The sequence below is a fragment of the Melanerpes formicivorus genome, unplaced genomic scaffold, assembly GCF_026170545.1.
Source record: "Melanerpes formicivorus ecotype bairdi unplaced genomic scaffold, bMelFor1.0.p_v2 SCAF_35, whole genome shotgun sequence".
In the NCBI taxonomy this organism is placed as follows: domain Eukaryota; kingdom Metazoa; phylum Chordata; class Aves; order Piciformes; family Picidae; genus Melanerpes; species Melanerpes formicivorus.
Genome location: NW_027142387.1, coordinates 4,918,299 through 5,020,929, shown reverse-complemented (window position 1 = coordinate 5,020,929; position 102,631 = coordinate 4,918,299). Strand labels below are relative to the sequence as shown.

The 102,631-nt window shown below is 51.8% G+C and overlaps 1 protein-coding gene across 3 annotated transcripts; it reads left to right on the top strand.

The window, feature by feature from the left end:
* The first annotated feature begins 28,968 nt into the window (after positions 1–28,968).
* Positions 28,969–89,687, top strand: ZNF804B (zinc finger protein 804B). 3 transcript variants are annotated; one of them, XM_068156920.1, is made up of 5 exons: positions 52,219–52,246; positions 52,544–52,652; positions 71,978–72,121; positions 82,699–82,829; positions 84,202–89,687. In XM_068156920.1, the coding sequence occupies exons 2-5, from the start codon at positions 52,644–52,646 to the stop codon at positions 87,860–87,862; spliced, it is 3,945 nt and encodes a 1,314-aa protein (XP_068013021.1). In that variant the 5' UTR covers positions 52,219–52,246; positions 52,544–52,643; the 3' UTR covers positions 87,863–89,687. The 3 variants fall into 3 exon arrangements, with proteins under 3 accessions (XP_068013022.1, XP_068013021.1, XP_068013020.1); XM_068156921.1 differs by lacking the exons at positions 52,219–52,246; positions 52,544–52,652 and adding an exon at positions 28,969–29,273; XM_068156919.1 differs by lacking the exon at positions 52,219–52,246 and having other exon boundaries at positions 52,267–52,652.
* The last annotated feature ends 12,944 nt before the right edge of the window (positions 89,688–102,631 follow it).

Genomic DNA, 102,631 nt, shown 5'->3' with positions numbered 1-102,631 from the left:
CAATTCACACCTCTGGAAATAGCAACCAACCATTGCAAGCAAGGGGCCTGCAGAACCCCTCCATGTCATTGGTTACACAATCACAGGATCAGGGAATCATTCAGGTTCCAAAAGCCCTCTAAGATCATCCAGTCCAACCTTCTACCCAACACCACCCTGGCCACTAAACCATGTCCCCAAGTGCCATGGTCACACGTTTCTGGAACACCTCCAGGGATGGTGGTTTCTTCACCTCCCTGGGCAGCCACTCTTTCAGCAAAAAAGTTTCTTCTCATGTCCAACCTAAATCTTCTGTGGGGCAACTTGAGGCCATTTCCTCTCTTTCTGTCACTTGTTCCTAGGGAGAAGAGACTAAGCCCCACCTGGTTCCAGCCTCCTTGCAGGGCGCTGTAGAGAGCCATGAGGTCTCCCCTCAGCCTCCTCTTCTCCAGACCAAACACCCCCAGGTCCTTCAGTACATGATGACTTCTCAGCCTCATGACAAAACACTTCATGTCCTCCTTATGCCACCTTGCAGACTCCTTAACCACAATTCCCACTAATATTTTTCTGTTTCTTTTCCAGGCCCACAAGTTATCCACGTGTCCCTTGACTTGTCCAACTTCTTTTCTCTTTCAGCTTGTTAGGAAAGGAATGTAATTGCTCTCCTAGACTTTAACTGACTGAGAAGATTATCCCTGGGGTAATTCAGCTCCATCACTTTGACCCAGTGCTTTTCCAACCCATCCACTGAAAGCTTTTGGGAACAAGGACTGTTAATGGGGGTCTACTTAAAGAGCACAGACAGTGGGGGCTCCTCTTTGGCAACACTTAGTGGCACAAACATCCATCTTCTGGACTCCACGTGGTTGTGTCACACAGCCTCACAGCTCACCCGAGACCTGGACAACAGCGGGAGGGACTGAAATGCCATTAGGGGAATCTTCCTCTGGATGCATCAGCTGCACTTTAGGTGATTACAGCAGCTGTAAATACCAACAGCAATGATGCAGCCTCCTTGGGTTTCCTGTCCAAGCACAGGAGAAATATGTCCCCCAAAGTGCTTGAAAGAAATGCTGGGCTGCTTTAAACGCAGCTGCCTCTGACTGTGAGCAAAGCCCCATCTTCCCCTGTGCAGGAATGCCCACTCTAGCAAAGACCACAGCGCAACAGCAGGGAGCGAGGGGCTGTGCTGCCAGGTGGGTCCAGCAGCCCCTGCCAGCCCAAGGAGAGGAGAAGGAGCTTCTCCCCGTCCACACAGCCCCACCTCCTGCCAGCCCTGCAGCCAACACCTCACTCTATTTAGGTACTTGTGGGTCATAGAATCCCAGTGTGGTGGGGTTGGAAGGGACCTCCAGAGATCACCCAATCCAATCCCCCTGCCAGAGCAGCTTCCCCTAGATCAGCTTGTCCAGGATCACAATGTCTGGGTGGGTTTGAAAGTCTCCAAAGAAGGAGACTCTGCAACCTCCCTGGGCAGCCTGCTCCAGGCCTTCAGCACCCTCACACCAAACAAGTTTCTCCCTAAGCTCAAGTGCCCCTTGTCCTGTCACTGGGCACCACTGACAAGAGCCCAGATCCATCCTCTTGCCCCTCACCCTTTAGCTCTTGCTGAGCATTGATCAGATCCCCTCTGGGGCTGCTCTTCTCCAGGCTCAACAGCCGCAGGGCTCTCAGCCTTTGCTCCTCACAGAGATGCTCCAGGCCCCTCAGCAGCTTTGTGTCCCTTCACAAGACTCTCTGCAGCAGTTCCCTATCTCTCTTGAACTGGGGAGCCCAGAACTGTACTCCAGATGTGGCTTCACCAGGTCAGAGTAGATGGAGAGAAGAACCTCCCTTGCCCTGCTGGCCACACTCTTCTGAATGCACCCCAGGAGACCATTGGCCTTCATGGCCTTGTGGGCACTTTGTTGGCTCACACATGGTCATCCAGTTTTCCAGCAGCACTCCCAGGTCCTGTTCCCCAGAGCTGCAGGTCAAACCTAACCTGTATCACTCCAAGACTTTAAGGTGCCTGCCTCTGAGCTCCAGAAATCCACTTGGCAGCTGCTCAGTGAAGCTGCTAGCAATGGCCATCTTGTAGCAATGACCATGAGTGGTTAGGTTGCATCTTCCCTGCTCTGGTTTTCATCAATATGGAGCAACCTGAGTTACTCTGCTGCTCCTGTCTGCCTGGACAAGTGAAGCTATGAAAGATGCAACCACAGCTCACAGCCAGGGGGAAACCATCTGAACCCTCTTGTTCTCCTGTATTAATACTGGGACAGGTTGCCCAGAAAGATGGTGGAGGCCCCAGCCCTGGAGATATTCAAGGTCAGACTTGATGGGGCCCTGAGCAACCTGATCTAGTTGGAGATAGAATGGGTTACCCAAGGAGGTGGTGGAGTCCCCATCCCTGAGGTGCTCCAGACACGTGTGGCCATGGCACCTGGGGCCATGGTTTAGTGGCCGTGGTGGTGCTGGGTTGATGGTTGGACTGGGTGATCTTAGAGGGCTTTTCCAACCCAAACAATTATCTCATTCTATGTTGCTGCTCACTGCAGAGGGGTTGGACAAGATGGCCTCCAAGGGTCCCTCTCAACCCAATGCATTCTGTGATCCCAGTTCCTAGGCCACCGCAGAGGCAGGGCTGATTGGCTGTGGGGTACATAGAAGAGCAGATGGCAGGTGAGGGAAGAAGTTAGGCAGTATTAGCTCAGAGCCTCTGCAAGCGTTTTTGTGGCTGTCTTCAGCAAGGGAAAGCCTTTGTGGAAGGTTACTAACAAGCTATCACTGCTCCATGCAGATGCATCCACTAGTATCCATTATTCTGACACAGAGAGGAGACCTCCCTCAGACACTCTGTGTCTGGGTGGACAACAAGCATTTGTCAGTCCCTCTAGAGCAACAAAGGAGGTGGTGAGAAGTCACAGTTCCTGTCACAAGGGGAGGTCACATTTTTTGTTGAGTAATTGTCACAGAGCTCTGCTGCTGAGGGCCTTAATGAGGATGGATTCTGCTAATGGACAACAATCTTTATGTTGTCACCAGCATGGAGGAGCCTTTCCATGGACTTTCAGAGTGACACCAGCTTCTCATTAGCAGCAACCTCAGAGAAAAGCTCCAGAAGTTTGCCACCAAGCCAGGTCAAGACTCTTAATTGACACAGTCAGAAGCACTTAGCACTGCTTTAACACTAGTTTCTTCTGAGGCTTCTTGGAGTTGTGCCACTGATGTCAGGGGCAGAAGGTCAGGGCCAGAAGTACTTGGGAGAAGAATACCATGGTGAGCCGAAAGACATCATTTGTGAACAAGACATGAAGGTGATTTCAAACCTGTCTGCACAGTCTGGCCTTTCTGAGCAGGGTGTTCTAGAAGGCCATTTCCTTAGCAAAAATAATAGGAGTGCAATGGACACAAACTGGAACCCAGGAGGTTCCACCTCAACATGAGGAAAAACTTCTGTGACGTGAGGGTGCTGGAGCCCTGGAGCAGGCTGCCCGGAGAGGCTGCGGAGTCTCCGCCTCTGGAGACTTCTAAGACCCACCTGGATGTGTTCCTGTGTGACCTGCTCTGGCAGGGGGGTTGGGCTGCATGACCTCTGGAGGTCCCTTCCAACCCCAGCATTCTGTGCTTCTGTGCTATCTGGCTGATTTTGGAAAGTTGATTTCCAAACAGCATGGAGGAAAACATTTATAGCTGCAGAAACAGACAAACTGTTCGGGCTGAAGCTGTGTAAATCATCTTGGCTTCAGCTGAGTTTGTTCCATCTGCTTTTGTCATCTGTTGTTGCAATAGTCTGCAATCCCCTCCTGATATTAAAATGTCAGTCAAACCCCCCCACCCCCACCCCAAGAAACACAGCTCTGGACCTCCAGGAGCTGATGCTTGCATTCAGCACTGAACTCAGTCTTATAATTAATCATCTCTCATCACCATGGTAGCTGGTAATTGTGTAATTAATGTGTGTGTGATAATCACATCATGAGATCTCTGTGATCCACGCTTCCTGATCATCTGCATGGGAAGATGGCTGCCTCAGAGGTGGATTTGCAGTGATTGTTGCTTGGGGTCTCTGCCCTCGTGGAAGAAAGACAAAGAACCATTGAATCACTGAAAGGTTCGGGTTGGAGGGGACCTTAATATCAGCTAGTTCCAAACCCCTGCCACGGGAATGGACACCTCCTACCTCGCTCAAAGCCCATCCAGCCTGGCCTTGAATACCTTCCAGGTTTGGAGCCTCCAGAGCTCCTCTGGGCAACTTGTCCCAGTGCCTCACCACCCTCAGGCTCATTTCAACCCAGCTTCTTCCAGTCTGAAGCCATCACCCCCTGTCCTGTCACTCCAGGCCTTTGTCCAAAGTCCCTTTCCAGCTCTGCTGTAGCCCTCTTCAAATCCTGGCAGGCTGCTCTAAGGTCTCCCTGGAGCCTTCTCTTCTCCATGCTGAACAGCCCCAAGTCTCTCATCCTGTCCCCATAGCAGAGGCTCTCCAACCCTCTGATCATCTTGATGGCCTCCTCAAGTCCCACTTTATCAGTTCCATGTCCTTCTTGTTTTGGGGGCTCCAGAGCTGGCCCCAGCACTGCAGGTGTGGTCTCAGCAGAGCAGAGCAGAGGGGCAGAATCCCCTCCCTGCCCCTGCTGCCCATGCTGCTTTGGATGCAGCCAAGCACAGGGTTGGTTTCTGGGATGCCAGCACCCCCAAGTCCTTCTCCTCAGCTCTGCTCTGCAGCCATTCTCCACCCAACCTGGGTTTGTGCTAGGCATTGCCTTGACCCAGGTGCAGGGACCTTACACTTGACTCTGTTGGCATTGGCCACCTCTCCAGCTTGCCCAGGTGCCTCTGGAACAAAATGCCAAAACACTGGGATTTCCTGCACTCTTTCACTCTCTTTTTTTCTTCTTTTCCTTTTTGACTGTTCCATCTCCAGGCTGTTTGTAGGTCACTTTCTAGCAAAATAAAAATGAGCAGCCATCAAATTGCTCAGTGAAACAGCAATGACTGAACCACTGAAGATTCTGGGGACTTAATCCACAAAGCTGTCAAGACCTCTGCTCCCAGCCCAGCAGAAATTCAGCTTTTCTTGGCACCTTCCCTGATAAGCCACCAGCTCTGCATTAATTTAACCCTGCTGCAGTGGCTGTTGGGAGTCCATCTTGCACCCAGAGAAATTAGCCAAGCAGCTCTGCAAACCCCAGAAAGCCTAAGGCACAGGTGGGCAGACTCTGATTTTTCTTTAGAATATGAAGTTGGGAGCAGTCCCCCAAGATCATCAAGTCTGAAATTCTACCCAACACCTCCATGACCATTAATCCATATCCCAAAGCCCCATGCCCCCCAGGTTTCTTGCACTCCTCCGGGGATGATGACTCCACCACTCCCTGGGCAGCCAGTGCCAGTGCCTGTCCACTCCTTAAGTGAACCAAGGGATGGCTGGGTTGGAGGAAGCTGTGATGTGTCAGCACACACAAAGAGCTGGGAAAACGTGGGCTCTGTGCGCCAAGTGAGAGCCTGTTGTGAGTCATCTCTAGCACCCATAAAGAGCTTGCAGCCTCAGCAACTCTTATGCTCCCAAACAAGCTTTGTGGAGGCAACCTCTCTTTGAACTCCATCCTCTCCTGATTCCCTCCTCCAAGCTCCCTCCATTCATTCCTCTTGCATCCTCCTCCTTAAGGACTTTGTGCAGCAGAAGCTATTTGGGCTTGGGCACATTGTTCTCTGTCTTCAGCTGCTCCTCTTGTCCTGCTCTTCACATAGAGAAGCCAGCAGCTGTGGGAGCCAAAGCAGCACATGGATCTCCTTCTGCAGCGTGCAAGGTCAGCTCTCTGCTCTCACCTTCTTCAAACACCTTGTACACCCCTTCGGGTGAGAGCTGGCTGGCAGCTCCGTGGCTCTCATCAGCTACTTCAGAGTCATTACCCATATCTGTGTTCCTACCTGGAGTAATTGCCAGGTCCTCTGAGCTGAGCCACACACTCACCTCTGCTGATGTATCATGCAGAGAGCTTTGCTATGTTTTAGCAGCAGCCACAGCTTGGATTCAGGGTGCTGGAGTCAAACATGTGCAGTGTTTTGTCCTGCATCTGCACTTCCTGATTGTCATGGGGACCTTCCTACCCAGGGCACTTACAGAGGTTCTTCACAGCTCCCCAGCTCTTCAGGAAGTGTGTAGCTGTCATCTCTTCTTTATTAAAAAGCAAAGAGTACAGCTTTGCTTTACATCTGGGGTTTTTCCTCATGCTTTAGAAGAAAATTCCCTTCCTTTCTCACAGAGTTATTTCTGTTGGCAAAGCCTTTAAGCTCATCCAGCCCACCCATTCTCCAACTCCACCAAGGCTGGGGCTAAGCCATGGCCCTCAGCGTCACATCTCTGCCTCTTGGAAACACTTCCAGAGATGGGCATTCAGCCACCTCCCTGGGCAGCCTGTGCCAGGCTGTGAGAACCCTTTCAATAGAATAGAATAGAATAGAATAGAATAGAATAGAATAGAATAGAATAGAATAGAATAGAATAGAATAGAATAGAATAGGTTGGAAGAGACCTTCAAGATCATTGCGTCCAACCTATCATCCAACACCACCTAAACAACTAACCCATGGCACCAAGCACCCTGTCAAGTCTCCTCCTGAACACCTCCAATGATGGTGACTCCACCACCTCCCCAGGCAGCCCATTCCAATGGGCAATCACTCTCTCTGTGTAGAACTTCTTCCTAACCTCCAGCCTAAATCTCCCCTGGTGCAGCCTGAGACTGTGTCCTCTTGTTCTGGTGCTGATTGCCAGGGAGAAGAGACCAACCTGTGCCTGGCTACAACCTCCCTTAAGGTATTTGTAGAGAGCAATAAGGTCACCCCTGAGTCTCTTCTCCAGGATAAGCAGCCCCAGCTCCCTCAGCCTCTCCTCATAGGGCTTGTGTTCCAAATCCCCCACCAACTTCATCATGAAGTTTCTTCTCAAGTCCAATCTGAACCTCCCCTGGAGCAATTTCAGGCCATTTCCTGTTCTTCTGTCCCTTGTTCCTAGAGAGAAGAGCCCAAGCCCCACCTGACTCCTGACTCCTGCCTCCCCTCAGGGAGCTGTAGAGAGCAATGAGGTCTCCCCTCAGCCTCCTCTTCTCCACACTAAACACCCCCAGGTCCCTCAGCTGCTCCTCACCGGCCCTGTTCTCCAGACCCTTCCCCAGCTTCCTTGCTCTTCTCTGGGTCTGCTCCAGGACCTCAGCGGAGAACTTGACAGATGTCAAGACTGAAGCCCTGTAGAAGTGGGAAGCACTGCTGCACCCCACCCCAAGAGAGACCAGGCATCCTTAACTCCCACTGATGGGAAGCTGAAGCTCCTGCAAGGCCCAGAGCTGCTGCTTCACGCCTTCCTGGTCGTAGATGCTTCTGCTGTCTCCTCTTATCAGGTCACATATCTGGAGACAGTGGCTTGCCTAATTAATGTCGACAGCTAAATTTGGAATAGTTAATTAGCAGAGGCACCAGACTCACAGCCTGGGCATAGGTTCAAGGTTTGGAGGACACTGGTGTAGTTTGATTGCAACATTCCCACTAGGCAGTGATGCTTCCTGCTCTGGGCAGAAACAGGGGACAAGAGAGGACTGTGAGGTGGGACTTGGCTCAGAGCTGAGGGAGAAGGTGAAGGGTGTGAAGAAGGTCAATAATCTCCCCCTAAAGTGACAAGGAGGGACCTGATTCTGCCCCAAAAGTTCTTCAGCAGACAGTGGGATTTGGGGGGTTAGGAGCTTCTGAGAATGAGGCCACTTCAGCTGGGGGTTTAAATCTCTTTTGTTTAGCTCAAAACACTCCACAATTCCCCAACTGGCTGCAAAATTTCTCTGCATTACAGAAGCATCCTCTCTCTTCTTTTCTCTTTCCTTCCCATTAATGAGCTCAACATTAAAGACACCAATTCCCCAGGGAGAATAAATTCAACCAAAGCCCCAAACATCTAGAGAAGACAAAACCTATAAAAAGCAGATGGTACCCCAGAGAAGCTGCCATCAGCATTTATGCCTCTGTGTAAAAAGGTTGAGATGTTCCAGGCCTTGGCATAACTTCAACCCCCCAGCCTCAGCAAGGCATTGCAAGTGGTAAAGTTTGCAACCAAAGCTTTCTGCTCACCAAGCAGGTTCACCTAGAACAGGTTGCACAGGACAGTGTCCAGGTGGAGTTTGAATGACCCCAGAGATGGAGACTCCACCACCTCCCTGGACAACCTGCTCCAGTGCTCTACCACCCTCAATGCAAAGAATTTCCCAGATTCATAGAAACACAGAATGGACTGAGCTGGAAGAGACCTGGAAGATCATCCAGCCCCAATGGAAATCATCTGCTGCTGCCACTTCCACTTTGGTCACTTCAGCTTCTTTTTGCACCCTGGTCCAAAAGCAGCAACCCAACGCTGTGTGAGATGAGAGTGCCCTCTTTTGATGTTCTGTCCCCTGTCATCCATCTGGGCATGTGTAACATCCTTGTTCTCCTCATATTTGAAACAGGAGGCTTCCCTCTCTTCCTGTAATGTGATTGCAGCTCTCTTATTGTTCCCTCCAGTAAAATGTCACCTGGAATTTTCTTCTGCTTCATGGACAATTTAATTCCCTTTTTAATTGGCATTGTGGAGCATTGTGTGTGTCAGAGGGCCTGACATTTCCATTTGGATAGCTGTGTGTTATCTTCAGAGAGTCATGCAAGGGAAGGGACCTCAAAGAGCATCCAGCTCCAACCCCCTGCCTTGGGCAGAGACTCCTCCCTCCAGCCCAGCTTGCTCAAGGCTTCATCCAACCTGGCCTTGAATACCTCCAGGGAGGGGGCATCCATGACCTCCCTGGGCAAAAGCTGATGTTCTGGACTAAGGAATCAGGCTGCTCCACATGAATTCTTTAGGTCAGTGGTTTGCATTTCACTACAACAAGAAAGATTCTCTTGCTTTCTTCTCTCTCACCAGCCAAAGGTTTTCTGCTCAGGCCTGGTGCCTAGCAAACAAAATGAAAATGGGAAACTCAAGAACTATGTAAGTGAGAAAGAACTCACCTTCATTCCCTCCTGCTTCTATGGAGCTGGAGACAGTGCTGCTCTTCTTGCTTTCCATCTTCTCAGGGTGAAAAACAGATGTCAGGTGTCTGACCATTGTCAGAAAGTCAATGAAGCTGGTAGGGGGGCAACAAAGTTGGTGAAGGGTCTGGAGAACAGGGCTGGTGAGGAGCATCTGAGGGACCTGGGGGTGTTTAATGTGGAGAAGAGGAGGCTGAGGGGAGACCTCATTGCTCTCTACAGCTCCCTGAGAGGAGGCTGGAGCCAGATGGGTGTTGGTCTCCCTAGGAACAGGTGATAGGAGGGCAGGAAATTGCTCCAGGGGAGGTTCAGGTTGGATATCAGGAAAATTTTCTTTGCTGTAAGAGTGGTCAGGGATTGGCACAGGCTGCCCAGGGAGGTGGTGGAGTCACCATCCCTGGAGGTGTTCAAGAAATATGTGGCCATAGCACTTGGGGGCATGGTTTGATGGCCATGGTGGTGTTGGGTTGCTGGTTGGACTGGATGATCTCAGAGGGCTCTTCCAACCCAAGCAGTTCTGTGATCCAAGGCCAGCATTGCTTCAGCACAGCTGCACAGCCTTGGCTGATAGTGCTGAGCAGGCTGTGGCAGAGCTGAAGGGAAGCACGTAGCCTGCAGCCACACAAGATAAGGAAGGTGAAACTGCAGGCATAGCCCAGATCCCTGAGTTGGGGCCAGGCAGCAGTTCAAAGACTTCAGAGGAAAAAATGACTACATGAAAGGGTCTAAAATCCTAAGGAAGAACACAAAGAGTAGGGAGCTGCCACCTCAGCAGCATCAAGGGTCAGCCCACTTCAAAGAGCAGTGGATGTCAATTCTTCCCCACCTGACTGCTGACTCCTTGGCCGGCACCGACACCCTGGGTGTGGTGAGACTCTGAATGCCCAACTGAGGAGCCCTCATCAGCCCCAGTATTTATTATCACTAATAAGGAAGCAAATAACTCTGGAGACTTGATAGGGTGCTTGGTTGCATGGTTTAGTTGATTAGGTGGTGTTGGATGACAGGTTGGACGTGATGATCTTGAAGGTCTCTTCCAACCTGGTCTGGTCTGGTGTGGTCTATCCTATCCTATCCTATCCTATCCTATCCTATCCTATCCTATCCTATCCTATCCTATCCTATTCTCCTTACACATGGCCAAAGTCACCTGATCTGACCTGGGAGAGCAATGGAGGTGCTTTACCCTCATCTTCAGCTTCATTTCCCCCAAAGCTCTCAAGCCAGAGCTACTCATCTGTCAGAAGCCTGCTTCCCTCCTTCTGTGGGGACTGCTCATGGGGCTTTGAGTGACAAACTGTGGCTCTTCATAGAATCACAGAATTGGGGTTAAGGTTGGAAAAGACCTCTAAGATCATCCAACTGTCATCCTAAGACCACTGTGGCCATTAAAGAAATGTTTTGGTTGGAAAAGACCTTGAAGGTCATCAAGTCCAATCATCAACACCACCATGCCCACTAAACCATGTCCCAAAGTCTGCATGTTTTCTGAACCCCTCCAGGGCTGGTGATTCCAACACCTCCCTGGGCAGCCTGTCCCTGACTCAAACTGCTAATGGTGACTTTTCATTTAGGACACTAGGAGAAAAGAAAACCTAACAAATAAACCACACACACCCCCCTCCCATTATCTTTTGGGCTAAGTGATGTAGTCAGAGTGATAAAAAAGGGATCCTGCTTTGCTGCTGTGAAGTTCTGCAGCTCCATGAATCACCCAGCATTAAACCAAATCAGGCAATTGGATGGAAGTTGAGCTTCACGCTGGGCTCTGATGGAGGAGGAGCACTCAGAACCAATTCCCCTTAAATTGCCCTTCTGTTAGGCACATTAAAGCAATCCCTGCACTTCTGCAGGCATGATAGATCATGTTCCCTGCAAATCTTTGGGGGGTTTTAAGTAGAAAATCTGAGCTGAGTACAGAATCTGAGGAGTTTTAATATTTATCTCTCAACATGATACCACCTTGGTGCACAAACTTTGCTCCAAAGTCAATCAGAGGCAGGATTTCTTAGCAAACCTTCAGCACTACCTCCAATACTGCTCCAGCTCTGGTGTCCCCAGCAGAAGGACACAGAGCTGTTGGAGTGAGTCCAGAGGAGGCCACAAAGATGATCCAAGGGCTGCAGCACCTCTGCTGTGAGGACAGGCTGAGGGAGCTGGGGTTGTTCAGCCTGGAGAAGAGAAGGCTCCAGGGGGACCTTAGAGCTGCCTGCCAGGACCTGAAGGGATCCTACAGGAAGGCTGCAGAGGGACTTTTTTTCTGAGACAGGGCAAGGGGGAATGGCTTGGAGCTGAAGGAGAGCAGGGTTAGACTGGATCTGAGGAAGCCCTGACTTCAGTGCAGACAGAAAGCCTGCTCAGAAGTGCTGGCTGATAGAGATGTGTCATGTTTCTGCCCCTCTCTCTTGGCTGCAGCATTAAGATTCTCACAGCATCCCACAGCACAGGAGCTGAGGGAATGCAGAGCTATTAGCATGGTGTTATTAAACTGCAGCCAGTTCCCACTCTGCTTTTATTGAATGTTTTATTAATTACAATCATAGCATTAATTTGGTTGTGGTCTCCAGCCCGGGCAGCAGAGCAGGCTTTTCTCCCTCACGTGGGACTTGGGAATGCTCCTCTGGCTTGTTCGACATGAGCAGAGCTGTAAAAGCATGAATGTTTGATACAGCTCTGCTGGGAAATGTGATTCTGCTGAGCTGCTTTTCCAACCTTAGAATGCAAGAGCGAGTCATAGAATCACAGACTGCTAGGGATTGGAAGGGACCTCTGGAGATCACTCAGTCCAACCCCCCTGCAAGAGCAGGATCGTCCAGGGCAGGAATGCATCCAGGTGGGGCTTAAAAGTCTCCAGAAAAGGAGACTCCACAATCTGTCTGGGCTCCAGCACCCTCACACCAAAGAAGTTTCTCCTCTTGTTGAGGACTTGAAATGGGACATGAGCTGGGATCAGAGAACTTGACCTTAGGAATGCAGGAGCAGCTCCCCTGGGCTTTCCAGAGCAAGCATATCTTGGTCCAACATGGAGTGACACCAAAATGCATCTGCTAAGTGCTGGAGGCCTGGAGCAGGTGGCAGCAGGGGCTGAAGGTTCAGCATGGCAGGGAATAAACGAAATTGATCTCCCTGCCCCGTTGGGAAGAGTGGTGGAGCAAACAAAGCCCTCTCCAAAGCATCAGCTATTGGAGAGCCAGGAGCCAGCAGCTTGTGTGACAGCTGGTGCTGAGAGTTGTCCTGGAGGGCACTGTTAATCTCTTCCTCTCCTCCCCTCTGCTCTGCACTAAGCTCTAATTAACCAGGCAAAAACCCAAAAGCTGTAAGGCAAGGCCTGGCAAACCTTCCAGGACCCAAATGTGGAGAGGATTTTGTTGTCAGTGGCTACATTAAAAGGAAAGCAAAGGGACAATATCTGTGCAGCTGGAGATCCCTGACACCATCTGGGCTGTGCTGGAAGCAGTCAGGAGGTGTTTTCTGGGAACAGAACAACCAGAACATTGCTTTCCTTGTACCATAGCCAAATACCTTAGCACAGATTCAGGGGATATGGTTTAGGGGTGAACTTTGTAGAGTAGGGTTATCAGCTGGACCTGGTGATCCTGAGGGTCTTTTCCAACCTGAATGTTTCTGTGATTCTGTGAATGGTTTGGGGTGGAAAAGATCTTTAAGCTCATCCAGTGCAACCATTCTCTAACTCTGCCAAGGCTGGGGCTGAGCCATAGCCCTCAGCACCACCTCTATGCCTCTTGGAAACACTTTCAGGGATGGGCATTCAGCCACCTCGCTGGGTGGCTGGGTCCAGCCTTCATTTCTCCAGGTGACCTTAAACTGCCCAATGAGGGATGGCATCCCATGGACAGCACCCTCAGGATCGAGCTGAGGGATCAGCAGGGTCAAGCCTTTTCTTCAATGATCGATGTCCCAGGAGGACTCTGTCCATTCTGTCTTTGATCCCAATCTATGAGTTCCTGAATCCAGTTCCTGAATCCAGTTCCCAGCAGCTGCTGAGTCCAGTCTGGGATTTCTGCCACAGCACCAGTGGTGCTTCAGGCCATTTCCTGCCCTCCTATCTCCTGTTCCTAGGGAGATCTGTAGAGGGCAATGAGGCCTCCCCTCAACCTTCTCTTCTCCACACTAGACACCCCCAGGGCCCTCAGCTGCTCCTCACCAGCCCTGTTCTCTAGACCTTTCCCCAGGTTCCTTGCCCTTCTCTGGGCCTGCTCCAGCCCCTCAGTGTCCTTCTCCACCTGGAGGTGCTCCTGTGTGACCTGCCTTAGGTGCTTTGCAGGGAGGTTGGACTCAATGATCTCCAGAGGTCCTTTCCAACCCCTACCATTCCCTGTTTCTTTGTCCAAACATTTCCCTGCTGCTTTGTGCTCTCTGCAGTGGATGGCTCTAAACAACTCTTTTTCATGGAGAGAGAATTTTCAAACTAATTTGGAAGTCCCCCTTGCAGCTTCCAAATATAACTATGCCAAGAGAAGGGGGAGAAGAAAGCATCAAGCTCCACAAGGAGGAAAAACCCTGCAGCACAGAAATGAGTCCCTGCTGACAATGAAGATGGGAAGAGACGAATTATAGCTTGACAGGAAAAGGCACAAAGGAGATCAGGATATGCTGATGTCTGGCTTTTGCTCCTTGCATAATGAGTTTCCTTCCCAGCTGACTTTTTCTTCATCAGTTGGAGAAAGGGAAGGCAGGGTTTGATCTATCATCTGGTGCTCCACAGGCTTAAAGGTCTTGGTAAACTAAATGGCAAAGCAGCAGAGCAGGAGGGAACATGGAATGATGAACGTCTGGAGATTCATGGCATGGGTTGGGGTGGAAGGGACCTTCAAAATCATTCAGTTCCAACCCCCTGCCATGGGCAGGGACACCTCCCACCAGCCCAGCTTGCTCAAGGCTTCATCCAACCTGGCCCTGAACACCTCCAGGCAGGGGGCATCCACAGCTTCCTGGGCAACCTGTTCCAGTGTCTGACCAGAACTGGTTGCCCAGGGATGTTGTAGATGACTGAAAGATCATGAGGAACTGAATGAAAAGTCTCACCTTCTGATTTCAGGAGGCACTGTGAACATCAAGGGGTGATGGCTTTGTGCTGGAAGAGGGGAGATTTGACACTGGAGATGAGGAAGAAATTCTTGACAGTGAGGGTGGGGAGACACTGGAACAGGTTGCCCAGGGAGGTCGTGTGTGCCTCCTCCCTGGAGATGTTCAAGGCCAGGCTGGATAAGACCTTGAGCAAGCTGGGCTGATGGGAGGTGTCCCTGCCCATGGCAGAGGGTTGGAAATGGATAACCTTGAAGGTCCCTTCCAACCCAACCCATTCTGTGAATCTGTAACTAATTTCACATTCAATCCAAAGTGCTTAATTACCTCTCATTCCAGACAAGATGAGCCAGTTTGGGTAACTGAATATATGGGACCAGCTAAAATAAACCTGTTTTGTTTTTACCCAAGATATTGTTTGTCAGGATTTAAGCTGGAAATAAATTAGATTTGTAAAGCCATGTTCAGAAGAGACAGAAGCTGCTCAGTGTTGAGAGTTGTCTTCTACAGCTGCAAACATTTGTACTTATAAATTGCCCAGCAGAATGAACCAAATCTGCTAGAAATCACTGCTTTTTTTTTGTCAACAACCTGGACCAACAGAGATCTATAGAGACCTCTGTGGTGACTGAGACCCCACCTGTGTCCAGCTCTGGAGCCTTCAGCACTAGAAGGACATGGATCTGATGGAGCAGATCCAGAGGAGGCCACAAAGATGATCAGAGAGCTGGAGAACCTCTGCTGTGGGGAGAGGTTGAGGGAGCTGTTCAGCCTGGAGAAGAGAAGGCTCCAGGGAGAACTTAGAGCTGCATTCCAGTACCTGAAGGGGGCTACAAGAAGGCTGCAGAGGGACTGTTTGCAAAGGCCTGCAGGGACAGGACAAGAGACAATAGTTTGATATGAGTGCAGAGCAGATTTAGATTGGATGTGAGGAATAAGTTCTGCACCATGAGGGTGCTGGAACACTGCAACAGGTTGCCCAGGGAGGTGGTTGAGGCCTCATGCCTGGAGATATTCAAGGTGAGGTTGGACAAGCCTCTGATCAAGCTGCTCTAGTGGAGGATGTCCCTGCTGAGTGCAGGGGGTTGGACTGGATGACCTTTGGAGGTCCCCTCCAATTCAAACCATTCTGTGTCTATGACTGTGAATGACAGCCATGCAGTCAGGAGCAGTCCAGAGGACATAGAATCATGAAGGCTGGAGAAGACTTCTAAGATACAGCCAGAAGAACTGATTGCCCCAGGGAAGCTGTAGATGATTGCATGGTCTGACTGGGATCCCAGAACTGACTGGAAGTCCAGACCCCTGCACTCCTGTAGTTGGGGAGAGAAAACTTTGATGATGGTTTAAATTATTTTTGGGTTAATTTTTGGTCATCAGAATTAACAGCAGGAACTGCAGAGCTCCTCCAGGAGTTCTTCACATGGCCATGGGCACTGCAGGCACTCCACAGCTTTCACAATCAGTACAGATGGAAACATCTCCAATTGGCTTCATCACAGCTCTTTCCAATGGCTTTTTGTTCTTACTTAGTTTTTCCAGAAAGCAAACAACTTCTGGCTAATATTGTGTGAAAATGTAGTGAGATCACAGAATCATGGAACTGTTCAGGTTGGAAAAGCCCTCTAAGATCATCCAGTCCAGCCATCAACCCAGCACCACCACGTCCATTAAACCATGGCCCCAAGTGCCATGGCCACACGTGTCTGGAACACCTCCAGGGATGGGGACTCCACCACCTCCCTGGGCAGCCTGTGCCAGTGCCTGACCACTCTTGCAAGGCAGAAATTGTTTCTCATGGCAAATCTAACCCTCCCCTGGCACAATTTCAGGCCATTTCCTCTCCTCCTTTCACTTGTTTCTGGGGAGAAGAGTCCAACCCCCATGTGGCTCCAGCCTCCTCTCAGGGAGCTGTAGAGAGCAATGAGACCTTCCCTCAGCCTCCTGTTCTTCAGGCTGAACTAGACACCCCCAGGTCCCACAGCTGCACCTCACCAGCCCTGTTCTCCAGACCCTTCCCCAGCTTCCTTGCCCTTCTCTGGACCTGCTCTAGCCCCTCGATGTCCTTCTTGGAGTGAGGGCCCAAATCTGAACCCAAGACTCCAGGTGTGGCCTCCTCAGTGTTGAGTGCAGGGCCACAATCATTGCCCCCTTTACATTGGTCATGGCTGAACTGCAGTTGGAAAGCTGTGGACAATCCCTTCACTGCCTGTGGAGCAGGGATGTTTTATTGCTCAGCAAGAGGAATGCTGTTATTAAAGGTCTAAGTGCTGTACTTTGGTCTTTACTTCCCACTGCCAAGCAGAGATAAGGGCATTCAGAGAGCAATGACGGCAGCTGCCCCAGTCAATCTTATCTTTCCTTTGGCCACCTTAGTCATGTGTGAAGCACTGGATCACAACTGGCTTTGATTCCACCACTGACAGGTTTGATTCAGTAGGTTGGGGGAATTTCTATGATCTCACACTAGCAGCAGATCAAAAAGTGTGGCCAGGTATTGGAACAGGCTGCCCAGGGAGGTGGTGGAGTCACCATCCCTGGAGGTGTTTCCCAGAGGCAGAGATGTGGTGCTGAGGGCCATGGCTTAGCCCCAGCCTTGGCAGAGTTAGAGAATGGTTGGGCTGGATGAGTTTAAAGTTCTTTTCCAACCAAAACCATTCCATGGTCCTACAAGAAACATGGGAAGGTTTGAAGCTCCAAGTTGTGTGTGAGAAAGGGAAGGGCTCTTCTCCCCCCTCCTTAAGTTCCTAGGATGTCCTTTCATGCTGCTTAACTCAACCACACAGAACAATCCCAGTGAATGGAGATTCAGAGGAGCCACACTGATGGTTTCTGGCCCTGCTTGTCCCTTTTCTGTGAGGCTGTGAATGTCTTTGGGCAGAGCTGCAGAGCAAACACAGAATTGTTAGCACCTCTGTAAATTAAAGATTTCTTTAATCTTCAGTGACAGGTTGATGAAAAATTGCTTTAAATTCTGCTTGATGCTGCACAGTCAACTGAGCTTGTTTGGGAGACAAAAGCAATTGACTAGAGCCTGCAGATGACATTGGTCCTGAAGAGGATAAATGGCATTAAGGCTGAGTTTGTCAGCAGAGGGTGTTGAGCTGCTTCCATAAAATATGGGGTTGACATTTATTGCAGGGGTATCCCTTCCCACGGGCTGCTCATCAACCAGCAGAGACACAGCATGGAGCATGGAAGGGCTGCTGAGCTTTCTGGTGGCATCAATGATCAGAGAATCCTGGAATGGGTTGGGTTGGAAGGGACCTGAAAGATCATCCAGTTTCAACCCCCTGCCACAGGGAGGGACACCTCCCACCAGCCCAGCTTGCTCAAGGCCTCATCCAACCTGGCCTTGAACACCTCCATGGAGGGGGCATCCACAACCTCCCTGGGCAACCTGTTCCAATGTCTCCCCACCCTCACTGTCAAGAATCTCTTCCTCATCTCCAGTCTCAATCTCCCCTCTCCAGCTGAAAGCCATTGCTCCTCATCCTGTCACTCCCAGCTCTTGTGTATAGTCCCTCTTCTGTAGCCCCTTCAGGTACTGGCAGGCTGCTCTATGGTCTCCCTGCAGCCTTCTCTTCTCCAGGCTGAACAGACCCAACTCTCTGAGCCTGTCCCCATAGCAGAGCTGCTCCAGCCCTCTGATCATATTGGTGGCCACCTCTGGACCTGCTCCAACAGTTCCATGTTCTTCTTGTGTTGGGTTCCCCAGAGCTGGACGTGGGACTCCGATGCCCTTGTTGTTTTGTGGATCCCAGAGCTATTCTATATTCCATATTCTTCTCTATTCTATTTTATATTCTATAGTCTCTACTCTCTAGTCTATTCCACATTAATTATTATTTTTTAAAGCACATATCCCCCTTTTTGCTCAAAATATTTGTGCTGCTCAACACAACTGTTCCTATCATGTTGGCAAACTCCAGTTCCTTCCCCAGCTCCCACCCAAAATGAAAGCCTAGATCCTGGACCTTTCTTTTATTGATTTTTTTTTCTTATTATTATTCTTTCTTATTATTGCTACACATTTGTACTCACCTGAGATGCAGTTTAAAATATCAGGCCACAGAGGTTTTCATCAGTTTTGTAAAGGTCATGAGATTTATGTCTTCATCTGCAGACAGTCTTAAAGTCTTCTCCGCAGCACGGCTCTGCAAATCAGAGTCAGTTTGGTACTTAGAATTCTGGGCCTGGAATCCAAACACCCATGCTAAAATTGTCTGTTGAAGGAGGAAGATGAGACCCAAAGAGCAAAAGGGCTCCAAAACTGTTGGCTTGTGAAGAATCACAGAATGGTGGGGGTTGGAAGGGACTTCTGGACATCATCCAGTCCAACCTCCCCCCCCCACCCCCCCGCCTTCCAAAGGGTCACCCAGGAACACATCCAGGTGGGTTTGGAACGACTCCAGAGATGGAGACATTTGGGGTGAGATTCCTTGCTAGGCATTTATCTTAGGAAAGAGATTTCTTTCTTTTACTTCATAAGGATATCATCTGCATCTGAGTTAAACTAAATTCAGCAGCAGCATCTGCCACCCCAGGATGCATTTTCCCATGTCCAGAGTATTTTTGCCATTGGAATTTGCAGAGTCCTGGATCTGCTGAAAGAACAAACACCAAGACCCCAACCAGCCTCATTCCTTCATCCTTAACCAACAGCACTGCTTACAGGGAATTGAATGCCCTCCCCCTCAGCAGGTTGGGGGATGACACCAAGCTGTGTGGTGTGGCTGATGTGTTGGAGGGAAGGGATCCATCCAGAGGGACCTGGACAGGCTGGAGAGGGGGGATCAAGCCAGCCTCATGAAGTTTCTGCAGCTGGGTCAAGGCAATCCCAAGCACAAATCCAGGCTGGGTGAGGAGTGGCTGAAGAGTGATTGGAGGAGAAGGCCTTGGGGGTGTCAGCTGGTGACAAACTCCCCATGAGACAGCAATGGTCACTAACAGCCCAGCAGGCAGCTGTGTGCTGGGCTGCATCCAAAGCAGGGAGAGCAGCAGCACAGGGAGGGGATTCTGCCCCTCTGCTCTGCTGAGACCCCATCTGGAGTCCTGTGTCCAGGTCTGGTGCCCCCAGCAGAGGAAGGACATGGGGCTGCTGGAGAGGGTCCAAAGGAGGCCACCAAGCATTCTGTTGAGTGCACAAAGTTTAAGGATTGAGTTTAAGTTTGAGGGTGGTGAGGCACTGGAACAGGTTGCCCACAGAAGGTGTGGATGCCTCATCTCTAGCAATGTTTAACAGCAGGCTGGATGAGGCCTTGAGCAAGATGATCTGGTAGAAGCTGTCCCTGCCAATGGTGGGGTGGATTGGAAGCAGATGATCTTTGAGGCCCTTCCAACTCAAACCATTCTATGATCAGGTCCAAACTCCATGTGTGGCTGCTGCTCCACGTTGCAGTATTCTTCACCTTCCTGAGAGCAGACCCTTGTCAATCCCTCCTGCTCCATCCTTCCTCAAGCACGTTAAGGAAATTTTACTGAAAGCTGCATAAAAGCTGCTAAAATGTTCATGTTTAGCTCACCTCTTCCATCCTCAAAGCCATCCTTATGTAACTGGTGGTGTTTGATGCTCACCTGTGGTTGCCAGGAGCTGCAGCTGGCAGCAGGGGGTGGGGGGGGGAGGTGTTTGTTGTGGTGGTGAAGGGAAGGCTCTGCTCTTTTCATCCCAAGATGAACAACTTGGGTGAGCCAGGAGAAAGTGCTGATGCAGGCAGCTTGGCAAGTTTGAAGGCACTGATTGCATATTTATGTGGGGCTGGAGAAAATTCACATTTGCATGAGGCAGGATATAAATAAATCTGCAGGGTTTGTCTTCTCCCTTCATCAGGACAATTTAAATAATAAACCCCTCAGCTTAGGGTGTGTGAAAACACTGATGTGAAAAATACACACAGGCTGCTCCGTGGGAATAATGGAACCCAGAGTAGGCTCCTTCTCAACTGAAGAGTCATGGAAAGGTTTGGGTTGGCAAAGCCCTCTAAGCTCACCCAGCCCAACCATTCTCTAACTCTACCAAGGCTGGGGCTAAGACATGACCCTCAGCACCATGTCTCTTGGAAATACCTTCAGGGATGGGGATTCAGCCACCTCCCTGGGCAGCCTGTGCTGTCAAGTCAAGATGTTTCTTTTCATGATGTGCAGATGTTTAGCATGGTTCTTCATCTCAAGGTGATGGCATCTAAATGGAGTTATAGCAGTGACACAGGACATGTTTTGTGTCAGGAGAAGGATGAGCCAGTGTGTGGCCAGCGGGAGCAGGGCAGGGATTGTCCCCCTGGACTCAGCATTGGAGAGTCCACACCTGGAGTGCTGGGTTCAGTTTTGGGGCCCTTGCTCCAAGAAGGACATTGAGTGGCTGGAGCAGGTCCAGAGAAGGGCAAGGAAGCTGGGGAAGGGTCTGGAGAACAGGGCTGGGGAGGAGCAGCTGAGGGACCTGGGGGAGATTAGTCTGGAGAACAGGAGGCTGAGGGGAGACCTCATTGCCCTCTGCAACTCCCTTGAAAGGAGGCTGGAGCCAGGTGAGGGTTGGGTTCTTCTCCCAAGGATCAGGTGATAGAAGGAGAGGAAATGGGCCCAAGTTGTGCCAGGGGATGGTTAGGTTGGAGGTCATAAAAATACTTCTTTGCTGCAAGAGTGCTCAGGGATTGGAGTCCTGCACCTGGGCTGGAACTATCCCCTGCACCAGGGGGTTGCTCCGCAGAGAAGGACATGGGAGTGCTGGTGGACAGCAAGATCCCTGTGAGCCAGCAATGTGCCCTGGTGGCCAAGAAGGACCTTCTTAAACACCTTCACAGAGTTGTGCAGGGTCTGTTGTGCAACCCCCACCATTTTCCAGCTTGCATAATAGAACCATGGAATCATGAAGGTTGGAAAAGACCACTAAGAGCATGGAGCCAAACCATCAGCACCACCATGGCCACTAAGCCATGTCCTGAAGGGCCATGAATGAAAGCTTTGGAGCTGCAGCACCTCCATCTTGTGGTAAAGCTGAGGAACAGATCCTCCTGCCTCTGTCTGCCTGAGAGCACCTCTGAGAGCTGCAATCAGAAAAATTTCTTTGCTCCAAGAGTGGTCAGGCACTGGCACAGGCTGCCCAGGGAGGTGGTGGAGTCCCCATCCCTAGAGGTGTTCCAGACACGTGTAGCCATGGCACTTGGGGCCATGGTTTAGTGGCCATGGTGGTGTTGGGCTGATGTTTGTACTGGATGACCTTGGAGGGCTTTTCCAACCTAACCAGTTCCATGATGCTAAGATGTGTTTATCTTAAAACTTAAGATCAGAAGGTGCAGAGGGCAGTGCAGTGCTGGGGACCCCATCAGGAAGAGCAAAAATAGGGACTTTCCCACCCCCCCTGTTTTTGTCCCTAGAAGGGAGCACCGCTCAGCAGCCTTTGGCTCACTTCCCCCTTCCGAGTGTACCTGCTGCTGCTGCCAGTGCAGTCCCTCACCCCGGCCAGTCTATTGCTCCTGCAGTTTGTAGGAAGGTTAGTGAGGCTCCCGAGCTGTGGTCACCATTTCTGGCTGACATTTATCGATCTCCTCTCCTCCCTGCTGATATTTCCAACACTTCTTTGTTTTTCCTGCTCTCTCCCTGTTTCTCCGACGCCAGGACGCGCAGCAGCGCCCAGGCTGCCAGAGCTGGGGCTGAGGGAAAGGCGTGCTGCCCCTGGCAGTGGGAACTCCCTGGCAGACCCTCACCTTCTGCTGCTCACAACTCAGGCTGGGATCATTATAGTATCATAGTATCATAGTATCAGTCAGGGTTGGAAGGGACCACAAGGATCATCTAGTTCCAACCCCCCTGCCATGGGCAGGGACACCCCACACTACATCAGGCTGGCCAGAGCCTCATCCAGCCTGCTCTTAAACACCTCCAGGGACAGGGCCCCAACCACCTCCCTGGACAACCCATTCCAAGGTTTCACCACTCTCATGGTGAAGAACCTCCTCCTCACATCCAGCCTGAATCTCCCCACCTCCAGCTTCATTCCATTCCCCCTAGCCCTATCACTACCTGAGATCCTGAGAAGTCCTTCCCCAGCCTTCCTGTAGGCCCCCTTCAGATACTGGAAGGCCACAATTAGGTCACCTCGGAGCCTTCTCTTCTGCAGACTGAACAGCCCCAACTCCTTCAGTCTGTCCTCATAGGAGAGGTGCTCCAGCCCTCTGATCATCCTTGTGGCCCTTCTCTGGACACCTTTCAGCACCTCCACATCCCTCTTGTAATAGGGGCTCCAGAACTGGAGGCAGTACTCCAGGTGGGGTCTCACCAGGGCTGAGTAGAGGGGGAGGATCACCTCCCTCCACCTGCTAGCCACACTTCTCCTGATGCAGCCCAGGATCTGATTGGCTTTGCGGGCTGCAAGTGCACACTGAGAGCTCATGTTGAGCTTCTTGTCCACCAGCACCCCCAAGTCTCTCTCCTCAGGGCTACTCTCCAGCCAGTCACTGCCCAGCCTGTATTTGTGCCTGGGATTGCCTCGACCCAGATGCAGGACCCTGCACTTGCTCTTATTGAACTTCATGAGGTTGGCTTGTGCCCACCTCTCCAGCCTGTCAAGGTCCCTCTGGATGGCCTCCCTTCCCTCCAGTGTGTCTGCTGCACCACACAGCTTGGTGTCATCAGCAAACTTGCTGAGGGTGCACTCAATGCCACTGTCCATGGCACCCACAAAGATGTTGAATAAGACAGGTCCCAGGACTGATCCCTGAGGGACTCCGCTTGTCACTGGCCTCCACTGGGACATGGAGCCATTGACAGCCACTCTTTGGGTGCGGCCATCAAGCCAGTTCCTTATCCATCTAGTGGTCCACCCATCAAACCCATGTGTCACCAGTTTGGAGACCAGGATGTGGTGCGGGACAGTGTCGAAGGCTTTGCTCAGGTCCAGGTAAACGACATCAGTTGCTCGCCCCTCATCTATTCATTTTGTCACCTGCTCATAGAAGGCAACCAGGTTGGTCAGGCAGGATTTGCCCTTGGCAAAGCCATGCTGACTGTTCCAAATCACCTCTTCACTATTCTTCTGAGTCAGTAGTGCCTCCAGGAGGATCTGCTCCGTGATCTTTCCAGACACAGAGATGAGACTGACTGGCCTGTAGTTCCCTGGTTCCTCCTTCTTACCCTTTTTGAAGATGGGGGTAACATAAGACATAAACATATGGTAGAACATAAGACATAAAGCAGGGGCTGAGCTGGGAGGGGAACCAAACCTCTCTTCTTCCTGCACAAACTGGGAGCAGCCGTCCTGATGGGCACACTGCAGGGTGGGGTATGTGCACACATCAGGAGGGGTGTTCAGTCATCTCCTGCTTCTCTCATAGCCTTATGCCCCACTGCTTTGAGGGAAGAAGGATCTCATTCCAATAACTCATTTTTACTCTCCCTTTTCTCTGATGTATCTCTGATGTGACATTCAACAACCTCTCTGCATCGCTTCAGCGTGGCATAAAGAGACAAAATGTGGTGTTTCCTCCAGAGTTATGATGAGATGTACTCAGCAGTGTCACTGTGCTCAGGAAGGGAAGGCAAAGTCTTACCAAACCATGTTGGGGAAGCCTCCTGCTTTCAGAGCTGCTTACAAATATGCAAGGGAGCTGTTCTGTTCTGAAGGCTGCTGGACGTTGCTCTGGTGAGAGCTCACCTGCAGTGCTGTGTCCAGCTCTGGAGCCTTCAACAGAGGACATGGACATGATGAAGAGGGTCCAGAGGAGGCCACCAAGATGATCAGAGGGCTGGAGAACCTCTGCTGTGGGGATGGGCTGAGGGAGCTGTTCAGCCTGGAGAAGGCTCCAGGTAGACCTTAGAGCAGACTTCCAATACCTGAAGGGGGACAAGAAGGCTGCAGAGGGACTGTTTGCAAAGGCCTGCAGGGACAGGACAAGAGACAATGGATTGAAATGGATTGGATGTGAGGAATGAGTTCTGCACCATGAGGGTGCTGGAACACTGCAACAGGCTGCCCAGGGAGGTGGGTGAGGCCTCATCCCTGGAGATATTCAAGGTGAGGCTGGAGAAGCTGCTCTAGTGGAGGATGTCCTTGCTGAGTGCAGGGGGGTTGGACTGGGTGACCTTTGGAGGTCAACTTCCAGCCCAAATTATTCTATGATTCTATGATTACAGGGGCTGGTAGTGACGGGACAGAGTCACCAATTCAGACTGCATTCAGTTGGAAGGGACCCTCAAAGCTCATCCTGTCCAAACCCCCTGGAGTCCTCTCTTGTTCGGGGCTGCTTCATTGTGGCTGTCCTTGGAGTACTCCCTGAAACAAAGGGGTGGGGAAAGGTTTTGAGAGCTGAGGCTAGTTTGGTTATTGAAATGAAGGCTGAACCAGATCTCAGCAGCTTCTCTGGTTTTCTGTGGATATCATGGAGAACTTGGGCAATATTTCTCTTCTCTTTCTATTCTTTTAAAGTAGTTTTGAAATCACTTTCCTCTGGTTAATATTCAGTTCTGGTTTCTAATAGCACAATGCAATCGCTTCCCTCACTCTGTGGATATTAAGATCTGCAGCACACAGAGTGCTGACCTCAGGAGCGCAGCCACTGACCAGCAGTGCAGACCGTGAATCACCTCTCTCCTGGATGTCCAGCAAGTCATCAATGTTTTGGCAGAAACAAAGTGTAAGAAATCTGCAGGACTTGAAAAGCAAACCAGAGATCCTCCTTTAGAGGGAAATTGAGGTATTAAATATTTATGTCAACATCATAAACTGGAAAGTGTATGAAAACACAGGCAGACCTTCAGCTTCTGGAAGGAGGCTGGAGCCAGGTGGGGCTTGGCCTCTTCTCCCTAGCAACAAGTGATAGGAAATGGCCTCAAGCTGTCCCAGGGGAGGTTTAGGTTTGGACAGAAGATGAAACTTCTTTACTGAGAGGGTTCTCAAAGCCTGGCACAGGCTGCCCAGGGAGGTGGCTGGATCCCCATGCCTGGAGGTGTTTCCAAGAGGCAGAGATGTGGCGCTGAGCCTTGGCAGGGTTAGAGAATGGTTGGACTGGATGATCTGAAAGGGCTTTTCCAGCCAAAGCCATTCTGTGATTTGATGTTGTGGAGAGACTGCAGAGGTTTGTCTGGCCTTTGGGCTATCACCAGCTGTCAGTCTTGCACGTGGGCACCAGTGGGGATGCCAGAAAAGACTTTGGGTGTATGAAGCATGACTACATGGCTGTGGTCTGATGATCTGGAAGATCTTTTCCAACCCAAAGCATTCTGTATTGCATCCACACAGGCAGCCTGGCCACCTGATCACCTGCAGAGCAATTTCAGCTCAGGCTGAAATATGCCAGGTCCTCAGTGCAGACTAATGGATGGTGCTGCCCTCCTTATTCCACAGTTCATTTACTAAGATTGTAGGAAAGGGAAATTATTTGCCCCAGAATAAGTGCCCAGTCCTCATTTTCTCCTGCTGAGAAGGATGATCTGCTCAGCTGAGCCTGCTGAGAAAAGTGGAATCCATTTGAGGCTCACTCTGCTTGGCAAGCACAGGGGGACAGTTCCAGTGGCACCAATCTCATTTATAAACAAGCTGCAGGATGCAAAGCCTGGGAAAAAGAGATGATGGGTTGTCAAATAGAATTATTAGGTATTAATTATAGCACTGCCTCAAGGCCTTGGAGATGCTGCACCTTCTTCTCTTCCATCACAGGTCATGGGGAAATACGAGCCTCAGCCATTAGGGGCTTCACCTGGGTCCAATCCTTCACTCCTTTGGACCTCCTAAGGTGGTTTTCCTCTGAGCAGGGAGGATGGAAAGTCCTGGCTGTCAGAACACTCTGCTCGCTTTGCACAAGCGTCAGGGACTCCTCAAGATGCAAGGAAGTGGAGAAGCAGGTCAGCTGTCACAGGGAGATGATGATTAGAATAATGAAACCTTCTCCAGCTCATCTCTCCTCTCTGTTTGCACAGCTTCTTGGCATTAATAAAGGAGGCTGAGGGGAGACCTCCTCACTCTCAATAGCTCCCTAAAAGGAAGTTGGAGCCAGGTTGGGGTTGGGCTCTTCTCCCTAGGAACAAGTGACAGGAGGAGAGGAAACGGCCTCAAGTTGCCCCAGAGGAGGTTTAGGTTGGACATGAGAAGAAACTTCTTGACTGAAAGGGTTCTCAGAGCCTGGCACAGCCTGCCCAGGGAGGTGGCTGAATGCCCATCCCTGGAGGTGTTTCCAGGAGGCAGAGATGTGGTGCTGAGGGCCACGGTATATAAATGAAATACCTCACACTAGATGGGACCATTTTATATGTGGGCACACACACACAGAGCCCAATTTTATCTTCTCTAGGAATCAAGAAATAGGTTGGGTCAGAAGGGACTTTAAAGACCATTTAGGTCCAAACCCCCACCATAGGCAGGAACACCTCCCACTAGCCCAGGCTGTTCAAGGTCTCATCCAACCTGGCCTTGAGCACCTCCAGGGAGGGGGCATCCACATTTGATGCTAAGACTCTCCAAGACTCTTGTACATTTCCAGCCCCCCCCAAAAAAAAAAAAACACCACCAAGTGACAGCTGATTTCTCCTGACCTTTTTATCACCACAGTTCGGTGGCTTGTGTGAGATTTTTCTTCTTCTTTGTGCTGGGTTCACAGAAAGGCAGCTCTGGAGAGGCTAAAATTAGACTGGAGCGTGGCTTATCGGCTTAATTCAGGAACTATCTGAAAACATGGGATTTTAGGGGATGAAAGGAAGAAATCTGAAAGGATTCTTATCAACAGCCTCAAGTCATGATCTGCAGGTGACTTTGGAGGCTGGGTGCTGGACTGATGTATTTTAATCAGCTCCATCAGTAGCAGAGCAGAGACAACAGCTCTCCCTGGAGGTGTACAAGGCCAGGCTGGATGGGGTCTTGAGCAAGCTGGGGTAGTGGGAGGTGTCCCTGCCCATGGCAGGGAGCTGGGGCTGAAGGTCCCTCCCAAGCCAACCCATTCTATGATTCTCAGAATACCTGTGCCCTGAGGAGGAGCTGAATGAGCACAGAGCAGCCCAAGGTCCATCTCTTGCAGAAGGGGAAGACAAGGACCTGCTTCAGCTTGGGGGTGGTGGTGCTTGTGTAAATCACATTGGCCATAAATGTCACACCACACACCTTACATTCAGGAGCTTTAAAGGAAGATGATGAAGACCACAAGCTGGGGGAGATGTCATAAAAACATTGATTCACCTGGTTGGAAAAGACCTTTAGATCAAGTCCAGCCATAATCTAACATCTCCTTGTACACAACTGTCACACCATGGGTTTAAGCTCCTCATTCACAGGTTTTCTAAACACTTCCAGGAATGGTGACTCCACCTGGGCAGCCTGTGCCAGTATCCAGTGATCCACTCAGTGAAGAAATTTTTCCTGCTCTCCAACCTAAACCTCCCCAGGTGCAACATGAGGCCATTTCCTTTCCTGTCACTTGTTCCTAGGGAGAAGAGCCCAACCATCACTTGGCTCCAGCCTCCTCTCAGGGAGCTGTAGAGAGCAATGAGGTCTCCCCTCAGCCTCCTGTTCTCCACACTAAACACCCCCAGGTTCCTCAGCTGCTTCTCACCAGCCCTGTTCTCCAGACCCTTCCCCAGCTTCCTTGCCCTTCTCTGGACCTGCTCCAGCCCCTCAATGTCCTTCTGGGAGTGAGGGACCCAAAACTGAAAGCAGTACTCATGGTGAGCCCTCAGCAGTGCCAAGTTCAGGGGTAGTGTCCATGCAGCCTTGTGAGCTCAGAGCATCCTTGCCATGGTTTTGGGCCAAGTTGTGCTTCCAGCCAGCAGTGGGAACTGGGAGCAGTGATAGTTTCCCATTCAAGCAGTGCGGTGGCTGGAGCTGAGTGCTTGGTGTCTGCTTACAGCCCCAGAATGGCCCAAGGAAGGGGTCCCCAGTCCCACTCTGTACTCCTGAGGATGGGGAATGGCCACAGGCCCCACCAGGGGACAACCTGTGAGGCGAGAGGGAAGATGGGGAGCGAGACGATGGGATGGAGGGGTGAGATGATGGGATGAAGGGGTGAGATGATGATGGCATGGAAGAGAGAAGTGTGGCGCTGCAGAGGTGAGGTGATGGGATGGAAGGGTGAGATAATGACTGGAGGGGTGAGATGATGGGAAGGAGGGGTGAGGTGGAAGCAGAGCCAGCAGCAGATGGTGAAGGGACGGCACCTCCCCGCCTCCGAAGGTGGGAAAGTTGGGAGAGGAGAGGGGGGCGAAGAGGAAGAGAAGAGGAGGAGAGGGGCGTCCAACCCTCCCCGCCGCCTTCCCCCCTTCCCTTGCCCGCTGCTGCCGGCCGCCTTCCCCACCTCTCCCCTTCCCATAGGGACGAAGGGGCCACATCCTCCCACAGGCCACGACCTCCTAGCCCCAAATCCTCGTCCGGCTGCAGCTCTCGCTCCAGCCCTACCCCTGCTCCACCTCCCTCGCACCGCCTCTGTCGCCCCCTCTCCCCTTTCCCGTTCTGCAGGAGTCTAACCGAGCAGGACCGAATAGAGCCGAGCCCAGCCGAAACAGGCACATCCGAACCGAGCCGAGCCCAGCCGAGCCGGAAGCAGGGCCGGCCCGGGGCGTCCCCGGTTGTGCGAGGCCAGCGGCGGCAGCAGCCACCCAGCCCGGCGGAGCCAGGAGCGATGGGGAGCAGCCTCCAGCCGAGCTGCAGCGCAGGAATTCCCTTCTGGATGGCGGTCGCTGGGGACCTGCTCTGAGGAAGAGGAGGAGGAGGAAGGCAGGAGGGAAAGGGGCCGGTGGGAAGGGGACTGTGCAAGTTGAGCTCTGCCCTTCTTCATCTTCTCCTTCCTCTCTCCGGGCCCGTCTCCGACCCTGCGGAGCAGCATGCGGAGCGGTCTCCGCGCTGCCTCGGATGTGCTTGGGGTGCTGCTGCCGCCCCCCCCCCGAGCATCAGCCGCCCGCCGCCGGCAGCGCGACCGCGGGCGCTGGATGAGACGGCAGCGGGCAGGTGGCTGCTGCGCTTCACCCTCCCCAGACCCCCGGCTCCTTCATGCGGGCTCCTGCTCGCAGGAGGAGCCGCTTTGCCTTCCTCCAGACCCCACCCCGAGCAGGGGCTGGGGAGCTGCCCCCGTCCCGCAGCCCGGGGGTCCCGCATGGCGTGTTACCTGGTCATCAGCTCCCGGCACCTCAGCAACGGCCACTACCGCGGCATCAAAGGCGTCTTCAGGGGACCGCTCTGCAAGAAGGGCTCCGGATCGCCGGCAGCAGCCACCTCCTCCCTCCCTCACTCCGTCGCTCCCCGCACGGTAGGAGCGGCACCGGGAGGTTGGTTGGGTGGGTGGGAGAGGGGCCGTGGGGTGCCCCAGAGGGGACCCGGTGCAGGGTGCGTGAGTACCAGGCTCGGTCCGGTTCGGTGCTCAGTGGGGGATTCGGTGCAGGGTGCGTGGGTGCCAGGCTCGGTTCTGCTCGGTTCTCGGTCGGGCACCCAGTGCAGGGTGCATGGGTATTAGGCTCAGTGCGGCTCGGTTCTCTGGGGGGACTCGGTTGCTCGGAAGGGACTGGGTGCAGGGTACGTGGGTACCAGGCTCGGTCCTGCTCGGTGTGGGCGATGCTTTTTCTGGGAGTCTCGGGAAAGTTTCTCTGTCACTTGGAGGGATCGGAGCGAGGGAATGAGGCTGGGGGCTGCCCTTTAGGTGAGGTTCTCCTTGGAGTGCATCTGGGAGCACATCTCTGAGAGCATCACCTCGGGAGCACATCCCAGAGCGCATCTTGCCGGTGAAAAGGTTAAGTCCTGATGGAGGCAGGAAAGTTGGAGGCTGCCAGAGAGGGAAGGTGCCCTATCAGTGTCAGTTTAGTACTTGTCCCAGGGTTAGATGATGTGGAGGAAGGGAAGTGGTAAACCTTCTATTTTCAGCTGCATAAAACAACAGACAAAGGCATTTGTGCATTTGGCTGCGTGCAGCCTGTGGTGAAGCATCTGCCAGGGATGGCATCCAGGCAGAACATCCACAAAGTCTGGAGAGGTCCTGCAGAGGCTACAGACCCGCTGGGCTGCCCTTGATGGTCTCTGCTAAATGCGTTCTGTAGGAGCCCCTGGGGCAGCTGCTGGGGGCAGTGGGATGCTCGGGGGAGTTGCAGGAAGAGGGCAGAAGGATGCCCACGGGGAGCTGCTGGGGTTTGGCCAGGTGGCACCAGAGCATTGTACCTCTTGATGGTGGTAGTTGTATCATAAAGGCTGCTGTGGTCACAACTGAACTTTCAATGTCAGTGTGGTGGGTCTCAAGATGTGAAATGCTGAGAAGTACAGACCTGCAGAGGATGCTTGTTTGGGACTTGGGGAGGTACTGAAGGGCTCTTTGATGTCCTTACTGGTTGGGGTCCTCCTCTAGCTTTGGCATTGCCAGGTTGTGCCTCCTAATGCACCCCAAGCACCTGCTTGTGATGACAAAGTCTCAGCTTTTGGGTTTAAGGCAGAAAGTGACAAATATTTCATTACACTTCTCAAATCCCTTCAGTGTCGTAGGTCGGCAGGGACGCAGCACTTAGAGGTCCTCCCCTGCAACTGCTGCCTCTTTCATGTACGATATCACCCAGCTGTGCTGCAGGCATCATCAATCAGATGTTGACTGAGCTGTGTTTATGTTCTCTGACCCGTGGAGCTGAGCCACCCTTGTGTGTGGAAGCTCTCAGAAGGCAGCAGACCTTAACTGAGACTGCTGTGCAAAATTAACTGAGATTGCTGTGCAGAATTCTAGAGGTGAGAAGGGAAAAAGTCTCAGAGAGCTCAAGAGGGAAGAAGCTTGGCCCTAAATAATTGGCACTTGGTAGGACTTTAACAACCAGTCTTTGAGTGGAGGAGGATCAGGGCTATCAGGAAATGCATTCCAAATAGTTTTGTGCCCCAAATCCTTCCCTTTCCAGCTTCTTTCCCTTGCTTTCTAGCTACCTACTGAGGATGCACACCACTGCTCTCACTCTAAGTGCTTAATGAAATAAATCTGATTGCCTGACTTCATTAACAGAGCATCTTTTTTAACAGGGCTCTGCCGCCAGCTGGGAGCAATCTTTGTTTAAATGCAAATACCTGAGACAAAGACCAACAAATTAACTAAACTGAAACATCTGAGTCTGGAGGCAGCTGTCGGGAGCTTTGTGGGAAAGGCTGGGAGAAATTAACAAAGGTGAAAATAAGCCACAGGTGCCTGTCACTAGGTAGAAAAATTCATTCCCGGGAGCTCCCCAGAGTTTGAGACGAGTAGCAAGAGCACTTTGTGCTGCTTCTTGCTGTGGGAGAGCCTCTTGTTTGTCTGACCTGAGCAGGAGCTGGGACGCTGGCATGGTTTGAGACTCTGCCTAAGGAAAGGTTGACTTCTAGCCATCCTTGGCTTCCCTTGTGAGTTCTTTCGCTCCTCCACACACACGTGTCCCTGGGGTTTGTCTTTATTTTGTTCTTTCAGTGGCCACTCTTGATGCCAGTCAGGCTCCAGAGTTGATAACTAACTCCTGTGGGGAGGGAGTGGTAGGCAGCTCATGGAAAGGTACAGGAACACGTCAATGTTTTATTAATGCTGGGTAGCTGCAGCTCCAAACCTCCTTTGTGTGTTGGATATTTAGCATTTGATTGATACTTAGCTCAATCTCAGTGTAGCATTTGCTGCTCTTTTAGATATTTCTGTTTTCTTGTTTTCATCTGGGAGGCCAGATTTTAGGAGGAAAGTGAAGTAAATAACAATTTGCTCTGGAGCAGCGAAAGCAGGGATGCTCTGTAGTAATCTGCTTGTGCCTACAGACACTGGCGTGCAGGGAGAGCTTTGGCTGCAGCAGTGCCAAGAACCAGATCTGGAACCACGACTGGAAAGATTCATAGATTAGTTTGGGTTGGAAGGGACTCCAAAGATCATCCAGTTCCAACCCCCTGCCGTGGGCAGGGACACCTCCCACCAGCCCAGCTTGCTCAAGGCCTCATCTAACCTGGCCTTGAACACCTCCAGGGAGGGGACATCCACATTCTTTCTGGGCAACCTGTTCCAGTGCCTCACCACCCTCATGGGAATAGACTTCCTCCTAATGTCTCATCTCAGTCCTGCTTCTTATCTGCCCTAGACTGTCATCTAGGAAGGTTGGAACAGGTGGTCCTTGGGGTCCCTCCCAAGAATCGCAGAATCAACCAGGTTGGAAGAGCCCTCCAAGGTCATCAAGTCCAACCAATCACCTAACCCTGCCTAATCAACCAGACAAGCTGGCATGCTGTGATTCTTCCAGTCTGACAGCCCATAGAGTTGTTTTAGTTGGACAAGACCTCTAAGGTCATCAAGTCCAGCCATGATATTAGGTGCTGCACATACCTCAGACTGAGGATGTTGCCCACAGGGTTTTGGAGTCCTGGGCAGATGACAGTGTTCGGTGCACTGGGGGCAGACATGCTGTGAAATCCCCCTGCAGCCCAACCTGCTCAGAGCTTTGCTGCCACCTCTCACAGACCTGCAAAAGCCTCAACTGTGACATCCCAAAGCCAGGTTTTGCAGGTGAATCCCCAGGTGGTGCTGGGGATTCAGCAGATGGCCCCCTTGCTTCTGAATCCCTTCTGAGCCTAGGATGTTAGGAGGGTGGCACTGCTCTACTTGTGGCTTTGAGGTGAGGTACAAACCAAGCCTCATTTACTGCTCGATTTTTGAAGACCCCTTTATGTTCTGAAGGAGGTGGAAGGCTCAGAAGTCCTGGGGCTGTAGCCAGCTGCTGGCTTGGCTAATTATTTTCCTTCTGTTGTTCCCTGCAGCTTCAGCTGAATGCAGGGGTTTTGAGGTCCTGCTGGAAGCTGTTTTCTAATCAGGCTCTCAAGCAGCTACTCCGTTGTGCTGCCTCATGTCTTGGGGTGTGAGGTCAGGAAATGCTTCTCTGCTACACAGAGTGACCTCTGAGCTCATCAGAAGAGGGCTGCATCAAAAGCAGGGAGATCAGCAGGACAGGGAGGGGATTCTGCCCCTCTGCTCTGCTGAGACCCCACCTGCAGCACTGCCTCCAGTTCTTGGACCCCCAGCAAAAAAAAAAAAAGACATGCAGAGGGTCCAGAGGAGGCCACCAAGATGATCAGAGGGCTGCAGAACCTCTGTTACAGGGACAGGATGAGAGAGTTGAGGCTGTTCATCCTGGAGAAGAGACAGCTCCAGGCAGACCTTAGAGCTGCATCTCACTATCTGAAGGGTACCTACAGGAAGGCTGAGGAGGGGCAGGCTGCCCAAGAAGGTGTTGGAATCCCCATCCCTGGAGGTGTTCCAGAAACATGTGGTTGTGGCACTTGGGGTTTAGTGGCCGTGGTGGTGTTAGGTGGATGGTATAACTGGATGATCTTAGAGGGCATCCCTGAGCTGCTGGAACAGGTGCAGAGAAGGGAGCTGAAGCTGGGGAAGGGTCTGGAGAACAGGGCTGGTGAAGAGCAGGTGAGACACCTGGGGGTGTTTTGGTTGTTTTCATTCTCTCAAAAGAAGAAAGGATCCAAATGCTGTCAGTGTCAGCACCTCATGAGTGTTGTGGAGCTGCTGCCTCTGCTCCTGAAGGGAACTTGTTGTCTTTTCCCATGCATGGTGACTGCCTCTGCTCAGTCAGCTCGAATTAAACTGGCTGCATGTTCTCCAGCAGCAAGAACTTGGAACCTACAGTTGAGTTTAGCCTTTCCTGTTGCAGCCTGAGGACAGGAGGAAGAACGTGGAGGGTTTTCACAGAACACTGGAAATCTTGTGGACGTCTGACCGCCTCCCTCCCCTCTGCTCTGTGCATTCATTGGGTAAAAATAGATCCCAGCAAGCTGGGAGAAGAAAATGAAGGTAGAAATGAATGTTTTGTGGAGGAATAGAATCACAGAGTCATTTGGGTTGGAAAAGACCTCTAGGATCATCCAACCCAAACATTCCCTAACTCCACCAAGGCTGGGGCTAAACTATGGCCCTTAGCACCCCAGCTCTGGCTCAGGTTGCCCCAGAGGAGGTTTAGATTGGACATGAGAAGAAACTTCTTGACTGAAAGGGTTACAATATCACAGTATAACTAAGGTTGGAAGAGACCTTGAGGATCATCAAGTCCAACCTGTCACCACAGACCTCATGACTAGACCATGGCACCAAGTGCCACATCCAATCCCCTCTTGAACACCTCCAGGGACAGTGACTCCACCACCTCCCTGGGCAGCACATTCCAATGATGAACAACTCGCTCGGTGAAGAACTTTCTCCTCACCTCGAGTCTAAACTTCCCCTGGCACAGCTTGAGACTGTGTCCTCTTGTTCTGGTGCTGGTTGTCTGGGAGAAGAGACCAACCCCTTCCTGGCTACAACCACCTTTCAGGTAGTTGTAGAGAGCAATGAGGTCTCCCCTGAGCCTCCTCTTCTCCAGACTAAACAATCCCAGCTCCCTCAGCCTCTCCTCATAGGGGTTGTGCTCAAGGCCTCTCCCCAGCCGTGTTGCCCTTCTCTGGACACGTTCTGAACACGTTCAAGGTTCTCACAGCCTGGCACAGGCTGCCCAGGGAGGTGGCTGAATGCCCATGCCTGGAGGTGTTTCCCAGAGGTAGAGATGTGGTGCTGAGGGCCATGATTTAGCCCCAGCCTTGGCAGAGTCAGAGTGGTTGGACTGGGTGATCCTAGAGGTCTTTTCAAACCCAAACAATTCCATGACTGGATGAGTATGGCAAACCATCTACTTGTTACTTTAGGAGGTGTGGCAGAGGTTTTGTAACTGAACCCAGCCTGAGGACCATCCCTGTGAATTTGTCACAGGCATAGCTGTGGAGTTAACTCAATTTAGAGACTTGGGACTCCTGTTCTTCATTGGAGGTCACTGGCTGAGCTGCAGGTTTAGTGATCACAACAACTGCTACAGAGTCCATGTACCCTATGTGTGAACCAAGTGCAAATGGTTGAGTCTCCACACATCTGAGAGATGCATAAGAGGGTTAAAAAATACTTCAGAGAAGTAGGGAGCTGTTTGGAAAAGATTAGGTTGAGAAGAAAAATCATCAGCAGGAGAAAAGCTTTTACAAGTGTAAGGAGAACAGAGGGAAAGGAGGCATTAAAATGACACTGATGGGGGAAAAGACCTTGAAAGTTTGACCCAAGATATTGAGGGTCCAGAGAGGGGCAACAGAGCTGGGGAAGGGTCTGGAGAACAGGGCTGATGAGGGACCTGGGGGTGTTCAGTCTGGAGAAGAGGAGGCTGAGGAGAGACCTCATTGCTCTCTACAGCTCCCTGAGAGGAGGCTGGAGCCAGGTGGGGGTTGGGCTCTTCTCCTTGAGAACAAGTGGCAGGAGGAGAAGAAATGGCCTGAAACTGCAGGGGAAGGTTAGGTTGGATATTAGGAAGAATTTCTTTGCTGCAGGAGGGATTGACACAGGCTGCCCAGGGAGGTGGTGGAGTCCCCATCCCTGGAGGTGTTCCAGAAACGTGTGGCCGTGGCACCTGGGGCCATGGTTTAGTGGCCATGGTGGTGTTGGGTTGCTGGTTGGACTGGATGATCTTGGAGGGCTTTTCCAACCCAAACAACTCTGTGAAAAACAGGGAGGAAAGTTGTTGGGGATTTGTAAATATGTGAAACTAGAGATTAACAGAGCCTTTGGAAGAAGCAAAGCTGCTGGAGATGTGGTGAGGAAGACATTTCCCTCTTCCATGTGTGTGGCTTTTCCTAGTTTGGAAATGCCACCCAAATCTGGTTGGATGGCTGCTGGGTTTGGGGTGGAAAGCAGAAATTTCTGAACTTGGGTTTTGACAGCAAAGGAGAAGTTTTTTCTGTTCCTCTGGATAGGGATCAATATCTGAAACAGGTTGCCCAGGGAGGTTGTGGATGCTCCCTCCCTGGAGGTGTTGAAGGCCAGGTTGGATGAGGCCTTGAGCAAGCTGGGCTGGTGGGAAGTGTCCCTGCCCATGGCAGGGGCTTGGAACTGGATGAGCTTTGAGGTCCCTTCCAACCCAACCTGTTCTGTGAATCTGTGAATCTCAGGAGGTCCTCTGAAAGGTGAATGTGGGGCTTGTCCAAGGTGTGGGTCAACACCTGGCTCTGAACTTGAAGTGCTTTGAAGAAATGTGGAAAAAGACTGGGAGGAAAAGGAAAAGCAAGCAAAAAAAGGCCGTGGTTTGGTGGTGTTTTAGTCATGTCCCACAAAGCTTTGCATGGATTTGTTCAGCCTGGCTCACGTTCCTCAAGCTGCAGAGGAGCTTTGGAGTTTGCAGGGGACCATCAATAACTGCTGCACCTTGCAGCCTAGCTTCTCTGCCTGACACCCATTCAGCCCTGACTGTCACAAACTGCTGCCACACAAAGGGCTCTGCAGGCCCAGGGAGCTGAAACCATTCATTTCTCACCACATTTCAGTGGGCTGCTTGCTCACTGCCAGCTGTGTTTGGCAGGAAGGGCTTTTGCATGATGAGTCAAGCTTTGCTTGTTCCCTTTCTGCTTCTGGAGTGCCTTGTGGCACATCCACTGCTGGGCTGGTGCTAGACAAAAATTAAAATAAAGGTTTGGGTTTTCATGGGTTATTTTAGTATTTTCTGTAAAGGACTTTAAACATCTTCTGGATGTGCCTTGTTTGGGGCTGATGCTGGTACTTGGCAGAGGAAAAGAGCTCCAAGGTCTGAAAATTGCTCTGAATCCGTCTGGTTTTCAGGACTCATCTGACTGTGCCCAGCTCTGGAGCCCCCAACACTAGGAGGGAGCTGTCAGAGCAGGGCCAGAGAAGGACACCAAGGTGAGCCAAGGGCTGCAGAACCTCTGCTGTGGGGACAGGCTGAGGCAGCTGGGTTGTGCAACCTGGAGATGAGAAGGCTGCAGGGAGAAGGGAGACCTTAGAGCAGCCTTCCAGGATTTGAAGGAGGCTTCCAAGAGAGCTGGAGAGGGACTTTTGACAAAGGCATGGAGTGACAGGACAAGGGGTGATGGCTTGAAGCTGGACTGAGATGAGCCATGAGCAAGCAATTCCTGCCCATGAGGGTGGTGAGGCGCTGGGACAGGTTGCCCAGAGAAGCTGTGGAGGCTCCAAGCCTGGAGGTGTTCAAGGCCAGGTTGCATGAGGCCTCGAGCAAGCTGGGCTGGTGGGAGGTGTAGAGTGGAAACTGGATGATCTTGAAGGTCCCTTCCAACCCAACCCATTCTGTCATGCTGTAAGAGGTGTGAGTGCTAATGTCCTGTGCTACAGAGGACATTCCATTGAGTCCATTATTCATCATGCTGGGGGCTGAAGTTTTCCACACTTCTCCTCTCAAGCAGAATCCAGCCTTTGATCACCCATCTGAGGTGCTGATTCTGAGGGGAACCCCCAGCTAAAGCAGTGTGAGTGTGAGGAGGAGGCTGCAGAGGAAGATTTCAAAGTCGCTGCTCAAGTGAAGTGAAAGAACCTTCAGGAGTGCTGCCCCTGGTTCCAAAGTGTTGGACAGGCTTCCTCCTGTGAGCTGCAGAGACACTTTGACATTTCATGCTTGGGATGTTGCTCTGGGCTCTGCTTCTGAAGGCTGATTTTGTGGTCACTTTTATCTGGTCTGCAAGGAGGAAACCGAAGAAAATCCAATTTCAGTGGGTGAGGAGGATGCTGCTCGAGTGGGAAGTCACTGCTGCGGGAGAGGGAGCAGGGCTGAGTTGGCTTCCTCTATCCTGCCAAGCTCACCAGTCCATGCTCCTACAATTCCCTGATTTCCAGGCAGTTTGTTTACCTTTGCCACTCCTGAGGCAGAGAATTGTTTGTCTGATATTAATCAGATGTTTGGCTTTCCACTGATAGCAAACCACAGAGCCAATTAGGACCACAAATTGGAGAAAGAAGTTGAAACTTTATGACCCTTCATTAGAGCTCAGCAAACACTGAAACCATAACGAGATAGGAAGAGACTCCCAACGCCTGGTAACGTCAGGCAGGCCCTGAGTTTGCAGCTTTGCTTTAGAGTCACAGCGCTCTTAGGGTTGGAAGAGACCTCTAAGCTCATCTAGTTCAACCATCAACCCAACCCCACCATGGCCACTAAACCGTGGTCCCATGTGCCACATGATTTTTGAACACCCCCAGGGATGGGCATGCAGCCACCTCCCTCCCTGGGCAGCCTCTGCCAGGCTTGAAGAACCCTGTCAGTCAAGCAGTTTCTTCTCATGTCTAACCTGAACGTGGTGCAGCTTGAGGCCATTTCCTCTCCTTCTGTCACTTGTTCCTAGGGATAAGAGCCCAAGCCCCACCTGGCTCCAGCCTCTTTTTGGGGAGCTGTAGAGAGCAATGAGGTCTCTCCTTAGCCTCCCCTTCTCCAGGCTCAACAACCCCAATTCCCTCAGCTGCTCCTCACCAGCTCTGTTCTTGAGACCATTGGTGCCCTTCTCTGGACTTGCTCCAGCCCCTCAAGGTCCTTCTTGGAGTGAGGGCCCCAAAACTGAACCCAGCACTCCAGGTGTGGCCTCTCCAGTGCTGAGTCCAGGGGCACAACCCCTGCCCTGCTCCTGCTGGCCACACCACTGCTGATCCAGGCCAGGATGCTGGTGGCACACCCTGGCTTGTCTTCAGCTGCTGTCACCCAGCACCCCCAGGCCCTGCTCCTGCACCTTTAGCATGTGATGTATTTAAGGCAAACCACCTTAATGCAGATTCCTGTCAGTGTCCTGCCCTTCAGGGATGCCAGGAGGACAATCAAATCTACTTGGGCTCAACTATTACATATTCAGGACAATCTAATGCATACACAAACCCAGCACTCAGGCCCAGCCCCCAGCCCATCAAATATTTAACATAGGGAAAAAAAATGTACAGTGCAGAGCCTCAAACGTGTCCCAGCATACAGACATGGAGCTGGTGGGGCGAGCCCAGAGGAGGCACAGAGATGATCCAAGGGCTGGAGCACCTCTGTTCTTGAACAGCCCTTGAACAGGAAGGGTGACTCCACCACCTCCCTGGGCAGCCTGTGCCAGGCTGTGAGAACCCTTTCAGTCAAGAAGTTTCTTCTCTTCTCCAACTTGACCCTAGTGCAACTTGAGGCAATTTCCTCTTGTCCTGCTATTAATTACTTGGCAGAAGAGCCCAACCCCTACCTGGCTCCAGCTTCCTCTCAGGGAGCTGTAGAGAGCAATGAGGTCTTCCCTCAGCCTCCTCTTCTCCAGGCTAAACAGCCCCAGGTCCCTCAGCTGCTCCTCACCAGCCCTGTCCTCCAGATGCCTCCCCTTCTGTGGACATGGTTTTGCACCACACTTGGTGGAGTTGGAGGAAGGTTGGACTTGATGACCTTCAAGGGCCCTTCCAACTGAAATGATTCTGTGATTCTAATGGCTGCTCAGCTCCAGGTCTGTGTCACTTCTGTTGATACCTTTCCATAACCAGCATTCTCAAATCATACAGTCCTGGAATGGCTTGGATTGGAAGGGACATTGGAAATCATAGAATCAATAAGGTTGGAAATGACCTCAAAGGTCATCAAGGCCAACCTGTCACCCAACACCTCATGACTACTTCAGTCTGGAGAAGAGAAGGCTCCAAGGTGACCTAATTGTGGCCTTCCAGTATCTGAAGGGGGCCTACAGGAAGGCTGGGGAGGGACTTCTCAGGATCTCAGGTAGTGATAGGACTAGGGGGAATGGAATGAAGCTGGAGGTGGGGAGATTCAGGCTGGATGTGAGGAGGAGGTTCTTCCCCATGAGAGTGGTGAAACCCTGGAATGGGTTGTCCAGGGAGGTGGTTGAGGCCCTGTCCCTGGAGGTGTTTAAGAGCAGGCTGGATGAGGCTCTGGCCAGCCTGATCTAGTGTGGGGTGTCCCTGCCCATGGCAGGGGGGTTGGAACTAGATGATCCTTGTGGTCCCTTCCAACCCTGACTGATACTATGATACTAGACCATGGCACTAAGTGCCACATCCAATCCCCTCCTGAACACCTCCAGGGGTGGTGACTCCACCACCTCCCTGGGCAGCACATTCCAATGGCCAACAACTCTCTCAGCGAAGAACTTTCTCCTCACCTCGAGCCTATGTGCAGAAAGTTCTGCAAGATCAATTTCTTTTCCTGCCATTGCTGTCTGCTCTCAGCATCTTAATAGAAACCCCATAGCTGGGGTAGAAAATGGATCTCTCTGTGTGGCTTTGTGTCTGTGCTGGTTCCTTTTGCTCTTTGCAGGATGATTTCCACGTGCATTTTAGCAACCATCCCCCCAGACGTCAGCCTGGGAGGCAGGGATCATGGATTTAGTGCCTTGTGCTCCAGAGATTGCTCTATTTTTGCTAAATCTTCAGTCAAAGTGGGGAAGCAGAAAATGAAAAACACTGCTTTCTTGTCACTTTTTTGGGTGGGTTTTTTTTTGTGCCTCTCCTGGATTTCAACCCCTTTGAAGAGGCCAAATCTTCCCCCAGGAGACTCAGAGGATAGGATGAGAAATGCTATTTGTTAGCTGCAGCCTTCTGTCATTTACATATGGTGGAGAAAAATCAAATCATAATTGTGTTTGTAACAGTTTTAGGAAAGAGTTGAGCTGCAAAGGAAGCTCTGAGCTCCAGAAAGGGGCTGAAGGGTTGGCTGCAGAACCAGAAGTTCTGTGGAAATGGAGTTGATTTTGATGGGAAGTTTCCCCTAGGGCCAGGCCGGATCCTCAACACCACAAACACTTGGCCCACATTTGAGTCTTTATAGTTCCCATAGGTTACTCCCATATCAGTGAGATCCAGTTTGAGTTCCCATGCCTTATTCCCATATCTTTGAGCTCCATTTTCATTTCCCATACCTTAGCCTCATGTCTTTGAGTTCTGTTTTGCTTTCCCACACCTTGGCCCCTTGTCTTTGAGGTCCATTTTGATTTCACATATACTTCCCCCATGTCTTTGAGGTCCATTTTGGTTTCACATATACTTCCCCCATGTCTTTTAGGTCCATTTTTGATTTCCCATCATTTGGCCCATGTCTTTGAAGTCCATTGCATACAAGAAGAAACTTCTTGACTGAAAGGGTTCTCACAGCCTGGCACAGGCCGCCCAGGGAAGTGGCTGAATATCCATCCCTGGAGGTGCGTCCCAGAGGCAGAGATGTGGAGCTGAGGGCTGTGGTTTAACCCCAGCCTTGGCAGAGTTAGAGAATGGTTGGGCTGGGTGATCTTGAAGGGCTTTGCCAACCCTCTCTTCTCCCAGGCAGCCAGCACCAGAACAAGAGGACACAGTCTCAGGCTGCACCAGGGGAGGTTTAGGCTGGAGGTTAGGAAGAAGTTCTATACAGAGAGAGTGATTGCCCATTGGAATGGGCTGCCCAAGGAGGTGGTAGAGTCACCATCACTGGAGGTGTTCAGGAGGAGACTTGACAGGGTGCTTGGTGCCATGGGTTAGTTGTTTAGGTGGGTTGGATTGGTTGATGGGTTGGACAGGATGATCTTGAAGGTCTCTTCCAACCTGGTTTATTCTATTCTAACCCCAACCATTCTGTGATTCTCACAGTCCTTTTGTTCAGTGTAATTACTAATGAGCAATTAAAGAGAAGCCATTAGATGAAGTGCATTTTAAATCTCAATTAAGGAGCCACTGCTGTGGCTTGTTAAAATAATTGGCTAAATGACAACTAGGAAAAAAGACCCAACATATGCCAGGACCAAAATGGTTTTAGTTGGAGGAAGCCCCCACACAAAGCAGCTCTTTATTGTTTGAGTCCTGCTGTTGCTCAGTGCTCAGGTCCTGAGTTAGTGCTGGGTGATGGAGGAAATTACAAACAGGAAGAGCTCCAGCACCCAGGTATCTACACCTGGGGGTTCCAGAGTGTCCCAACCATCGTTGCTCCATCTGACTGGTGCCTTTTTTACCACAGAATACATCCACTTGGAAGGGACCCTCAAAGGTCACCTTGTCCACCCCCCCTGCAGTCAGCAGGGACACCTCCAACTACAGCAGGCTGCCCAGGGACACATCAAGCCTGATCTTGAATGTCTGCACGGATGGGGCCTCAACCACATCCCCGGGCAACCTGTTCCAGTGTTTCAAACCTTCATTGTATAGAACTTCCTCCTGATGTCCAACCTACATCTGCCCTGCTCCAGTTTCAAACCATTGCTCCTTGTCCAAGCACAAGAAGGCCACCAGCATCCTGGCCTGGATCAGCAATGGTGTGGCCAGCAGGAGCAGGGCAGGGATTGTCCTCCTGCACTCAGCACTGGGGAGGCCACAGCTGGAGTGCTGGGGTCAGTTTTGGGTCCCTCACTCCAAGAGGGACATCGAGGGGCTGGAGCAGGTCCAGAGAAGGGCAAGGAAGCTGGGGAAGGGTCTGGAGAACAGGGCTGGTGAGGAGCAGCTGAGGGAGCTGGGGGTGTTTAGTGTGGAGAAGAGGAGGCTGAGGGGAGACCTCATTGCTCTCTACAGCTCCCTGAGAGGAGGCTGCAGCCAGGTGGGGCTTGGACTCTTCTCCCTGGGAACAAGTGATAGGAGGAGGGAAAATGTCATGAAACTGTGCCAGGGGAGGATTAGGATGGACATGAGAAGAAATTTCCTGACTGCAAGAGTGGTCAGGGGTTGGCACAGGCTCCCCAGGGAGGTGGTGGAGTCCCCATCACTGGAGGTGTCCCAGAAATGTGTGGCCATGGCACTTGTGGCCATGGTGGTGCTGGGTTGCAGGCTGGTCTGGGTGATCTTGGAGACCTTTTCCAACCCAAACAATTCCATGATTCTCTGATAGATCCCTTGAAGAGCTGCACCTTCAATTCCACTGTTCTGAGCTGTGGAAACCAAAGAGTCCTTTTCTACAGCTTCATCTAACATTGCAGTGGGGTGAGGTTTCTGGTGGCTCTTCAGATCAACAAGATAGGGGTATGAGGACAAATCCAGTGCAGAGCAACAAGATTACTGTGAAAATTTGCTTTGGGTGTAGAGCTTTAGATGCCTTTGATCTGCTGTAAGCATCTGAGGCTCAGTGGCTGAGGCATCAAAATCCCTGCCTGGCTGGTTTTGAAGTGAAATGCTTGGTGGATTAGGAAACAACCCAAGTGGTAGCCCCCAAATTAAAAGCCTCATGTGCAGATTAAAGAGGCTGTGAGCTGAATTCTACAGGGAGAGGCAGCATTGAGCAAGCTGCTTTTTCTTTTTCTGTGATAAACTGGACTGTTTGCCTAATTTAGGCAAGATGCACCGTCACAGATTGCACCAAGAAGCACTGGGGGGAAAGGGGCCTGTGAGCATTCCAGTGCTCCCCAGGGCTCAGTGCTTGGGCCAGTTTTGTTTCATATGGGTATCAATGGTCTGGGTGAGGGGATTGAGGCTCCCTCAGTCAGTGTACAGATGGCACCAAGCTGCAGGCAGTGTTGGTCTGCTGGAGGGCAGGAAGGCTCTGCAGAGGGACCTGGCCAGGCTGCATCCATGGGCTGAGGCCACTGGGTTGAGACTCAACAAGGCCAAGGGCTGGGTACTGCACTTGGCTCACAACAGCCCCATGAAGGCTCCAGGCTGGCAAGTGCCCAGCAGAGAAAGACCTGGGGGTGCTGGGTGACAGCAGCTGAGGATGAGTCAGGGTGTGCCCAGGTGGCAAAGGCCACCAGCATTCCAGACAGGAGGAGAGGAAATGTCCTCAAGCTGCACCAGGGGAGGCTCAGGTTGGACATCAGAAGAAACTTCTTGACCAAAGGCTTATCAGAGCCTGGCACAGGCTGCCCAGGGAGATGGTGGAGTCCCCATCCCTGGAGGTGTCTGAAAGAGGCAGAGATGTGGTGCTGAGGGATGTGGGTTAGTGGCAGTGGCTTAGCATCAGTGGTGGGACTGTGAGGTCTGGGTGAGCTGTTGGACTTGATCTCAAGGGCCTCTTCCAACCTGCACAGTCCCATGGTTCTAAGTCCCATCCCAATTTATGTAGCTGTCAGGCAATAAGTCATGCTCAGCCTGCTGCCTTGTAGCCCTCACAGCTCTGTGGCTTGACTGCCTTTCCCCATTCACTGGCTTTCCCACTGCTGCCAGAAGATGTGATTGTCAAGACCTTGCATGACCTCCCTAATAACTCTGGCAGTGCCTTCATGTTCCAGAGACTTCACTGTGTAGAGCTGACCCAGTGTGATCAAACACAATGAGCTGGAGATGCTGAGGCACTTGTGAAGTATGTAGAAAAACAAATATTGGACAGGAAAGAGAAGATAAGCCAAGAGGTCCCTGCTGAAGTGACAGGGGAGTGCAGAAAGGAGAGAAAAGGAAAAAAAACCAGTAGAAGGTCACTAAAAGTGCAAAACTTCCACCTATGAGATGCCAGAGAGACCAAGAATGAACAATACTTGGGTGGGTGAATGTACAGATAAATTTAAACCAGATAAACTCCTGTATTTTAGGTAGCTTTGTGCACCTTACACTGGCCAAGGGGCTGAGGGGAAGATCCTCATCTTCCCCAGCTACCATCTCTCTGCAGAACTGCTGCTGGTCTTCAGGAGAGGCCAGGGCTGCTTGTGTGCTGCTGGGGATGGTGAGGAGCCCAGAGCACCCAGACAAGGACCTTGCATGGGCTTGCATGAAGTAGAGGTAGAGAGGGACCTGGGGGTACTGGTCGATGGTTGGCTGAACATGAGCCTGCAGTGTGCCCAGGCAGCCAAGAGGGCCAGTGGCATCCTGGCCTGCATCAGGAACAGTGTGGCCAGCAGGAGCAGGGAGGTCATTCTGCCCCTGTACACTGCACTGGTTAGGCCACACCTCGAGTCCTGTGTCCATTTCTGGGCCCCTCAGTTTAGGAAGGATGTTGACTTGCTGGAACGAGTCCAGAGAAGGGCAACAAAGTTGGTGAGGGGTTTGGAGCACAGCCCTATGACTGAGGGAGCTGGGGCTGCTTTGCCTGGAGAGGGGGAGACTCAGGGGTGACCTTATTGCTCTCTACAACTACCTGAAGGGAGGTTGTAGCCAGGCAGAGATTGGTCTCTTCTCCCAGGCAGCCAGTACCAGAACAAGAGGACACAGTCTCAGGCTGTGCCAGGGTAGGTTTAGGTTGGATGTTAGGAAGAAGTTCTACACAGAGAGAGTGATTGCCCATTGGAATGGGCTGCCCAAGGAGGTGGTGGAGTTGCCATCATTGGAGGTGTTCAGAAGGAGACTTGATGGGGTGCTTGGTGCCATGGGTTAGTTGTTTAGGTGGGTTGGATTGGTTGATGGGTTGGACACGATGATCTTGAAGGTCTCTTCCAACCTGGTTTGGTTTATTCTAAATGGTTTATTCTAAAAAGTTCAACACAGCCGAGGGCAAGGTCCTGCACCTGGCTCAAGGCAATGCAAGCACAAACCCAGGCTGGGTGGAGAATGGCTGGAGAGCAGAGCTGAGGAGAAGGATTTGGGGGTGCTGGGTGAGGAGCAGCTCCCTGTGAGCCAGCAATGTGAGCTGGCAGCCCAGAAACCAACCCTGTGCTGGGCTGCATCCAAAGCACTGTGGGCAGCAGGGGCAGGGAGGGGTTCTGCCCCTCTGCTCTGCTGAGACCACACCTGGGGTGCTGGGGCCAGCTCCAGAGCCTCCAACACCAGAAGGATCTATTTGAGTGGGTCCAAAGGAGACCAGCAAGGTGGTGCAAGAGCTGGATGCATGCTGCAGCTAGGATTTTTCAGCTGAGTAGAAGCAAGTCCTAGACCCCAGCTGCTCATCCACGGTGTCTGGCAGCTATGGCAGGCCATCAGACCTGGAAGCCTCTCCGCGGGAGGATTCCAGTCCTTAGCAAGCTGCCCACGTTTTGACACAGGCTCTTCTCCCTGCTGCTGCTTCTGTGTCAAGAGGAAGGTGACAAAATCCTTCAAGTGAGATGTCAAAAATATCTTCCCTACTGTTTCTTAACCTCCAGTCACCTGGTCTCCATGGTGCTGCAGGATAGGGAGGCCAAGAGGGAGGAAGCTTTGGTTACCAGACACTTCAGCGTGCTTCCATCTGCAGGGGAGAGGAAGGCAGAGGTTCTGCTTGGAGCTGGTCCAGAAACGTGTGGCCATGGCACCTGGGGCCATGGTTAAGTGGCCATGGTGGTGTTGGGTTGCTGGTTGGACTGGATGATCTGAAAGGCCTTTCCCAGCCCTGTGGTTCTGTGGTGCTGATGTCACTGTGAGCTCAGGTACAGCTGAGGGAAAACAAGGAACAAAAGGCAGCAGCAGAATGTCAGAGGTCTGGCTGCACAGTGGCAGGGGCAGCAGGAGAGTCTCTGCATTTCACTTTGCAAAACCTCCACAGGAGGACTCAACTCTTCCCAGAAGTCTCTCTGTTTTTCACCTCTGCAGAACTGAGCACCCTGCAGGTGTTCAAACAAGGTGTGGCCATGGCACCTGGGGACATGGTTTGATGGCCACGGTGGTGTTGGGTTGGACTCAATCTTAGAGGACTCTTCAAACCCAAACCATTCTGTGGCTCTGTGTTTTAAGCCTTTCCAGTGTGAGCAGCTCTGAACACAGCAGGGAGCCCCTCACTGCTTCCACAGTGAAAGATCTTAAGCCATGGGGATGCTGCTTTGAAAGAGCAGGGCTGAAATGAAAGTCCCTGAGCACAGCCAGGGTCTCCTGTGCTCCTTGGCACCATTTTCCACTTTGGGGACATAATCAAAAGTGTCTCTTGGCTGTGGATAATTAATGTCATGGCCCTGTGCTCCTGGCCTGACATGAGCTGGTTCACTGTGAGCAGAAGGTGAGAAGAAATGGTGATTGCTCAGCAATTTCCAAGGCAGGGTGAAGGGCTTTGCAATTGGGTGGTTCTAAGGCCTTGGTGCTGCCCTGCCACAGTTCATAAATCTCCTCTGAGCAAAATCTCCTCTGAAAGGGACTCCACAGTTGTCTGGGGAACACCAAGCAGGTCCCTTTGTCAGCAGGAACCTGGGTTTGTGTTTTACTTCAAAAGGCACCTCATGGAAAGGTGTCTGGAGAGTGGAAGGGCAAGGGGAGGGTCCTGCCCCTGGGGAGGAGCAACCCCTGCAGCAGTACAGCTGAGGGGTGACCTGCTGGAGAGCAGCTCTGTGGAGAAGGACCTGGAGGTGCAAGGGGACAAGAAGTTCAGCATGGGCCAGCAATGTGTCCTCATGGCCAAGAAGGCCAATGGTGACCTGGGGACATTCAGAAGAGGGGGGCCAGCAGCGTGAGGGAGGTGTTCCTGCCCCTCTGCTCTGCTCTGGTGAGGCCACATATGGAGTGTTGTGTCCAGTTCTGGGCTCCCCAGTTCATGAGGGACAGGGAACTGCTGGAGAGAGCCCAGTGGAGGCTACAAAGATGCATCTTGGTGAGGAGGAAAGGCTGGGAGCCCTGGGATTGTTAAGCCTGGAGAAGAGCAGCCCCAGAGGGGCAATGGCTTTGAGCTGGAAGGAGTTGGATTGAGATGAGCCCTGAAGAAGCAATTCTTACCCATGAGGGTGGTAAGGCACTGTGACAGGTTGTCCAGAGAAGCTGTGGAGCAAGACAGAGTTACACAGGCTGGGGTTTAAGAGGTTTTCCTTTACCTGCAGCCACTGCAGACAATACTGCTGCAGTCTTCTCATTCTCCTCTGGCTTTCCTGACTGTGCTTACAGAGGGTGTTTTTTAACCACCTCCTAGCAGCAGCAGAACAGAAGCTGTCAGCACTCTCAGGCTGGTGATTTCATTCATCACAAAGAATGGATCAGATGCTTCCTGGGTTGCATAAATGGAATTAGTGCAGCCCTACTCGGGAAACAACAGCTCAGGCTGCCAGAGGGCATCCATCCCTTGGACACATTTTGCTTCTCCACTGACAACAAGTCTGCACAGAGCTGGCTTTTATGGAATGATGGAGTGGTGGGAAGGGACCTCTGGAGATCAGCCAGTCCAACCCCCCTGCCAGAGCAGGGTCACCCAGGGCAGGTCACACAGGAACACATCCAGATGGGGCTTGAAAGTCTCCAGAGAAGGAGACTCCACCACCTCTCTGGGCAGCCTGCTCCAGGCCTCCAGCACCCTCACACCAAAGAAGTTTCTCCTGTTGAGGTGGAACCTCCTGGGTTCCAGTTTGTGTCCATTGCCCCTTGTCCTATCACAGGACACCACTAAACAGAGCCTGGCCCCTTCTGCTTGTCCCCTACCCCTCAGATATTTACAGATCAAATCCCATCTCAGGCTTCTCCCCAGGGCTCTCAGCCTTCCCTCCTTACAGAGATGTTCCAGTCCCTTCAGCATGCTTATGGCCTCATTTGGACTCCATCCAGCAGTTCCTTGTTCTTCTTGAACTGTGGAACCCAGAACTGGACATAATGCTCCAGATGAGGTCTCGCCAGGGCAGAGTAGAGGAGGAGGAGATCCTCCCTTGTCCTGCTGGCTGCACTGTTCTTAGCGCTCCCCAGGAGCCCTTCGGCCTTCTTGGCCACAAGGCCACATTGCTGTCCCATGGAGAACTTTTTGCCCAGCAGGACTCCCAGGCCCTTCTCCATGGAGCTGCTTCCCAGCAGGTCACCCCCGGGTCTGTCCTGATGCAGGGGGTTGTTCCTCCTCACCTTTCTGCATCTCTTGCTGCAAATTTGTTCTGCTAGTTACTGATTCTGTGCTCCACAGATGTTTGTGGAGGGTTGTATCTGTCATTTAGCTGTGACTGGTTCCACAGGGCACAGCTTGCTGGGGCAGTTTCAGAATAGAATAGAATAGAATAGTTTGGAAGAGACCTTTGAGATCATTGTGTCCAACCTATCATCCAACACCATCTGATCAACTAAACCATGGCACCAAGTGCCTCATCCAGTCTCATCTTAAACACTTCCAATGATGGTGACTCCACCACCTCCCTGGGCAGCACATTTCAATGGCCAATCACTCTTTTGTGAAGAACTTCTTCCTAACATCCAGCCTAAACCTCCCCTGGCACAGCTTGAGACTGTGTCCTCTTGTTCTGGTGCTGGTTACCTGGGAGAAGAGAGCAACCTCTGCCTGGCTACAACCTCCCTTCAGGTAGTTGTAGAGCGCAATAAGGTCTCCTCTGAGCCTCCTCTTCTCCAGGCTAAGCAACCCCAGCTCCCCCAGCCTTTATTGCCCTTCTCTGGACACGTTCAAGCAAGTCAACATCTTTCCTAAACTGAGGGGCCCAGAACTGGACACAGGACTCAAAGTGTGGCCTAACCAGTGCAGAGTCCAGGGGCACAATGGCTTCCCTGCTCCTGCTGGCCACGCTGTTCCTGATACAGGCCAGGATGCCATTGGCCTTCTTGGCCACCTGGGCACACTGCAGGCTCATTGTCAGCCTACTATCAACCAGTACCCCCAGGTCCCTCTCTGCCTGGCTGCTCTCCAGCCACTCTGACCCCAGCCTGTAGCACTGCATGGGGTTGCTGTGGCCAATGTGTAGAACCCAGTCCTCATGCCAACAGCCAGGGCTCTGATCCTAATGCTTGTGGAAAACAGAAAATTCACTTCCTATACATATTTGAATATGAAGCCCTCAGAACTTGCCTGCCACGATCATTGAGGGCTGTGAAATACAGAGCTAGGAGATTCCCAGATGTTCAGGAGAAGTTAAACAAGCTCAAGGGCAGACTGTGTGAAACTGTGACTGACATGCAGGGAGTACCAGAATGGTTGGGTTGGAAAAGCCCTCCCAGATCATCCAGTCCAGCCAGCAACCCAACACTACCATGGCCACTAAACCCCTCCAGGGATGGGGACTCCACCACCTCCCTGGGCAGCCTGTGCCAATCCCTGACCACTCTTGCAGCACAGAATTTTTTCCTGATCTCCAACCTAAGCTTCCCTGACAGGTCCCTGGCGGCAGCCTGCTGGGAGGACACCACCTCATTCATTGAAGATGACTGCTGCACTCCCTGCAGTGAGCCACTGAGGGCTCTTTGTGTCTGAGCTCACTCTGTCAGAGCTGCAGGAAGCCCAGCTAAAGCTGCTTTTAAAATGCTGCCGTGGACCCAAGGTTTCTTGAAGTCCCCAAACAGCAAAGCAATTTCAGGAGCAGAGCAAGAGAAACAAGGGAGGGAAATAAAATCAAAGCAGTGAGGGCAGGCTGGGCTTGATCTGGGAACATTCAGTGGTGATCAGAGAGAGGAGCAGGGGAAGAACATTGAGCATTGACATTCTGTGGCTGGAAGGGCTTGTGGTGACAGCATGAGGTGCAGTGGCTTTGAGCTGGGAGAGGGGAGGTTGAGACTGGAGATGAGGAAGAAATTCTTGACAGGGAGGGTATGGAAACACTGGAACAGGTTGCCCAAGGAGGCTGTGAAGGTGTTGAAGGCCAGGCTGGATGAAGCCTTGAGCGACCTGGGCTGGTGGGAGGTGTCCCTGCCTGTGGGAGGAAGGTTGGAACTGGATGATCTTGAAGGTCCCATCCAACCCAATCCATTCTGTGGTGCTATGATCAAGGTTGGGGATGACCTCTAAGATCAAATCATATTTCTTCTGGCACCCCTGAAGCAAACCCCTTGTTAGTGACAGGCTTCTGTCCCCTGTCCTTGCAGTCAGCACTGCTGGCTGTTGCTGGTGGTGTGCTCAGACGCATTCCATGGTGGTTCTATGAAGCAGCAAATGAAATGTTCCAATCAGAGCTTCTCTGACCTGCTCTGCAAAGATCTGAATGAAGCCCTGGAGGTCAGCCTTAAAAGAAAATAGATCTCCCTGCCTGGATTTTCCTGCACTGGGTGAGGCTGTTTCACACTGGCAATTAAAACGATTCCTTTCCCTACAGAAACCAACAGAGATTTCATCTCTTTTGCTCAATTATTCCCATTTTGACTCCTTTTTCTCTGCTGCTCTGCCCATCTCATTCTGGAGTAAAAAGGACTATGAGACTTTGGAGAGTGTGAGCCTGGGAGTTAGGATCTGTGAGCTCCAACTTTGTGGAACCATAGTCTGCTTTGGATTGGAAAGGACCTTCAGGATCATTCAGTTCCAACCCCCTGCCATGGGTAGGGACACCTCCCACCAGCCCAGCTTGCTCAAAGCCTCATCCAACCTGGATTTGAACACTTCCAGGCTTGGAGCTCATGGTTATTCTTCTTTCATCTGGGTAGATGGAGGCATTTGACATGTTGCTGTGTCTTCATTTGCTAGCAGTCTCTGCAGACCAGCACAGATTATTTCCCATGTTTCAGCATTAATAAATCTGAAGCAGCTCAGTCATTCATCTGGTTAGAGCTGGGATGCTGAACAGGCCTGGATGAACGACTAACCACTGAAAGCTGACCCCTGGGAGTCATTTATCTGAAGAGAGGACCTGGGTTTGCAAGCTTGGAGTTGGAAATTTCCCCTGCTGAAAGCACTCAGAGCTGCTTGGAGGCAGCACAAATGCAAGGCTGGGGGCAGAGGGGCTGGCAAGTGCCCAGCAGAGAAAGACCTGGGGGTGCTGGGTGACAGCAGCTGAAGATGAGCCAGGGTGTGCCCAGGTGGCCAAGAAGACCACCAGCATCCTGGCCTGGATCAGCAGTGGTGTGGCCAGCAGGAGCAGGGCAGGGATTGTCCTCCTGCACTCAGCACTGGGAAGGCCACACCTGGAGTGATGGGTTCAGTTTTGGGTCCTTCACTCCAAGGACATTGAGGTGCTGGAGCAGGTCCAGAGGAGGGCAGGGAAGTTGGGGAAGGGTCTGAAGAACAGGGCTGGTGAGGAGCAGCTGAGGGAGCTGGGGGTGTTTAGTGTGGAGAAGAGGAGGCTGAGTGGAGACCTCATTGCTCTCCAGCTCCCTGAAGGGAGGCTGGAGCCAGGCAGGCCTTGGGCTTTTCTGCCTAGTCTCAGGTGGTAGACAGTGAGGAAACAGCCTCAGGTTGCACCAGGGGAGGCTTAGGTTGGAGATGAGAAGAAACTTCTTGGCTGAAAGGGTTCTCAAAGCCTGGCACAGTTTGCCCAGGGAGGTGGCTGAATGCCCATCCCTGGAGGGGGGCTCTGTGGTTAATTGTGTGTGTGGCAGCTTCTAAAGCTGTGTCCATGATTCATTGCAGTCCACACACAAGCTCAATAAATTAAACCAAGCCACCTCTTCTGAACAATGATTTCTTGACACTTGGCATCATCTTTTGTGTTGCACAAAGGGGAAGAAAGCCCAGAGAGAGAGCTGTTAATTGACAAGGTAAGGAATAATCCTTTGATTAAGGAGCTACAGGCTGGCTGGGATAGACTCTGCTTGTCACTTTTAATTCTTTTTAATCTCTGTCTGCATTTGATTAGCAGAGCTTCATCATCCTGATAGCCCTGCTGTCCTCCCTGATTCACTGCCCTGATGGAGGCAGTGACTCCAGCTGTTGCAGGGGGGTATTTATAGTCCCCAGGGACACTGCAGACCATTGCTTTGCCATCAGCCTCTGCTCTTACACAGCACACGTGGGCTGCTGCTTGGTTCTCTGAGCAGAGCTCCCTCTCCATCTGCCACGGCTTAATCCACCCAGGAAAATCAGCAGCCACGTGGTGAGGCAGCTAGAGAAGGGCTGCTGGAATTTCACTCTTCCTCTTCTGTTTAAGAATTTTTCTGTCTTCTTCTGTTTAGGAATTTTCTGCCTTCCTCCTCTTGGGGATTTTCTGCCTTCCTCTCCTGTTTAGGAATTTTCTGCCTTCCTTGTCTGTTACAATATTCTCTCTTCCTCTTCTTCTGTTAGGGTTTTCTGTCTTGCTCCTCTTCTCCTAGGATTTTCTCTCTCCTTCTTGTCTTAGGATTTTCTGCCTTCCTCTCCTGTTTAGGAATTGTCTGTCTTCCTTCTCTGGTAGGATTTTCTCTCTTCTCTCAGGATTTGCTGCCTTGCTCTTCAGCTGTGGTTTTGGCTCCCTGCTCACAAGCTCCATGTCTGCTCTGCACTTTTCCTAACAGATGATACAGGTACTGCAATATTAATGAAAAAAAAAATTACTTGAGGTCTCATAATGCAGCTATTAATATGTGGGCTTGCCCCTCTCTCCTGTCCCCAGCTGTGTCCCCCTCTCCTGTCCCCAGCTTTTTCCCTCTCTCTTGTGTCCCCAGCTTTTTCCCTCTCTCTTGTGTCCCCAGCTTTGTCCCTCTCTGGGTCCCCAGCTTTGTCCCTCTCTTGTGTTCCCAGCTTTGTCCCTCTCTTGTGTCCCCAGCTTTGTCCCTCTCTGGGTCCCCAGCTTTGTCCCTCTCTTGTGTCCCCAGCTTTGTCCCTCTCTGGGTCCTCAGCTTTGTCCCTCTCTTGTGTCCCCAGCTTTGTCTCCCTCTTGTGCCCCCAGCTTTGTCTCCCTCTTGTGTCCCCAGGTTTGTCCCTCTCATGTCCTCAGCTTTGTCCCTCTCTGGGTCCTCAGCTTTGTCCCTCTCTTGTGCCCCCAGGTTTGTCCCTCTCTCTTGTTCTCAGCTAGAGCCACAGGATGGTGATATTTAGGCCTTTTTTGCTTCTAGTTATCCCTGGAAGAAAAACAGTGCTCAGTGTACTGTAGGGTTTTTTTTTCCAGCGTTATTAAGGAGTCTGATAAATGGCTAATAATTTTGAAGATAAGATCATTTAATATAAGAAAACTCAGTTTAATAATTGTGGGCTATGTGTCAGGCAGCTCAGGATTGATTCTTCTCTACAGAGTCCTTAAAAATTATTCCACAGGATAATGCTCAGGTGGAGCTGAATATTTGACTTTTTAAGCTAGGGGGAGCAATATAAGACAAAATAAGTTGTTAGCATTCATTAATACTTTATTGATGTATTAATTGATATATGAATTGATGTATTAATTCATGTATTGATGGTTTAATGGATAGGACAGGCCAATCCCAGCCACAGGTCCAGGCTGGGTGCAGAGTAGGTTGGGAGCAGCCCTGAAGAAAGAGACTTGGGGGGGTTGGTTGCTGGGCAGCTCCCCTCCTGCAGCCCAGAAGGCAGCTGTGTGCTGGGCTGCACCCAGAGGAGTGTGGCCAGCAAGGCAAGAGAAGGGATTCTGCCCTTTGATTCTGCTCTGCTGAGACCCCACCTCCAATCCTGCCTCCAGTTCTGGGGCCCCCAGCAGAAGGAGGACATAGAGCTGCTGGAGTGAGTCCAGAGGAGGCCACAAAGATGATCCAAGGGCTGGAGCACCTCTGCTGTGAGGACAGGCTGAGGGAGCTGGGGTTGTTCAGCCTGGAGAAGAGATGACTGAGGAAGAAGCTCTTCAGTATGAGGGTGGCTCACCCCAGAATAGGCTGCCCAGGGAGGCTGTAGCTGCCTCCTCCCTAGGGGTGTTGAAGGCCAGGTTGGATGAGGCCCTGAGCAGCTGAGTCTAGTTGAGGTGTCCCTGCCTGTGGCAGGGGCTTGGAACTAGGTGATCTTGAAGGTCCTTTTCAACCCAACCCATCCTAGGACTCGCTCAGTTCCTATGCATATGTCCATTTGCTGATGCTCCCTGCTCTTAGCTGTTTGGTCAGAGAGCAGGAATTCCATCTTTGCTCTGTTTTGTTCAGTAAAGCTTTTCTTTGAGAAGCCCTGTCAGGGGCTGCGTGGTGAGCAGGCTGCAAGCACGTAAGGCACCTGCCTGTGCCTTCTGTTCTTTGTGCTTCTGGAGGGGTTTAAAGAGACAGAGATGTGGTGCTGAGGGCCATGGGTTAGTCACAGCAGTGGTAGAGCTAGAGAGTGATTTGACTGGGTGATCTGAAAGGGCTTTTCCAACCCAACCCATGCTGTGATTCTCCAAGAAGCAGCTCAGGTGGCTTGCTCAGGAACAGCCTGCCCCAATGCCAAGCTTCTTTAACCAGGTATCTGCTTCGTGGCTGTGAAGGAAACAGGCTGCCCAGGGAGGTGGCTGAATGCCCATCCCTGGAGGTGTTTCCAAGAGGCAGAGGGCCATGGCTTGGCCCCAGCCTTGGCAGAGTTAGAAAATGGTTGGACTGGATGAGCTTAAAGGGCTTTGCCAACCCAACCATTCTGTGGTTCTATGGATTCCTTTCTTAGCTGTTCGAATAATTTGAATAATTTAACTGGAGGAGCTAACCTCCAGATTCTAAATCTAGTTTAAAACACAGACAAAGCAATTATGACACAAAGCCAGCAGTTAACAACTCCAAAAGTTCAGGATATGCAAATATGTAGCCAAGGCACCCAAACTTGACTTTATGTGGAGCATAAAGAAGATAAAGCTCCACATTCTAAGCCATGCTTCTAGGTGACATCAACTTTATTTTACTCATTCGTGTCTCTGCCTAACTACCCTGGTTCCTCTGGTGTAAATCACTGTCCTGGAGCTGTAACTGCCTTTTGTATTGAGGGTAATGGCTCACTGGGTGCATAAAAATGTCAGGTGATCGTTAAGCCTCCCTCACACAGCTATTTAATGCCACAGCTGGGGAGGCAATGAAACAAAGCCCAGGACTGCCCTGCAGGGGCAGTTGAGCAAGAGCTGTGGGATCTAAACATCCATCTGAGGCTGGAGCAGCTTCGTGTTTGGTACTTTTCAAATGGATTCTGATTTGTCATCCACCTTAAGGGAGGTTGTAGACAGGCAGAGGTTGGTCTCTTCTCCCAGGCAACCAGCACCAGAACAAGAGGACACGGTCTCAGGCTGTGCCAGGGGAGGTTTAGGCTGGATGTTAGGAAGAAGTTCTATACAGAGAGAGTGATTGCCCATTGGAATGGGCTGCCTGGGGAGGTGGTGGAGTCACCATCATTGGAGGTGTTCAGGAGGAGACTTGATGGGGTGCTTGGTGCCATGGGTTAGTTGATTAGGTGGTGTTGGATTAGTTGATAGGTTGGACGTGATGATCTCAAACGACTCTTCCAACCTGGTCTGGTCTGGTCTATTCTATTCTATTCTATTCTATTCTATTCTATTCTATTCTATTCTATTCTATTCTATTCTATCATTCTATTCTATTCTATTCTATTCTATTCTAAATGTTGGTATCACCAGAATCTTCAAGGGGCAGGAGACCTCAAGAGGTCTCTATTTCAAACTCTTGCTCAGGCAGGGTTAGCTGTGAGCTCAGACCATGTTGGTCAGGGCTTTGTCCACTCTGCTGTTAAAACCTGAAAGGTAAGGAACATATAAGCCAGACAACCTAGCTCTTAGAGTTCAGGTTTGGGTCCCTCACTCCAAGGACATTGAAGGGCTGGAGCAGGTCCAGAGAAGGGCAAGGAAGCTGGGGAAGGGTCTGGAGAACAGGGCTGGTGAGGAGCAGCTGAGGGACCTGGGAGTGTTTAGTGTGGAGAAGAGAAGGCTGAGAGGAGACCTCATTGCTCTCTACAGCTCCCTGAGAGGAGGCTGGAACCAGGTGTGGGGTTGGGCTTTTCTCCCTAGAAGTGAGTGACAGGAGAGGAAATGGCCTGAAATTGTGCCAGGAGAGGGCTAGGTTGGATATTTTTGGTTGGATCTTTGCTGCAAGAGTGGTCAGGGATTGAAACAGGCTGTCCAGGGAGGGGCTAGAGTCCTCATCCCTGGAGGTGTTCCAGATGTGTGTGGCCATGGTTCTTGGGGCCATGGTTTAGTGGCCATGGTGGTGTTGGGTTGCTGGCTGGGCTGGGTGGTCTGGGAGGGCTTTTCCAACCCAACCAATTCGGTGGTTCTGTGACTCTCAGTCTCCAGTCGTTACTCTTCCTTCACAAAACTGCTCTGCAGGCACTCTCTGCTGTCTGGGTTTGTGCCAGGTTTTGATGAGGACTCTGGGGTGCTCCTGCAATATAAATAATGAACGATTAGAATGCTGCTAATGGGGGATGGCTTGAATGCAGAGGGAGGGGTGTTGGTATTGACTTGGCTGCTGATGTGATTAGCAGTCAGGAGCTCTGGGGAAAAGAGGACAATGATTAACTGCACTCAGTGACAATCCTTTGGCAGAACCCTTTGTGTTCTCCTGCCCCAGTTGAGAAAAAACCTTCTCAAACTGACAGCAGAGTGGGAGGCAGTGTTGGTCTCCTGGGGGGCAGGGAGGCTCTGCAGAGGGACCTGCAGGGGCTGCATCCGTGGGCTGAGACCAATGGGAGAAGGTTCAACAAGCTGCTCTGTGAGGGAAAAATGAAGCCCTGTGAGTATTGTCATAAAACCACAGAATGGTTTGGCTTGGAAAAGTTGTTCAAGATCCAGTCCAACCCTTCCCTAACTCTGCCAAGGCTGGAGCCCTCAGCACCACAATGCTGCCTCTGGGAAGCACCTCCAGGGATGGGCATTCAGCCACTTCCCTGGGCAGCCTGTGCCAGGCTGTGAGCACCCCCAGGCCGTCCTGTGCTAGGCAGTTTCCAGCTGCTCTGCCCCCAGCCTGGAGCCTTCCTGGGGTTGTTGTGAGCCAAGTGCAGGACCCAGCCCTTGACCTTGCTGAATCTCATCCCATTGGCCTCAGCCCATGGATGCAGCCTGGCCAAATCACTCTGCAGAGCCTTCCTGCCCTCCAGCAGACCAACACTGCCTCCCTTTGCAGCCATTCATGTTGTACTGTGATAGAGAAATGCCTGCAGTGGTGCAGGAGCTGAAGATTTGGCTGGAGCAGGACACTGCTGCAACTCCTGAAGCTCAGCAAATCTATCTCTGTGTCCCTGTGAGCTGCAGCTACCACCCTTGTCTGTCACTCATTAAAACAGAGATTCAGGAAAGGACACAAACACGTGGCAGAGCCCTTGTCACCTCAGAGCACCTTCTCTTGCCAGAAGAGCCTGGTGAGTGCAGAGGAAGAGGAAGGGACCCTGATGTGGTGCCCTGAGGAATTATGAGATTATCTTGTTTGTTTGTATGGTGGAACCATCTGGGCCTGCTGGCCTGGAGCTGCAGCCTTCTGTGGCAGGGGCCATGCAAACAGCCAGGAGGGTTCTGCCCTGGATTTGTTTAATTGAGATGAAAACACAGAGGATGGCAGATGGAGAGAGGCAGAGAGAGGGGAAAGCAAACAGGGAGGAACAGTGAGAGACAGAGAGGAGAGCCAAAGCACCTGCAAGTTGTGGCTCCTGTTCTGGGCTACAGCAAAGGAGAGGTGACCTTGTGACTTGCTGCAGGCTAGGGCAGAGTGGCTGGGAACTGCCCAGCAGAGAAAGACCTGGGGCTGCTGGGTGACAGCAGCTGAAGATGAGCCAGGGTGTGCCCAGGTGGCAAAGAAGGTCACCAGCATCCTGGCCTGGGTCAGCAGTGGTGTGGCCAGCAGGAGCAGGGCAGGGATTGTCCTCCTGCACTCAGCACTGGGGAGGCCACACCTGGAGTACTGGGTTCAGTTTTGGGTCCCTCACTCCAAGGACATTGAGGGGCTGGAGCAGGTCCAGAGAAGGGCAAGGAAGCTGGGGAAGGGTCTGGAGAACAGGGCTGGTGAGGAGCAGCTGAGGGACCTGGGGGTGTTTAGTATGGAGAAAAGGAGGCTGAGGGGAGACCTCATTGCTCTCTACAGCTCCCTGAAGGGAGGCTGGAGCCAGGTGAGGGTTGGACTCTTGTCCCTAGGAACAAGTGGCAGGAGGAGAGGAAAGGGCCTCAGGGTGCACCAGGGAAGGTTTAGGTTAGAGATTAGTAAAAACAATTGGAATGGAAGTGTGGTCAGGCATTGGCACAGGCTGCCCAGAAGATCATGGAGTTACTGCTGCTGGAGGTGTTCTGAAGCCTTGTAGACATGGCAGCTGGGGACATGCCTTAGTGGCCTTGGTGGTGTTGGGTTGCTGTTGGACTGGGTGATCTCAGAGGGCTTTTCCAACCCAACCAATTCTGATTCTTACACTGTGAAGCATCAGTGATAGCTTCATTACCAAACAAGAGTGAAAACACTGACACTAGTTCAAGTCCTACTTTGTGACTGTCCTGGCTGTCAGAGCCCTTCTCAGGAAGCCTGGCAGTCTGAGGAGCCCTTCAATGACCTTGAAGTTGAGCTTGCTCCGTCACTGGCAGCTTTTGTGCCAGCCTCAAGAACATCCTGCACCACAAGTGCCAGGAGGTGGTTCAAAGCTGCTGGATCAGGGGATCCGAGGTACTAACAGCTTGGGGCTGAAGTTTTCAAACAAGCTTTGCCTGTGTGCTTGGGCAATCTGGAAACACAGAACAGGGAATGCTCTGGAGACCCTTCAGACAGCTCCAACATGACTCATTGCTCCTGAGGGCTCAGCTTCTATCTCAGCTCTGTCAGGAAAGCAGCAGATTAACAGAATCCCTAACATCAAACAGAACATGAGGAGAAGTATGGACAGGGAGGTGCTGCTTGATGAGGAGCTTGAGATGAGCTGGCAGCCCAACAAGCCAGCCTGGGCTGCATCAAAAGGTGCCTGGCCAGCAGGCCAGGGGAGGGGATTCTGCCCCTCTGCTCTGCTGAGGCCCCACCTGGAGTGCTGAGTCCAGCTGTGCAGCCCCCATCACACAGCAATGAGCTGTTCCCTCAGCCTCCTCTTCTCCAGGCTGGACAGTCCCAGTTCCCTCAGCTGCTCCTCATAAGGTGTGCTCTCCAGCCCAGGTGATGTTCTGCTGAGCTGTTGAGGAGACCAGGACAGGACATGCATGGTGGCATGAAAAATCAGCTGCTGACTCACAACTTACCTTCTGCTTGTAAGCTTGACCTTAAATCTCCAGGAATAAAATGCAGGTAGGAAACAGAGCAGGAGAATCCAGCAGCCTCAAATCCCACCTGGTTTACTTCATTGGGAGTATTGAACTGCAGCCTGCTGGATGTGCTAGCACAGTGCCAGGGATCAATGTCCTGACTTGCCAATCAGTATCAGCTATGGCTTGGCCACCGTTGTCTTCACAGGCAGCTCCCCACCTTCACCTACTTAAAAACAAATGCAGGCTCCCCTCTGCTGCTGCTTTGTGAAAGGGAGAAGAGAAAATTGCTGGGGATTGCTAAAGCAGCATTAAAAATTGTTTCTATGGCAGCATTTTTTTCCCTGCTGGTAGAGAAGAGGTGGCTTTGACATAGCAGGAGGTGTCAGACGTAGCAGACCTGTTTCCTTTTCCATATTGGATAGAGCAGAGGCACCCTGAATGGGCAAGTACGGGTGAGACACTGGAACAGGTTGCCCAGGGAGGTTGTGGGTGCCTGGAGGTGTCCAAGGCCAGGCTGGGTGAGGCCTTGAGCAAGCTGGGCTGGGGGGAGGTGTCCCTGCCCATGGCAGGGGGTTGGAACTCCATACCTTTAAGGTCTCATCCAACCCAACCCATTCTATGTTTCTATGAGCCTGTGAGACTCACTGAACTCTGACAGCTCCCAGGGGGTCCAACAAACCTGCCTGAAGTCCATCCTCTTAACTGAGATGCCCCATAGCTAGAGTCTGCTACGTGAAGGATGTGTCCATGCAGACAAGAAGTTCTGAGGAGTCTTTGACACCCTTTGTTTTAAGTTGCTGGCACCTTACAAAACCCCTCCTCACCCTCTGTCAGCAGGAGTTTTGCACTGCATGGTGACCAATGGGTTTCAGGAGCAGGTTTTCCCATTATCTGAGCACTGATGGGGGTCACCCTGGTGCCTCACCTCTTCATCTAACAGACAAGAGAACGACATCTGGTGGGACCTGCTGAGGAAAAGCTGTCCTTCAATCATTGTTTGGTTGGCAGTTCTGTCATCCCCAGAGAGGAGGCTGTCAAGGGGACACCCCAGCTGTGTTGAGATGCTTGATCTCTCCTGATGCTGGGAAGTTTAAAGTAATAAAAGGCTGGAAAGTGAGGATTTAAAACCAATGCAATATTTTCCTCTCAGTGTGGTGGTGCTCAGGAAAGGTGAGAGGACGTGTTTTCACTGGGATTCAAGCTCCACAACCTAACCCACAGCAGGTTTTGAACTTGTTAAAGCTTAGGAGTCAAAAAAATAAATGTCTAAATTCTTGTCCTGTCTGATAAGGTGATGAGGCTCCACCCCTGGAGATAGTCAAGGCCAGGCTGGCCAAGGCTCTGAGCCAGCTGCTCTAGTGGAGGATGTGCAGTCCTGGCTCACCAGTGAGGTCCCAGGTGACTGGAAACTGGCCAGTGTGGTCCCCATCCACAAGAAGGATCGGATGGAGGAACCTGGAAACTCCAGGCCAGTCAGCCTGACCTCAGTGCCAGGGAAAGTGATGGAGCAGATTATCCTGGAGGCAATAACTGCACACCTGAAGGACAGCCAAGGGCTCAGGTCCAGCCAGCATGGATTTAGGAAGGGCAGGTCCTGCCTGTCCAACCTGATCTCCTTCTATGATCAGGTGACCCGCCTGGTGGACGTGGGGAGGCCTTCAGCAAGGACTTTGACACTGTCCCCCACAGCAAACTCCTGGCCAAGCTGTCAGCCATGGCTTGGACTGCAACACTCTGTGCTGGGTTAGGAACTGGCTGGAGGGCTGAGCCCAGAGAGTGGTGGTGAATGGTGCCACAGCCAGCTGGCGGCCAGTCACCAGTGGTGTCCCCCAGGGATCAGTGCTGGGCCCCAGCCTCTTTAACATCTTCATTGATGATCTGGATGAGGGGGTCGAGTCAGTCATCAGCAAGTTTGCAGATGACACCAAGTTAGGGGCAGATGTTGGTCAGTTAGAGGGTGGAAAGGCTCTGCAGAGGGACCTCGACCGACTGGACAGATGGGCAGAGTCCAATGGGATGGCATTCAACAAGTCCAAGTGCCGAGTGCTGCACTTTGGCCACGGCAACCCCATGCAGAGCTACAGGCTGGGGTCAGAGTGGCTGGAGAGCTCCCAAACAGAGAGGGACCTGGGGGTGCTGATTGACAGCCACCTGAACATGAGCCAGCAGTGTGCCCAGGTGGCCAAGAAGGCCAATGGCATCCTGGCCTGCATTAAGAATAGTGTGGCCAGCAGGAGCAGGGAGGTCATTGTGCCCCTGCACTCTGCTTTGGTTAGGCCACACCTTGAGTACTGTGTCCAGTTCTGGGCCCCTCAGTTTAGGAAGGACATTGAGACACTTGAACGTGTCCAGAGAAGGGCAACAAGGCTGGGGAGAGGCCTTGAACACAGCCCTATGAGGAGAGGCTGAGGGAGCTGGGATTGTTTAGCCTGGAGAAGAGGAGGCTCAGGGGAGACTTCATTGCCCTCTACAACTACCTGAAGGAAGGTTGTAGCCAGGAGGGGTTGGTCTCTTCTCCCAGGCAACCAGCACCAGAACAAGAGGACACAGTCTCAAGCTGTGCCAGGGGAGGTTTATACTCGAGGTGAGGAGAAAGTTCTTCACCGAGCGAGTCATTTGCCATTGGTATGGGCTGCCCAGGGAGGTGGTGGAGTCACTATCCCTGGAGGTGTTCAAGAGGGGATTGGACGTGGCACTTGGTGCCATGGTCTAGTCATGAGGTCTGTGTTGATAGGTTGGACTCGATGATCCTCGAGGTCTCTTCCAACCTTAGTGATACTGTGATACTGTGATATTCTTCCAGTCTGAAGCCATCACCCCTTGTCCTGTCACTCCAGGCCTTCGTTGAAAGTCCCTTTCTAGCTCTCTGGAGGCCTTCTTCCAATCCTGGAAAGCCTCTCTGAGGTCACACCTCAGCCAGCTGTACCCCAGGCAGCTGATTTTTGTCTTTTGATATTTGTTTGGAGGGTAAATTTTCTTTTTTTAAGAGCTGTGGATTTTGTTTTTCATTCCTGGTCTCTTCACCCTGGTGCAACTGGAGCAGGGCTGCTGCAGCCTCGCAGGCTCTGCAGAGGGACCTGGCCAGGCTGCATCCATGGGCTGAGGCCAGTGGGATGAGAGTCAACAAGGCCAAGGGCTGGATCACAGAATGCTAGATGTCACTGAATGCTAGAGACACTGGAACAGGCTGCCCAGGGACTTTGTGGATGCCCCCTCCCTGGAGGTGTTCAAGGCCTTGAGCTAGCTGGGCGGGTGGGAGGTGTCCCTGCCCATGGCAGTGGGTTGGGACTGGATGATCTTGAAGATCCCTTCCAGTCCAACCCATTCTGTAAACCTCTGATTAAAGAAGTGTAAAGTATTTAGCTGACAATGCAAGGGAGAAAGAGCTTGTAAGTCATTTTTGTTATTCTTTTATGAAAGGTCTGCCTGAACTACACTCAACCTATTGATAAGGGAGGAGGAAATTGATAGAATCACCTGTCCTTGTTCAACTTCATGAAGTTCCCCTCTGCCCAGCTCTCCAGCCTGGCCAGGTCTGGAATCATGGTTCCAAACTAAAGGAGCATTTGGAGTCTGGACTGGGAATGAATTGAGTTTTTATGCAGACTCCTTAGGAATGTGGCTCAGGAAGGCTGGAAATATAAGGATGCTCTCTTGGAGCTGAGGCCTCCCTGCCAGTGTTCTTAGAGGGTGGTGCTGAAGCCAGAAAGCCTCTTTCAAGCTGAGAGCCTTGTCTGCAGCCAAGAAGCTCTGATGTTGCTCTGTGTTAAGTTCAGTCAGCCCAGGAGGCCTCCTCAAACAGCATCCAGCTGCAATCAGCCACTTGAGCTGCTGGCTGAGGAAGCCTCAGGTCCCCGCGGAGTACTCGAGCTGCTCGTTAAGCCTGGCTGAGATGCTCCAGCCGAGCATTGGTGGCAGCAGGAGCCATGTGGTGCACTCTGCACTGAGCTGAGGGCAGACCAGGCTGGAGCAGCTTTTGTTTGTTCAGCAGAGTAGCTCCTGGAGCTCTTTTGTGCCCCAGACACTGGCATGTGTATTTTAAACCTCAGGCTGCATTCTGCAGTGTTCTTCCCAGTACCAGCACAGTTGGACTCCAGGATCAGGAAGGTCTTTTCAAACCAGAACCATTCCATGACTCTAGGAGTGAATGGGGGTTAGGTCAACAATTGTTGTTTACAGACAACAGTCCACAGAATCACAGAATGGTGACCTTCAAGCTCACCCAGCCCAACCCTTCTCTAACTCTGCCAAAGCTGGGGCTAAGCCATGGCCCTCAGCACCATCTCTACCTCTGGGAAACCCCTCCAGGGATTCAGCCACCTCCCCAGGGAGGCTGTGCCACCAAGTGCTCCACAATGTAGTGATGGGGCAGCATCTTCTGTACGAGGAGAGACTGAGGGAGCTGGGGCTCTTTAGCTTAGAGAAGAGGAGACTGAGACATGACCTCATCAATGTTTATGTAAAGGGTGAGAGCTAAGAGGATGGAGCCAGGCTCTGCTCAGTGATGCCCAATGTCAGGACAAGAGGCAGTGGGTGGAAGTTGAGGCACAGGAAGTTTCATGTAAATATGAGGAAAGATTTTGTCCCTGTGAGGGTGACAGAGCCCTGGCACGGGCTGCCCAGGGGCAGTGTGGAGTCTGCCTCGCTGGAGATATTTAAACCTCACCTGGTGAGTTCCTGTGTGGCCTGGCACAGGTGATGCTGCTCTGGCAGGGGGGTTGGACTAGATGACCTTTCGAGCTCCCTTCCAGCCCCTTTGATTCTGTGATTTTCTGAGGACCCTTGAAGAGAAGGTGGAGAGTCCAGAAATAATTCAGCTGCATGATGAATGCTCACCCTGCGAGACGTGCCTCTGAAGCAGCCTGCAAACATACACTGTGTGAGAAAATAAATAGCCCAATCTAGATTGCCCTAGTAATTTATTAATATTTCATCATTGGCCAACCCAGGGTTCCTAGAAATGTATTAATATTTCATCATAAAATTAAGAATTATTTGTTGTTGCTAGAAGCAATAGGAACCCACTGATATTAAACATCAGATTGCCTCATTTGTTATGTTGGCTTAATCTCCCATCAGCTGCCTTCAAGATTTTGGGGATCTGCAGAGAAAGAGTTAAAAACTATTAAAAGAAAGAGGCTGTCAAAGTTTGGTGGTGTTGGTGTGAGGGACTGTCAGGAGCCACCTGCTGGGATTAGCCTCTCTTTTATGAAAAAGGCTCTTAATAACCAAACCCAAAGGCTCTGACTCTTGGGGATAGTTCACAGGTTCATCAGATGGGTTTGGGTTGGAAGGGACCCTCAAGATCATCCAGTCCCAACTCCCAGCCAGGGGCAGGGACACCTCCCACCAGCACAGCTTGCTCAAGGTCTCATCCAACCTGGCCTTGAACACCTCCAGGGAGGGGACATCCACAACCTCCCTGGGCAGACTGTTCCACTGTCTTCCCACTCTCACTGTCAAGAATTTCTTCCTCATCTCCAGTCTCAATCTCTCCTCTTCCAGCTCAAAGCCACTGTCCCTTATCCAGTCACTGCAGGCCCTTGTAGAAAGTCCTTCCCCAGATTTCCTGTAGGTCCCTTTCAGGTGCTGGGGCTGCAGTGACTGCTCCTGTGCTGATGCCAAGTGCTGTGTTTCCTGCTGTCTGGTCAGTGGTATTATTCCAAGGTGCTTTTAGCTAACTCACATGTGAAAGGTGCTGCACTGAAGTTCAATTCTGTTGTGCCCTAGAGAGAAAGGTCAAAACATACAAAGAGCATGGAAAGAAGCCCCATGGAGAAAAACCTTGGAGTCCTGGTGGACAGCAATGTGCCCTTGTGGCCAAGAGGGACAACAGCATCCTGGGGTGCATCAAGAAAAGTGTGGCCAGCAGGTCAAGGGAGGTTGTCCTCCTCTGCTCTGCTCTGGTGAGGCCACACCTGGAGTACTGTGTCCCAGTTCAAGAGGGACAGGAAACTACTGGAGAGTGACCAGTGAAGGCTGTGAGGATGCCAAAGGGGCTGGAACATCTCTGTGAACAGGGAAGGCTGAGAGCCCTGCAGCTGTTGAGCCTGGAGAGGAACAGCCCCAGACAGGATCTCATCAGTATCTGAAGGATGGGAGACAAGAAGGGGCCAGGCTCTGTTCAGTGGTGCCCTGTGATAGGAGAAGGCGGGTGGACACAAACTGGAACCCAGGAAGCTCCACATCAACAGGAGGATAAACTTCTTTGGTGTGAGGGTGCTGGAGCCAGCTGCCCACAGAGGCTATGGAGTCTCCTTCTCCAGAGACTTTCAAGCCCCATCTGGATGTGTTCCTGTGTGAGCTGCCCTAGGTGATGCTGCTCTGGCAGGGGGGTTGAACTGGATGATCTCTGGAGGTCCCTTCCAACCTCTACCATGCTATGACATAAAAGGTTTGCCGGAGATCTGAAGAGCCCTGCTGTGATTTCTGTGAATGTTTGTCTTCTGTGAGGCTGGTTCCAGCCAGCCCTGGTGGCTCTGGTGGTAAATAAGCTAGGAATAGGTTTATGACTCCTTAAATTTACAGCTCCTTATCACAGCCCTATCAGTTCCAGCAGGAGTCTACTCTGCAGAGCATGTAGGACCTGCTAAAAGCATTGCATCTCTCAGCTCTGAGTGTTCTGGTAGCAAAAGGGAGTGCTCAGAACGGGAAATGGTGCAGTAATGGGCTGTGTGTGAAAAGCATGAGGAGAGAGGCCGTTTGAAAAGAGCTTTAAGGTCACCAAGTCCAACCACTCTAAGTGCCATGGCCCTCTTCTCCATAGCAACAAGGGAGAGGATGAGGGGTGCTGGATTCAGACTGGAAGAAGCTGGTTTGAGATGAGCCATGAGGAGGGAAGTCATTGTGCCCCTGTACTCTGCTTTGGTTAGGCCACACCTTGAGTACTGTGTCCAGTTCTGGGCCCCTCAGTTTAGGAAGGACATTGAGACACTTGAACGTGTCCAGAGAAGGGCAACAAGGCTGGGGAGAGGCCTTGAGCACAGCCCTATGAGGAGAGGCTGAGGGAGCTGGGATTGTTTAGCCTGGAGAAGAGGAGGCTCAGGGGAGACCTTATTGCCCTCTACAACTACCTGAAAGGAGGTTGTGGCCAGGAAGGGGTTGGTCTCTTCTCCCAGACAACCAGCACCAGAACAAGAGGACACAGTCTCAAGCTGCGCCAGGGGAGGTTTAGACTCGAGGTGAGGAGAAAGTTCTTCACCGAGCGAGTCATTCGTCATTGGGATGTGCTGCCCAGGGAGGTGGTGGAGTCACCATCCCTGGAGGTGTTCAAGAGGGGATTGGACGTGGCACTTGGTGCCATGGTCTAGTCATGAGGTCTACATGTGGTGACAGGTTGGACTCGATGATCTTTGAGGTCTCTTCCAGCCTTGGTGATTCTGTGATTCTGTGAAGCAGTTCTTGCCCAGGAGAGTGGGGAAGCACTGGGACAGGTTGCCCAGAGCATCTGTGGAGGCTCCAAGCCTGGCAGTGCTGAAAGGCAGGCTGAGCCTTAAGCAGGCTGGGCTGGTGGGAGGTGTCCTTGTATGGCAGGTAGAGTTGGAGCTGGATGATCTTGCAGGTCCCCTCTAACCCAAAGCAGCCTATGGTTCTATGTACAATGTCAAGCACACTGCAGACAAGTTGTGTCCTTGCTTGGCCTGAGTCTCCTCAGGCCTGTGTGGCACGCTGTGTGTTTGGGTTTATTTCTGTCTGGCTGAAGAAGTGTGAGGGCTGTCTGGGTATCAGCATGATGCTGCATCTGGACGTGGTTCAGTGGCCATGGTGGTGGTGTGTTGATGGTTGGACTGGATGAGCTTAGAGGCCCTTTCCCAAACAGTTCTGTGGGTTTTAGCATGTGAATGTTGGTTGCCTTGGGGAAGGTCACGAGGTGGGGGTGCCTGGGGAGCACAGTTCAGTGGCTGTTGGCACACAGGCAGTGTTCAGTGGCAGCACACAGGATGTGGAGAGCCTGGTGAAGTCTCAACCCTCCTGCCTGCAGAGTATGGTCCCTGGGCTGAGGCTGCTTCCAGAGCTGCACTCATTTTTACCTCAAAGGGAGGTAGAAAGATCACTCCAAAGGAATTCCTGAAGCTGAACTATCACAGCTGAGTGGGGTGATGGAAGGGCAGGTTCCAGCAGCCAAGTTCTTGGCTGGTGTAGGTGCAGCCAGCAGTATTTCACATCTGATGCTTTGCCAATACTGATTCCAGTGGAGTCATTACCCCTGGTGTCTCACACAGAACACTGCTGCTGAGGTGTCAGAAGCTGATCTGCTTTCAGTTTCATTGTTGAGTTCATTTCAGTTCTCTCCTGCTGCAACCTCCTGGACATTTTCCCTAGCTGTTCACTCAGCTAGTCTGTTCTTAGATTGCAGAGGAGAAGAAACCTCTTGGAGATAAGGAAGAAATTCTTGACAGTAAGGGTGGGGAGGCACTGGAACAGGTTGCCCAGGGAGGTTGTGGATGCCCCAACCCTGGTATGTTCAAGGCCAGGTTGGATGAGGCCTTGAGCAAGCTGGGCTGGTGGGAGGTGTCCCTGCCTATGGCAGGGGGTTGGAACTGGATGATCTTGAAGGCCCCTTCCAACCCAAACTGTTCTGTGAATCTATGACTGAAAGGGTTCTCACAGCCTGGCACAGGCTGCCCAGGAGGGTGGCTTAATGCCCATCTCTGGAAGTGTTTCCAAGAGGCAGAGATTGGTGCTGAGGCCCATGGGTTAGCCCCAGCCTTGGCAGAGTTAGAGTGGTTGGACTGGATGAGCTTGAAGGCCTTTGCCAACCAAACCACTTTTGTGATTCATTGATTCAATGGCTCACAATCTACACTCATTTTGAATCCTGATCCTGGTCCCTAAATCATTGGTGTGCCCTGTGCTGTTAATTAGAGTCACTCATGGATTCCATGGCTGACCAGAGGTTGTTTTGTCACTAATGAAAACGTACTTCAAGACCTTGGCTATGGACATCAGGCTGTGACTTATTCACATGCTTGGATTTGCCCTGCTTCTCCCTAGGCTCAGGTGCTGGAATGAGAGGAAATGGCCTCCTGCTGCACCAGGGAGGTTTAGATTGGCGACCAGGAAGAATTTGTTTGCTGCAGGAGTGGTCAGGGATTGGCACAGGCTGCCCAGGGAGGTGGTGGAGTCCCCAGCCCTGGAGGGGTTCCAGAAATGTGTGGCCATGGCACTTGGGGCCATGGTTTAGTGGCCATGGTGGTGCTGGGTTGATGTTGCAGACAATGAGAGAGAGGAGCCTGCAGTGAAGCTGTGGATGTTAGATTTTGCTCATGGGCTGTTTGCAAGCACCTTGATTTTACTCCACTCCACTTGTAGGAGCCCAGCTCACAGCTGCCTGTGAAGCTTTGCTGCATCCAGTGACCTGCTTCTCAGCTCGCTGCTCTGGAGGCTCTGAGATGCATTCCCCAGCAGTTCCCCAGGCAGGCAGAGGGGTTTGCTTTTGTCTATCTCAGCAGACCCCTAACGACCATGGAGTTGTTAAACACCTCCTCCAGAGCCAGGCTTTAATAAAGTCTCTCTGATTGACTAGGTGTCAGTGGCAACATTATAGGAAACTCAGTCACAGGACATTCCCCATTGATTTTCCTTCTATGAGAACACCATATGTCACCTACCACTAATTGTCCTCCTACCATCAGAAGCCTTCTGCAGAGGCTGCTGAGTGAAGGCACCCCCAGCCTGGCACAGGCAGGAGGATTCCCTCTCAAATTCACTACAGAACCAATTAAAAGAGCTCTGTGTCTGTGAGGGCCACACTGACATGGTGGTCAAGGCCAGGTTGGATGAGGCCTTGAGCAAGCTGGGCTGGTGGGAGGTGTCCCTGCCCAGGGCAGGGGGTTGGGACTGGATGATCTTGAAGATCCAACCCAACCCATCCTATGAATCTATGACTAATTTCACATTCAATCCAGAGTGCTTAATTACCTCCCATTCCAGACAAGATGAGCCAATTAGGGCAAGTGATGAAATGGAAACACCTAACATGAGCCTGTTTGGTTCTCATCCAAGATATTGTTTGTCAGCATTTAAGCTGGGGAAAAAATAATTTTTGCAGCCTTCTAGGAAAAATATGAATGCATCCAGGTGCACTCTGTGCTCATGTCCCACAGGGCATGATCTTACCTGCATCCAGCATGCAATCACAGAAGGGGTTGGCTTGGAATGGACCTTCAAGATCACCCAGTTCCAACCCCTTGCCATGGGCAGGGACACCTCCCACCAGCACAGCTTGCTCAAGGCTTCATCCAGCCTGGCCTTGAACACTTCCAGGGAGGGGGCATCCACAACCTCCCTGGGCAACCTGTTCCAGCTCCCCATGAGCCAGTAACATGAACTGGAAGCCCGGAAACCCACCCTGTGCTGGGCTGATCCCCAGCACTGTAGATAGCAGGGGCAGGGAGGGGATTCTGCCTCTGCTCTGCTCGGCTGAGACCCCACCTGGAGTGCTGGGGCCAGCTCTGGAGCTCCCAACACAAGAAGGATCTCTTAGAATGGATCCAAGGGAGGCCAACCAAAATGATCAGAGGGCTGGCGCCCCTCTGCTATGGGGTCAGGCAGAGAGAGTTGGGGCTGTTCAGCCTGGAGAAGAGAAGGCTGCAGGGAGACCTTAGAGCAGCCTCTAGGAGTGCTGGGCAGGGAGTTGATGCCCTTCTGAAGTGTCCCTCCCCAGCCTTCCTGTAGGTCCCATTAAGATATTTGAAATGCAGCTCCAAGGTCTCCAAGGCCTGGTGAATAATTAATGCTGGCAAAACAATGGGCTTGGAGCACAAGCTGGAACGTCTCAACTTCTTAACGGGCTCTGGGGATGCCAATACCCAGTGCAAGCTGCTGAGCTGCTGGCTTGGCACAGCCTCTGCCCCTCAGACACTCAAGTAGTAACAACCAGCAGGGAGCAGCCACTCAGGAGGAGAGGTATCACCTCAGGGCTGCCCACATTGAGTAGTCTGCATAATACAGTCCATGGCCAGCAGATCTAGAGAGGTGACTGCCCCTCTGCTCTGCTCTGCTCTGCTCTGCTCTGCTCTGCTCAGGTGGGTTCTCACCTGCAGTCCTGTGTCCAGCTCTGGGGACCCCAACACAGGAAGGACAAGGATCTGATGGAGTGGGTGCAGAGGAGGCCACAAAAATGATCAGGGGACTGGAGCAGCACTGCTATGGGGACAGGCTAGGAGAGTCAGGGCTGTTCAGCCTGCAGAAGAGAAGGCTCCAGGGAGACCTTAGAGCTGCATTTCAACATCTGAAGGGGGCCTACAGGAAGGCTGGGGAGGGACTGTTCAGAAGGGCCTGTGGGGATAGGACAAGGGGCAGTGGTTTGAAAGTGGAGCAGGGCAGGTTTAGGTTGGACATCTGGAGGAAGCTCTGCACAGTGAGGGTGGGGAGACACTGGGACAGGCTGCCCAGGGAGGTGATGGAGGCCCCATCCCTGGAGATATTCAAGGTCAAACTTGATGGGGTCCTGAGCAGCTAATGCAGATGCCCCTGCTGACTGCAGGGAGATTGGACAAGGTAACCTTTGAGGGTCCCTTCCATCCCAATGCACTCTGTGCTCTTAACCCACCTGAGCCATGTGCATGCAGCAGAGATGTGCTGGGCTGTTTGCCCTGTGGGAGGACTGAGGAGTCACTGCCATCATCTGCAAGCTCAAAATCCAGATTCCAGGCACAACATTCCTCCTTGACCTCCCTGTCTTCAAGAACCTCAGCTGATGCAAGTTTCATGGGGAGCTTTAGAGCTGGATATAAGAAAATCCAGTCTGGAATTCATGAGCTCCAAGTTCAGCTATCCAGGAATTAAGGTAACTAGTGGAGCTACCTTGCTGTGGTCTCTGGGCAGAGCTTGCAGCTCTGGAGAGCCTCCTCTCACCCTGCAGTAGGTTATCTCAATGGATGGGGTTCAGCAGCAGGGGACAGGGGCTCTCTTGCTTACAGAGGAAGTTGGAGGTGCTGCCTCAGAGCACACAGCTAAGTGCTGGTCAGCCAAGCTAAGGTGAGGTTAATCTCACCAGCAGTTAGAGCCACTCATGCCATGGCCACACGTTTCTGGAACACCTCCAGGGGCGGGATCTCCACCACCTCCCTGGGCAGCCTGTGCCAATCCCTGACCATTCTTGCAGCACAGAAATTTTTCCTGATCTCCAAGCTGCACCTCCCCTGGCACCATTTCAGGAAGGGACCGGGTGGCATGGCAAAGGCTCCTGCTGAGGTTGTTCTGCTCCAGAGAAATCTCAGCGTGCTGCTGCCTGGCCCTGGTGAGTATCTCAGGGAAAATACAAGCAGAACACGTAAGAAACCCTTCCTTGGTGCCAGACTAGAAGGACCCTTCTTCTGAGCAGCCTAAAAGAGCAGACACATGTTGGTGCAAACTGGGAATGCCCAGCAGCTGGGCAGTGTCTTGATGATGTTCTTCTGCACCCCTTTTCTCTCTGCTATTCTTACTCCAGTATCTACATCAAGCAGTAAGTATAATGATCCCAGAAACAACTACTTCATTACATCCAGTTTAAGACCCAAACCTCCTCAGCACGTGGGGGCTGGAGCCTGGGGGGCTAGCAGTCCTGGTCACTCTGATGGTTTTCATGTGCTCCATGGCAGTGGCTCAGCAGCAGTGGTGGGATTGTGAGCTCTAGGTGAGCTGCTGGACTTGGTGATCTCAAAGGTCTCCTCCAGCCTCAGCGCTTCTGTGTGGGTGAGCATGAGCTCATGATCTGTAGCATAGCATCTCCCTTTGTTTCTGCCTTTGCAGGACTATGCTGAGAAGGAGAAAGCTGCAGCTAAGGCTCTGGAGGATGTGAAGGCCAACTTCTACTGTGAGCTGTGTGACAAGCAGTACCACAAACACCACGAGTTTGACAACCACATCAATTCCTATGACCACGCTCACAAGCAGGTAACCCTGGCAGATGCCCCTGCATGCTCCAGCACTGCATCTGCCTTCCTCCTTGACTAGGGGAAGGCAGTCCCTCAAGGGCAGGACAGCTCACCATCTGCTGGTCCCAGCTTCGGCATCCTGCTCTTCATGGCAATAAGATGTAAAACATTTACTGGTTTAATCTTCACCCAGTTTCTCTGAAGATCCCCTGACTGAAAGATCTCCACCTATGGGTTCTGAGAGGTGTTCAACACCATTGGATACAACTGGGGAAGTACTGAGAAACCAGAGAAGAGCAAGGATCTCTTCCTTAAATATCATAGAGTCATGGGACTGGCTTGGTTGGAAAAGCCCTCTGAGATCATCCAGTCCAACCTTCAACCCAACACCACCATGGCCCCAAGTGCCATGGCCCCAAGTTTTGGGAACACCTCTGGGGATGGGGACTCCACTACCTCCCAGGGCAGCCTGTGCCAATCCCTGACCACTCCAGCAGCAAAGAAAATTTTCCTGATCACCAACCTAACCCTCCCCTGGCACAGTTTCAGGCCATTTCCTCTCCTTCTGTCACCTGATCCTAGGGAGAAGAGACCAACACCCACCTGGCTGCAGCCTCCTCTCAGGGAGCTGTAGAGAGCCATGAGGTCTCCCCTCAGCCTCCTCTTCTCCACTTGAAACACCCCCAGGTCCCTCAGCTGCTCTCTGGTTTCCTGTGGTTTAATTCAGCTTAGTTTCAAAGTGGTTGTTCTGGGAGGGACACCTCCACAATCAGCAAAGCTTTGAGATGTCAGCAAGGCAGAAAATCACAAATCTGTGCCATGCACTGCAAATAAAAATGGTGATGATGATGCTGACAATCACCATAATAATACCACTAGAAAGCAGCAGCAGTGAAAGCCAGGCTGCATTGCCATCATGGGGTTTCTGAGGACAAAACAGGTCCCTTAGCTCTGCAGGCACCATTTAACCACCAGTGAAATCCATCACATCTCCCCATGACTTAAACTGCACCTCTGTGCTGGTGGTCTTGCAGCAGTTCAGGCTCTGTAGGCAGCTGCCCAGGGCTTTCACTCTACACCAGCTTCAGTACTCCTACATCTGAGTATTTCTAGCTATGAACCTCAGGAAGTTCAACAAGGGCAAGTGGAGTGTGCTGCAGCTGGGGAGGAACAACCCCTGCACCACTACAGCTGAGGGCTGACCTGCTGGGAAGCAGCTCTGTGGAGAAGGACCTAGGAATGCTGGTGGTCAAGAAGTTCCCCAGGAGTCAGCAATGTGCCCTCGTGGCCAAGAAGGCCAGAGGTGTGCTGCGGTGCATGAAGAAGAGTGTGACCAGCAGGGCAAGGGAGGTTCTCCTGCCCCTCTACTCTGACCTGGTGAGGCCACACCTGGAGTGCTGGGTCCAGTTCTGGGCTCCCCAGTTCAAGGGAGATAGGGAACTGCTGGAGAGAGTCCTGTGCAGGGACACAAAGCTGCTGAGGGGCCTGGAGCACCTCTGTGAGGAGCAAAGGCTGAGAGCCCTGGGGCTGTTGAGCCTGGAGAAGAGCAGCCCCAGAGGGGATCTGATCAATGCTCAGCAAGAGCTAAAGGGTGAGGGGCAAGAGGATGGGGCTGGGCTCTTGTCAGTGGTGCCCAGTGACAGGACAAGGGGCAATGGGCACAGACTGGAACCCAGGAGGTTTCACTTGAGCTTAAGGAGAAAATTCTTTGGTGTGAGAGTGCTGGAGGCCTGGAGCAGGCTGCCCAGAGAGGTTGTGGAGTCTCCTCTGGAGAATTTCAAAACCCACCTGGACATATTCCTGTGCAGCCTGCTCTAGGGGAACCTACTCTAGCAGGGGGATTGGCCCTGATGATCTCCAACCCCCAGCACTCTGTGATTCTCTACTTTTGTGCTATAGCCCTGGGAGGTAATCTCTGCACGAGTTTGAGAGCTGCTGTGTGGAGCTGTGGGCACTTGCTGCTAAGCCTTCACGGTGCTTTTGAGCTTAAACTCCACTTGAGGCAGAGGTTTAGCTTCTGTTAGAGATCAAAGCCAGCAAACCTGCTGACATTTTAGCTTGCCTTGCCTCCACCACCTTGGAAATGCACGGAGCACTGACCACAGCGCAGGCTGCAGGGGTTGTTCCTCTTGAGGGCATTTTCCAGCAGCTAGGTGTTTAGTGGAGGACAAGGAAATCCTGTCTCCTGCATCTGAGATCCAACTCTCCTGGTACCCCAGAAATTTCATCTGGAGGAAAGGAGACCGATTTGGCAGTATCTGAGAGATTTGCTGTTGGGATCTGGGAAGTCAGGCAAACACAACACCACCAAACCTGCTGCTGGACAAAGCATCAGAGCAGCCGAGGGACCTGGGGTTGTTCAGTCTGCAGAACACTGAGGAGAGGCCTTCTGGCTCTCTACAGCTCCCTGAAAGGAAGCTGGACCCAGGTGGGGGCTGGTCTCTTCTCCCTGGGAATAGGTGACCAGAGGAGAGGAATTGGTCTCAGGTTGCCCCAGGGGAGGTTTAGGTTGGAGATGAGAGGAAACTTCTCAACCAAAAGGGTTCTCAAAGCCTGGCACAGGCTGCCCAGGGAGGTGTCTGAATGCCCACCCCTGGAGGTGTTTCCAAGAGGCAGAGATGTGGTGCTGAGGGCCTTGGCTTAGCCCCAGCCTCGGCAGAGTTAGGAAATGGTTGGGCTGGGTGATCTGAAAGGTGTCTTTTCCACTTACAATGATTCTATAAACTCATCTGCAGCCCAGCTGCTGTACTTCAGAGCAGCTGCAGTCCAGCATCTCTGAAAGGCAGAACTAACAGCTCAGTGAAACAATCAGGTTGTGTCACATCCCAGAAGCTGAAGTAAATGAAGGAAGCATAAAGAATGGAGGCTGACATCAGCATTTCAGCAGAGGACTCGTATGCAGCACAGGAGCAAAGGCAGGATGTGACATGGTGATAATTCTAGGGCATCACTGCCCTGAGAACATTTATCTTGCCTGTCTGAAGTGATCTTGAAGTGAATGCTCAGTTCAAAGTACACTGCAATACTTTCTTAAATGGAGACTTACATTTACAGTGGAGATCAGCAACAATTTCTTTGCTGCAGGAGTGGTCAGCCACTGGCACAGGCTGCCCAGGGAGGTAATGGAGTCCCCATCCCTAGAGGCATTCCAGAAGTGTGTGGCCATGGCTCTTGGGGCCATGGTGGTGTTGGGCTGCTGGTTGGACTGGATGACCTTAGAGCTATAGAATCTTCTATGATTCTGTACTTTTACTCAGAGATGCTTCAGCTGCACTCTGCAGCAAGTGCATGGAGCAGAGCAGCAGGAGCAGCATGATCAAATACCACTGAGCACAGTGAAGTGCTGGGGCTTGCCTCCAGGCAACAGATGCCAAAGAAATGTCAGCAGAAACCATTCTTTAGTTTGAAATTTACCAATCTGTGCAGCTCAGCCTCCCAGAGAGCTACTCAGCCTGCAGAGCTGCTCAGCCTGCTGCCCTGCCACTGCCTGGCTGCTTTTTCTTGCCTCAGTGCTGACTTGGCAGCACCCATCCTTTTGCAATTGCTCAGCATAATCAGATGCTTTCCAGCATTAGCCCTCAAAACATTTTTCCTGCAGATAATCACTGAATAACAGTTTGGGGTGGCAAAGCCCTTTAAGGTCACCCAGCCCAACCCTTCTCTAACTCCACCAAGACCAGGCCATGGCCCTCAGCACCGCCTCTCTGCCTCTGGGAAACACCTGCCTGGGCAGCCTGTGCCAGCCTCTGAGAGCCCTTTCAGTCAAGAATTTTCTTTTCATGTCCAACCAAACCTCCCCTGGTGACACTTGAGGCCACTTCCACTTGTCCTGTCCCCAGGGAGAAGAGACCATCCCCAGCTCACTCTGCAGAGCTCCTTTCCCATTTTATGTCTTGATCAGCTCAGTCATTAAACACTGGAGCTGTGGAACTGCTTTTGGTGTTCTTTAGAATGAATGCTAATTAACATGTAAATTAGCAACTTAACCCTCTTTAAATTGGGAGAAAAAGCCCACGGGACACCTAATTTCCTAGCTGTTAATGATGGTCCAATGGCTGTAGGATGTTTCTTAAGCATCTCATTACCTGAGGATTTAGAGGAGCTGCGTTCACAGGTTGTGGCATTTGAGGCACAGCAGTAAGCAGAGCGGCAGTCAGAGGCAGTGCTCTGCATTAGTGCCCACCCTTCTTGCATTACTAAAGGTTTACAACTGATTTCCCCAGCAGGAGGAAGTGGTGGTGCAGTGTAGGAGGTGTCTTCCAGTAGAGAAGGAAGTTGAAGGATTGGTTTTGTTTAAACAAGAGAGCCTCAACAGCTCTGATTCACATAATTGTCCACTGCTTCAACCTTTCCTTCCACCTCAGGCATGGGCAAGGAAAAGCTCAAAACAAATTGATTAGAACTTTCTGCAATGACTGATTTGTTCTGGCAAGTGGGATTTAAGTTGAACACATCTTGAAGCAAAGATTTTATAGAATCATGGAATGGTTTGGGTTGGAAAAGCCCTTCAAGGTCATCCAGCCCAACCATTCCCTTACTCTGCCAAGGCTGGGGCTAAATCCTGGCCCTCAGCACCACGTGAAACATTCCATGCAGGTCATCACCACCAGGCCTGATGGGGCTCTGAGCAACCTGACCGAGCTGGGGGTGATCCTGCTGACTGCTGCAGGTTTGGACTACATCACAGAATCACAGAATGGTAGGGCTGGAAAGGACCTCTGGAGATCATCCAGTCCAACCCCCCTGTCAGAGCAGGGTCACCCAGGACAGGTCACACAGGAACACTTCCAGATGGGGCTTGAAAGGCTCCAGAGAAGGAGACTCTACCACCTCTCTGGGCAGCCTGCTCCAAGCCACCAGCACCCTCACACCAAAGAAGTTTCTCCTCCTGTTGAAGTGGAACCTTCTGGGTTCCAGTTTGTGTCCGTTGCCCTTTGTCCTATCACAGGACACCACTGAGAAGAGCCTGGCCCCTTCTTGGCCCCCATCCCTCAGATATTTACAGATATTGATCAGATCCCCTCTGGGGCTGCTCCTCTGTTCATAGCAGAGATGTTCAGGTCCCCCAGTCATCCTCACAGCCTCTGCTGGACTCTCTCCAGTAGTTCCCTGATCTCTTGAACTTGGGGAGCCCAGTTCTCCAGGTGACCTGTGGAGATCCCTTCCAAGCAGTGCATTCCATGCTGGTTCTGCGGCAGTCACACTCTCAGCCTGTGCTGAGAAGCAGTGACTGATGGCAGCTGCCTGCTTCGTGGTGCTCCAGTTTGCAGTGCTGCTGCCTGCAGCTCCCAGGGTACTGCTGAGGAAAATGGGATAAATCTAAATATTTATGTTGAAATTATTTATTCCCATGTGCAGTTCACCTCCAGGGCAGGCAGGCTGGAGCTGTGCCTGGATTATTCAAGGAATAAGATGAATCACGTTGGGCCTTGCTGTCCTCCTTTGTAAATGTCTCTGTTCAGATGTTTGGGGGGGTGTTAAATCAGGAGATCTGGAAGAACTGCTGGCATCTTAAGGTCAAGCCCTACAAGTCTTGCTTTGAACAGCGAGGTGAGAGGGACAAGGCACTGAGAGAGCCACAGAATGGCTCGGGTTGGAAGGCACCTCAGAGCTCATCTCCAGCCTCCCCACCATGGGCTCCTCAAGGCCTCCTGTAAGGATTGTCTTTGGTCAATGACTCTGCACAAGTATTTGATCTCTTGCTCACATCATTGTGTCATAGTATCACATACACAACTGATACTCTGAGATGACCCCTGGGTTATCTGAGGATGCAGATTAGCTAAGAACTTGTTTGCAAAGGATAGTTCTTTAACAGTGGTGTGAGTTATCTGAGATCATAGTATCATAGTATCAGTCAGGGTTGGAAGGGACCACAAGGATCATCTAGTTCCAACCCCCCTGCCATGGGCAGGGACACCCCACACCAGATCAGCCTGGCCAGAGCCTCATCCAGCCTGGGCTTAAACACCTCCAGGGACAGGGCCCCAACCACCTCCCTGGACAACCCATTCCAGGGCTTCACCACTCTCATTCCCCCTAGTCCTATCACTACCTGAGATCCTGAGAAGTCCTTCCCCAGCCTTCCTGTAGGCCCCCTTCAGATACTGGAAGGCCACAATTAGGTCACCTGGGAGCCTTCTCTTCTGCAGACTGAACAGCCCCAACTCCTTCAGTCTGTCCTCATAGGAGAGGTGCTCCAGCCCTCTGATCATCCTCGTGGCCCTTCTCTGGACACCTTCCAGCACCTCCACATCCCTCTTGTAATAGGGGCTCCAGAACTGGAGGCAGTACTCCAGGTGGGGTCTCACCAGGGCTGAGTAGAGGGGGAGGATCACCTCCCTTGATTTCTCCTGATGCAGCCCAGGATCTGATTGGCTTTGTGGGCTGCAAGTGCACACTGAGAGCTCCTGTTGAGCTTCTCCTCCACCAGCACCCCCAAGTCTCTCTCCTCAGGGCTGCTTTCCAGCCACTCACTGCCCAGCCTGTATTTGTGCCTGGGATTGCCTCGACCCAGATGCAGGACCCTGCACTTGCTCTTATTGAACCTCATGAGGTTGGCTTGTGCCCACCTCTCCAGCCTGTCAAGGTCCCTCTGGATGGCCTCCCTTCCCTCCAGCGTGTCTGCTGCACCACACAGCTTGGTGTCATCAGCAAACCTGATGAGGGTGCACTCAGTGTCACTGTCCATGTCACCCACAAAGATGGTTATGATTGGAAAAGCCCTTTGAGATCATCTACTCCAACCATTTTCTAACTCTGCCAAGGCTGGGGCTAAGCCATGGCCCTCAGCACCACATCTCTGCCTCTGGGAAACAGCTCCAGGGATGGGCATTCAGCCACCTCCTTGGGCAGTTTGTGCCAGGCTGTGAGAACCCTTTCAGTCAAGAAGTTTCTTCTCTTGTCCAACCTAAACCTGCCCTGGGGCAGCTGGGGGCCATTTCCTCTCCTCTTCTCACAGTGTGTCCGTCTAGAATCTACATCTATTCCGATTCTGTTATTTCCTGTCTCTCTGCAGCTGTCATGCAGTAAGTAATGGGCTCTTTAGCTGAGCAACTGCTTCCTGTGGGGCTTTAAGGCTGTGATGATCCTGGAATCATATAGTCAAAGAATCACTGAATCACTAAATCACTGAAGCCTTGGGTTGCAAGGAACCCTCTTGTCCAGCCCCCCTGCAGTAAACTCTGTGTCCCAGGAGGTGCCTTGGGGGTGTTTAGGACCATTGATAGCGCAAACAAATATTTAAAAGCCAAACAAATGCTTCAAAGCCAAGCAAAAGCACACCTGTGCATCACCACAGCAGCAATAAAGTGGGCAGATGACTCATTCATTATCCTCCCTTCATTAAAAGCATTAATTAGTATCTGTTATCAAGTCTCCCAGGACAGAACCGAGGAGGTGCCCCAGACTCGTTATCACTGCACAGCCTTTGCAGTTTTGTCTTAATGAGGCTCCACCAGGAGCCATTATAGAGATGAGAGCTCCTTAAGTACCTTCTCAAATTGAATTGCAGGGCAGCTCCCAGAGAAAGGCAAAGGACATTTGTGTGAATGCCAAACAAAAAATATCATCAGGAGTCACAGAATCACAGAGCCATGGAACTGCTTGGGTTGGAAGAGACCTCCAAGATATCCAGCCCAGCCATCAGCCCAACACCACCTGGGCCACTAAACCGTGGCCCCAAGTGCCGTGGCCACATGCCACCTTCAGGGATGGGGACTGCACCACCTCCCTGGGCAGCCTGTGCCAATGCTTCTGTGTTCCAGACTGTGGGTTACTCACAGCAGAAGATGAACAGATGTCCCTTTTTTCCCCCCCAGAATTATTCACTCCTGCTAAAGCCTGGTTTAGCCTTTGGTTATCTGAGACAATCTCCTGAGAGCACATCTCAGTAAATAAGCTGATTGAAAAATGCTTTCTCTTGGATTTAATTATTTTCCAAACAATTCTGACCCATGGCCCTCAGCACCACATCTTTGCAAATGTGAAGGGCTCCAGGCATTCAGCCACCTCCCTGGGCAGCCTGTGCCAGGCTGTGAGAACCCTTTCAGTCAAGAAGTTTTCTTCTCATCTCCAACCTGAACCTCTCCTGGTGCAACTTGAGGTCGTTTCCTCTCTAGGGAGAAGAGCCCACCCCCATCTGGCTGCAGCCTCCACTCAGGGAGCTACAGAGAGCAATGAGGTCTCCCCTCAGCCTCCTTTTCTCCAGGCTAAACACACCCAGGTCCCTCAGCTGGATCCATCCCATCTGGATGTTTTCCTGTGTGATCTCCTTTAGGCTATCCTGCCCTGGGGAGTGGGGTTGGACTCAGTCTCCAGAGGTCCCTTCTAGCCCCCACCACTCTGTGAAAACCAAGAAATCACACCTGCAGCCTGAGCAGAGAAAGGGCTCTCCCTGCCCACCCCCTCAGAACCAAAACCCAGAGCTCTAGTTGGGAACCACCATGGAATGTGCCAGCTGTGCTGGGCAGACCCTGTGGCTGTGCCTGCTGACCCTGTAGAGCCCTGGCTTTCCTCTCTAATCACCTGAGCAGGCTCCTGCCAGGCTCACCAAGATTGTCTGCAGGCAGTGCCCAGTGGTGTGGAGCTGAGCAGGAGCCTGAATGAGAACCCAAAGCTCAGCAGCTGTGCTGGAGAATGACCACCACTGGCTGTGGCAGATGCACTCCTCCTGCAGTCAGGCCCTGAACTGGGCATCCACAGCAAGTGACTTGTGATTTAATTGTGTCCTACAAACAGCACTGCCATCGAGCTAGCCCCCATGCTTAGACTACTCTTCTGTCTTCCTCTGTTTTCTGGGCATGTGTGGACATGGCCATGTCTAAAAGGAACCCTCCACTTCCTGAGGAATATCCACACAGAATATTGAAACACCACAAATTAATCCTCACTGCCATGGAAAGATTTGCTCACACAGTCAGGTCTGACTCATCCTGGCAGGGAGGTCATTCTGCCCCTGGACTCAGCACTGGTTAGGCCACACCTTGAGTCCTCTGTCCAGTTCTGGGCCCCTCAGTTTAGGAAAGATGTTGAGTTGCTGGAACATGTCCAGAGAAGGGCAACAAAGCTGGGGAGGGGTCTGGAGCACAGCCCTGTGAGGAGAGGCTGAGGGAGCTGGGGTTGCTTAGCCTGGAGAAGAGGAGGCTCAGGGGTGACCTTATTGTTCTCGACAGCTACCTGAAGGGAGGTTGTAGCCAGTTGAGGGTTGGTCTCTTCTCCCAGGCAACCACCAACAGAACAAGAGGACACAGTCTCAAGCTGTGCCAGGGGAGGATTGATGTTAGGAAGTGCTTCACAGAAAGAGTGATTGGCCATTGGAATGGGCTGCCTAGGGAGGTGGTGGAGTCACCATCACTGGAGGTGTTTGGAAAGAGACTGGATGGGACACTTGGTGCCATGGTTTAGTTGATTAGATGGTATTGGATGGTAGGTTGGACTCAATGATTTCAAAGGTCTTTTCCAACCTGGTTAACTCCTATTCTATTCTATTCTATTCTATTCTATTCTATTCTATTCTATTCTATTCTATTCTGTTCTGTTCTGTTCTGTTCTGTTCTGTTCTGTTCTGTTCCGTTCCATTCCATGAGACCCACTCAGAAAACCTCTAGATCTGTTCTTTTCCTCCTGAGCTCTGCTATTAATCACCAGGAGATCCAGAGTGAAGGGACCTGCATCCTCACCACCTGCTTCTGCCAGACATGAGCTATCAGTGGGCAATGAGAGTCACAGAACCATTCATAGGAGACAGTCATCAAGTAGTTTGGGTTGGAAGGGACCTTAAAGGTCATCCAGTTCCAATTCCCTGCCATGGGCAGGGACACCTCCCACCAGCCCAGCTTGCTCAAGGCCTCATCCAACCTGGCCTTCAACACCTCCAGGATTCTCTGGACCAAGAAGGGCAAGGAAGCAGGGGGAGGGACTGGAGAACAGGGCTGGTGAGGAGCTGCTGAGGGACATGGAGGTGTGTAGTGTGAAGAAGAGGAGGCTGAGGAGAGACTTCATTGCTCTCTACAGCTCCCTGAAGGGAGGCTGGAGCCAGGTAGAGGTTGGTCTCTGCTCCCTAGGAACAAGTGTCAGGAGAGGAAGGCCTCAGACTGCACCAGGGGAGGTTTAGGTTGGACATGAGAAGAAACTTCTTGACTCAAGAATGCTCAGGGATTGGAACAGGCTGCCCAGGGAGGTGGTAGAATCATCACCCCTGGAGGTGTTACAAAACCATGCAGACATGGCACGTGGGGACATGTTGTAGTGGCCATGGTGGTGGTGGGTTGATGGCTGGATTCAGTGGTCTCAGAGGGCTTTTCCAGCCTTAATGATTCTATGAACTAGGAAAATTTCCTCTACCTTAAACTGTGTGTGGTGTTGTGTGTGCCTTGGTACAGCTCAGAAGGGTTGGGTCTGCATGGGAAACCAGGAAGCTCTCACTCCAATCTTGGGGCTTTGTTAGCCCAGAAAAAGGATTTTCCATCTCTTCAGATGATAGCAGTTGAAGTGCATCTTGCCTCCCTGCTTGTGTACCAGAAGCAGTTGGATGAAGAGGAAATGCAGCTGCTGTGCACATTGTAAGCCCCTCCTCTTCTTGTTCTTTTCACTCAGAGATTGAAAGATTTAAAACAGAGAGAATTTGCCCGAAATGTGGCTTCCAAGTCCTGGAAAGATGAGAAGAAGCAGGAGAAGGCCCTCAAGAGGCTCCACCAGCTTGCAGAGCTCCGGAAGCAGTCAGAGTGGTGAGCATTTCAAACGTGTACCACCTTCAGTCCCCTCCTCACCCTGCCCCAGAACAAAGCCCATCAGGTGCCCTTGGGCTGTGGTTCAGTGGCCATGGTGGCGTTGGGCTGATGGTTGGACTCGATGGGCTTCAAGGACTTTTCCAGCCTTGATGACGCTCTGACTTTTGCCTGTCCACTCTGTCATGTGCCAAGGACCACAGGATGTTGAGCTTGAGCTTCTGCTTAATGTCACCTCTTTGCAGAGAACCATGGACTGATTGGGTTGGAAGGGACCTTCAAGATCATCTAGTTCCAGCTCCCTTCCATGGGCAGGGACACCTCTCTGATTCCCATTTGCTCAGGCAATACAGAAAGTCAGCCTGGCTCAGCAGAGGGCCACACAGACACAGGAGCACCTTCCCTGGCTGCTGTGTCTCAGGTTCCAGCAGAGTTCCTCACCACAAGCTACCTCAGTGTGACAACACAACCACTACTACTGCCACACGTGCACACTGACATTTCTGCTGCCTTGGCTCTTCTCCAAGGGGACCTGCAGAAGGTGCCCTTCTCCAAGGGAGAATTGCCTTTTGCTGTACAAGCAGGGGTTGAATTTCTATCTCCTGCTGCCAGATCTGGGGTAAATGCAAATCTCTTCTCGGAAATACATCAAGCTTCTCACCCCCTGAGCTGTCCCTGCTGCAGATCCATGGCTGTGCAGAGCACTTCCAAAGCAGCCTGATGCACACAGAGCTGCTTGCAGCCCTGGCAGTTCTCCCTTACCCACATTGAAGTGCTTCCTAGTTTTGAGTCAAGCTCTGCACTGACAGCAAATGGAGATGATTGGCCTAATGAAATGCTTGTTCCAAAGATCACTGCAGTGAGGATCCTGCCATGACTGCCTTTGTCTCATCTCTCAAGGAAGATGCTGACAGTCACTGCAACCTCACTTAACTGCAAGAAATCAATTAGTTAGCACCTTTGAAAAGGCCTTCCTAGACTCCCAGCCCTTGTCCAAAGTCCCTCCTCAGCTCACCTGTAGGTCCCCTTCAGGTACTGGAAGGCTGCTCTAAGGTCTCCCTGGAGCCTTCTCTTCTCCAGGCTGAACACCCCAGCTCTTCCAGGCTGTCCCCATAGCAGAGGTGCTCCAGCCCTCTGGTCATCATAGCCTCCTCTGGGCCTGCTCCAACACTTTGACCATAGAATGGTTTAATTTGGAAGAGACCTCCAAAGGTCATCCAGTCCAATCCCCCTTGCTGTCAGCTCCACCAGGCTGACACCAGCCCCTGCTCCACCAGGTCAGGTTATTCAGAGCCTTGGGCAGGCTGACACAGATCCTGCCCTCCCTTGGTTACTTAACAGCTGTCTTTCTCCTCTCTTCATTACCTTACAGCATCAGCAGGAGTGGACCCTTGCTTAAAGCCCCCAGACTGGTGGTGGAAAAGCAGCAATCATCAGATGGCATTTTGCTCTGCAAGGGTGGCAAGGTGCCAGCCAGTTCTCAGAGAAGCAGCAGGAGGGAAGGACAAGGCAAGCAACAGCTCATCATAAGCAGGCACCAGTCCCCTGCTGAGAGAGCCCACACGCCTGGAGGCCACATCTCCCAAGTGTTCCCAGACAGCACCAACACCTCTCCAAGGGCAGGAGTGTCTTTCTCCTTCTCTAAGAAAGTCCCTTTGAAGCTGGAGTCCTCAGCCTCACTTTTCAGTGAGAACTCTGAAGAGGGGACTGACTGTAGTGAATGCCTCAGCCAGAAAGCAAAGCAAGCTCTTGAGGGCTGTCGCTCTGGCACACTTCTGGAGGAGGAGGCAACAGCAAGCTTGGATAAAGGGCCACCTATCATGCAAAACCCCATGGATTTGGAGAACAGTGCATTGAGTCATGGAGCTGCAAATCCTAAAGTGCAGAAGGACAATGATAAAAGTAGTGATGGAGAAGCAGAGGACAAGGTCAGTGCTCAGCCTTCCTTCTCCAAAGCCAAAACACAACTTTCGAATGTGGACTTCTCTGGTTCTCTTGGAGAAGCAGGGCTAGAGAGCAGCCTGCAGGAGTCTGAGCAGCTGCCAGCAGCTCTTCCCTCAGCACCATGCCCAGACAGCACCTTGTGTCCACAGCCCAGCCCCTTCAGGCACAGCAGCGCCCACCTGCCTGGCCAGCTGCCTGAGCTCCTGCAGCAGCCAGCACCCGAGCTGGCCTGTGCGAGGAGCAGCAGTGATGGCGCTGGGCTGGTGCAAAGAGAGAGGCCTGCAGAGAGTTCCAGACCTGGCAGTGGGAACATGGAAGCACTTCCAAGGGAAGCTGAAGAGGTTAAGCCCCAGGCACTGCCTTTCCTCCAGGTGGTGAGCAAGGACGGCAGCACTGCTCTGCAGTGGCCCACCGAGTTGCTGCTGTTCACAAAGACTGAGCCCTGCATCTCCTACGGCTGTAACCCCCTGTACTTCGACTTCAGGCTCCCTGTACACTCCAGGGATGGCAAGCAGCAGGAGGCACACAAAGCTCTGAACCCCAGAGATGGCAAGCAGCAGGAAGCACACAGAGCCAGCTGCAAGGGGCACCCTCAGTCTCAGACTGCAGATGAAAACCTAGCCTCGGGTTTCATGACCCACAAGCAAACGTCAAGCAAAGCAGATCACCGCTTGTCGAAACCAAAGAAGATGAAAGGTTCCCTGAAGCCACGGAGGGCCAAGCAGAAAGCTGTGTCAGATGTAGGAAAAGAAGGTGATGGGAATGGTCAGAAATGTATCCCAGAGTGTTTGAATGGACACCCACCCAAAGTGCCTGCTCACCTTGAGGTCTCACACAACAATGACGTGGCAGAGAAATGTCTTCAGACCAGAGAGCTGAGAAGCCCTTCAAAGCACCTTGTTCATAACTGTGAAGGAAGCAAACAGAGCATCAGAAATGAAAGCATCTCCTTCTCTGCTTTTATAGCTAGGGTGAAGAAGTCCAGAGCTGCAAGATGCCCTCTGCTTTATTCTGAGGAAAAGCATGGCCACCAGAATGACTGCAGAGCCCTTCCAGCCATGGCCAGCTGCAGCAGTGACATCAGTGACAGCAGCAAAGACTCTGGGGAAAGCTTCCTTAGTTCTAAATCCAGTTCCAGCAGCAGGTGTTCAGAAACTGAAGGATGTGGAAGTTCCATGAGATGCTGGAGATGCCCTTCTCCTCCCAAGTCCTCCTGTGAGAGGCATTCCTGCTCTTCTGACTCTTCTGTGAGCAGTACAAGGAGCTACCTGAGCTATGTGAGCCCTGCCCCAAACCAGCACAGCAGGGATCATCCTTTGGTGTGTTGCAAAAGACAAAGCAAGAGAGCTGGCAGGCACAGATGCAGGCACAGAAAGCACAGGTGTGGTGTCCCTTCTGCTGACACAGGTGAGGCTTGGCTGTGCCCCAGCAGAAGTCACAGGAGCAGGAAGTGGGCAGAGGGGGGCACAGTTAAATATGGAAGATGCTCGAGACACAGCATTCTACAGCACAGAGACAGGTCCAAACACAGCAGGTGTGGGCACCGGCATTTGAGCAAAGGGCATAGCAGAAGCAGAAGCTACCAGAGCTCCAAAAGCTGTTCCACCAGAGATTCCAGAAGCAGTGAAAGATCAAGTAGCAGAATATCAAGAAGGACCAGTTCAGGATCCTTCTCCAAAGAGGCTGACAATGGTGACAACCAAACAAAAGAGGACACAGAAAGAGGTTCCAACATCAAGCTGGGAGAAGAGGAGACTGCACAGGATGGCCATGGGAATGGGCACTCCAAAGCCTTGGCCACCTGCTCTTCTGAAACCCTGGCAGAGGATGTGTGTGGGAGAAGAAAGTCACTGACAGCCCAGCTGCTGCTGGACAGGGTGCAGGCCAAGAAGAGCCAAGAACAGATGCATCCTTCAGAAAGGTTTCCAAATACCTGTGGGGTAGGGTTGAAGGGTCACTCCCAAAGCCACCTTGCTCTCCAGTTTGCCCCATCAGTAGGTGACATTGCAGCCTTGCCTTTGCCAGAGGAGCTGCTCAGCATGGCTGCAGATGGCAGGAGGCATCAGGACACCAGCATGAAGAAAGGCAGCGCCGAAGCGCCAGAGCTCAGGAGTGCTGCTCTGCCATCAGGCACTGACTGTGACCATTGTCTTCTGCAAGACATCATCCAAATAGGAGCAGGCTGTCAGAGCCCCAGGAGGAGCACAGCAATACAGGACCCACCCCATCTCTTCTTCAGTGAAGTCCAACCCTTTCTGGAAGGCTGTGAGCCGGTACCAAATGATTTCCCTGGTGCTTTCCCCTCCAGCAGGTACTCTGTTGTTGCTCATTCCATAGAGACCAAAGAAGAACTTCCTGCTGTGAGCATGGCCCCTCGCCGGGTGGAAGGCAGCTGGGACTCTCTCTGTGGCCATGCTGTACAGCAGTATGGTGACACAGTCGGTGACCTGGAAGGGTACAGTAAGTCCACATCCCCTCCCCTAACGCAGCGGCCCGTCACATTCTCCCCAGAGGAGGTGGACAAGTACAGGCTGCTGCAGCTGCAAGCCCAGCAGCACATGCAGAAGCAGCTCCTGGCAAAACAGCTGAAGGTTCTGCCCTCCCCAGGCCCAGCTCCAGCAGCTCCTGCCCTCCCTGTCCAGCAGCAGGCCACCGTCACCACCATCCACCACACACTGCTCCAGCGCTTCGCCGTCTCCGCAGCCCTCCACCCCCACGGCAGCCACCTCTCCCTGGCACACCTCCATCCCCTCTCCCAGGCACACTTTGCCCCCGTGTCCCTGTCCCCATTGTCACCAGCCCTTCTTTCCAGCCACCCTGCTCTGCTGGCAGGCCACCCGCTGCACTTGGTGTCCAGCAGCCCCCTCCACGCTACCCCACTGCTGCTCCCCGCGCTGCCACACGCTGCCTACATCCCAGCCTTATTCACACCACACCTGAGTGCAGCCTCAGCTTCTGCTCTGCACCCACCCCCCTTAGCTCAGCCACTGCTCCAAAGCCAAGAGCACCATCACCACTCCTTTTCCAGCCAGACTCAGTGTCTCCCCTCAGTAAAAGAAGTGTTCAGTGTTTCCACCTATCTAACCTAGCCCAAGCGATTGCCACTACGGCTCCAACCCCCAGGCTCAGTCAAAGAAATTATTCAGTGCTCCAGCACAGGTCTGAGAGGACATCTGCTGAGATCACAAAGAGAAATGCTTTTGACTCCACCTTAGTCATACAGCTGTTGAGCTTGGAAGAGACCTCTGAGGTGATCAAGTCCAACCATTTGCCTAAAGCTCACAGTCCCCCCACTGCTGCTAAGCTGTCCCCATTCTGGCTGGCATCGTGGGAATGTTGGGTTTGGTCTCCTATCACTGAGTAAAAGCTGTTCCAAACCCTTCTGTGATACCATCACAAGGAGGACAGGGTCCATCTAGAGCAATTCTAAAGGTTTGGAAAGAACAGCCTGAAATTAAGCCTGTCAGCAGGAAGGAGACCACAGCAACCAAGTGCAACAGGAGCAAGAACATCAACACTGAGGAGTGCTTTAAAAGGAGAGCAGGTCAAGGTAGAACAATCTTGATGCAGCTCAAGTGTTTGCTCTTCTCAGTGAGTACAATACAACAGCATTACTTGGGCTGCTTCAGATGTGGCAGGCTGAGCAGAGAAGGCATCTGGGAACACAAGTCCCTGCTTTTTGTCTCCTGACCAAAATAAAGTGGGGAGCATTAGAGTGAAGGTTGATGACTGGAAGAAGAGGGTCACAACAACATCTCAAGGATACTTCAGAGCTTTTATCCCTAGGACGTTGCTTGGACAGCAGCCTGAAGGCTCTGCACTCTGGCCACAGGTGTTTCACATTTGCTTAGTGTGGATGGCTCTATGCTGGCAGAGCCCCGAGTCAGGCATCCAAGAAGGTGAGGGAGGGAAGGAGATGAAGGCAAGTTCTTTGGCTACGCAGAGAGGTGGTACAGTCTCCACCTCTGAATACTTTCAAGGTCCACCTGGACATGTTCCTGTGTCACCTGCCCTAGGGGATACTACTCTGGCAGGGGGCTGGACTCAATGATCTCTAGAGGTCCCTTTCAACCCCTAACACTCTGTGATTGTCCACCTGTAGCTGTAGCATCAGGTTTGTCAAGGGTGGGCTGCAGCAGCCCAGAGCTGCCCCTGCTTCATGGTATACACCAGCAAGGGTGATCTGGTTCAGCAGATGAATGGATGATGATGATGATTGCATTTCAGTTCTCAGAACAGCAGGAATTAGGGTTCTGAGAGGGACTGACCTTTAAAGGCCCCTTCCAACCCAAACCACTCTATGATGGAAAAAGCACAGAAGAGAGTTGAACATCAAGCAGCACAAGAGCAGACCCCCAGCCGCTGCCCACCAGCAAGTGGAGTGCCCAGCACTGGTGTTAGTGCTCAGAGGGCATCCTGGAGAAGCAAGCTTTCAGCCTAGCTGAGCTGATTGATTTGCTCTACTTGCTGCCATCTTTGGGGGGCCATAACTAATGTGCTTTACATGTTATTATTACTACCCAAAGCAGACCTGAGCCTGATACACAGGCTTGGGTTTATTTAGACTGAGTTTTAAAAGAGTCCTGGAATCCTGAGGGCAGTGATGGATCCACTCCAAGTTAACCATCTAGTTTAGCTTTTTTATTCTTCATTAGTAACCTATTTCTTATTCATTTATTGGTATCATGACATATTAATATATCAATAAATCCATATTTATTTCCTTTCCCTTTTTTCTTTCATGTGCTCTTCTTCTCTCTCATTGCCTCTCCTTTCCACTTCTCTGTTTTTTTCCCCCTTTTCTTTCTTCCTTTTCCTATTTATATTCTTTTTCCATTCCCTTCCCTCTCCCTATATTTTATTCTTGATGATTGACTGCAAAATTCCAATAAAAACAGCTTCTTGAGTTAAACAATGATCCAAAACAATCCTTTTGACTTTTTTTTTTGGGGGGGTGGGGGCAGGGTGGTGGTAACTCAAGCTCTTCCCCACCTGGTGGATGTGGGGAGGCCTGTGGATGTAGTGTACCTGGACCTCAGCAAGGCCTTTGACACCGTCCCCCATAGCAAACTGCTGGCCAAGCTGTCAGCCCATGGCTTGGACGGGAGCACACTGCGATGGGTTAGGAACTGGCTGGAGGGCCGAGCCCAGAGAGTGGTGGTGAATGGTGCCACATCCAGCTGGCAGCCAGTCACTAGTGGTGTGCCCCAAGGATCAGTGCTGGGCCCTGTGCTCTTTAACATCATTATTGATGATCTGGATGAGGGCATTGAGTCCATCATCAGTAAATTTGCTGATGACACCAAGCTGGGGGCAGGAGTTGATCTGCTGGAGGGTAGAGAGGCTCTGCAGAGGGACCTCGACAGGCTGGACAGATGGGCAGAATCCAACGGCATGAGATTGAACACATCCAAGTGCCAGGTTCTGCACATTGGCCACAACAACCCCATGCAGTGCTACAGGCTGGGGTCAGAGGGGCTGGAGAGCATCCAGGTAGAGAGGGACCTGGGGGTGCTGGTCAATGGTAGGCTGAACATGAGCCTGAAGTGTGCCCAGGCAGCCAGGAGGGCCAATGGCATCTTGGCCTGCATCAGGAACAGTGTGGCCAGCAGGAGCAGGGAGGTCATTCTGCCCCTGTACACTGCACTGGTTAGGCCACACCTCGAGTACTGTGTCCAGTTCTGGGCCCCTCAGTTTAGGAAGGATGTTGACTTGCTGGAATGTGTCCAGACAAGGGCAACGAAGTTGGTGAGGGGCTTGGAACACAAGCCCTATGAGGAGAGGCTGAGGGAGCTGGGGTTGCTTAGCCTGGAGAAGAGGAGACTCAGGGGTGACCTTATTGCTCTCTACAACTACCTGAAGGGAGGTTGTAGACAGGTTGGGGTTGGTCTCTTCTCCCAGGCAGCCAGCACCAGAACAAGAGGACACAGTCTCAGGCTGCACCAGGGGAGGTTTAGGCTGGAGGTTAGAAAGAAGTTTTACACAGAGAGAGTGATTGCCCATTGGAATGTGCTGCCCAGGGAGGTGGTGGAGTCACCATCATTGGAGGTGTTCAGGAGGAGACTTGATGGGGTGCTTGGTGCCATGGGTTAGTTGTTTAGGTGGGGTGGATTGGTTGATGGGTTGGACACGATGATCTTGAAGGTCTCTTCCAACCTGGTCTGGTCTGGTCCTATTCTATTCCATTCCATTCCATTCCATTCTATTCTATTCTATTCTATTCTATTCTATTCTATTCTATTCTATTCTATTCTATTCTATTCTATTCTATTCTATTCTATTCTATTCTATTCTTCTAGAACACATTTAACACATATTGTTGTGCAGCTTTGCACCCAATTGCCATTTGGTTTCAAAAGTGTGAAGTTTCTGTTCCAACACTAGGTGATCTTGTGGCTAGGAGCCTATGTGGGCAATGGTTTGAAATGAAAGCAGAGCAGGTTCAGATTGGATGTGAGGAACAAGTTCTGCACCATGAAGGTGCTGGAACAGGTGCCCAGGGAGGTAGTTTGAGGAGGTGGAGATATCATAGTATCAGTCAGGGTTTGAGGGGACCACAAGGATCATCTCGTTCCAACCCCCCTGCCATGGGCAGGGACACCCCACACTACATCAGCCTGGCCAGAGCCTCATCCAGCCTGGTCTTAGACACCTCCAGGGACGGCACCCCAACCACCTCCCTGGACAACCCATTCCAGGGTTTCACCACTCTCATGGTGAAGAACCTCCTCCTCACCTCCAGCCTGAATCTCCCCACCTCCAGCTTCATTCCATTCCCCCTAGTCCTATCACTACCTGAGATCCTGAGCAGTCCTTCCCCAGCCTTCCTGTAGGCCCCCTTCAGATACTGGAAGGCCACAATTAGGTCACCTCAGAGCCTTCTCTTCTGCAGACTGAACAGCCCCAACTCCTTCAGTCTGTCCTCAGACCTATTCTAGGTGAGGCTGGAGAAGGCTCTGAGCAAGCTGCAGGGGGGTTTGACTGGGTGACCTTTGGAGGTCCCTTCCACCCCAAGCCATTCTTGGAGTGGATGTAAGTGAGCAGTTGTGGTTTGCAGTCCCTGTACAAAGTGTTCTCTACCCGACAGTTGCTCAGTGAATTGCATTCCTGCACATGCTGCTTTTGTAGCTGCTTCAAGGAACTCCTGGGAGTGTGGGTTCCTGCAATCAGCATTGCCTTGGGGGTTGTTGGGTTTTTTCCACTGGTCTAAAGAGTGTCAGTCCTGGAGTTTCCTGTCAAGCATACCAAAAGGCAGCAAACATTACCCTTCAAAAAGCCCTGCAGAGTGATGCAAGCTTCTTCTGTATTTTCACCTGCAGAAGTGAATTGCAATTTCATTCATCCCTCTGGCTGGCATCCTGGGATTTCCTGCAGTGTTTCCTAAAGGTTTTCCTGGGTGTTAACACAAGTGGGTTGTGTAAATGGAGCTGAAAAGAAATATTCCTTTGGAAAAAATAATAAATTGTTCTACCCTTGTGGTTTCTGCAAGAGCTCTCAATGGGTCAGGCCCTCCTGGATGTTGTGATGCACTACATCAGCTTATTTGCAATCACAACTTGTCAGACTCCCCAGATGCTGCCCCTGAGCTATGATTCCTCATGCTCCTGGGGAAGGTCCTTTGGCTAGGAAGCTACCAGAAATAATCCAGAGTTTATCTGGCTACAAGCAGCCCCCGTCACCCCCAGGATCCAGAGATGTTCTGTTCCCTCCTCAACCACCAGGCAGAGGTTTCAACCCCACACTGCAGTCACTTTGCTCTTCGCTCTTCTCTCTTCTCCCTTCTCATTTTATTTCCCTTTCCCCTCCCTCTATTATCTAGCTCCACACTCAATCACATCAGCAGGGCCCAAGAGGGTGTAGAGACAGAACAGCAAACAAGAACAAGCAGTGCAGGAGAGGAACTGCAAAATGAGGTCAGGCTTCTTCAGGGATGATGTCTGGGTAGAGTTTGTGCCCCCATGCACCTTCAGCAACCCTCCCTACACTCTGAGTGGAGTTTCTCCATAACTTGATGATGCAAAGCAAGCATCTTCATGCACAGCTGATACAGCAGTACTAAATGCCTGGGAGTGCTCCTCCTGCCTTGCTCCTGCCAGACCCCACACACAGGTAACCAGGGGGGTGTGGATGGGGGACAGCTGCTTTGCTGGGACTGGGACACGCTCTTGTGATGTGCTTGAAGGCTTCTCTGGCCCAGGGCTGAGGGCAATGAACTCGTTCACGTTTCAGTTCATAGTAATGCTCTCCCTGTCCTCAGGACCACCAGGCTGAGCCCTAGGCCCACACCTTGCCTGTACAGAAGGTGTGCAGCACCTCTGGAAGATTTCTGTGTTCTTCTCTAACCACCCTGCTGTCTGCTACAGGAAACACAGGAGCAGCCAAACAGGCAAGGGAACAAATTCTAGACCATTAAATCTAGAGCTCATAGAATCATTAAGGTTGGAAAAGCCCTCCAAGATCATCCAGCCCAACCAGCAACCCAACAACACCATGGCTGTGAAACCATGATACCAAGCTGTGTGGTGCAGCAGACATGCTGGAGGGAAGGGAGGCCATCCAGAGGGACCTTGACAGGCTGGAGAAGTGGGCACAAGCCAACCTCATGAGGTTCAACGAGACCAAGTGCAGGGTCCTGCATCTGAGTCGAGGCAATCCCAGGCACAAATCCAGGCTGGGCAGTGAGTGACTGGAAAGCAGCCCTGAGGAGAGAGACTTGGGGGTGCTGGTGGACAAAAAGCTCAACATGAGCTCTCAGTGTGCACTTGCAGCCTGCAAAGCCAATCAGATCCTGGGCTGCATCAGGAGAAATCAAGGGAGGTGATTCTCCCCCTCTACTCAGCTCTGGTGAGACCCCACCTGGAGTACTGCCTCCAGTTCTGGAGCCCCTATTACAAGAGGGATGTGGAGGTGCTGGAAGGTGTCCAGAGAAGGGCCACAAGGATGATCAGAGGGCTGGAGCACCTCTCCTATGAGGACAGACTGAAGGAGTTGGGGCTGTTCAGTCTGCAGAAGAGAAGGCTCTGAGGTGACCTAATTGTGGCCTTCCAGTATCTGAAGGGGGCCTACAGGAAGGCTGGGGAGGGACTGCTCAGGATGTCAGGTAGTGATAGGACTAGGGGGAATGGAATGAAGCTGGAGGTGGGGAGATTCAGGCTGGATGTGAGGAGGAAGTCCTTCACCATGAGAGTGGTGAAGCACTGGAATGGGTTGTCCAGGGAGGTGGTTGAGGCCCTGTCCCTGGAGGTGTTTAAACCCAGGCTGGATGAGGCTCTGGCCAGCCTGATCTAGTGTGGGGTGTCCCTGCCCATGGCAGGGGGGTTGGAACGAGATGATCCTTGTGGTCCCCTCAAACCCTGACTGATACTACGATACTAAGTGCTATGGCCACACAGTTCTGTAACACCTCTAGGGATAGGGACTCCACTACCTCCCTGAGCAGCCTATTCCTGTGCCTGACCACTCCTGCAGGACAGAAATTGTTTCTTATGGCCAACCTAGCCCTCCCTGGCACAATTTCAGGCCATTTCCTCTCCTATCACCTGACACTTGGCAGTTACAGTGTGGGACAGTCACTCTGAGCACCCAGTGCTGAGCAGTGACCGGTCTATTGCATGAATGTGCCTAAAGAGCTCTTGACTGAGATGTCAGCCGGCAGACACACAGCTGTCTTAAAACTAACCTCAGCCCAAACTCCTTTTTAATGGCCTAGCTATAAACCCCTCAAAATAAAGCTAAGGCTGAAAAGCTTCACAGACTTCCAGCCAGCAGCATAAGCAGTTCTGCTGCCTGCACTTAAGTGCACATCTACAACTTATTAGGCTGCACACTAAAAAAGAAACCCTCTCCAAATCAATATTTCATTCTTCCAAACCAATAAACTTTTTAGAGCCACTAAATTTGTCATTTGCAAATCAATAAATTAAATGTGTTTATCAATTTTAATACCCCAAACTCTTCTGTGTACTCCAAGCAGGATCTGTCTGCAAATTAACAGCTTTAATAAATAAATCATGGGGAAGGGAAAGAACTAATTAGTCTCAGACAGCCATAAAGCAGCCATCTCTACACAGAGCAATGTGTTCTGTGCAAAAGGGAAGAGTTAGGAGCTCACTCTCTAGCCTGGTCACAAACTCCCCATGAGCCAGCAATGGTCACTGGCAGCCCAGCAGGCAGCTGTGTGCTGGGCTGCATCCAAAGCAGGGAGAGCAGCAGCACAGGGAGGGGATTCTGCCCCTCTGCTCTGCTGAGACCCCAGCTGCAGCACTGCCTCCAGTTTGGGGAACTCAGCACAAGAAGGGGATGGAGCTGCTGGAGAGGGTCCAGAGGAGGCCACAAAGATGATCAGAGGCTGGAGAACCTCCTCCATGGGGACAGGCTGAGAGAGTTGGGGCTGTTCAGCCTGGAGAAGAGAAGACTCCAGGGAGACTTTAGAGAAGCCTTCCAGTACCTGAAGAGGCTACAGGAGAGCTGGGGAGGGACTTCTGACAGGGCCGGGGAGTGACAGGATGAGGGGTGATGCTTTGAGCTGGAAAAGGACAGATTGAAACTGGAGATGAGGAAGAAATTCTTGACAGTGAGGGTGGGGAGACACTGGAACAGGTTGCCCAGGGAGGTTGTGGATGCCCCCTCCAGAGGTGTTCAAGGCCAGATTGGATGGGGCCTTGAGCAAGCTGGGCTGGTGGGAGGTGTCCCTGCCCATGGCAGGGCATTGGAACTGGACAATTTTCAAGGTCTCTTCCAACCCAACCCATTATAGGGGAGGTTTAGGCTGGGCATGAGAAGAAACTTCTTGACTGAAAGGGTCCTCAGAGCCTAGCACAGGGTGCCCAGGGAGGTGGCTGAATGCCCATCCCTGGAGGTGTTTCCAGGAGGCAGAGATGTGATGCTGAAGGCTATGGTTTAGCCCCAGCCTTGGTAGAGTTAGAGAATGGTTGGGCTGGGTGAGCTTAAAGGGGTTTGCCAACCAAAGCCATTCTGTGATTAAATGAGATGAGCCTTGCTCTACTTTTCATTTTATTAGCAGTTTCTTGAAAGGCCTCTATGAGTGAAAACTCTTCCTGCTATCATTAGCACCAGCTCTAATTACTGCACTAATATCTACTGCTGACATATTAGAGGTTTAATCCTCAGCAAGGAGCTTTCCCCCAAGGCTCTCCCCCTCTTCCTTCTGCTCTGCAAGTGTTGTGGGTTTTTTCAACTCCTCAATTCCCTGTTCAGTTACACACTACATAATCAGTTCTTCTTCTGGACATTATGTGGGTCAGGGTGGAATACAACAGTGAACCTTCTCAAGAGAGCTTAGGAGTTGGAAATAGTTTTGTCTTTTCACAAGAGATTCTCAGATGCTGAGGGTGACAAAATAGGGGAGCAAAAGGAATCTCCTGAGCACAAGGGCTGCCTGGGAATGGAAAAGGCAAAAGAGAAGGCATGTGGAAAGTGTGAAGAGCAACCTTAGAACTGTGGCGTCTGCAGAAAGGGGAATGGCCATGATGGAGGCTGCAGAGAACACCAAGGAAAGGTTAGACTCAAGATACATGTGGCCATGGCAGCCTTAGGTTGATGATTCTGTGATTTTGAGAGTCACCTTTCAGCTCCAGCATTCAAGCCTGGTAAAGGCAGGCTGCAGAGATTGCTCTGCAGTATATGGCTGTCTCTTGACACAACCATTGCTTTACTTCTTATGGCAGTGTCAGGGGCAACAAGCATCTGCTCTTCTAGGCAGTGTGGCTTCCCACACCCCACTTAGAATCATGCAATTGTCTGGGCTGGAAAAGCTCTCCAAGATCACCCACTCCAACCAGCAACCCAGCACCACCATGGCCACTAAACCATGGACCCAAGTGCCATGGCCACACATTTCTGCAACACCTCCAGGGATGGGGACTCCACCACCTCCCTGGGCAGCCTGTGCCAATCCCTGACCACTCTTGCAGCAAAGACATTTTTCCTCATCTCCAACCTAAACCTCCCCTGGTACAACCTCAGGCCATTTCCTCTTCTCCTGTCACTTGTTCCCAGGGAGAAGAGACCTTGTTTCAGGAATGAGCAAGTTTGATAGTCTCCTGGAATCTATTTTTTTTCCTCTCAAATGAACAGAAAAATCAAGTATCAGCTAGCATTAGACAGTAGCTCCTGCTCCTGTAGTGATCCAGCCTCCTCACAAAGGGAAAATAAACCTGCTAGGCTGCAGAAGGCAGAGCTGACCTGTACCCAGCAGCTCCACCAGGACTGGGCCCTCCCAGCTGGGCTAAATGGAACATCTCCATTAGCTGTCACCAGGAAAGGGGAGATTCTCCTTGCAGAACAGCAAACACAAAAGCAGCAACCGCAAAAACATGAGCAGAAACTCGTGTACAGAGAGGGGACCAAGCCTGCTTCCCAGTCTCCTCATTTCCCACCTCATCACCAGGGACTTTTGTTAAAGAATAGGAGTTATGGATGGAAAAAATCCCTTCTCAGCCCAGGAGAGGACTGGGGCAGAAATGATTCATGGCAGCGTGCTCCAAAAGCCTCCTTGGCAGTGTCCTTCTACTACTAAGCAGTTTCCCCAGAGGCCAAAGCTGTCCAGGTGCCTATTAACAGAGGCTGAGCACAGGCATGCATGGTGTTGACTGCATGTGGAGGCACTGCCTGTGCTGGCAGCCAGCCAGAAAGACAGAAAAACGTCACAAAACCCATCAAACCCAGAACATTGGTTCCTTAGAGCCAACCCAAACCTCCCCCAGCACAATTTCAGGCCATTCCCTCTTATTCTATTGGTTTTTTCCTAGGGAGAAGAGTCCAACCCCCACCTGGCTCCAGCCTCCTCTCAGGGAGCTGTAGAGAGCAATGAGGTCCCCCCTCAGCTTCCTCTTCTCCAGACTGAACACCACCAGTTCCCTCAGCTGCTCCTCACCAGCCCTGTTCTCCAGACCCTTCCCCATCTTCCTTGCCCTTCTCTGGACCTGCTCCAGCCCCTCAATGTCCTTCTCAGTGTGAGAGCCCCCAAACTGAACCCAGCACTCCAGGTGTGGCCTCCCCAGTGGTGATTACAGAGAAGTCTTTCCTTCACCTCCAGCAACCAAAGCAAGCCCCTCTCCTACCCAGAAACTGAAGGCTCCCAGAAGGGTTTCAGGTGTGGGACTCAGCTGAGCTGAGTTCCCTGCTAACAGCACTCACAGCTTCTCCCTGCCTGCAGCTCAGGTGTTTTCTGTTTAGTGTCTGATTAAGGGGAAAAGAATAAAGCAGCTCCAAACCTCCTCCATGGACAGCCCCACCTTCCACCTTCCACGCAAGCCTCTTCCAAGAACTTGAGTTAGAAAAGGGCAGAGCAAAGCACCAAATGCTGACAGATACGTGGAATCCAGCCCAGATGAAATGAGACTGGAAAGAAGAGTTTATGGCTTAAAAGCAGCCAGTGAAGGGGGTCTGATAGTGCTTAATACAAATTAGGCATTCTGGGGAGGTTATTTCTTGTCTCTGAGAGGGAGGAAATGGAAACCAGCCCTGGCAGAGCCATCAGGCAGCACATTGCAATAAACTCTGCACCTTTCAGCTGAGTCTCTTGCAGCTGCAGCCTCACTGCCAGGGGATCCCCCAGAGCCTGCAGGATAAACAGATTCCACAGACCCAAGCCAGAGGCACAGAGGTTAAGGTCAGCAGCAGCTTCCATAACCAATTCTCTGACAAGCCCAGGCAGGCTCTGGCTTTGCCATTAAGCCATTGTTTAAGCATGTAAAGGTCACCCCACTCTCATTCCAGTGCCACGTGCTCCCCAAGTGCTGGGCTCCTTGAGCTGAGATTTTCTCAGCTACAGCTAAAGTACCAAGCCCTGGCTGGACTGAGCTGCTGCTAGGCTTACCCAGGCAGCTGAGGAACTCTGATGTGAGAGATGGAGAGGTCCTCAGTGAAATTTTAGTTACCAATCTGCAGGAGAGATCAGGGCCGAGCAGCAGTGACGCATGGGGGGCACCACGAGGAGAGGCTCCTCACTGCCCACCCACACCTTCTCTAATGGGGACATGGCTTGGAAATGAGAAAACAATCCATGAGCTGCACTCTCATCATCCAGGGGAGGTCTGAGACAGCCACCCACCAGCAGGCAGCTGAGGGGAGCAGCAGTGTGAGCAGTTCTACACTGCATGGAGAGCAGGAGCTGGGGCATCTGCAGGCTTCTGGGGCTGGGGGTCACTTTAGATGCTTCAGAACAGCAGAACCTCTACAAACTCCTAAGGAACCTTGAGGAAGACAGGTTTGAAGACATCCCTTTGAAGAAACAACCTAAACCTCCCCTGGTGCAACTTGAGGCCATTTCCTCTCCTCCTGTCACTTGCTCCTAGGAAGAGGAGACCAACACCCACCTGGCTCCAGCCTCCTCTCATGGAACTGTAGAAAGCAATGAGGTCTGCCCTCAGTCTCCTCTTCTCCACACTAAACACCCCCAGGTCCTTCAGCTGCTCCTAACCAGCCCTGTCCTCCAGACCTTGCCCCTCCACTCCCCTGGCCCAGCAGCAATGTGCACTGTCACCAGCAGTGTCTCCAGATGCCTCCTTCACTTTGTTATTGTTCTACCAGGAAAGCAAATATTTGTTCTTACAAAGAAAAGGCTGCTGCAGAGCTGAGCTTACCAGAGGTGTGTTTGCAAACAGAAAAACCTGCCATCAGCAGAAAGAGCAGCATTAAACTGCAGCCTTGGCTGTTCCTTGGCTGTCAGCAGGGCAGGAGCTTTCCCTTACCAACCACAGAAAAGAAATGAAAATTCCTTGACACTTCTGTTTACATAAGGACCTTCTGCTTTCAAGGACATCAGACTGCTAGAGTGGGTGCAGAGGAGGTCACTGAGGTGATCAGAGGGCTGGAGAACCTCTGCTATGGGGAGAGGCTGAGAGAGTTGGGGTTGTTCAGCCTGGAGAAAGCTCCAGGGAGACTTCAGAGCACACACACCCCCTAGTACCTGAAGGGGCTACAGGAGAGCTGGAGAGGGACTTTGTACAAAGTCCTGAGGTGACAGGACAAGGGGTGATGGCTTCAGACTGGAAGAAGCCCATGAGGGTGGTGAGGCACTGGGACAGGTTGCCTGGAGGAGCTGTGGAGGCTCCAAGCCTGGCAGTGTTCAAGGCCAGGTTGGATGAAGCCTTGACCAGCCTGGGCTGGTGGGAGGTGTCCCTGCCCATGGCAGGGGATTGGAACTGGATGATCTTGAAAGTCCCATCCAACCCAACCCATTCAATGATTCCAAGAAGAAGGGGCCAGGCTCTGTTCAGTGGTGCTCTGTGATAGGACAAGGAACAAGGGACACAAACTGGAACCCAGAAGGTTCCACCTCAACAGGAGGAGAAATTTCTTTGGTGTGAGGGTGCTGGAGCCCTGGAGCAGGCTGCCCACAGAGGTGGTGGAGTCTTCTTCTCTGGAGACTTTCAAGCCCTGTCTAGATGTGTTCCTGTGTGACCTGCCCTGGGTGATCCTGCTGTGGCAGGATCTCCAGAGGTCCCTTCCACCCCCCACCATTCTCTGGTTCTCTGAAAGCAGATGCATAGAATCCTTGGGTAACAAAATGAGGACAAACATTCTACTGACTGCTGAGATGTCTTTCATGCACTGATTGATGAAGAATTGATATCAACTGATAGTCAGCAGTGACTTGTTTGTAACCTGCAGGAGATAACATCTCCAGAAGTCCACTGCTGTTCTCCTACACTGCATTGCTGTTGGATACCAACCATACAGGGTCCTTCTTCACCACAAAGAAGGATGCAAAACAAAATCTTAGTTCTGCTGTTCTTATGATTCCACCAAGCAGCTGCAAAACAAATGCCTCTGGTTTGCTCCAAGATTAAGGACCCACTGGGGCAAGCTCTGCGTGCTCAGAACACTTATCCATCTCCACCAGAGCTCCACACACAAACCACTGCCAGCACCAGCCCTTAATTATTTATCAACACCATGCCCCAGAGCTCTGAGTGCACTGCAAAGACAAATGGGAGGGTTCAAGCAGTACATAATGGGGGGCATCCTTCTGTCTTCACAAAACAGGTGCAGGATTTTGCATCAGCAGTTCAGCCACAGCCTGCTGAAAGGAACTTCACTGCTGAATGAATGGACCTGCACAAGGGGAAGACTGGGCAAGAGCAGTGTGGAGTCTAACAAAGACAAGAGCCAAGTCTGGCTTCTGGGACAAAACTAATGAAGAACCCAGAACAGAGTCACAGAATGCATCAGGTTGGAAGGGACCCTTAAAGCTCATCTTGTCCAACCCCCTGCAGTCAGCAGGGACACCTCCAGCTAGATCAGGCTGCCCAGGGCGACATCAAGTCTGATCTTGAATGTTTCCAGGGATGGGGCCTCAACCATATCCATGGGCAACCTGTTCCAGTGCCTCACCACCCTCATGGTGCAGAACTTCCTCCTGATGTCCAACCTAAACCTGCCCTGCTCCAGTTTCAAACCACTGCCCCTCATCCTATCCCCACAGGCCCTTTTGAAGAGTCCCTCCCCAGCCTTCCTGTAGGTCCCCTTCAGATATTGAAACGCAGCTCTGAGGTCCTGGTGGCCAACAGCTGGAATTGAGTGAGAAGCAGACCAACAAATTCTATCCTAGGCTGTTATCTTCAGGGGCTGCCCAGATAGGTTGTGGAGTCTCCTCTGGAGGCTTTCAAAATGTGCATGGACATTGTGATCCTGGGCAACCTGCTCTAGAGGAACCTGCTTTGGCAGGTGGGTTGGACTGGATGATCTCCAGAAGTCACTTCCAACCCCCACGGGCCTGTGTGAGGGGCTGAGGGAACTGGAATTGTTCAGCCTGGAGACAAGGAGGCTGAGGGGAGACCTTCTGGGCCTCTGCAGCTCTCTGAAAGGAGGCTGGAGCCAGGTGGGTCCTTTCCAAGCACAGCAGTTCTGTGCCATGAGATTGTATTCAGCACTTGTGCCCTCTCAAAGCCCAGCCCAAGAAGGAGCCACCAGTACTTTCCCTTTTAATCTCAGCTTGCAGCCAGCAGCCACTGCAAGCTCTGAGCACCCCACACAGATTTACTGTGCTTGCTCTGCTCTCTGACACATTTACTCACTGGCTGCTACTAAAGGTTAATGACTTGGTCACAATCTTCATATTAAACACGGTGCAAACACTGCCTTGTTATTCAGGGGGCAGGAGGGAGTCTGAGGGCTCCCTCTTTACAGGCTTCCAAACGTTGTCTTTCAATTTATGGCTGCCAAGCTGCAGCAGCCCTGCTCCACTTGCACCAGGGTGAAGAGACCAGGAATGGAAAACAAAGTACACAGCTCTTAAAAAAAGAAAATTTACCCTCCAAACAAATATCAAAAGACAAAAATCAGCTGCCTGGGGTACAGCTGGCTGAGGTGTGACCTCAGAGCAGCTATCCAGGATTGGAAGAGGGCCTCCAGAGAGCTAGAAAGGGACTTTCAACGAAGGCCTGGAGTGACAGGACAAGGGGTGATGGCTTCAGACTGGAAGAATATCAAATGAGCTAAGACATGAGGCAACAATTTTTGCCCATGAGAGTGGTGACAGCACAGACACCCACCCATGCCAAGCCTTGCTGCATCCACACCTGCTTTAGACCCAAGTCAGACCCTGCATTGTCCTGGAGCACTCCTATGTGTCTTTGTTTCATCTCTTGGCTGTGTCTTCATTTCATATTTTGGTTGTTCACTTGCACTTCTCTTATACAGCAGGGGAAAATGAAATGTCAGAAGCTGATAGCAGCTGAAAATTGGTTCTTCCTTTGGTCTTTGCAGGATTTGATTCCCAGCTATGCTGCTGCCTCCCTGTGTCATCTCCCCTTGGCTTTGACTTTACAGGGCTTTGAATTCAACTCCATGAGCTAGAGAGAGCAAGAACTTGCCTAGATCCTTGCAGTGAA

Excerpts from the sequence above, each read along its gene's own strand:
- ZNF804B (XM_068156921.1), top strand. The coding sequence starts at position 29,121 with ATGGCGTGTTACCTGGTCATCAGCTCCCGGCACCTCAGCAACGGCCAC. Across the intron at positions 29,274-71,977 it reads ACTCCGTCGCTCCCCGCACG|GACTATGCTGAGAAGGAGAA; the intron begins GTAGGAGCGGCA and ends CTGCCTTTGCAG. Across the intron at positions 82,830-84,201 it reads CTCCGGAAGCAGTCAGAGTG|CATCAGCAGGAGTGGACCCT; the intron begins GTGAGCATTTCA and ends ATTACCTTACAG.